The 138,997-nt window shown below is 47.5% G+C and overlaps 9 protein-coding genes across 29 annotated transcripts in view; 2 read left to right on the top strand and 7 right to left on the bottom strand.

Moving 5' to 3' along the window:
- Nucleotides 1-13,797, top strand: part of UBXN11 (UBX domain protein 11) — a 22,160-nt gene extending 8,363 nt beyond the window's left edge. The window contains exons 1-12 of one of the 6 annotated variants that reach the window (XM_081144218.1): nt 115-238; nt 612-712; nt 1,270-1,324; nt 1,782-1,858; nt 4,239-4,365; nt 10,731-10,945; nt 11,211-11,288; nt 12,255-12,372; nt 12,504-12,607; nt 13,235-13,308; nt 13,381-13,521; nt 13,602-13,795. In XM_081144218.1, coding sequence (XP_081000344.1) covers nt 638-712; nt 1,270-1,324; nt 1,782-1,858; nt 4,239-4,365; nt 10,731-10,945; nt 11,211-11,288; nt 12,255-12,372; nt 12,504-12,607; nt 13,235-13,308; nt 13,381-13,521; nt 13,602-13,776 — 1,239 coding nt within the window. In that variant the 5' untranslated portion in view covers nt 115-238; nt 612-637 and the 3' untranslated portion in view covers nt 13,777-13,795. Of the gene's footprint in view, nt 1-114; nt 239-611; nt 713-1,269; nt 1,325-1,781; nt 1,859-4,238; nt 4,366-10,730; nt 10,946-11,210; nt 11,289-12,254; nt 12,373-12,503; nt 12,608-13,234; nt 13,309-13,380; nt 13,522-13,601 lie in introns of those variants that run through there. The other 5 variants (XM_081144213.1, XM_081144216.1, XM_081144214.1 and 2 more) reach the window with 5 other exon arrangements.
- A 715-nt stretch (nt 13,798-14,512) lies between these two features.
- Nucleotides 14,513-16,299, bottom strand: SH3BGRL3 (SH3 domain binding glutamate rich protein like 3). The gene is made up of 3 exons (XM_081144212.1): nt 15,868-16,299; nt 15,077-15,244; nt 14,513-14,964 (listed from the first exon to the last, which is right to left on the bottom strand). Exons 1-3 carry the CDS (start codon nt 15,913-15,915, stop codon nt 14,899-14,901), a joined length of 282 nt encoding a protein of 93 aa, XP_081000338.1. The 5' UTR covers nt 15,916-16,299; the 3' UTR covers nt 14,513-14,898.
- A 927-nt stretch (nt 16,300-17,226) lies between these two features.
- On the bottom strand, nt 17,227-47,381 carry CEP85 (centrosomal protein 85). Of its 6 annotated transcripts, XM_081144791.1 has the most exons (15): nt 47,240-47,343; nt 43,401-43,477; nt 39,308-39,460; nt 35,058-35,157; nt 33,458-34,152; nt 32,550-32,683; nt 32,040-32,157; nt 30,583-30,768; nt 25,697-25,849; nt 25,337-25,488; nt 24,142-24,253; nt 23,211-23,261; nt 20,762-20,869; nt 19,285-19,510; nt 17,227-18,928 (listed from the first exon to the last, which is right to left on the bottom strand). In XM_081144791.1, exons 5-15 carry the CDS (start codon nt 34,076-34,078, stop codon nt 18,768-18,770), a joined length of 2,022 nt encoding a protein of 673 aa, XP_081000917.1. In that variant the 5' UTR covers nt 34,079-34,152; nt 35,058-35,157; nt 39,308-39,460; nt 43,401-43,477; nt 47,240-47,343; the 3' UTR covers nt 17,227-18,767. The 6 variants fall into 6 exon arrangements, with proteins under 6 accessions (XP_081000917.1, XP_081000912.1, XP_081000913.1 ...); XM_081144786.1 differs by lacking the exon at nt 35,058-35,157 and having other exon boundaries at nt 47,240-47,381; XM_081144787.1 differs by lacking the exons at nt 35,058-35,157; nt 47,240-47,343 and adding an exon at nt 45,005-45,093.
- A 3,576-nt stretch (nt 47,382-50,957) lies between these two features.
- CATSPER4 (cation channel sperm associated 4) lies at nt 50,958-63,954 on the bottom strand (the record flags this gene model as incomplete). The annotated part of the gene is made up of 11 exons (XM_081144354.1): nt 50,958-51,418; nt 52,013-52,178; nt 52,503-52,714; nt 53,480-53,654; nt 55,380-55,513; nt 55,717-55,837; nt 56,008-56,105; nt 60,851-60,952; nt 63,079-63,222; nt 63,681-63,758; nt 63,886-63,954. 11 exons carry the CDS (start codon nt 63,952-63,954, stop codon nt 51,362-51,364), a joined length of 1,356 nt encoding a protein of 451 aa, XP_081000480.1. The 3' UTR covers nt 50,958-51,361.
- A 717-nt stretch (nt 63,955-64,671) lies between these two features.
- On the bottom strand, nt 64,672-74,639 carry CNKSR1 (connector enhancer of kinase suppressor of Ras 1). Of its 6 annotated transcripts, none has more exons than XM_081143777.1 (22): nt 74,506-74,639; nt 71,912-72,069; nt 71,628-71,809; nt 71,492-71,552; nt 70,927-71,011; nt 70,474-70,515; nt 70,281-70,385; nt 69,532-69,591; nt 69,350-69,418; nt 68,932-69,048; nt 68,779-68,849; nt 68,626-68,699; nt 68,381-68,481; nt 68,274-68,304; nt 67,703-67,875; nt 66,797-66,870; nt 66,549-66,620; nt 66,230-66,303; nt 66,028-66,089; nt 65,846-65,945; nt 65,583-65,764; nt 64,672-65,350 (listed from the first exon to the last, which is right to left on the bottom strand). In XM_081143777.1, exons 3-22 carry the CDS (start codon nt 71,689-71,691, stop codon nt 65,081-65,083), a joined length of 1,887 nt encoding a protein of 628 aa, XP_080999903.1. In that variant the 5' UTR covers nt 71,692-71,809; nt 71,912-72,069; nt 74,506-74,639; the 3' UTR covers nt 64,672-65,080. The 6 variants fall into 6 exon arrangements, with proteins under 6 accessions (XP_080999903.1, XP_080999904.1, XP_080999899.1 ...); XM_081143778.1 differs by having other exon boundaries at nt 74,525-74,626; XM_081143773.1 differs by lacking the exon at nt 71,492-71,552 and having other exon boundaries at nt 74,506-74,626.
- Nucleotides 74,640-75,259: 620 nt separating this feature from the next.
- LOC308560307 (uncharacterized protein C1orf232) lies at nt 75,260-85,152 on the top strand (the record flags this gene model as incomplete). 4 transcript variants are annotated; one of them, XM_081144207.1, is made up of 6 exons in its annotated part: nt 75,260-78,326; nt 78,601-78,781; nt 81,418-81,520; nt 83,240-83,323; nt 83,435-83,532; nt 84,798-85,152. In XM_081144207.1, exons 1-6 carry the CDS (start codon nt 78,293-78,295, stop codon nt 85,150-85,152), a joined length of 855 nt encoding a protein of 284 aa, XP_081000333.1. In that variant the 5' UTR covers nt 75,260-78,292. The 4 variants fall into 4 exon arrangements, with proteins under 4 accessions (XP_081000333.1, XP_081000336.1, XP_081000334.1 ...); XM_081144210.1 differs by lacking the exons at nt 75,260-78,326; nt 78,601-78,781 and adding an exon at nt 80,126-80,367; XM_081144208.1 differs by lacking the exons at nt 75,260-78,326; nt 78,601-78,781 and adding an exon at nt 80,126-80,376 and having other exon boundaries at nt 81,435-81,520.
- On the bottom strand, nt 79,048-80,011 carry ZNF593 (zinc finger protein 593). The gene is made up of 3 exons (XM_081144211.1): nt 79,729-80,011; nt 79,430-79,492; nt 79,048-79,342 (listed from the first exon to the last, which is right to left on the bottom strand). Exons 1-3 carry the CDS (start codon nt 79,926-79,928, stop codon nt 79,201-79,203), a joined length of 405 nt encoding a protein of 134 aa, XP_081000337.1. The 5' UTR covers nt 79,929-80,011; the 3' UTR covers nt 79,048-79,200.
- Nucleotides 85,153-86,331: 1,179 nt separating the features above from the next.
- Nucleotides 86,332-89,370, bottom strand: FAM110D (family with sequence similarity 110 member D). The gene is made up of 2 exons (XM_081144654.1): nt 89,310-89,370; nt 86,332-87,514 (listed from the first exon to the last, which is right to left on the bottom strand). The coding sequence occupies exon 2, from the start codon at nt 87,418-87,420 to the stop codon at nt 86,596-86,598; it is 825 nt and encodes a 274-aa protein (XP_081000780.1). The 5' UTR covers nt 87,421-87,514; nt 89,310-89,370; the 3' UTR covers nt 86,332-86,595.
- Nucleotides 89,371-103,371: 14,001 nt separating this feature from the next.
- Nucleotides 103,372-114,197, bottom strand: PDIK1L (PDLIM1 interacting kinase 1 like). Of its 3 annotated transcripts, none has more exons than XM_081145482.1 (3): nt 113,862-114,197; nt 111,210-111,511; nt 103,372-107,061 (listed from the first exon to the last, which is right to left on the bottom strand). In XM_081145482.1, the coding sequence occupies exons 2-3, from the start codon at nt 111,492-111,494 to the stop codon at nt 106,321-106,323; spliced, it is 1,026 nt and encodes a 341-aa protein (XP_081001608.1). In that variant the 5' UTR covers nt 111,495-111,511; nt 113,862-114,197; the 3' UTR covers nt 103,372-106,320. The 3 variants fall into 3 exon arrangements, with proteins under 3 accessions (XP_081001608.1, XP_081001607.1, XP_081001606.1); XM_081145481.1 differs by lacking the exon at nt 113,862-114,197 and adding an exon at nt 113,369-113,584 and having other exon boundaries at nt 103,378-107,061; XM_081145480.1 differs by lacking the exon at nt 113,862-114,197 and adding an exon at nt 112,843-112,914 and having other exon boundaries at nt 103,378-107,061.
- Nucleotides 114,198-138,997: the final 24,800 nt, after the last annotated feature.

Below are 138,997 nucleotides of genomic sequence, written 5' to 3'. Positions count from 1 at the left end.
GTATGTGCCCTGACCAGGGATTGAACCCACAACCTTGGCGTATCGGGACAGCACTCTAACCAACTGAGCTACCTGGCCATGGCTCACCGCTATTTATTTATTTTCTTGATCTAGGTCAAGTTTCATGTGCTGCTTTTGACTGAAATACCTTTATAAGACAGAGTCCCTGCCTTTTTTAAAAATGGCACTGACTTCTTGAAGAGTCCGGGCCCCTGTCTTACGGAATGTCCTGCACTGGGTTTGTCTGCTGTTTAACTTGCTTGTCCTCTGTCTTTCCTATAAACTGGGGGGAGGTTTAGAGGTTTGATTCGATCGAGGGAGAATTTTTTTTAAAGTGCTTCAAGGCAATGTGACCCATATGTTACACCTTGGACTAATTACTGAATCTCTCTGTGCCTCAGTTTCCTAAAGCAGTTCATTTCCTCAGAGGCATGTTGTAAGGGCTGCATGAGTTGGTATGTGAAAGTGTTTAGCATGGCCCCTATTCTCTAGGTGACAGCTGTTGTTACTACTCTATTTCCACTCCTGGGGATCCCTCTCCCCTTCCCCTGGACCCCCGTACCTCAGCCTCAGCTCTAGATATGGGCTCTCAGACTTTGTCTGGTTGGCAGTCCCTGTATTCCACGACTCCGAGCTGATGGCAACCATCACAAGGAAGGTGCAGGATCTGGAGCAGCAGGTGAAGGCCCAGACTGATGAGATGCTGTCTAAGGTGGGACCCCAGAGGGGGGAGGGCCAGGGTCTGGTCTGAAGGGTGGAGGGGGTCTAGGCTGATGTGACCAGTGAGGCTACTACTGCAGTAGGCCAGGGTGGGTGGTTTCTAGAACCATCTCCCACACTGAACTGTCCAGTTGGAGGGCCAGGTGTGGCCTGGGACCGATGGGTCCCTGTGACCTCAGTAGAGAGGATAGGGGTGTTCACATATAAGCAAGGCCCATAGACCTCAGACTGGATGGCAGCAGTGGCTGCTGAGTTCTGTAGCACTCAGGGGATCTCCACTCCTTTCCCCCACCTCAGTGGTACCTCAAAGGTTCTCTGAGATACAGGAGTGGTGGCTGTGCCAAAGAGGGGCAAGGACAGGGGCTTTAAGCTCCCTAGTGCCCCTACAGAGGCAAACATTCTGGATCTCCCCTTCTGGAAGGGGCTCCCTTGGGCTCTTGGAGCCACTAGGCCTGTCTGCCCCCCCCCCCACGTCTTGTCTGCCTGTCTACCCCCCTCCCATGTCTTGTCTGCCTATCTGCCCCACCTCCCCACATCTTCTTGCTGCAGGATCAGAAAATACGGGCCCTGGAGGAATTGGTGGAGACCCTCCAGGAGCACAAGGGTAAGAACCTCTCCCAGTGGGCTGCTCGGCCCTCCTGTTGTGTTTCCCTTGGGCCGGTGACCCCTGGGCATCGGGGCTCCAAGACATCAAGCTGAATCCTGTGGTGGGGTCAGGACAGCTGAACCCAGAGGGGCAGGGACACATTCAGGATGGTGCCCTCCTACGTGGGACTGAGTCCCTTGAATGCAGACTTAGCCTAGCCCTGAGCACAGGACGCTCCATCAAAAGCTTGGAGGAAATGCAGCCTCCCCAGGAGCCTCACTTCAGGAGGGTAGGGACTTCAGAGTCAGGAGGATCTCCCTGGTCAGGGTCAGGGAGAGAGGCTCAAGGTGGTTCTCAGGGGATCCCTTGAGTTCTCAAGGGGCAGCTTCAGATGACCGTCAGGGCAGAGCTCTGGTCTAGGTAGCCTGGCAGCCTTTGTGCTGGGGCAGTGGAACCCCTCCCATCTCTCCTGAAGGCCAGATGTCCCTGCAGCGGCAAGAGGAGCTGGAGACGATGTGCCGGCAGCTGCAGCAGCAGGTCAACGAGATGGAGGTGAGAGAGGCGGTGGCCAGGGCTGTCTGCCCCTCGGGAACTGAGTCAGAGCCCACCTCTCTGGCCCCCTCGCCACATATCCCGCACTGGGCCCTGCTCTGGTTTCCCTGCTCAGGACTGACCTGGAGTTTAAAGAGCCAGAAAGGTTTCCAAGGTGGGGCACACTCCTCCTTCTGGCCTGAGCTTCCATTTCAGTCTCACCTTGAACCACTCTTCCCTCACCACGGGCCCTGCCTCTGGTTCTTTGACCACACTGAGCAGTTTCTCACCTCAGGACCTTGGCCCATGCTGATCCTTCTGCTTGAAATGTTTTCTCTCACCTTCCCCTAATGACTTTTCACTCATCCTTGGTCTCAAATCAAGGTGGGGGCCCTTCCCTAGGGGCCTCTCTCCGACTCTGACCAGGGCAGGCTCTGTCCTGCGCTTCCTTAGTGCCTCATTTCTCTTCCCCCTGGGGGACCATGAACTCCATGAGGAGGGGAGGGACCACCTTCCTCCTGTTCATTGCTGTACACCATGGCACCTGGCCATGTATGTTTACCAAATTGGTGACAGCAATCCCCTGCCTCTGAATGTGGCATCTTAGTCACCCTGTGTCACTTTCCTTCCCCCTAGTCATACAGCAAGGCCCAAATAGGAGGGACCCTACATTTAAGGGAGGGTCCTGGGGAATATGCTTTGTCAGTGTCCCCCACTCCCTCACTGGCCCCACCAGCTCTTCCTAGGTTCTAACCTCTCCCTCTCCATGCAGGGTTGGTTTCCAAAGCCCCAACCTAATTTAAGAACTCAACAGCAAACCCACAAGCGTGGCCACAGCTGAGGGCCCTTCCCCCCCAGGCCTGTTCATACCTGGGGTTGTGGGGAAACCCAGCTGCTCCCTGAGCAGCGTGCTGGGAATGCTGGCAGCCCGCGGGGCTTCTCTGAGCAGCTGCCACAGCGGGTGAGGGCTGCACCCCAGAGGCTCAGGGCAGAGGATATTGCAGCCCCTATGTTCACAGCATTCACACATTTATTGCTTCATTAATTTAACAAACTCATACAAAGTATCTCCTATTTCCCAGGGATGTAGATGTCCCGCCCTCATGAGGCTGAAAGTCTGGAAGGGACAGAAACATAAACAAATACACAGAAAGATACACAAGTACAGCCATATGATGAAAGATTTCAGTGTGTAACACAATAGAGATTAAGTGGGGTTTGGTCCACTCTGCGGGGTGACATTGGGCAAGAGATCCAGAGGATGTGAGGGGACCAGGGAAAGAGAATCTAGGCTGAAGAGACAAAAAACTCCCCCTCCCCCATAGAAACTTGGCTTGTGATGGGTGGGTGTGGGAGCAAGAGGGAGAGGGAGACGGAGCTGCAGGATCACATCACGGGGGCTCACCCACGGTGTGGGGCTGGATTCTCTTCGGCAGGAATGGGAAACCACGGGAAGGTTTCAGTTAGAGGAGTGGGTGGGGGAAGGCAGATCAGTTTGAATTGTCCAAGAGGGAGATGGGCGAGGCTTGAACGAGGGTGGCAGCAGAGGAGATGGAGTGGAGTGGATGGGTTCTGAGCCTGCTTTGGAGCTGGAGCCCACAGGCCTTGAAGATCTTGGGGAGGCAGAGAGAGGACCGGGTCGCAGATGAGGTCTAGGTGGAGGGGGTGCTGTTGACTGAATGCAGAGGACCTGGAGGGGGAGAGGTTTGGGAGGTGGTGGCAGGGAGTGGTTACCGGTTGGGTCAGGTGCATTTGGAGATGCACTTGTTAGACACCTAAGTGTAGACGGTTGGCAAAGTGAAACTGAAAAGAAACAACATGTGTTATGAGAGACGAAGACAGAGGTGTGCCCCCTGGGTTTGGCACCTGGCAGGTTGTTGGTGGCTGCACACAAGCAGTGGGTTGAGGAGAGAGAGGGAGATGAGGAACTAGCAACAGGAAGTGTAGACAATTCAGAAGTTTTCCTGTGGCAGAGATGTTGCGACCCGCCCTGGGGAGGCTGTGTGTGGGTGGCCGCATTCCCTCAGTCCTGCGGAGCAGGGTGTCCCTGCCCCTCCTGCCACTCAGGCCATACCCACAAGGTTCCCCACCACCATAACGGCTGTCTTCATTGAGCTCTTGTGCCACGCACTGTGTTAGGTACTTGACATGATTTTGCTGAGTCCTCACAAACTTATGGGGCAGGTGCTGTCATTGCCACTGTATAAGGAGGAGCCTGAGGCTCTAGGAGATGAAGTGGCCTCCTAAGTTTACAGCCAGAAAGTGGCCAAGACCCCCAAGCCCATCCCCTCTGCCCAGTCAGCTCTGGGAGCTGAGACCTGAGGCTAGGGACTTGGGCAGATGCCACCTCTTTCCTGGGAAGGGATTGAGCTGACAGTGCCCCTGGCTTCTCCCCCTCCAGCGGTTCCTCGGTGACTATGGTCTGCAGTGGGTGGGTGAGCCCATGGACCAGGAGGACTTGGAGGACATTACAGGCTCAGAGGATGAAAAGAGGAACTGGATGACATCCAAGAAGTTCTGGAAGCCAGGTAGAGTAGGAGGTTCACCCTCAGCCCCCTACAAAGGGAATTTTCCAAGACTTTTTTTTTTTTAAATCCTCACCTGAGGACATTTTTTCCATTGCTTTTTTAGAGAGTGCAGGGGGGAGGGAGGGGGGGGAGAGAGAGAGAGAGAAACATCAATGTAAGAGAGACACGTTGATGGGTTGCCTCCTGCACACTCCCCTGACCAGGGCTGGGGATTGAACCTGCAACCAAGGTATGTGCCCTTGGCCAGAATAGAACCCGGGACCCTTCAGTCCTCAGGCCCACACTCGATCCACTGAGCCAAACCGGCCAGGGCTCCAAGAGCTTTCTTTAGGCCAGAAGCTGTCCAGAAGCCATTTATGCCTCTGCCACCAAGCACGAGGGGCCCTGAGACATCCCACACCTTGCCACTGACACAGGGCAGCCAGGAAGGCCTCTGCCTCCATCACTGACCACCTAACCTGCTGCCACTTTCTTCCTTGGTCTTGCCTCAGACTCTGCTTGCTCTTCTTTCAAAGACACAGAGATATAAGATATAATAAGACCTCATTTTTCTCAGGCGTCATAGTTTACAAAATATCATCCATCCAAAAGCTGTTGCCTTTAAAAGCAATCCCTCTGCTTTGGAAGCTGGCCCTCAGTTCCAGGCTCGGCCCCCTCTTTGGGCTCCCTTTCCGGGTTCATTTATAGCCAGACCATTGAAATCTACCTGCTTCTATGGGACTCACCACTTTTTTAAAAAAAAATTGATTTGGGGGGGGGGAGGAACATCAATTTGTTGTTCCACTTATTTATACATTCATTGGTTGATTTGTTTAAAAAATACGTTTTTATTGATTTTTAGAGGGAGAGGAAGGGAGAGGGATAGAGAGATAGAAGCATGGATGAGAGAGAAACATCACTGATGGGCTGCCTCCTGCACGCCCCCTACTGGGGATTGAGCTGGCAACCTGGGCATGTGACCTGACTGGGAATCAAACCGTGACCTCTTGGTTCCTGGGTCGATGCTCAACCACCGAGCCACACCCGCCAGGCCATTGGTTGATTCTTGTATGTGGCCTGACCGAGAATTGAACCCACAACCTTGGTGTATTGAGATGATGCTCTAACCAACTGAGCTACCCAGCCAGGACACCACTTTTTATTTTTAATTCGACTGCTAATATGCAGAGGGATGCACCCCATAGATTTGGGACCATAGAACTAACTGGCTGTTTCTGAAAGCTGGATCCATTTCTCTTCAAAGAACGGAGGTGGTTACCTCCATTCAGCTCTTTTGCCAGGTGAGCACCATGTTTTTCATTATAGCGGCTTTTTCTCCTGGGACTCCCCTCTCTCCTGGCTGCTCCCCTTCCTCCCCTTACTGCCTTGTCCCTAGATGCCAGCCTGCTCCTGCCCCAAGGGCCCCTCGGATCCACAAAGCTGGCCTCTTGCTGGCCCTGATGCTCTGGTTCTCCCTCCAGTAGGATGGACACCATGCCCCACAGGCCTCGGGGCAGCTGGCCAGTAAATGGTGAGCCAGGGCATCTGAACTGGGGCTCATTCAACTTTCTAGAGCCTGGCGTCTTGCCTTAGAGAAGAGGGCACAGCAGGGGGAAGCCTTGGGGGGGCTTGGCCTCAGGCTGGAAGATTCACCCTCCCCACCAGTATATTGAGCCTCAAATGGGATTCGTGCCAGGTGCTTCAGGGTATTTGGAGACATGAAAGGGACAGTCCTACTCGGGCACAGCAGGTGTTGAGTCTCAGGGCTGAGAACTCCAGTGAACTCAGGTCTTTCTACCCCCTTCCTTACCCCCCTCTGAGCTCCTCACTAACCCCTCCCCTGCCCCCCTCTGGACTCTTGCCTTAGGGAAAGAGAGCTCAGCAGGGGGGAAGCCTTGGGAGGGCTTGGCCTCAGGCTGGGTGATTCACCCTTCCCACCAGTATATTGAGCCTCAAATGGGATGCGTGCCAGGTGTTTCAGGGTGTTCTGAGACATGAAAGGGACAGTCCTGCTCTGGGCACAGCAGATGTTGAGCCTCAGGGCTGGAGAGCTCCAGTGAACTCTACCCCTGACCCCTGTTCCCACTGAGCTCCTCATTTCCCCCACCCCTCATCAAGGTCCTGTCCTCTTACATCTCCCCCTCCCCTGCCAGCCACCACCTCCCCCTACCACCCTTCCTCCCAAAACCCAGGCTTCTGTGTTTGAGTGGGAATCTCTCCCTCCCCTGCTCAGGAAGCCAGACTCCATGGGCTGCAGTATCTTTGCTTGTCCTTAGGCTGCCCTTGGGCCCTTGGAAGTGGCCTTACCTAGACCCCAGGCAGGCTGGGCTCCTCCCCACCCCCACTTTCCACCCAGGCCAGTGCTGTGTCCCTTGAAGTGCCTTGCCCCCTTTCTCCCCCCTGAAGCTCATGGAGTGCCTGCTCTGTGTCAGGCACTGGGCCGCCTGCAGCTGCCCCTTGGCACATGGGAAGGGGCTGTGCATGCGAGTCCTCATCTGGGATGCTTGACCCCTAGGCCACTGAGAGTATCAAATACAGTGCATGTGGAGTGTTCCTGAAGGCTGACGCTTGGTAGATGAACAATGACCATGAGCCAATTGTGCTTAGCCTTGCGATGCCCCGGAGTGCCCAGCACAGTGCTTTGCCCATAGGTCAGGGCATGTGCACATACATGTGATTGGTGAGTGGTGCCCCCGTGCCCAGGCCTTGGTGGTCAGAGCATGTTGGGACAAGCAGACAGCAATACTCAACAGCAGGGGCCAGGGATTTGGTGGTGGCCCTGGCAGAGCAGAGGGAATGTAGGTAAAATCCCCAGAGCAGGGTGTGACTTGCAGCTTTGTGGAAATAGTGGGTCCATTTCCTGTTCTACAGCCTTTGCCTGAGGTGGTGGGGACGGGGCATGTTGGGGTGCCTTGGGCACTGCCTTGGCATTTCATGGCAGCTGATGGTTGTCCCAGTGAAGGTGTGGAGAATCAGTCCAATGCAGGCCCGCCACTCACCTGCTGACAGTGACAGGGTGTGGCCTTCCTCTGGGCTCCACAGTCCCCACAATGGCACTTACTACATGCCATTGTCACTGTTTGTCACCCTGTCTCCTTCACTCAAGTATGAGTCCAAGGAGGGCAGGACTCTGGGTATGGGCATTGCCATAGTTCTTGGGGCCTACCAGAGCATGGGTGCTCCAGACATAATTGCTGGATGGCAGGATGAAGGGATGGATCCAATATATGCTTCTTGAGCAGCTTCTCTCAGCCAGGCCGAGGGGCTGGAGGCTTTGGCCTGGGTTCAAAAAGTGTTTGGACCCTGGCCAGTGTGACTCAGTTGGTTGGAGTGTCCTCCTATACACCAAAAGGTCACGGGTTTGATTCCTGGTCAGGGCACATACCCAGGTTGCAGGTTGAATACCCCGTTGGGGCGCGTGCGAGAGGCAAGTGATCGATATTTCACTCTCACTTTGGTGTTTCTCTTTCTCCCTTCCTCTCTCAAATCAGTAAAAGGATATTCTTGGGTGAAGATTAAAAAAAAAAGTGGTGTTTGGTGTGGTTGGAAAGTCAAACAAACAAAATGACAGTAGCCTGTGACGGGCTAAGGGAGTGGCTCATGGGCTTCAGGAACCCAGGAGGAACAGGAGCCCAGCCTCAGGGGTTGGGGATTCCAGCAAGACCTCTCAGAGTAGGTGGTGAAAGAGCACCCTGAGCCCAGCAATGAGCAAGAGGATGGGGGTTAGTGACAGCAAGTCACCTACCAGGCACTTCCTCAAACAACCCTGTGAAGTGGAAACTGTTATTTTATAGAAAAGGAAACTGAGGCACAGAGAGGTTGGCCCACTTGCCCAGGGTCACACAGCTTGGAAGCAGTAGCACTGGCACTGTGGCTCCAGAGCATGTGGGGGGACCACATTAAGGAGAGTCTGGGGATCCCAGGCTCTGAGGGTTTCCAGAGTTGGGCTAAGGAGTTTGGACTTGATTCCATGCCTACCTACTACCCTTTTTAATAAAATCATGGGTCCTCAAAGTTGAATGAGGCCTCAAAGATGATCTTGCTACATTGCACCTCTCCTTGGAAAGGCACCCCAGTGAGCAGTGTCCAAAGAACCAACACTGAGAGGCAGTGTGCATGGTCACTTAGAGTCACCTGGACCCTGGGCCTGTTCCCTTACAAGGCCGGATTTCCTCATCTGTAGAATGGGAGTGGCAATACCTGCCTCTGGTGCTTGAGTGAAGTAAACACTCATTGAGTCATTGCTATAGTTGGTAGACTTCGGATTTTGTGGACAGGACGATGGTTCCCATTATCTACCCATTCCATGCAAAGGAAAGCTGCAGCTCACAGAGGGAATGCCTCACTTGCCTCTGACCTGCCTTGCCCCCTGGTGACCTGGCTGCACTGGGTCAGGCTTCTGTTGAGCACTGCCTGCTGTGTGCGGGTCAGGACTGGCTTTCTGCCTTATTCTCTTAGCCCTGCTTTGCCCAAAGCTGAGGTTCCTTCTCATGGGCTCTTTGCCTCACCTCTGCTGTGCTTCATCCGATACCTGCCGGGACCACCTGCTTTCATCTCTCCACTCACTAGCCCACTTACCAAGAGCCTTCGGGCTGATTTTGTCAGCAAACTTTCCCTCTCATTTCTTCTTGGCATCCTCCCATGCCCTTCTGCCTGCCCCTTGCCCTGCCAACCACCCCAAGTCCCATCAGCTCCCAGAAAAAGCTCTGGCCCCAGGATGCAGCTAGATTAGCAGGCAGCGAGCATATCTGGTGGTCCTCCTGGCTCTGCTTGGTGAGGTCTGCTTGGCCTTTCTAGGCCTCACTTTCCCCATCTATAAGAATATAGGGACCAGGGCAGATGTTGAAGATGAGCTCTTCTACTGTTATCTTTAGGTTTACCAGTGTTCTGAAACTCGTTACAGGAAAATAGTGTCTTGCCATGGTTCTGACTCATACCAGGGATGCTGTGTTCTATGAATTTTTCTTGGGAACCTCAGGGACTCTGGGAGACGGGGGCAGGTGCAGTGCTTACAACAGTAGGAAACGTAAGGGAGAGGGGAAGGACAGCTGGAGCCTACTGTTTCAGCAGCGCAAAGGCAACAGGAAATGGCCACCCACATCTGTACTTCCCCGGTATAGCCACTGTACCACTGTGGGGAAAGAAATTAGGTCCCCAGAGCCCTGACCCACATCCTGCGGCACAGTGGCTGTCCTGGTGAAAAACAGCTTCTAAGAAGGCCCAGAAAGTCACTGTTTGGTGCGGATTACACCCCAGTAGATGACTGACTTGAGAGCCAGGCCCCTTCAAGGACTGAGAACAGGTCCCTGGCCTATCCCCCACCAGCCTCCTACCTGCCTTCTGCCCTTTCTGCTCTGGCATCTGTCATGGCAGCCCCACCACCCCATCTCCACCCCCTGAAGCTTATGCATAACTGTATATACAACACATTTTTTCAGAATAGGAGGCCAGAGCTTCTGTCAGATTCTCAAAGGGGCCTGTGACCCAGAAATAGTTGCACAACCCAAGATCTGCCCCACATCTGTCCAGCAGCTGTCCCAACATCCTCCTTAATAGCCATCTGTCCTTACTCCGACCTCTTTCTCCTGATAGTGCAGATGGGCGGGAGAAACAGGCTCTAGAACCAGCCCCTCCTCTAATTTGCCAGGGGGCCTGGAGCAAGCCATTTTTCATCTCTGTGGGCCTGTTTCCTCATGTGTAAAATGGAGATCAATAACCCCTGCCTCATAGCCTCTGGGTTGGCCTGAGGTCCATTTTTTGCAAGGTAGAGTTGGTAACAATAACTAGCATGGACAGAGTGCTTGTTCCCAGCTGGCTTCTTAGAATCCCGCTGCTAACCCAGTGCCTGACGCAGACAGGTCAGATCCTACTCTTGCCACTTTGTGCATCCCTAGGCATGTCGTTAATCTTCTCTAACCCTCAGTTTTCTCATCTGAAAAATGGGGCTTATAGCCCTACAGCATAGGGTTGGAGTGAAGAGAGAATGGAATAGTAGATATTAAATCCCTAATGTTCAGCCCGGCTGGGCGTGGCTCAGCGGTTGAGCGTCAACCTGGGATCCAAGGGATCAGGGTTCAATTCCCAGTCAGGGCACATGCCTGGGTTGCAGGCTCGATCAATGACTCTCTCCTCATTGATGTTTCTCTCTCTCTCTCCTTTCCTTTCTCTGAAATCAATAAAGATTTTTTTTTTTTTAAATCCCTAATGTTCAACAAAAGATAGCTATTATTATTATCTAGTGTTAGTTGTCCTTCCTCCTCTGCAGGTGGTTACTTAAGGAGATGCTAAAGCCACTGCCCATCATGGGAGAGGACATGGAAGCCAGGGCTGCTAGGACACATGACAGCCAAGAAGAGAGACTCATGGGTGTCTGTCCTCTTTACCAGGGGATTCATTGGTGCCCCCTGAGGTGGACTTTGACAGGCTGCTGGCCAGCCTGAAGGATCTCAGTGAGCTGGTGGTAGACAGTGACACCCAGGTGATGCCAGTGCCCGGCGGAGCACAGCTCCATGTCCTTGAGCCCATCCCACTGAAGCTGTACCGGAATGGCATTATGATGTTTGATGGGCCCTTCAGACCATTCCATGATCCCTCCACACAGGTAGGAGTTGGGGGATGGGAAGGCCTCTGGTGCTCCCTACTCTGTTCATCATTAGTTGGAGATGTTGGAGCCCAGTCTAACCCCTACTGGCACTCAGGCCCATGCAGAACTTGCAGAGCCCCCACCCCCATTCCTGCCAAGTCCTGGGCTAGAGTGTGATCCATTGGGTAAGCCCAAGGCCAAGGGCCTGCCATCCAGGCAGGAAGTAGGGTGGGGGCCACCACACAGGTCTAGCCAGTCCTTACCCTTCCTCTCCCCCCTGCAGAGCTGCCTCCGAGACATATTGGATGGCTTCTTCCCCTCAGAGCTCCAGCGCCTGTACCCTGATGGGGTCCCCTTTAAGGTGATAAGCTGCTCCTCAAACCAGTCAGCTACTCCCTGTGTGGGGATTTTGGGAGGTGGTGGGGATAAACAGCTTCCTTAGGCATCGCCCAGTCTGAGGCTCGAAGCAAATGCCCTACTTCAGGGGACCCCAATTTGATGACCTTCAGGAGGAAGGTGAGCCTGTAGCTGAGCTGAGAAGGGAGTGGGGAGGCTGCCATGGCCATTTGACATAGTAGCCAAGATAGCTGTAGCTAAGCAGCAGGCAGCACCCCCTGCTGGCACTCTAAAGGCACAGCCCTCAACCACTGCCCCTCCTCCTGGGTTTGGGACTTGACTGCCTGGGGGTCCCTGAGGAGTCTATGCAAAAGTGGCTGGGCTGCTGGAGCCATCTGGTTTGGATGGAAGGTAGTGCAAATATTGGGACTAAAGGACATGATATGGAGCTGGCCCCCTGCTGGTGTGTATGATGAAAGGTACTGAGATGGGAGCACATGAGGCAGTGTCCCAGAGGGTGGTGTGTTAGTTAGTTCCACAATGAGGGCATGTGAGGGAGTGTGTGCCATCATGGCTTGGAAAATAGTGAGTCATGATTGGGGGTCCATGCCAGGACAGGGGCCCAGGAGGTGTGCCCAAGAGAGGTGATATGTGCAATGGTGGGGTCTGCACTGCGGACTATACGTAGCAGGGGCTTTGCCCTCTCCTAACGCCCTCATCCCTCCCCTCCCTGTGGGCTCCTGAAGGCCTTTCTGAGGAGGATGCCAGTACTCTGGCTCCGGTGAGGGCTTGCAGGGGCCCAGGTATGCAAGAGCATGAACTGCATGCAGCTCTCTTGCTCTGTCCCAGGACCTCAGTTTCCTCATTTGTAAAGTGGGGGTTGCATCAGACCACCCCTCGGGCCTATTCCTGGGGCCTGGGCTAGCGCAGGTGGGGGTGGGGCCAGGGCTGAAGAACTGGTCCCGCTGCTGTCTCCCTTCCTTCTTGTCAGGTGAGTGACCTGCGCAATCAGGTTTACCCAGAGAATGGGCTGGGCCCATTCCCAGGTGAGGGCCGAGTGACGGGCCTGCATCGGATTCCAAGGCCCTCAGTCACCATGGAGCACCCAGGTGAGCTTGGCCCTGAGGCTGAGCCAGGTGGTGGGGGTTCTGTGAGGACAAGGTCCAGGTGGCCGCCTCCACCATCACTCACAGTCCCTCCCCTCCACAAAGCTCCCAATGCCCTCCCCACATCCCCACAGGTTCTAGGATGACCCCTGAGAAGTTTCTGAACAGGCTCCCCAAATGTGTGATCCGTCAAGGGGAGGTGATTGACATCCGGGGCCCCATCCGGGACACCCTGCAGGTGAGGCCAGCCCTAGCTCTCCCAGTCTTTTTTTAAATGTAAGATTTTGTTTTTTTTTTAAATTGATTTTAGAGGGAGAGAAACATGGATGTGAGATATTGATCAGTTGCCTCCCACATGCGCCCCAACCAGCTGAGCCACATGGGCCAAGGCAGCTCCCCCAGTCTTCTTGGGGGCTTTACCATCAACCCTGGCCCAGCCTACCAGAGCAGTGGTTTGCTCTGGGGGCCGAACCTGTTTCCCAGGTCCCTCTACCCCCTGTCCCACATTGCCAAGTTCTACCTGATCTGTTGATCCCTAGAATTTCTCCTGAATCCATCCCTTCTCTCCATTTCCTGACCCACAGTGGGCTAAGCATCCAGCCTGGACATCATCAGTGTGGGGTTCTGTCTCCCCCACTAGACTTTGGGATCTAAAGTCTTCTTGGGGGGAATGATGGGGCAGTCTCCCAAAGCTTCCCTTCCATTTCCTCTCCTTGCGCCCTCCTTTACACAGAACACCCCCACCTCTCCCTTAGGCTCATTGGTTTAATCAATTCCTGGTCATGAGCAAGTTCCCTCTAAGGGTGGGGGTGGGGTGTGACTAGCAGGGTTTGGGGCTCTGTCCACTCTCCATCATGCCTTCCAGAACTGTTGCCCATGGCCTGTCCCGATCCAGGAGATCACAGTAGAGACACCTGCCTTGGCTGCTGAGCGCGAGAGGTGAGGGCAGAGCTGATAGGTGAAAACTTGGGGGTTGGGCTGTGGGGGCACTTACGGCCTCTGGGCCCCCAGGAGCCAAGAGTCTCCTGAGTCGCCTGCACCCCAGCACGCCATGCTGCGCATCAAGTCTGAGACGGGTGAGCAGTCCTTTCTGCTGCTGATGCGGCCTGAGGACACTATTGGTGATGTGCGTGCCCTCCTCGCACAAGCCAGGTGGGTGCGGGGCCAGGCTGGTGGCTATAGTGGGTCTCTGGTCCTAAGACCAGACCTGATCTGTTCTACCTGGTCCCCAGAGGCGTGGAAGCAAACACCTTCGAGATCCTCAGTACGTTCCCGTCCACAGTCTACCGTGAGGACACGCTCACACTGCAGGCTGCGGGACTGGTACCCAAGGCAGCTCTGCTACTGAGGGCATGCCAGGCTCTGCTGCCTGCCCCTTGCCCCCAACCCAGCCCCCAATCCGAATAAAGTGCCCGCCCCCAACACTGGCTGTTTTGTGAGGCTCCACTGTGGGGCAGCCCAGCTGAAGGCTGGGGCCCAGCTGGGCTGGGGGAGGGGGCGGTGCCTACCAGCCCGTAACTCGAGCCCTAGCTGGCAGGCCTGGCCACTGGGTCTTTGTCCTCTAGGTTCCTCTTTCTCCACAGAAGGGTTAAGCCAATCCAGCGAAGGGAAGGCCGCCCCCAGCACAGGCTCAGCTGGGGCAGCAGAGCCTCATGTGCAGCCAGTAGATACCTGTGCACAGATATGCACGGAACCACAAGTACATGGGGACACTTCCTCAACACTGTGCACAAAGCCACTGCCCCCAAATTGGCAGAACTGCAGCTGTGTACCCATTCCCATGACACACCCACACTTAGCCAATCTGCTGGAGCACAGGCAGGCGGCCACATGGCCCAGCCACATTACTGACAGGCATGCAAATGCGCAGTACACACCAAGGGACAGATGTGTCATGGAAACCATCACATACATGTGAACTGGAAGGGAACCCACCCAGTTTCCAGAAACCACTGGTCCACACAGTTAAGTGTGTGCTGGACATATATCCAAACGCACTGTCACACACAAGTGCCACAAGGGGGACAGCTCAACTGACCTGCCCTGCCCACAGGAGCATAGCACCAGCATACTTATACCTACCCTACTTGCTCAGAGCAGGATCTCAGGGTGTCTAGGCCACACCAAACAGACAAGGCACCAATGGAATGGAACATTTAATTGTCTCTAGGGTGCTCCCAGGTTGAGGATTGCGGGGCCTTTGGCAGAGCCCTGGCTAATGGAACCAACAAAGGTGCCCATCAGCCAGTGCCAGGCAGGGTGGCTGTCCCAGGGCCAGGCTGAGACAGCTAGCACTTGGGCTGTTTCTTAAGACAATTTCTGAGACTACTGGGTAAGGAATGTTGCCTCTGAATGAAGAGAGGGGGCTACAGTTAGAGGGAGGAGGAGAGGCTTGGGTTGGGGGATGGGGCTCCAAGGTCAGAAGGTTAGGAATAACAGCTAGTTGGTCACAAGGTCCTTCATGGCCCACAATGGCTGGGGGTTGGGGGAATGTGATGAGGGAGTGCAGTTGGCCAGCTTGGGCTTGGCTCAGGCCAGTTTCAGGAACTCCTGCAGCGTGTTTTGTTCCACAGCCTCCACAAAGAGCTCATAGTCCTGGGGGAGGGGATGAGAGAGGTGGTCACCTGAGTGCTGGTGCTTTGTCTCAGGTATGACTGGCCTGAGTCCATCTACAACACTCCCCCACCCCCAAACCCCAGTCCCATACCCCACAGTACTGGTCCCCGTTGACAATCTGGGGTGGGGTGGCCTTGGGGTTGCCTGCCAAGGCTCGCATCTCATCCCGCAGGGCGTTGTCCTGGGAGATGTCCACTAGTTGGTACTGGATGCGCTTCCCATCTAGGATGCGGGTTACCTCGCTCTGCTGGGATTTGATCTGGGGGCAGAGGGAAGGCAGGGGTTAGTGAGTAGGCTGGAGGACTTGCAGCGGGTGGGAGGTACCCTGAGCAGAGAGGGACTGTGACCAGGAGCTTTTGTCCCTCTGTCCTCCACACCCTGAGGGAGGGTTCTGGCCACTGGGACTTTTGAGGATGAGTAAGACTTGCGTTGGTGTAGGGTGACAGAGGGACCACCAACCATGGAAAGGGAAGTCAGAATGAAGGGAAGTGGGATAAAGTTCGGGGTGGGTAGAGCCAGGAGCTCGGATATGGGAAGGCAGGGCAGGCCTGGGTGGAGGATGGGAAGGGGCCACCCCACCCCAGGTACACACCCGGTGGAAGAGGAAGGGCAAGATAAAGATGCGGTCTGGGTCGCCGTGGTAGTGGGGGTGCAGAAAATGGGCGTCCCAGTGACGGAGGATGGGCGAGAGCAGCTATTGCTGGGGCTGCTGAGGCACCAGGACGCCCGAAGAAGGCTTTCAGGATGGGGCCCGTGAAGCCCGCGTGGGACCCGACCCAGGAGGCCGTGCAGGGAGCCTCGCAGCCCCCGCCCCGCCCTCGCCTAGGGGCTGATCCGGGCGCCCACGCTCTCCCCCAAAGTGGGCCCCGGGAGAGCACTCACTTCGCGTGACCCGGTGACCGACGTGCTGTAGACACGCAGGCCGCTCATGCTGTGGGTGGACGGACTGGCGGACGAGCGGAGGTAGCTGCAGCTGCACGGCCTGGAGACAACGCCGCCACTCGGGAGCGGTTTCCTTCCTGCTCAGCCCGCGAGTCACCGCTCTCGGGACCAATGGGCGGCGCGGGCAGGGGCGGGGCCGGGGCCGGGCCTGAGCTACCCCGCCCCGCTCTCGGCTGGTCCCCTACCCTCCCCCTCTGCCCGGGCGTGCAGGGGACCCCAGTCTCACGCAGGGCCACCCGCTTTGGCCCTTCTCTCATCTGGGCTCGCAGTGTGAGGCTGCGGAGGACCGATGGCTGGAAAGGCCGTAAGAGCAGGGGCGAGGGTTTGGCAAAGGCCGCCTCCACAGCCTCGCCTGCGTTTGCTGCACTCAAACTACCCACCCCCGGTGCCACGCCAGCACAGCGCAGCTCAGCTCCGGGCTTTGAATCTGAATTTCGAAGGCTGTTTTCAAACCTAAAGTTCCCAGGATAGGGAACCTGGCTCCAAGGGACCCTGCCCCAGTCTCCCAGCGGACACCCACATAAGGCTAGCCCGTCGGGATAGGAGGCACACCACGGCAGGGACAGCCACTACTTAGAGATTTTCCCCGAAGTTCCTCTCACGCAGGTTTAGACGAGGAAGGGTGGTGGCAGGAGACAGGGCCACACCCTCAAGGAGCCAGATGGAGGCCAAGGTAAGAGGCTGCTAGCTCTGGAAAGGGTGGAGGCAGAGGTTGGTGTCAGGACTCCTTGCTAAACATCCACAGCTTGTCTTCGGGTGGCCCAGCTCAACCTCAACTCCAGCTGCAGATGGCACTCTGAAACCACTCCTACTCTCAGTGAAAATTCACGGGGTTCAGAGGGAGCAAGACTCCAGTAACCAACCCAACTTTGGAGACTGCAATCTGTTTAGAGTTGGGTAAATCACCCCTCAGAAGTGCCCCCAGGTCCAGGGCTTGGAGAGCGCCCCAGGAAGACAACCCTAGCTCCCCAAAGCAAACAGCGCCCTGTCTTGCTCTGGGGAAGCCACTTCCTCACAGCAACCCAGAGATAGCTGACTTCTGAGGACCGAAACACTTTCCAATGGCGATTTTGCTCTATGACTCAGGGCAGCTTGGCTCAATAGAAAGTTGTGTGGGAAGAAATCTAATTTTCCCCATAAAACAACAGAGGAGAATAGAGATACAGACAGGAGGCTGGACCTGCCAAAGTTCCCTCCTTGCTGCTGTCTGGGGACCTTGGCTGAACTCCCAGGCTTTGGCTTCAACAAGCCAAAATAAGGGGTGGAGTAGGGGATGGTGGCGATGGAAGACAATGGAATACTGAGGAACCTTAAATTTTTATTTTGTAATCAAAATAGGCAATACAAACCAGTTGACATAACAAGAATTCATATAAATAACTGCTTATAAACTTTATAAGGAAAATACCCGTGAGCATGGTGGCTGGGCTCCCAACATAGGGTGGAGACCAACCAGGCGGTTCTGCTTTCAGGAGAGGAAGCAGGAGCCCAGCAGCTGAGGGGATGGCTGGGTGGGGCTGCTCTGAATGGAAGGGATAAGTCACTGCATAAATAAAACACAACTTGTAAAAACACTTAATGAGTCTCATTCAGGCCCGGGAGTGAGGTCTAGGATGTTGCCCTGACAGCCCAAAGCATAGCAAGAATTTCACGGTGGTTGATTGTAGACTCCTAAACTGCTCAGTGCTCCCCATACCTAGACATAGCCTTGGCTTGGCCTGGCTCCAGCTCTCTAGGTGGCCTGGGGCCAGCCGGGCATAGATACAAACAACTGTGAGATGCTCCCTAGAGTAGGAGGCAAGAGACAACAAAGCAGAGGGTTCAAAGGCCCCAGAGAAACAAACAAAAAACCCAGAAAACACTGAAAGCTGTAACTTAAAGCTAACCTGTACTGGGTACTCAACTCTCAAGGAGCCCAGAGCAGGAAAGAGAACATCCCTCCCACCACCCGCCCCCAACAAGAGAGAGGCACAAATCAGAACTGGGCATTGGCCCCGGCCCCAGCCCCAGGGTAAAGGGGTGAGCAGCTTGACAATTGACCTGTGGTATTCTGGGGGGAAATCCTGCCTAAACCCAGAACCACAAGGAAGAAGGGAAGAGTTTGCACTCAAAGTCCAAGAAGGGGGCTACCTGGACAGCCTGAGAACAAAGAAGTGAGCCAAGGCCATCGGGCAGCTGGAAAGTCGGGTCTCCTATAAAATGGCACAGATGAAGGAGTCCTGGCTATAATCCCGAAGCCTCCAATTATCGCGGGTACTGTGCTAATGAATAGATCACCCTGAGGTGTCTGTAAGAACAAGAGCCCTGAGGAAGAAGCAGTGGAACTGGGCCTAAGTAAATCCAGAAAGCTCAGCTCCCAGGAAGGCTGGCACATGGGGCCTGAGAATTCTCAATGGCCATTGTTAGTGGTACTCAGGCTTTCCAGGCCCCTCTACTGAACTCCGGGCATCAGCAGGACCAAGGTATGGAGTGGGAATGAACGAGGATCCACCTCAAAGGATGGAGAAGGGAGGTGAGCAACCTGCTTGCCTTTGACATCAGCCTGGGGCTGGGAACAGTCTGTGAAGACTTAGCAAGTAACCTGCAAAAGTTAATTAGTAACTCACCCTCAAAGAGTGAATCAGGATGACAGGACACATGCAATCCAACAAGGCAAAGCCAATGTGGGACAAGGCAGGCACAGTTCCCTAGTCAGCCCCTGCCCCAGATGCAGGCTCTTACCTCCCTTCCACACCTTCTCTGGGAACAGCAGCAAAGAGGAGACAAGAGATTGTCAGGGAAGGACCTGCTGGTCTGGGCTCTCAGCAGACCAGATCAACCTGTCCCATGCCCAGCATTCCTCATTGTGTGACACAGTTTTCTCCCATGTCCTGGGCGTATCTATCTGACATGGTGGTCCTTAAATCCTCGATGTCATGGCGCAGCTGTTGAACCTCTTCTAGTTTCCTCCTGATTACATCTGGCTTCTGTAAATCTAGTGGAGTCCCTGGGTGCTGTGCAGCTGGGGAGGAGAGCATTTTGAGAGAATGTTAGTCAAGGGACACTTTCAGGTGGAGGGGGCAGTACCTTGAGGCCCATGGTCTTGAGACACAGCACTTTTAAAAAAGCAGCTGGGGACAGTGGGCTGAAAACTTGCTGCCTAAGGGCCACTTTTTGCTTATCCTGTACCCAGGGAACCCAAAAAGATGCCTGTTTCGAAAATAGATTTACTGAACATCTACTTTGCAAAACACAAACTCTCAGAGGGCAGTGACCAGGCCTTGGTAGCCCTGCTCCCACATTACCACAGGATGGGAAAACTGGATGAGAGAATGAAAGCCACTCTCTCCTGAGCCCCGGGCTGGCTTGAGAACTCACAGTGAATGCCTAGGAGCAAGGAGAGATTGGGATCATGGCCCTGGGCGCTCTGGGTCACAACGCTACAGACAGCCTGCAGATCTTGAAGACAACTGGCCAACTCCTGGTGCAGCTCAAATGCCAGCTGGGCTGTGTCTGGTGAAGATGGGGACCCTGGTTGAGCTTGGCGCAGGTGTTCCTGGAGCGTCAGATTCTTTTCAATCAGGTCCTGGTTTTGCGCTGAAAGCTGAGCGGACATATGGGCAAGAACATTAACCCAGGCCCAGGAAAGGCAGTGCATCTGCCTTTTTGCTTATCCTGTACCCAGGGAACCCAAAAAGATGCCTGTTTCAAAAATAGATTTACTGAACATCTACTTTGCAAAACACAAACTCTCAGAGGGCAGTGACATATATGTAGATATGTGTGGATATATGTATATATGTGTGTGTGAAGGGGAGGCTGTGAGTCAGAGGATGCTCCCCCTCCCCATCCCTACCGAGCATTCCCACACCCTTCCCAATACCAGGCCTAGTTCCTCCTGTAGGTAGGTAGGGCCCACAGGGCTCCCAAACTGGAGAGGAAACCACTCCCCAGCAGGCTCTGAGTCATCAGCCTCCAGGTTTCTGTTCAGGAATCGGAGAAGATCCTCCCACCCCTCGGAACTCTATCTGAAGCCAGTCCCTCAGCCAACTCTGTTAGCCAGGCTATTAGAGAAGGCTTAACGTGAACTGTGAAATCTGAGGAGACACTGGTTTCAATCTCTCCCTGCCACCCTGACAAAAGTGGCCACCAGCCAGTCTGATCGGAGTGTGTCAGAGGAATAAAGGGAGCAATAAAGACAACATGACAGCTAGTGGCCACTGGAGTGGGGAGCTGGGGAAGCTGGGGACCTGGAGGAGACAGTGCTGGAATGTATCCTTCCTTTTTGAACCTTCACCTCAGTGGAGTCGGGCTTCACTATATAGACCAGTTTTCATGTATACCTGTGTCTCTTTCCTCCTCTCACCCTGAACAGCTTAAACCACTCTCCTTCCCTCCCTACCTTTGTTCTATTTTAAAGACACTGAATAGAGTTCCTCTTCCAGTCCCAGCCCTATACCAACACTGGGCCATGTGACAATCCTTGCTCTGGGAGACTCCTTCCTAGGCGCTTGGCCAGTGAACTTGGTGCCCCCGATGACAGCTCTGTTTACTCCATGAGGACCACCAAACCCTTAGTCTTGAACCCACCCCTTCCCAATCCCACAAATCTGTGGCTGCAAGACGACAAAGGGGGAGAGAATGATTTTCCACATGCAAAATGCATTCCTGGGTAACTATGGCTACTCTTAAGACAGGCTTAGGACCTTTACTATAAACGATGATGCAATGTCCCTTCTTTTTCCTCTGCCAAAAAACCCTCAGCAGGTACCTTTCAAACATGGGGCTCATGTGGGAGTAGGGATGGGGAGGGTACACAGAGAGAGTACCATGAGGCCTAGCTGATGCTGCTCACCTCCTTCACAGCCGTGCGAAGCTGTTGCAAGGCTGTCTCCCTCTGCTGGGCCTCCTCTTTCAGCGCTTGGCTTGTTCCTTCTTCTTGAGCCACTTGCTGTTCTAGACTCTAAATTCCACGGCAAGGAGTGGTAGGAGAACACATGAGGTGTAACAAGTCCGGTTCAGATCATATCACCTCTGGCCTGGACCATATAGTAAAGCCCTGCCCTGCCCACACACTGCTGCTAAGAGATTGTTTTAGAACAGCCCTGAATGAAACCCTCCTATAGCCAGTGACCGTGTATAAATAAGAGGCTAGTTCCTCAGCAGGGCATTCCAGGCCAGCCTGGCACTTACCTACTTTTACAGCCATCTCTCTTTTTACCCTCCACACAACCTCCACTCCAGCCCCACCAAATGACCTTCATCCCCAGAGGCTCCAGTTCCAATACTGTTCTCACTCCTCTTCCCCTGTACCTAGACTTATCTTCTGCTCTGCCTGTCACCCAGGAAACCTCCAAGGCCACCCACACTTTCCTCAATCTGAAAGTCAGATTCTATTAGTACTAACCTCACTTGGCTATGGGTACCTCCATCAGAGCTCATGAGTGCTTTTGATGGTTGTGCACATGATTCCTCCCTCCACTAGACCATTACTTTCTTGAGGGCAGGGAACATCCACTGAGTTCAATATTTATTGAGCACTTACTGTGACAAGCACTGAGGCTACTGAAAAGAATACCACTCTTTAAGGAGCTCACAGCCCAAGCCCCTCACAATATTGTTTTAAATGCTTTTAACAGAGATGAGAAGAGGTAGAACACTCCCACAGGCACCAAATCTAGTTAGTGAGAGTGTGTGTGTGTGTGTGTGTGTGTGTGTGTGTAGGAGTAGCCAGGGGGAGGGAGGCGTTTATATTTGTTATCTTCTGCCTCTTATTCTGTTCACTCCAATTTCCCCCCAATTGTGTAACTGATTTGAATAAAATATTTTTAAAAATATGAATTTTACCATTTGTATTAATAAAAAAATGTAATTGCCTAGGAGAACATCACATCGCCATGAAATACCCAATGTGACCATCCTGAATCCACCTAATTCCAGCAAATTCACCTAACAATTTGCCTGAGAAGTCTCATCATGGCTAAACGTACCATTTAACAGTTGAGCTTTTTCAACCTTTGTGGAACCTACGGGTTCTAGAAAACAGTCATTAAAACTCTACTAAAAACCTAGGACTTTAAAAGGTATAACTGCTCACTAGGCTTGACTATATTTTAACAGGGACTGAAATATGAAATAGGTGAACTAAACAGACATTGCCTGACCGACATAATGGCAAAGGTAGGATTGCAGCCTTTGTTGTCCCTCAAAGTAAGCGCATTTTACCCATCGTGGTGTGAAACCTCTTTTAGAGCCCAGAGAGAAACTGCGTGGACCTGCTTTACCTAGGATTTCTTAGGGAACCCAATTAAGGACACACCCATTCTGGCCCAAAATAGAAACCAGGAGTCCTCTTTAATTTTTCCTTATTCTTTAATCCTATATTCTGTTAGTCACTGATTCCTCTCAATTTTACCTCCTAAAATTCACTGAAATCTGTCCCATCTCCTCCTTGCTATGCTGCCTTATGCCAGGTTCCTTCATCATCTCTCACTAGGACTTTCACAACAGTCCACTGGCCTCCAGCCTGCCTCTCTCCAAGTGCAAATCTTTTTTCTAAACTGACCACATCACACCCCAGTTAAATGCTATAGTAGATTCCCATCACCTACCTAAAGAATAAAAGCTGCCCAGCTGGTGTGGCTCAGTAGCTGAGCATCAATCCATGAACCAAGAGGTCACCGGTTCGATTCCTGGTCAGGGCACATGCTCGGGTGTGGGCAAGATCCCCAGTAGGGGGTGTGTAGGAGGCAGCCGATCAATATTTCTCTCTCTCTTTCCCTCTCCCTTCCTCTCTCTCTAAAATCAATGAAAGCATATTAAAATAAATAAATAAAAGCTAACTTAGCTGGAGAGACAAAGCACTCCCATAGCCCAGTTCTCCATTCACCATCTTACTTCAACATCAAACTGCTTGCAGCTCCATGTGCAAAACCCTGCTGTTTCATGCCTCCATGTGCTGTTCCTTTTATCTGGTGTTCCAATACCATCCTCTCCAGCTCCACTTCTTTGCCTGCCTAATTCCTCCTCCTCCCTCAAGGGTCATGACCTCCAGAATCCCCTGACCACCTCCTTTCCCACCAACTCTTCTATACTCCCCTAGGGTAACAGGAACATTGCTCTCACAGTACTGTGCTGAAACCCTTTCCCAACAAGATTGTAGGCTAAAAGCACTGACTAGGTCTCATTCTTATTGTATTCCTAACACTGAACAAATTGCATGGCAGAGAACAGAACAGTGTGTTGGCTGAATTCTAGAGATTCCATCAAGTCCTGCCCACCATGTCCCAAGGATTCCTGCTCACCTGTACTTGTGAACGCAACTGACCCATCTTCTGCTGTTGCTTCTCCACAATCTGAAAGGCAAAGTTATCAAGGAAGGCTATAAGCGCAGGCTGATGCTGAGGTAGAAGGCAAGAGGGCAAGAAGCTACACTAGGACCTATGGTCTGGCTATTAGCCCTGCTGGCTACAGCCAGTCAGTCAACAGTGAGATCAGGGTGAAGACAAGTTAGCTCTACCTACAGAAATATAACCCAACTTCCCTATCCTGGCTAACTAGCTTCACACTCCTGTGCTCTAGTCACACTCAAAAAATGTAGAGTGGACTTATGACCACTACTGGGGGGGGGGGGGGGGGAGGATGACTGGAAGCCAGTGGAATTAACTTTATATAGAGCCAGCATACATTCTGTTTCTTTGGTAAAGGACATGACTAAAATTCAGTTTCATAAAGCCTGCCCCATTCAGGGTTGTGATAGTTGTTACTTATAGCTTTTGTCACAGTGACTGTTCAAGGAGAGAACCTGAATAGGCCCAGCTTCCTGTCCTTTGAGACCTCAGGTATTCTCTGAACTATTTCTGGGTCTTCTTTTTTAATGATTTGTGATCAGTCTCACCAGCAGGCCCTGGGCTCCTCCTCCTCTGCTGAATTAGGGCCACCTCAGTGCTTAGATCTCTGACCAGTGCCAGAGGTTCTGTACAGGGCCTGAACCATGAATGAAGTGCACCAAGCTCAGTACACCATTTCGGAGTATCTAGTTTGAATGTTCAGAGGCATGTCCTCCCCTCACTTTCTTGCCTGTCACAGAATGAATATCTAAAATGCAAACTTGTTATGCAGGAGTAACTTCTCAGAAAAGAGGGAAAAGCCAGAAATTCATGGTTCCTTCCCAATACACAAATTTCTCTTTCCTCTCAGCCTACCACCTGTTACGGCGAGGATACCCTCAGTCACCTTTCGGAGGGAATCACATTCCTTCTGCCAGGATTCCATTTCCATTTTTGGACCTTCTTCCTGTTGGGCTGGACCTTCTCCACTGGCCTCCACATACTGCTTATCTTGCAGGCTGAAAGACAGTGGCTTCTTCAAGAAGTCTGAAGTCAGAGAGATGTGGCTCTGACTCCTAATCTGTTATTTACTGCATGTTTTGGGGCAAAACCCTTAGGCCCTTCTGAGTCATAGCGGAGGATAATAATGTTAGGTCTGTTGTAATGGAAGGTGCGCCACAGCAGAAGCTGCTCAGTCTATATGAGTTCCCTTCCCTAGAGGCCAACATCTATACAATGGCCACCTGCCCAAAGCTTTTATTCTTTGTTTTGGTATCTAAAAATAAACATTTATCACATGTATAAAAGTTATGCATGTATACTGTAGAATTTTGGAAAATACAAAAAATATCTTTTTTCTTGGCATACACAGTTTGGGGCATAGTCAACTTTATCCCCTAACCTCACTTCTGACTTAAACAATGGTCTCCTCCAATGGATTCCCCAAATCACTTTCGTCATGGCCCTTCTGCTAAGATAAACAACAGGGTCACTGTGGTTGAATATGGGATGAGAAATCCAATCCATCCCATTAGAAACTGGATTTGGTCCAAGAAGCTGCTGAAACACAGCCATCACATTTTCAGAAACTATTAATATGTAGGAGGCTCCCAACACACCCTGAGAGTACATTATGGCATCTTGTTTTGCTCTCACAACCTGTTGTGGCAATTGAGAGCAATCCCTAGGGCTGAGGAGAAATAGATGGTGCTGGTAGCCTTTAGCTTACAAGGTTCAAAATGTGGATAACTCCCAGTTCTCAGCACCAGGATCGACTTATGCAAATATACAAACAACTTATTTCCCAGTTTACAAAGTGCTTTTGTTCATTTAACACATACTCAAGGATTACTATCCGGTATTATTATGGCAGGCACTGAGTTGGATACAATGACAAGCTCCCACTGCACCATTACATCCCTCACACTCCATCTCAAAGACATATTCCTTGCCTAGAGGCAGCTTTTCTATAACTCACAATCCAAATAAAACGAGTCTTGGAGAAGTAAAGTGATTTGAACAGTCACACAAGTAGTGAGGGGAGTAGCCAAAACCAGAACCTAGTTCTCCGCTTCTTTCCTCAGCCCAACAGGAGTATTTACCTGTGTCCAGTGGAGAATTCTGCTTCTCTCTGTCTCAGACTTTCCAGTTGAACCTCCTTCTCTCTGCAGGCTGCCTGGGTCTCCTCCAGCAAACCCTCCAGCTCAGTCACTCTCTCCTGCAGCTCTGTGCTCTTCAACTCAGAATCCTTAAGCTGAGAGACAGAATCCCATGCTTAGATTAACAAACCAAAAACTGTCTGGTTATCTTAAAACATTTATAGTCCAGTTGCGAGTCCTGACATGACTTGGGATTTTCCTTTCAGGAAACCACAGGGTAACTGTATACCGCAGAGACTGAGAAAGTCCCCCTGGCCTGGCCACTCTGTGCTTGCCCCAGGTATGCCCAGACATTGCTGCTACCTGCTGACTCTGCTTCTGATGGTCTTCCAGGGTGGGCAGGTCAGCCAGGTAGCGTTCCAAGGTCTCAATACGTTGCTGCTTCTCCCGGTTCTGCTCTGATTCCTTCTGACATTTCTTTTTCAAATTATTGATATGTTTATCACGACCCTTGACCTGGGGAAAGAAATGTCAAGAATCTGTCTCCATTGACGCCTCTAGAACCCTGAACATAAACTTTTTTTGAACTTACCATTGTCTCTGTCCCTGGGGCTGTAAATGTTTTTCTACTGCAATGAAGGCAGGAAGCTGATCAAATTTTGCCTTTTGAGATTAGGGCATAAACTGCAGAGTTAACACACCTGAACTTTCCAATCAAGGAAGAAGGGTGCCCTGGACAGTTTTCAAAAATGTCCAAGCACTCATGCATAATGAAAAATCTGTCTGGTCTTTGTCCCAGGTTCCCGGGAGGTAACTTCTACTCTTAGAATTCCCCAAATAATAGGAGTGCCTTTGTTATTCAGAGTGGGCCAGTGCTAATGAGATAACTCAGAATGGGGGCTGGTCATCAGAAAGACCAATGGAGTTGAGTCCAACTTCCTGTGAGGAAGGCAAGAGAGTAGGAGATTGAGTTCAATAGTGCCTACATAACAAAACCCCAATAAAAACTCTGGACACTGAGGCTCAGTGGAGCTTCCTGGTTGATGAACACAAGGATGTGCTAGTAGGGGGACATGCCCTGAGATTTCACGGGGAGAATGCACAGAAACCCTGCTTTCAGGACCTTCCCAGACCTTGCCCTGTGTGTGTTATTTGGCTGGTCCTGATTTGTATTCTTTATGGTAAAACTGTAATCCTAAATATACCACTTTCTTGAGTTCTGAGTTGTTCTGGTGAATTACTGAACCTGAAAGGTTCATAGGAACCCCTGGATTTATAGACAGTTGGTAAGAAGAATGAGTGGCGTGGGGAACCCAGAACTTGCAGTTGGCATCTGAAATAAGCGCAGTCTCATCGATTCTCGACCTTTTGGCTAAGATCAAGTGAAATTCAGTGCAATCTTTTTGGGGACTCTGCCCTTAAACCTGTGGAGTCTGATGCTAACTCTGGGTGGTCTGCATCAGAACTGAACTGCAGAAGTATATACAATTTCCTTATAGACATACAACTAGTCTGGTCTGTTCTGGTTAATAGTCAATGCATTCTTTCCTAAACACCATACATGATATAAAGCTAAGCAGTCATCTGGGTTAATGAGACTACTGTAAACTCCTTGACAGGTAGGGCTGTGTCCATTTTTCTCATTATATCCCCAACACATAGCACGATGGTTGGCATAAAGCAGGCACTCAATCAAGATTTGTTACATGGAGACTTTTTTCTCCACTATTATGGCTTTTTCTTTGACTTATGAAAAAGGAAAAGAAAGCAGAGAAAAGTAAGGCAGATCTACTGATGCCAAAGAGGCGGCACAGGCCTAATTTAATCCAAAGATAAGACAGTACTAAGAGAGATCCCTGAAGATCAGCAAAAAGCTTTACCGAGGTACAATCTATACTCTTTAAGCTCAGAACCAGTGATTCTCACATTTTAATATGTATCAGAATAACCTGGGAAGCTTTTAAAAATGCTGATAACCAACTCTGAATTGAAAGAATGATGGACTGAACACAGATGTTTATCTTTTCTTCTTTCCAAAACATTTCTAAAATGACAGGAAGAAAATAAAGTATTAACTTTAAAAAGCCAACAGAGGCCCTGGTGAGAGTGGCTCAGCTGGTTGAGCATCGTCCCATGCACCAAAAGGTCGCCTTTTGATTCCCAGTCAGAGCACAGGGGTGGATTGTGGCTTGATTCCCAGTAGAGGGTGTGCAGGAGGCAGCAGAGCAAGTGTGGGAGCAATGTTTTTCTCTCATGTGTTTCTCTCTCAGTCAATGTCTCTCCCTCTCCCTTCCTCTCTCTCTCAAAAATCAATAAAAAATATATATATTTTAAAAAGTCAACAGAGGAGGAGACAAAGTATATGAGAGACTTCAATGTGTTTTCAGAAGAGGAAAGTGGATAGAGGGATAAATGACTTGGAGCAAAGGAGTTATAAGCTGCAGTGGAAGTTAAACTTTGAAAAACAATGTGCCCTTCACAACCCTCAAGAGCCTCTGTACTGAAGGCACCAGGTACTCTTGAGGCAGGTTATCAGCCAAAGACCTGAAAAATAGGGGGATTTATTGTAAGTCTATGTACAGGTTAACTGGATACCATCCTCACCCTAGGTTTCCCCAACAGGAGACTGGAGATTTAAGTCTCTGGAGAAATCAAACGAGAGATTCCAAACTCAGGGATATCAGTCACAGCAGAGTAAGAGTGAAGCTCTGGGTTGAAAATAAGTACAAGTAAAAATCAATGTACAGAACTGTGGGATTCTAAACCTAATCTTATTCTCAGTGTAAAGAACCTAAAGGCTAAAAGCATTCCCGCTCACAGCCGTCCCACCATGGAAAAAGCTGAAGATTCTTTTTCTAGAGAAAGATAAGACCTTCAGATACTGATATTTGAGGGTTCCCAAGTGAGGTGACAGTTTTAAGTCTGATCATACTACAGTAAAGTCCACCAGGCAACTACCATGAACCCAGAGCTTCCATCCAGCTTTTAAATACTTCCTTCTTAAATATGAGTATCCATTTATTCAAGGATCACCAAGACTCTAACATAAAAGACACCAAAACAAAATAAAAAGCACCCAAAGGAAATAAGAAACAACACTATAAGCAGATGCAGATATCCCAAAAGGTATAATCAATATAGTCAGAGAAATAAGATAATTGCATCCATGAAACAAAAACAGTGAAAAACAAGACCAGAACACTATTCAGAAATACAGAGGTATATAGCAGGAGAAAGAGAAGAGCTGAGGATGAATACCTTTGTGAAGTGGGCTGGGCACAGAATTACTAACTTTTATTATCAACATATTGGTATTTATTTACCTTAGATACATGTATTATTTAGATTCAAATTTCTTTTTTAAAAAGCCTCTAAATCCTTGCTGTACTAGTGGCATCAACATCACCTGGGAGTTTGCTAGAAATGCAGGCTCTCAGGCCCTCTCCCCTCCCAGAACTACTGAAACTGGATCTGTATTTTTAACAAGATCTCCAAGAAATTCTTTTTTATTTTTCCTAACCAAAACTCTAAATCTAATCTTAATCTTAAATCTAACCCTAGTCACATACCTAAGCTCAACCTAATCCTAACTCTAACACTAAATTATACCTAACCCTCTTGATAAACCTAATACTAAACCCTGACCCAAACACTAATCTAACTTCTACCACTAAGTGAAATTCTAACCTTATGCCTAAACTCATCCTAAAACTAACCCACCAGAACTCACCCACCAAACTAACCCTAAAACTAACCCACCAAAACTTAACCCTATCCCTAACTCTAACCCCAACCCTAACACTATACCTAACCTCAACCCTAACCCTAAAACACAAAATCTAACATGCCTAACCTCACACTAACCCTAACCCTGACCTTAAACCTAATCCTAACAGTAATGCCATACCTAAACTTCACCCTAACCCTAACCCTAATACTAATATACATAATCTTAACCCTAACCAAAATCCTAATCCAAACCTATACCTATCCTCAACACTAACCCTAACACTAATCATAGACCTAACTCAACTCTCTACCACTAACTTTAACCAGAAACATAACCCTATACTATCCTCAACCCTAACCCTGACCCTATTCCTATACCTAACCTTAACCCTAATACTGTAACTATAACCCTATACCCTTAACCCTATACCAAACTCAACCGTAATGCTAACTCAAAACCTAATGCTATACCTAACCTCAACCCTAACCCAATACTCACTTTCGCACCTAACTTTAACCCTACTGATATTATATTTAACCCTCTCTATAACCCTAACCTTATATTTTAACCTTATTCTTAAGCTAACTCTAACACTAACCCTACCAATATAACTAACCTCAATCCTAAACCTAATCCTAACACTAACTTCCATCTAAACTCAAACTGAAACCCAACCTTAACCCTAACCCTATCCCTGTACCTAACCTCAACTCTACACCTAACCTTCATCCTAAATCTTACCCTAATCTTAACAGTAACTTAACCCTATACCTAACCTCAATCATAACCCTAAACCTAGCCCAAACTAACCCTAACTCTATACCTAATCTCAACCCTAAGCCTTACTTGAAACCCAAACCTATACTTCGCCCTAAAACTAACCCTATACGTGACTCAACTCTAAACCTACTCTAACTCCAAGTGACTCTTAAACACATTAAAGTTTAAAGTTTAAGAAGCACTGCTCTATTGATTTTGATGCAAGTGGTCCAGAATTAAACATTACTAAACTGGCCCCCAAAGAACATCTGCATTAGAGCAAGCTGTGAACAGAACCAAAAGATTTTAAGTTAGCTCCTTCTATGATTACCAAGCTCACCCAAAGGCAATTCTAAGAGCACTTAAAAAACTCTCAAGCTGGCTACACACATGGAATTCTTCTCTCCTTTTTAGGTAGAGGAGAAACCAGGCGGAATTGTGTACATCTACCACAGGTATTTAAACATCTTGCAACAGCACCATCTGGTATGACTGCTCAGGCTGGTTTTCTACCCAGGCCAGCTGGTGGCCCACCACAACCTGGGGCAGTGAGGGTTTTATACTGTGGTAGTTTTGTGGAGATGAAACAGAAAGATGGAACTCCATTTCTAGGAGACCAGTCCTGCATGAGAAGTCAATGTAGGGTCTGACCCAACTAGCTCCTCCTGGTTCCAAGAATGGGGGCCAGAAAAGCTTAGAGTTTAGCAAGAGGGCTGTCAACTCCTTTGTGAATTAGAGAGCAATTAGCTCTTTAGCTCACCCTTTCTTCCTGTTTCTTCCCCTCCTCTGAATGCTTCTGCAGTGCCACTTTGAGTGACTCTCTGATGAGCTGGACTTCAACTTCTGAAGCAGCAAGTTTCCTTTCAAGCTCAATCTTTTCTTTGTTCAAGGCTTCTGTCTTCTGTGCAAATTGTGCACGTAAGAAAGTGTTCTCTCGTTGTAATTCCTGCAGAAAGAGTCTCAATATATCTATTCCTTACTCTTACAGTCCCATGTACCTTACTTATCCCACCAGACTTTGTGGTCAAATATCCTCTCTGAAAATTTCAAGCAGTGTTTCTCAAAATATGTTCCTAGGACTAACAAATTCTTGAGCCCAATTCCCAGCCCCACTGAATCAGAAACTCTGGGGTTGGGTCTCAACAATCTGATTTAAAAAGCCCTCCAGGCCCAGCCGGGCGTGGCTCAGCGGTTGAGCGTTGACCTGCGATCCAGGAGATCGGGGTTCGATTCCTGGTCAGGGCACATGCCCGGGTTGTGGGCTCGGTCCTTGATAGGAAGCATACAGGAGGCAGCCAATCTATGTATCGTGCTCACATCAATGTTTCTTTTTCTCCCTTTCCTTTCCTCTCTCTCTAAAGATCAAGAACAACAACAAAAACAAACAAACACAAAAGCCCTCCAGGTGATTCTGATGCACACTCACATTTCAGAACCACTGCCTTAAAGCAGTACCTGAGGAGTTATAATATAAAGGAAGGAACACAAGACAAGACATCAGAGGACCTGGGCTCAAGAGCTGAAGGCCTGGTTCTTCTTCACTCTTTCTCTACAGGATCTTAGGGAAGTTCTTCCTCTTTCTTGGGCCTCAATTTTTTTCATTAGTAAATTAGGGAACTGAACTAGATTTTATCTAAGGGTCCTTCTTGCTCTAACAATCTGATTCTGTAAGATAGAACAGTCTTAACAGGCCCACTAGATGGCAAAACCAGTACTATAATCTGTCTATACCCATTACTCAAAAGCCCAAATTGCAGAAAAGCTTGGTCAACAAAGCAGGCTTCTTCTAGAGTCACTGACCTCAGTGAGAATATGAGTTCCCTCAGTTGCTCCTAGACATAAAATATAAAAATTAAAATGGCTCTAAATACCCTATTACATCTGCCTCTTCTTCCATTTGGCCAAGGTTGGTAGACTTCTCAGAACATTACCCAACACAAGGACCTTACAATGTACCTTGCTCTGCCTCTCCTTTCTCCCAAGTATGTCCTGACACCAAAGTATCTGGACTTCCACCTGAGTCTACCCTCAAGCCTTTTCTGCCCCCACATGGTAAGGACAAAGGATGCTTTATAATTAGTACGCTTACTCTTTGAGGGCAGGGACACCTTACATCACTGGGTTTCTTTTCTATCTCCTAGATACCTAACAGTGCCAAGCATAACAAAGATACTGAATTATGACAAGTGCAATGCCAAACCAGCTGCCAATGCTTACCTGTAGCCTCAGCAAGCAGACATCCCCAAAGGGGGCAGGGCGGCCCAAAAGTGCACTGTGGACTTGTAGTTCACTCTCTCGCACTTTCTGCTCCAGCTGAGAGATGTGTTTCCTCTGCCTGCAAAAGCCAGTAGAATGGGGTCCAGGGTTCTGATACTAACCTACTTGCAAACATAAGCCCCCACTTTCCTAGATGGGTACAATCCATACTATATAAGTAAGCACCTTGGATAATGGACAGTACTGTTTTGCTGGAGGAACAAATGAGAAAGCTGAGGGGAAATGGGGAAAGATTAGCTGCAAAGGACTGGCTGCCCCCTTTAGGCACTTCCCACAGCCCCTGCAGATACACAACTGGTTTATCACATTAATCAGTTATAGGACTAGGCTGCTTATCAACCTAGCTCTACCATGAGGCAAGGAGTAAGCCTACACAGAGACTTCATTATCTGTCCTCGGTGGGGGCTGGGAAAACAGAAGCTGGCCCTATGGTACCCTCTGCTCTCTTACTTGTCAATGAGGAGCTCCTTTTCCTTCAGAAGGTGTTCATTACTGTTTAAGATGCTGAGCCACTGTGCTGGTTCTAACATGGGCAGTGAAGGAGCAAAAGCAGCAGGATGGTGGCAGGTGGCTCCATTCTGAAGCTGAAAGACAAGCAGATCCAAAGGAGCTTGATCTTGATCCAAAGGCACCTGAAAATACCTGAGCAGTACCAGGCTGGGTCTGCAGTCAAGGCTCACTTGGCTCAGACTAAGAAGGCCCAGTGTTTATGAAATAATTTTAACTCTGATGCATGACTGGAAAGAACCTGCCAGGGAGACTTCTGCCAACTGAACACAGCTCAGAAAGGCTCTAGTTTCTAAGAAAAGGTCAGTTATCTTTCATTATCTGGCAACAGAGGCAAACCAAGAGCGAAGATGTCCTCAACAACCAGGAAAACAGAGTATGTCCAGCTTCTTTCCTTCCCAGCCTTACGCAGCACAATAACTTTTTTTAAAAACACAAAACTGGTATAGTGGAAAAAGCACAGGGTTTCAAGGACAGTTTTTAAACCTAGCTCTGCCACTTAACCAGCTTTGTGACCCTGGACAGATTACTTATTCTAAGAACCTGGTAAATTTCTACATATACCTCATCGGGGTGCTATAAGGATTAAATAAGATTCTGAATGTAAAAGTACCTAGCCTAGTGACTTTTGAGGGTCTTCCTTTCTAACCCTCTACTTTGGAGAACCTATCTGGTGTTTGATTAGACCATCAATAGATTCAAGGGGATTCACAAGCCTCCATTTCCTTTCTATAAACATCTTCCCTCTTTTTACAAATGTTTTCTTTAGAGTCAAAACTTACAGGATAAAACCTATACAGTTCAAAGATCTGCAAAGAACCTGTGAAATACAAGGAAAGAAGGGTCTCTACCTGCATTTGCTCCATCTGTAAACGAATCAACTCCAGATGTTGCCGACAAGTGCTGAGCTCACAAGATCGCTCACGGGGATTCCAAGGGTCAGAATTTGGCTGCCACACCTGAGAGGGTAGAGGCTTGGAGAGTCCAGGAGCAGGCTGGATTCCCAAAGGGAGCAACCCATTGCTGCTAGGGTGTAGTCCATTCCGCTCACATACCATCCCACTGCCTGGTGCCTTCTTGGTCTCCGGCAACCCTTTGTATAACTCCTTGTTTGGGTCAGTTCTTAGGTTGTGGAAGTGGACTCTATAGCGAGGATCTGAATAAAGTGTCTCCACCATTGCTGACTGATTGAGGGTAGATTCCACACTGGGAATATCAAACTTCCTCATCTCTTCTTCTCTTTCATGGCCCACTGCTGGAAACCAAGGCTGCTCAATTCCATTCTCTCCAGCAGCACCACAATGATACATGAAATCCCTAGATAGGCCTGGAGAACGTTTCATTGCACCAAGGTCTCCATTTCTTGTCATCCCCACACTTTCAGTCAACCCTGACAAAGAGATTTTGGAGGAAGAGGGTCCAGCAGGTGTAGAATTTGGCTTGGCAGGAGAGGTCCCCAAAGTAGAAGGCATCACATGGGCTGTTGGAATGGTTACGTGGCTTTTGATGGGCTGGAAAGAAGGACCACTACTTGAGCTGCAAAAATCTGTGGAGAGAATAGTCTTCCGTAAGTCAAAATTGAAATAGCAAGCTTTTTTGAGTTGAGGTGCTATGTCAGATGTTCTCTGCCTATCCTAGGCCAGGGAAAAAGGGCATAAATATCACAAACAGCAGGCAGAAAGACACGACAGTCTAATTGGGAGATGTGTGTTCTAGGGTCTCAAATGCCTTTCACAACAAAAAGCAACACTGGCTTTACTTTCAACTTACACTCTATCCCTTGTATTTTAGTAAAACATCTTGCCAGTCAACAAACAAAGCTGAAAACTGAACTTTAAAAAAAAAAAAAAATCACTTACTTAAGGGAAATGGACTAGGTCCTACTCTTCTGGAAGCTGGGTACCTCTAAGCTATAATCCAATCTAAAAAAATATCCTTTCCAAGGTCTGCAAGAATCCTCTGTGACCTCCGAAAGCTCCCCAGTGAAGGTGAGAAATGAGTCTAAACTATCTGAAGAATAAGGCAAACCGGATAGTGCTGCTCTATATCCAAGGCAGGGAGTACAGCATCTGAATCAGGACTCTGTTCTCTCTCCCACACACCAGAAGCGACTGCCTGGATATGTGAAGTTATTCTTAGTAACTCTCAGGTTTCACTCTAGCACAGTGAGCACTCTCAAGTGGGTACACACTGAAATCTTCTATTTTATATTTTGCCTTTCAGTTACCCCTTTGTTTGTATCCAACTGGGAATTTTTCCCCTTTTCCTTCAGACTGGACTTACATTTCTTTTAGCTCCTACCTAATCTTGGGAGACAACTCTCTTACTAACCCTGCCGCGGAAGGTTCACATTTCTACGTATTTCCAACTTTCAAGTGGTACTCTGAAGAAGACAAGGTTATAGAACTAACATGCCAGGGTAGTGAGCTGCAAGCAAACAAGAAAACATACCTGTTATCTTCAACAGGCAGAAAATTGAGTAAAGGAACAAGGAATATAAATGTCTTCCCTTTTTAATTATGTCCAATATTCTTTTCCAAACCAAGCACACCTACCATAAAAAGAATGGATTACCAATCTGTTTCTGTTTTTTCTTTCCATCAACCAACAAAGAACACACTCAGGTAATGAGAACAGATACTATAACCCCTTCCTAGAATTATAGAGTATAGATGAGCTACCATCTTCTCCTATGAGTTTGTAAGCAGCTCTTTAAAAACTCAGGCAAACCAAATTATCCCTTATAATGTATGCAGAGTATCTAATTCCCTATACTCAGATGATTTGGGGGATATATAAAAAGCCATACTAAAAACAAGCAAACAAAACAAAAAACCAGTAATTTCTGGTAATACGCATCTGCCTCTCAGGACCAAGAAAGAAAGACATTTCAGAGTCAACAGATGTTTTTGATGTCCCACAACTTAAATATAGGACTAGTCAACAGGTAGACTGGTGATGATGAAGACTTCCAAGACTAATAAGCTCTCTACTTAAAATCCTCCATAAAAGCACCAGTATCCACTCTCTCCAATAGTCCCTGCTCCCAAAATATAATTTTGGAACAAAAGACAGTGAGATTGTGGCATACGAGGGGCTGCTACTATATTGAAGTTAGTAACACTCCTTCCATTCTCCATACACAGCACCACTCTCTCTCAAGACTCACCACATTCAGTTTTGAGCCCATAACACCCAAAGCAGTAATGCTAAAACCAAAGCCAAAAAGGTACCAACTGACCCAGGAGAATATAGTTTTTAAAAATTTTCTAGTGAGTGTAGACCACCTATGGATGATAGAAGAAAGTGAAACCTTTGTCAGCATTTGTCACTTGTCTATTGGGTTTGTTTATTTATATTAAGGAAATTGCCCAATTCTGACAAACTGCTGTAAAAGTCAAGTTACACCTTAAGTCTGGTTTGTGGTTCAGAACATTTTGAAACAAAATAGCAACACTTATTTTCAAAGGGGTCACTATCTTGCACAATTTTCAAAGGCTTTCAAAACTTAGTGTATGGGGTATGTTATTTTTATTTAGAGAAGTCTACAGTTCCCAAAATCATTGGGATTTTGTCACTTTAAGGATATATTTCTAAATCTCTCTTTTCCTCAACCACATCCCCCCCCCCCAAAAAAAAAAAAACCAACCAACCCACAACTCATTCTTTTTAGCAACCCTCCTTTCTTGGTAAGGGGTAGATTTAGCTATTGCTAAACCTTGATCACTTTGTCTGAACTAAGCCAGTGACTATTTCAATCTTTAGCAAAGAGCTGAAAGCTTTCTGAGCTCTCCAATATCCACCTCTATCCTGTCGCTTGTGAATGTTCAAGGTAAAACACCTTAGTGGAGAATGGAATCAAAACCAAGCCTGTTCAATTTACAGATGCATCAATGAACTATATTTCATAGCAGTCATAAGGGTTCTTGTCAACTGCACTCCAAATAAACCAAGCCAGATTCATGAACAAAATGAGCAAGAATTAAGATTAAGATAAGGACCATGGTACATAACAAACATGGCAGAAAAGACATCTTGGATTCTTTAAAAAACTTCTAGACCAATGGCTTTGGCCACTACATCAAGGTTACAATTTAAAAAGAATGCACTACAAAGAAAATATGTATAGCTTCCCAAAGGAATAAAAAGCACACCGTCACACATACAATCTGTGTTACAATTTGACTGAATAAATACAGCTAGTCAATTCAATTGGGGGGGGGGGGGGAATCTAGACTACTGTTTGATTTTTAAAAAGACTTATTAAAATGAAAAAAGATCCCATAACTGCACAGGTAAATAAAACTTTAACAAGTCATAACTAAACTGACAGTAACACTTTTAATTATACAAGTGATGGAAAAAATACTACAGTTGGGAGACCCAAATCTGATAACCAGGTGTGTGACATCAGGCAAGTTAATTACTTAATCCCTCAGGGAACTGTTGCTATTCACCAGCAAAAAAGAACTGGATTTCATTTTTAAAGTCCTGTCTACCTCAAAATCTATGATTTAACTCTACTGTATATTTACTGAGTATTGGGCCAATATACATACAGCTATCAAAAAATTAAAATTAAATGCCAGGTATTTGAAGTCAGTATTAGTAGTAGATGTGTTTGGGGTTTTTCCTTTTCATTACTCTTTTATTTTTTCCAGACATTTCTATTAAAAAACACACAAAACAAACAGCTTTACTGAGATATAATTCACATACTATACAATTCTCCAACTTGGAAGTGTTCAATTCAGGGGTCTTTAATACATATTCACTGAGTTGTGTAACCGTCCCTACAATCGATTTTAGGATATTTTTATCACCCCAAAAAGAAAACGCTTACCCTTTAACAGTCATGCTTCATTTCCCCTAACTTCCCTACCCTGAAGCAACTACTGATCTACTTCCTATCTCTATATTGATTGGCCTATTCTGGTCATTTCATGTAAATAGAATCATACAATAAGTGGTCTTTTGTGTCTGGCTTTTTTCTTTTTTTTTTAGGGACAGCATAAACATAGACCCCCAGTACCACAAATTATGTAGTCCAATTCCCCACATTCGGGAAATCGCAGGGGTCAGCGCATCTGGAATGCAATAAGCTTCGCCCAGGGAAAACCACCATCCTGATCATGGTCTCTCCCCTGCCAGGTAAGTATGTGTGTCTGGCTTTTTTCACTCAGCATAAATATTTTCAAAGTTCATCCATTTTGTAGCACGTGTCAGTACTTCATTTCTTTTTATTGCCAAATAATTTTCTATTGTATGGATATATTACATTTTATTATCCATTTGCCAGTTAATAGACATTTTTGGCTACTATAAATAATGTTACTATAAACATTTGCGTACAAGTTCTTGTGTGGACGTATGTTTTCATTTCTCTTGGGTATATACCTAGGAGTAGAACTATTGAGTCACAAGGTAACTAACTCCATGTTTAACCTTTTGAGAAACTGCCAAATTGCTTTCCAAAGCTGCTGTAACATTTTACATTCCCACTAGCAATGTATAAAGGTCCCAATTTCTCTACGTTCTCACCAACACTTATCATCTTTTTGATCACCAACACTTTTTATTATCTTTTAATTATAGCGGGTATCACATCTGTTAAAGTACCAAAGTGACCAGCTTTGTGACTTTAGTCAACTAATTTAAAACACTTTGAAATTCAGTTTCTCATCTGTAAAACGAAATAAAATATTTCATAGAGTTCTTAAAGGCATTAATGAAAAAATATTTTAAAAATTTAGTACAGCCCAGCCAGGCGTAGCTCATCGGCTGAGCATCAACCTAGGATCCAGGAGATCATGGTTCGGTTCCCGGTCAGGGCACATGCCTGGGTTGCGGGCTCGATCCCCAGTGGGGGGGGTGCAGGAGGCAGCCAATCAATGACTCTCTCTCACCACTGATGTTTCTACCTCTCTCTTTGAAATCAATAAAAGATATATTTAAAAAAAAATTTAGTACAGTATCCACCACAAAGTATTTACTAAATAGTAATTATTATCATTAGGTCCTTTGCCCTCTAGGAACTTACCATCTAAATAAAAAACAAAATACTCTTGTAAAGTACTGGGGGCAGTTATTATTTTAAGTGCAAAAACAAGGAGCAGAAACAATAAACATATAAGGTAGTAAAGAGGAATATCAGTAATGGGTGGACGGATGGGAAAAGTCTTGTCAGACACCCCATTAAATAACACCACCAGAGCTGGGAGGGGCAAGAGGAAGTGGGGACAACACAAATGGGCCCAGATTAAAGAGACTCAGGTAATAAAGACAAAAAATGTTCTTCACTTTTATAGCATAGTAAGATAAGAGACCTGGTGACAGTAAGAATTATGTTTAAATAGGTAGGACAGGGCCAGATCACAGAACTGAGGCTTATGAATTTTATCCTGCAAATAATGGAAACAATTGAGGATTGCAGAAAAGGGAAACTATGAAATCAGGCTTTTAGAAAGATTAATATGGCAGTAGAGGGAAAGATCTGAGAAAAGATTAGAAGTTGTTTGGAATAGGACAAAGAAGAAATTGAGAGGAAGGGACCAGCTGTGAGAAGCATGAAGTAAGAAGAATCAAGCACACTCCTTCCTGAGTGGACTGACTTATGAATATTCTGGAAATGACAATATACCTGGAACACAATCAGAAAATATCAATACATATCGGTAATCAAATCATTAATCCAAACTTACCCTCCACCATGTCTGAGCATGATGTGCCAATGGCTGTGTCCCCACTGTCAGCAACACTTGAACAGCGGCTGAAGCGGCTCCGAAAAGCCTCCGAGATAACTGGAGTCTGCCATTCACAACCCAGAGAACTGCTTTTCTGAATCACATTGGAACCTGAAACAAGTGGCATTTCTAACTTTAAACTAGCTGATATAACCCCACAAGACAGTTTTTAAAAAAATCACTTCGCCTGGCCAGGCATGGCTCAGCGGTTGAGCATCGACCTAGGATTCAGGAGATCGCGGTTCAACCTCCCATCCAGGCACATCCCCGGGCCGGGTTGTGGGCTCCATCCCCAGCTGGAGGCGTGCAGGAGGCAGTGGATCAATAACGACTCTCTCATTATTGATGTTTCTATCTCTCTCTTTCCCTCTCCCTTTCTCTTTCTGAAATCAATAAAGATATATTTTTTAAAAAATCACTTAAACTTATGAACAGCAGCACCCCATCCCTTTCTCTCTCCTGCGTCTATTTCAGCAACTCTGAGTTTGTTATTTATTTATTTTTAAATATATCTTTATTGACTTCAGAGAGAGGGAGGGAGAGAAAGAGAAACATCAATGATGAGAGAGTCATCATTGATCGGCTGCCTCCTGCATGCCCCCAACTGGGGATGGAGCCTGCAACCCGGGCATGTGCCCTGAACGGGAATCGAACCTGACTCTCCTGGATCCTAGGTTGATGCTCAACCACTGAGCCATGCCCGGCCAGGCTGAGTTTGTTAATTTTAAATGGAAATAGCATGAGAGGTGAGAATGTTCAAAGACAGAACCAAGACCTACCAAGAATCTAGGAGTACTAAGACAAAAACAATAATATTTAATAGCAGCTACCATTTTCTGAAAACTAGAAGCACAGCACTTTACAAACATGATCTCATCTACCTACTTACCGAAAAGTATTATCATATTAACACCCCTATTTTACAGAGGATAGAGCTGAGATTTGAACCCAGGTTGTTCTAATCCCAATACCCACATTCTTTCCTCTTACAAGGTTTCTCAACAGGTGCTTTAGCATCCTGGGCAAGATAATTCATACATTGCAGGATGGTTTAGTATCCCTGGTCTCCATCCACTAAATGCCAGGAGCAGCTCTCACCCCATCCTACCAACGCTGTGAAACTTGAAAATACCCCGTATATTTCCAAATGCTCCCTAGGGTAAAAGGAAAACCACTGCTTAACTAAACCACAGTACCCTCATTCAACCGCAGGGTGAATCCGATCAAAGTAAGTCTTAAAAGTCAATCTGTCCGGTCAGGCGTGGCTCAGCAGTTCAGCATTCACCTAGGATCCGGGTCTCGGTTCGATTTCTGGTCAGAGCACATGCCCAGGTTGCGGGCTCGATCCCCAGTAGGGGCGTGCAGGAGGCAGCCTGATCAATAATGTCTCATCATCGATGTTTCTCTCTCTCTCCCTTCCTCTCTCTGAAATCAATAAAGATATTATTTTTTTAAAAGTCAATCTGAAGAGCTTTTGAGAGCAATGCAAAAAACAAACAAAAACAAAAGAAAAAACCCCAAAAAACAAAACCCACTAAAATTTCTGAGTGGGTAAGATACAAGACTGATAAAACTTATCTGACTTTATTATTTTGCTGTTCAAGGGCTGGTAGGTAGGAAGTGTTCAATAAATACTTGATTTACTAATGTACTAGCAAAGACTTAAATTCAAATTATTTATTTTTTTAAAAAAAATTTAATGACTTGAGAGACAGAAAGAAACACAGATTTGTTGTCCCACTGAGTTATGCATTCATTGGTTGATTCTTTTATGTGTCCTAACAGAGGATGGAACCGCAACCTTGGTATATCAGGATGGCACTCTAACCAGCTGAACTACCTGGCCAGGGCTCAGATTATTTTTTTTAAAACCACTACTTCTTCTAAGTTGTATCTGATGAACCATGTAAGCAAACAAACAAACAAAAAGGTAATGGCAGCTACTTATTCATTTAAAGTATCAGAGTTTAAGTTGAAATCAGAATATATGGTTCTACAGACTCTCTGATCTAGTAGGAAGCCAATAATATTTGAATACAGATTATATTATTCCCTTCTTCCAAGCTAATTCCCTCTACTTTTGCTCCCTTTTTGCTACCCTTACTTCTGTTTTCTACGGAAGGAAACCTGATTTTACCCAAAGACTCCTTTTATCCTTTGGGTCACAATGGAGTGGACTGTCTGATTTGAAAGAATCTATACGCACACAGTAATCTGTTAAAAGTCTTTTACTGATTTTTTTAGAGAGAGTAAGGGAGAAAAAAACATGGATGTGAGAAAGAAACATCAATTGGTTACCTCCCATACGCGCCCCCAACTGGGAATCAAACACACAGCCTGCGCATGTGCCCTAACCTGGAATCAAACCCTCCACTTTTTGGTGTATGGGACGATGTTCCAACCAACCAAGTCACATTGGCTAGAGCTATAATAATCTTTAATAAAAGACATAGCCAATAATCAGAGCTTCTGATCAGCATAAGATTAGCCAGTGTTAACTATACTATATTATTGTAATTCTAGCCAGAAACAAAGAAATTTGAGCTCTTGGTGAGTCTATATAGTGTTCTCTCTCTAGTTAGTGTACAATTTACCAGGTCTTTTAAAATAGAACTGATTGAGGACCTGTATTACCATGTTCCTGGCCTCCTACTGGAAACCACTCTGTTACTACTACTAATCTTCCATCCTTCACTACTACCACTTTTTCCATGCACCCACTCCATACATCAATTCTAAAAGTATATATCTGCTAAAATAAAAGTATGTTTTGGTGTAGTTATAGAGGCTTATGCTTATTTCAAAATTCAAGTTTGAAAGCTGAAATCTTCTTATGTTTTGTCTCATGTCCTATCAGTAGCATTAAATCATTATTAATCAAATGAAAGACTACTGAAAACAAAGCCATAAAAAAAGTAGCTGAGCTTTGTTAGGAATTCCAAAAACTTGCATTACACACACAATTATCATACGAAATTCTACAATCCAGCCCTAAGAAAGTGCATGTCACATAACAGGTATTCATATATTTGCTGAATAAAACTTAAATTGATTCAGCAAATGCTTTTCAAAGTGCCTACTACATGCAAGGCAGTGCACCTAGAATAGAAATACAGTGGTCCCTCGGTTTTCTAATGTAATCCACTCCGGGAGACCGCAAGAGTTCTGAAACGTTCAAAAACTGAGGGATCCACAGCTGACAGCTGGGCCTCAGGATCTTGCCCCCAGTGGAAGCTGTGTGGCGTGTTCGACTTCCGAGGTGTATTCGAAAACCGCAGCATTTACTTCCGGGTTTATGGTGTTCGTAAATCGAAATGTTCGTCAACAGAGATGTTTGAAAACCGACGTACCACTGTATCTACAAAATGTCTGCTTTAAGGCACTGTGGGAGTTTAAAGTTAAATAAAACACAGAGTTAAAAAGGATACCCTATATCCTTTTCTTCATAAATACGAGAGAATTTAAAGTTATTTCTAAAATGCTACTTCCTATTTAAATGTACCACAGCTATCCAATGTGTATTGTGTATATGTATTTATATATGTTTAATACATATACTTAATATATCCTTTTAGTGAGTCTACTGAGCTTTTAAAATCTTGTCAATCCATTCTAGAGATAAATTCCTGAGTCTCTAGTAGTGACAATACAACTGAGACTGTTGGCATTCAAGAATTCCAATCTGTGGGCTAGCAGATGACTGACCCACCCACAGGACTACAAAGACAACATAGAACACAGTAATTTATGCCATGTTTTTCTGATTTCAAATAGAACTATGTTCCAAAGTCATTCTGTTCCAATCCTTTGTGTCCTCCCCTCTCAATCAATCACGTGGTCGTGTTGGAAGCCATATAGGACCAGAGATAAATAGTTGTTCTCTTGGAGAGACCTTTTTTTCTATTCAATATAGCCCCATGTTATTTTTACTCCTTTAATACCAGCATCTCAGTGAATGCTTGCATGTTCAGTATGCCCTTTAAAGGAAATTTCTGTTATGAAATAACAGAACAAAGGTCAGAATTTACCCAGAAAACTTTTGACTACTCACCTGGTGAAGTGGCATGAGAATTTCTCTCACTTGGATATTTTTCCTGCATGGCCATTGACACAGTTTATTTGAGCCAACTGTAGAATGAAGGAGCAACCAGTCAGATCTCTCCACTGTCTTTTAATTCCCTGTAACTTACTCCCATTCAACTGAAATGATCAAAATCACACAGAGGGTTCAAGGATTCTTCCACATGTTTATTCCTAAGGATATTTTTTAAGGCAAAACAACTCCCAATACTCCACACCCCACTTTTCTTTCTAAAGCAAGGAGAGAAAAACCTAGAACCAACACTGATTCTACATTGTCCTAGAACCCCCTCCAATTGTTGCAAAAATTATAAGTAATAATACTTTTAATAAACTTTGCCATGGATCTTCTTAGCCATGGGAGCAGGATGGGCGGGTGGGGTGGAAAAAGAACTAAATAACCAAACCAATAATTAAGTATTATGGCTTCAATTATGATTAACATAAACAAATTCCCTGATTCTTCCAGTAATGAGAGTTAGTCACATGATGCACAAAGATAGAATTCTTGGTCATTAGCAGAATCCCAGTCCTTAGCTGGGAACATGAGGTTTTCTTCTCATTGCTCCACTCCTTAAAACATTTATATTTACTCTAATGTAGGTTCTGAGAATTCAGCATAAGTCTGATTACTATCTGTGTAAGCAAAAGCTTTAATTAACTGTAACTAATAATAGCAAATAATAATATCTTATATTTGCATAATACTTGAGAGGCAGTACAGAGGAGTGGGTCACAATATGGATTTTTTTAAGACTATTTTATTTATTTACTTTATTGGCTTTTTGAGAGAGGAAGAGAGAGGGAAAAAGGAAGAGGGAGAAAGAGAGAAACACAGATGTGAGAGAAACATAGATCAATTGCCTTCTGTCCACCCCCTACCGGGAATCGAGCCCAAAGGCTGGACATGTGCCCGACCAACTGGGAATCAAACCAGCGACCTTTTGGTGCATGGGATGACACTCAACCAACTGAGCTACACCAGCCAGGGCTCACAGTATGGACTCTTGATCAGACAGCTTGGGTGTGAAGCCTGACTTAGCAATTTATCTGCTGTATAACTAGGTTAAATTTCTCTCTGTTCTTCAGTTCCTTCATATAAAAATGAAGATAAAGACAGGACCTAATTCATGCTAATTCATTTAGAATTAACTTACAACAGTCCCTGACACATATTAAGGGCTTTATTAATGTTATTTTAATTATACATGTCAATAAAAAGTGGCACAGTACGGTCCCTGAAAGATAAAATATAAATGTGGAAACTTTGAATTCATAAGAGTCAGCAAAGTGTTTGGGACAAACTGCTGAAAGAACAATTCTTAGAGGTAAAATTAAAACTTTGGAGGGAAAAAAAAGCTATATAGTACTATTTCTCTAATGTACTTTACTGACCTCTACAGTTTTCTCTTAGTAACAACTACCCAAACCCTCACTAACTCACTGCATTTACAACAGAAATCCCAGGTCTTCACATACTGGGTAAGAGAAGTTTTGCTCAGTAATAAAAGCTTCAATTTATGGCTAGTATCATTCAATGTGTTAATGGTGACACAAAAAGTTTAGATTACCTACCTCTAGTAATACCAGTCAATATTAAAATCCTTTTCTTCACCCCCTTCTTTAAAGTAGAACAAAATGACAGGCCCACTGGATTCTGAGACCTTTCCAAATTTAGATAAATTGAAATAGAATGACAAAAGAACTTTCAGTTAAACAAAGAGTTACCTTATGACTCAGCAGTTCCACTCCTAGATATATAATATATTCAAAAGAAATAAAAACAGAGGCCCACATAAAATCTTATACGTGAGTACTCATAGCTGCATTATTTATAATAGCCAAAAAGTAGAAATGTCCACCAACTGATGAATGGTCCCCGGTTTGATTCTAGCCAGGGGCATGTACCTCAGTTGCAGGTTCCAACTCCAGCCCTGGTCCCAGAGGCAACCAATCCATGTGTCTCTCTCACATTGATGTTTCTCTCTCCCCCACTCTCTCTGAAAAGCAATGGGAAAAAATATCTTCGGGTGAGGATTAAAAAAAAAAGGTAGGAGTGAATGGAGGCAGACAGAAAAAAAGTGACCAGCATTGATGGCTTCTACCTTCAACGCCTTTTAAACTACAGAAATATTCATTCATTCAATAAGTTTGCATGTGTTCAGTACTTAATCAAGCACTGAGCTAAACACTCTGTAGGAATTATGTCTTATGTTTAATGCTCATCAAACCTATGAGGTAGTTAGAATTATTATCCTCATTTTCTGGATGAAGAAATAAAAATTGAGAGGTGAAGGTTATATAGCTAGGAAGAGGCTTCACAGCCAGGACTCTGCTCTAATGTTACAGGAGTCTAATCAGTATTCTTTCTGTGTGTCACAAAGAGAAATAAAGTAAGTTCTAAGGCACTATAAATTGAAGTTTCTGCCTCAGACACAGCCAGATCTGCAAGCTCCAGAGCAGATAGGAGCAGGGATAGCTCATGTAACTTACTTTGGCCTTGGTCACCACCCAGGCTCTATTTCCCAAGTTGCTACTCAAAAATTAAATTTTGACTGTTATAAGTATTTTTCCCCTTGAAGAATTTTAATCTTAGTGTGGAACGTCACACTTGGCAGCTGTTGAGAGAACCACAAGACAGAAGAAGATTTGTAGGGATATACAGACAGCTGACACAGACACATTAAGAATCTCACACCATCACACTGTTTTCATGGACTTGATTATTCATTAAATCAGATCTAAAGGGAAGCCAAAACTTGCCAAGAAATTGCCTTGACAAGAACAAGTTCTGAAACATTATAAAATAGACAAGGCCTAAGGACAACTAATGAGGCATAGTTATCTTACTTATCTAGTATCACCACTCCTCTCTACCTAGCACACAGTATTCAATTCATTAACCAAAATTTACTGACTACTATTTGCCTAGCTATATGCCATGTGTTGAAAATATATTGGTGTAAAAGACAAACAGGGCTCTGACCTTCCCAGTTTAATATGATGAAGCAAGTATTAAATACCCTCTATTGAACAAGTAAGTTTTAACACACACTAAAAGCACCAGCTCCTCCCTGCCTAGAGCAGGGTTCCTCAATCTCAGTATTACTGACATTTTAGGTGGGATAAGTCCTTGTTGTGGAGGCAGTGCTGTACAATGTAGGATGCTTAGCAGCAACCTTGACTTCTACCCACTGGATGCCAGGAGCAATCCCTGAGTTGTGATAATCAAAAAATCTCCAGACGTTGTCAAATATCCCCAAGTGCTGTCGGTCCCCTAACTTTGATTTTTCTATTCTTTCTTCAAATCTCAGCTCAAACTTCACTTCCTCAGGGAGAGCTCCCTGTCCTCTCACACTACATCCACGCCTTCGATTCTGTGCTCTTCCTTACTCTACTCGGTGCTAACCGAGTAATTACCCGCTTAGCATCTACTTTCTCTCGGGACTGTGCGCTGTATGAAAGGACACTGCCTCCCGCCGTCCAAATGGCACAGGACAGGGCCTGTCCTTTACACAGGTACAGCAACTGCTGTGGCGTGAAGGACGGAGTAGAAACCATGGCGATAAACACCGAAGGGGCGTGTGTGGAGCATTATATTAAGAAGCCCAAGCAGTGAGAGGCTAAGGGGGACGGCTTAGTTGCTATGCGCATGCGCTTTCGCTCTCCCACGCCGTCTCCCCGCCCCCCCCCCACCCCGCAACCCCTAGAGGTAGGTAGGTCGTGCGTGTCTGAGGCTCCTCCAAGGTTTCCCAAGGTGAGGTAGGGTTTGTCAGTCCGACGGAGGTCCCCGAGGAGAGGAGGACTTACGTGTGCCAGAAAGCGGGCGACGAAATGCCTCACTCAGGGACACCAACTGCGGCCACCACGTCGGCCACAGGCAGCGATCCCGTCGCTCAGCTCTCCCAACGGCCGTTACACGCCCGCCTGGCCGCGCGCCTCAGAGCGCGCCGCCCGGCCCCACCCCTTTCTGCCCGCTGGCAACCAATCAGGAGTCGGGCCGCGCCCGTGTCCCGCCCCGGCATGCTGCGCTGGGCTCCGAGAGCAGAAGGCTCTCTCTGCGCATGACCCCGCCTCCCCGCGAGCCTTCCGCTCCAGAGCTTGCTCGGGTCTCGCCTCTGGGCGGAGTCGGGCTCACCGAGGCCTGGAGCAAGTTGCTGGGAGTGTGCAGGTCGGGAAGCGGGCCGCCAGAGCAAATCTTTCGGGGAAATCCCATCCAACCTGCCCCACCCTCCTCCCATTCCGCACCCCTAATCTGCGCTCCCAGTTGAAGCTGTAGTTCGGGTGTGGGTTACTGCCGCGTCGGGGTTAGGGCTCGTCTGTGCCTGGGGTCAGGGCTTGGGCTGGCTTGGAGTCAGCTGGCAATTTGTCCCCAGGACTCAGGTTGAAGGATCAGTCTCGCCTTCCTACCCAAATTCAGTTCCCAGAAAAAGGAATTAAGTTCATTTACATCGATATATATTTAAGAATCATACTTGGAAATTGTTTAAAGGAGGAACAAAGCCATCAGCCAAAGGAAATTCCAGGGTATCTGGAAACCTGACTTGGGAGGAAGAGGCATTAAACAGTTGTATGATTTTGTGAGAAGAATTTATCTGATTCTTAACTTTGAAGAGCCAGACTAAAGAGCTTTAATACTGGATCAAATTCGTCTAGAGGAAGGACTCTGGGATGTGCCCCAGGGTTCTATCTCCACCCTCATATTTTAAGAATAAAGAAGGGTCCTGGCCGGTGTGGCTCAGTTGGTTGAGCATCCGCTGGTGCACCGATAGGTGGCAGGTTTGATTCCCGTCAGTGCACGGATGCCCAGGTTGCAGGCTGGTCCCCATTGGGGGCCTGTGCTAGAGGCAGCCAACCATGTTTCTCTTTCACATTGATGCTTCTCGCTCCCCCTCTCCTTTCCTCTCTAAAAAATCAATAAAATAAAATAAAAATCAATAAAGACATTAAAAAAAAAGAATATAGAAGGCATAAAATAGATTTCATGGATAATGAATCTGGGTGTGATATGATGGATGAATTTAGGGAGTATCCTCTGAACTTAGAAATTGTTGAAATATTAATGGTAAGGATAGGTGTCTAAATTAATAAATTTGTGGATTGGTGGGTAGGAAGTAGACTGGTAGGTGATAGAAACATCCACTAGACGGCTACTATTTCTCTTGTGAAAAGCATCTGTAAGGAGGGAGGGAACAGGGACGTGTAGAGGGCTTCGAAGAATCGGGAGGATTTGAAGAGTTGATGCAGAGAATGGAAGAGGAACCTGACTGGAAACACAGTGAATTGCTGAGATTTAAATTTACAAATGGCAATAAAATAATATTGAATGTCAACTGTAATTGAAAAATAAAATTAAAAAAAAGAAAAATAATTTACAAATAGCAAACATATATTTTAAAAGGAACTTACAGTACCAATTTTAAAATGTGAATGACTTCTCATTTATATTTTAACAAAGACTTTTGGTGTTAATTTCAGAGAATATTCACGATCATATTTTAGATATGAGATGTTCTTAAGTCTTCAGTTACCTTATTATTTTATTTTATTATTTTTTTAAAATATGTCTTTATTGATTTCAAAGAGAGGAAGGGAGAGGGAGAGCGGTAGAAACGTCTATGATGAGTCATCATTGATCGGATGCCTCCTGCGCGCCCCCTGCTGGGCATCGAGCCCAAACCGGGCATCTGACCTGACTGGGAATCGAACCACAATCTCCTGGATCCTAGGTTGACGCTCAACTGTTGAGCCATGCCCGGCCGGGCTTCATTTTTCAATAAATATATCAATGGAACTGTCACCTGCAATGACTAAAAAAAGACCAAAGTTGGCCAGATATGCCCCACCCCAACTTAAGCAAAGAAAACGAGAAAATAAACTAATTGCATCTTAGTTCTAATAAGAGCTACTGCTTTCACTTTCATTAAGTGTTGTCTGGTGGTTTATTTTAAAAGCATCTATTGTTACACAGAACAGAGGGTTTTTTAACTGGTCAACTAAGTATAGCTTAAGTTCAATAGCTTCCTTGTTCACTTCTGTTTCATTCTATTTTCTTCTTGAGATACGTAAGCATAGTATAGTCAATATTTTGCCCTTTTCCTTCAGGATTTATTTTATTTTTGTACTCCTCACCCAAGTATGTTTTTCATTGATTCTAGAGAGAGAGAAAGGGAGAGGGAGAGAAAAAGGATGGCTGTGCTCACATTATAGGATCTTTCTGGGAATACTATCTAATTTTCCACCACCTTCTTCCCCTCTCTGGCCAGCCAGGAGAGGGGTGTGAGTGTCCCCAGGGAAAGATAGATGGAAAGGGTGTATGTGGATACTCACAAGGTAGATTGAGGGCTCCATCCCCAATAAATAGCAGTAGCAGCAAAAGCTGCCTGCTGCCCATAGCTCTGCTGGTTGATGATCCTGGAGGGCACTGGGAAAAGTCCTGGTCCAAACAGGGGAATGACAATGGCTCCAAGATAGTGGGGCACTGCTGGCACTGATGCCACCTTTCACCTGCCTGCTGAGTATATCACCCTGTCCTCAGGTGCCCAGACTTTTCTCTAGCAGACCCCAGGCGGCTTCTCTGGGGTGAAACCAATGCTGATAGGAAGGGGATGGAGGGTGGAGTTTCCCGTCAGCTTCAATCAGTGGGCCTCTAGGGACTCCCATTTAAAATGTTGAGTATTCCCAAGGTCCCTAATTGCCAGTCTTTGCTGAATAGCTGGGCAGAACTCTGGGCCTTCCAGCCTTCCCCTCCACGCAACACCAGGCACCTGAGTCTCAGAGACGTGGCTTATCTCACCTGTCTCCCAACTCCTGGGCTGAGAGTTGGCCATTTGATTTTAGAGCTAGAGACCAATCTCATTCTCTCCACATTGCACAGATTGGGAAAATGAGGACCAGTGACTTGCCTGAGGACCAGAATCTTGTCCTCCAACACATTTCTTCCTATCGCCCATGACTGCCATAGCTTTCTCAGACTCTGTGTTGCTAGCTCTAAAACCTGCTGTGGCTCTCAGTGGTGTTTGGTGTGGAGGTCCCAAACAGGCCTTGCAGATCCACAAGTTCCCCACCAGGCTTCATTGACCTGATCCGCAAACTCGCCCTGCTGTCTTCCAATAAGCTTCAGTGCTCCTCTCCTCTAGCAAGTCTGCCAGGACTCACTCTTGGCCCAGTCATTCTCCATTGCCCCAAGATGGAGCTTCCTGTACCTGCAGGACTTGGTCAGTGGTGACCCCATTAGACTAGGGCTCCCCAGAATGAGGACCAGTATCTTCCATCCTAAGACAGAGAGGGTAGGGCTGGCTGTCTTCTGCATCAGGCAGGAGGTCCCAACCTCCAAATTTTAGGACTCTAAGGGCAGGGATTATATCTCTACCATTAAGTCAGAATTATTTAGGGTGCAAATTCTCTCTCCCATTAGACTGGAAGCTCTAGAGGGCAGTCAGTGACTCTCCCATGAGACAAATAGGCTTTTGAGAGGCAAAATCTGTCTTGCCCCAAGGGGTTGGAGATCCACCAGTCAGACACATTGATCCCAACACAAAATTTTATTGTCAATACACAGATGCCTGGCCGTACTGGCCTCACCTTTCTCCTCTTAGTTCTTGGGCCCACTTAGGCCCCATCTAGCTCTGGCCTAGAATGAGGGACTGGGGGGGGCCCTCCTTAGGCCAAATTCCAACTGTCTTGGCCAGCACTCCCTTGCTGTAGGGCTCCGCCTCCCATCCAGCGTCCTTCTCCATCCTGGCTACTCTGGTCCTGGGGCTCACAGGCACAGGCCCTGGAGATGACACCACCTCCATAGCCCGAGGCATCACTCCAGGTGTAAGGGAGAGAATGAGCTCAGGCCAGGCTTAGCCAAGTCATGCTTGGGATGCAGGAAGATGCAGCGGCTGGGTGTGTGCACATAGGCCCCTTGGCTTCCCTCCTGCCCTCTCAGCGGCTGCTCTTGCTCTTGTACTTTTTAAGTACATTTGTGTTAGATTCCTGAACCTGCAAACCAAGAGGTCTTGTCAACACCCTGCCCTGACATGGCATATGTTCCTTACTCCACTCCTCCAGCTTCAAGGGTGCCCCATCAAGGCCTCCCAGGGAAGTCCTTCATATGTCTACCTCTAGCCTGCCTAGTATCCTCTCTGAGCTTGGGAGCCCAGAGATGGTGTGGGAAGCAGAAACTAACGTGGGTGTGTGCCTTTTTCTCCCTAGAAGCTTCCCCCTCAGGAGGAGGCTGTTCTTATGCACTCTCAACAGGACCCAGGGGTCCTCTGCCATCAGTGGGCCAAAGTATCTGCCATTAAGCAGGAACTGAGCTGGCCCAAGCCTCTCTAGGAAAGAGCAGGTTTGAGGGAACTAGAATCTGAAGGGGCTCAATGGGGGTATGTGACGGGAAGGGGCAGGGCATCTTGGAGAAGGAAAGGTGGAACCCACCCCGACTGGCAGGTTGGCAGTGACTGCTGGGGTGTAGGAGTTTAGGGGGCGGGCCTTGGAATGGACAGAAACCTTGAGTAATTTGGCAGAGACTAGGCAGGGCTGGGCTGGGTAGGACGGCGCCGTGGGCACAGATCGGGTAGGAGACGGAAGCTGCACCTTTTCCCTGTTGACGAGCGCAGTGATCAAGTCTTGCTGGCTAGTAATCTCATGGATGTCCACGGAGGGCTTGCTCTCCATCGACTGGGTCTTGGACTTGTGCCTTTGCAACAGCTCCTCCTGCTGCTCCTGGTTGAAGCGGATGGAGTGTACCTCCTCCACTATCCTGGGGGCGGAGGGGTGAGTGCGTTCCAGGGAAAAGGGGGGCAATCCTTCCACCTTTTCCCTGGTGTTCCCCCCCCCCATCCGCCCTCTTCACTCTGACAGAGACCCAGGCCAAGCTGCGCGTTCGCTTGTGTGGGACGGGAGGAACCGGGAAGTCTGGATTCCAGCTCCTCCAAAATGCTGGGGGACCACTGGCAAATCTCTTAACCTCTCTGGGCCTCAGGGTCTGCATTATAAAATGGTGAGGACACAAGGCCAGAAGAATCTGAGGCTGCGCTCAGCCCTAACTCCCAGGACTCGGGGGTATCCCCAGTACCCGCCCTACATGTTGAGCTCATCTCGGATCTCTTTGTACTGCATCAAGTTCTCCTGTATTGCCTCCAGCACCAAGCAAAAGTTGTCGCATGCGTTTTCAGTGAGGTTCGACATGGGACCCCCCACAAGGGGCTCCTGGGGAAGACCAGACATCTCCAAACGGGCCACATTACAGTGCACCAGTGGCAGGTCCTTATTTCCATACTCCTCCTCGTTGACCGTCTGGGGAAGAGAAAATTGAGAGGGGACAGATAGCTCAGCCGGCACCCCCTCCCCCAGCCCCTTCCCACTTGGCCGCAGGGAGGATGACTCTCCTAGGACACCAAGATTTCAATGTCCCTCATTTCAGCTCCAACCAATCTTAGCCTCCCTACCCTGGGGGAGCTCAAGTTCAAATATACAAGCCCTTCCCCCACCTCTTTGGCAATTCTTACCCCTTTTTAAAACTTACCCCCCACCTCACTCCTGCTAAATCCCTACCCAGTAAACTTCTAAAGCCCATCTACTCTCAAGTCACAGCCCAGAGCCCTCAACACTTTGCAAAGTACTACACCCTTTACTTCCCCAATCTTTTGGAAGTTCTACCCTTGAATAAATAATACTGTAGCTAACATTTAGTGAGTACTTAGTATGTGGCAAGTACTGTTCATTTACCCATGTAGGTCTCATAATAGCCCTGTGAGGTAAATACTATTATTATTCCCATTTTACAGAAGAAATCAAGGCTTAGATTGGTTAAATGCCCTAAGGTCACCCAGGCTGCTCAGTCTGAGTTGCCATAGAAATAAGACATCTAGGAAATCTACACCCCCCCCAGAAGCCCCAGGTGGTAAGTTGGCACTCAAGGTGGAAATGCTGCCTCTGGGTCTCAGGCTTGGCTTTCTCCGGGCACCTGAGTGTGCCAGCACACACGCATACCCAATATGCTCAAGTCAGCACTTATGCGCACGCTCCCTCTCCTCCCTGTGCCCTCCCCATCTCACTCACCTCGATGAATCTTATTTGATTCCGTTGCCCTTGCTCTCCTGTTCTCATTATTTGCTCCAGGTTTGTGGTCACCACGACGACCAACAGGTTGATGCCAATGAAGGCACCAATGGTGATGAAGGTGGCAAAATAGAGGGCACCGGCAACCTCCATGACGTAGTCCCTGGTTTCCATCCTGGAGATGGCAGGCAGGGGCCCTGTCACTGCCCTGGCCCTCTGAGCTCAGTTTCCTCATCTATGAAATGGGGAAATTATCTCAAGGCCTACTAGGACTTCTGCTGCTTCACTGCTACTGTGCAGATCTAATGCCTACTTCTAATTGTCAGAGCAGCTGCTCTTTACTGAGCACCTGCTGTATTGCCAGACAGTGGGGTCCGTAACCCAGCCCTGCAAGGTGGGGATTTGCATATCAGCATTACCAAGTTTAGTCTATTGGCTATACTCTTTCTTTTTTTTCTTTTTCTTTTTTTGTTAATATATCTTTGTTGATTTCAGAGAGAGGAAAGGAGAGGGAGAGAGAGAGAGATAGAAACACCAATGATGAGAGAGTCATTGATCAAGCCCGCAACCCGGGCATGTGCCCTGACCGGGAATCGAACCCTGATCGCCTGGATCCCAGGTCAACGCTCAACCGCTGAGCCACGCCCAGCCGGGCTATACTCTTTCTTATTATAAAAAGTAGCCTGGCCAGCATGGCTCAGTGGTTGAGCATTGACCTATGATCCAGGAGATGGAGGTTCAATTCCCAGTCAGGGCACATGCCCAGGAGGAGGGCTAGATCCCCAGTAGGGGGCTTGCAAGAGGCAGCCGATCAGTGACTCATCATTGATGTTTCTAGCTCTCTCCCTCTCCCTTCCTCCCTCTGCAATCAATACATTCTTTAAAAACAGTAAGTCAAGCTTATTATAGAAGGATCACAAGGAAAATGTACGTGAAAAATCCTACCTACTGTTAATACCTGTTGTAAATCTCCCATAAAATATTTTCCCAAATAATAGTGTTTTCCCTCTCTCTCTCTCTCTCTCTCTCTCTCTCTCTCTCTCTCTCTCTCTCTGCATATGTGTATACTATGCCAGGTTCTATGCTAAGAGATTTACATAGATTTTCTCTATTGATCCTCACAGCAATTCATGACATAGTTAATATTGTATTATAATCCCCAATTGACAGATGAGGAAACTGAGGCTCAGAAAAGAGATGAAGTAATTTGTCCAAGGTTGCATGGCTAGTGTGGTGGAGCAAAGACTCAAAAGCCCAGTCCACCTTTATTGCACACTCTATGGTTTCTCTACTACCGAAATCATAATGGACAATTACAGCAGAAGCCCTTTACCAATTGGGCTTCTGCTCTCACATGAAGGCAATAAAAAGAAATGAGTCAGTGGTCCCAACACCCTGAAGTGGACTGGAAACAAATAGGGTTTAGACTTAATGGGAACGGGGTAAAGAACATGGCCAAGCATGACCTTGGGCAGCAGGTCTAAGGATAAATGAAACAAGTACTTCTAAGTACTCAGGAGTCCAGGCAGTTTGGTGGGCTCCAGTGTGGGCTGGGAGGCTGCCCTGAAGCCTTAGTGCAACCAGACAGCTCCTGTGCCCAAGGCCTAGCTACTAAGCTGTTTAGCATGATGGGAGAACTATGCATGAATAGGTCTCTAGTGGGATTTTGAATGGGTGGAATTTCAAGAGGAAAAGGTTTCAAGAGGTCCACAAACCCAGAGGCCCCAGCCCCAGAGGTCTTCTTTCCTCCAGTGTAAAGCCCTGACACCCCCTTCTTGCTGGGCGAACCTCATCCGCGGCCCCGGAGCTGCACTCCCACCAGAGCCCTTTTCCCTCACGGGATCCCGGCCCCTGCCTTGCCTGGATGGGCTGGGGGACCAGAAGCCCCACGGGGACTCACTGAAAGTCGCTGTAGATGTCCACCCATCCATCCTGGGTGATGCAGATGAAGAGGGTATACAGGGCAACCCGCATGTTCTGGAAATGCCTGGGCACGAATGCACCAAAGAGAGTGACCCCAAACACGGAGAACACCTGCCGAAGAGACAGAAGCCCAGCCCTAACTTCACCCAAGACTCCTGGAGATGGCACATGCAAATGAGCACTGCCAAGGGGATGACAGGGATTTGGGCCCATAGCCTCTCCTCTTCTCCAGACACCCCTGTGTCCCCAGTGCCCCGTGGCCTGTTAGGAAAGGGGAGTGGCTGGGGTGGGGGTGGGGAGGGAGAGGCACTGACCAGCATGAAGAAGAGGATGAGGGCTAGGATATTGGCCATGCCAGGCACCGACTGCAGGATGACGCGGATGATCCGGGCCAGGGGCTCCACCGCCATGCACAAATGCACGAGACGAAGGACCCTGTGGCAGAGCCTCTCAGGGATGCCCCTCAGCCCTTCCCAGGCCCCTTATCCTCACTGCCACCCAACTTGCCCAGACAGACAGAACTAACCCCCAGCTGGTAATACCACCCCATCTCTTTCCCAGGGTCCAGGCAGGTCCCCCTCTTTTCTCCAGAGTTCCCAGCTCACCTGAGTGTATAGGTGATAGAGATGGCTTTGAGTTCATTAATGAAGAACCCCAGGAACAAGATAAACATGATAAGGAAGTTGAAGATGTTCCAGCCATCCTGGGGGGTGGGGGGGGCCATCCCCAATGGGGTCTGTCAGGCCCAGCCCATAGGGACATCCTGGGTCTGCCTTCTCCCACCCCAAGGATGAGGGGCTCAATGTTCATCTCACAGCAGGACCAGTCATCTGCCATCCACAGCTGTTATTCTGTTGCTCATAAAACATCCCACCCAACAGGCATGCACTCATACATGTTGACTTATACGTGTGTCAACAGCCAAGTGCAGTCTCAGAGACACACAGTGGAGACTCATATACATACAGCTAGTTCCTGAGCTGAGCACTCACCTTGGTTAAATAGACTGCTGAAAATGGCCTTGCCCTACAGTTAAGTGACAGGAGAGTGTTTAGATGCTCCAGGCTTTGTGTAAAACACACTCCAATTAATAATAAAATGAAAATAAATACTAATAGCCCTGGCCCGTGTGGCCCAGTGGTAGGTAGAGCATTGGCCCATGCACCAAAGGGTCGCAAGTTAGATTCCAGGTCAAGGGAACATACCTGGGTTACAGTTTCATTCCAGGTTGCAGGTTCCTTCCTTGGCCTGGTCCCGGTGTGTGAAGGAGGCAGCCAATCGATGTGTGTATGTGTGTCTCTCTCCCCCCTTCCCTCCCTCCCTCCCACTTTCTCTAAAAATCAATGGAAAAAATATCTTTGGGTAAGGATTACCAAACAAATAAATAAATAAATACTAATAAAAACATCAAGGACCACTGCTTCAGTAGCCAGTTCAGAGGTGAACTAGCTTTCACTGACAAGAGAGACAGGAATTTTTTATAAGCCCTTTGTCCAATAAGGCACAAATTTATCTAGGAATGGGGGGGGGGGAAGCTCACATGGGTGAAAAATTTAAGCACTACTGCTAACAAGGGGAATTTGCTCTATCTAACAAACAGTAGATGCATTTACCTTTTGACATTGGTCCCACTTCTAGACACCTGACCCACAGAAACTCTGGTACAGGTACAAACGACATTTGTATAAAGTTGAAAACAACCGAAGTGTCCAGCAGTTGGACCCTGGTTGAATAAACTATTACGCATTCATTCAATGAAGTACTGTGCGGCCATAAATAAGAAAAATTAGAAAGATCTCCATGTACTGATATTGAAAGCTTGCCAGGATCCATTAAGTGACAAAAGCAAAGTGCAGAACAATGTTTGTAGTATGTTACTGCTTTGCTTATGACCGAAAAACAAACAGTGATGGGATGAACAGGAGATTAGAAATATACAAAGGCTACGGGGGGCGGGGGGGGGGAGAGAAAGGGGTGAAAGGAGAGGCGTAAAAGCAAGAATCCTGTGTGTACTTTTAAATATAGTTTTCACCATTATGTATCTGTATTACATTTTTTTAAAAGACCTGTTTTTAAAGGAAAAAAATGTTCTTAAATTTCTTGGGTAGTCCAACAAACACAAGCTTTCCTGGTGTCCCACATTCAGAGCGTCTGCACCTACACATACACAAGGAGATACAAGTCTGCCTGTCTACAGATCCATCCCTCTGTCCATCCAGTATTAAACACATACAATATATTAGACCCTGAACCAGATTCTGAAGATACAGGATTTCTGCCCTATTGGGCTCACAGATAATTTTTTTTGAGGGAGGTGGACAAGCAGTAAATTTTAACTCCAGGTGAGAGAGCTAAGCACATAGTATTAGGCACAGAGGGGCACCTACCCTAGTCTGGGGGAGACAGGGAGACTTCCTGGAAGGGAGAACATTTGAATGAATCTTAAGCTGTAAGTAGGAGTAAAGCAAGTGAGTAAGAATCAGAGAGGTTTCATAGATAGGGGTGAGCATGGACAAGGACATGGAGGTGAGAAACGGCTGTGTGTGTGTGTGTGTGTGTGTGTGTGTGTGTGTGTGTGTGTGTGTTTGGGGAATACAGCTACAATCAGTTTGGTGCAGCTGGAACACCAAAGGTGAGGCCAGGAGTGACAAGGCTGCAAAAATAAGCAGGGATACTTAGGCTTGTGCCTTGGGAAGATCTCTCGGATGGCATGAGGGGGACACAGAAAGCCATAGCAACATCCTGGTGAGGGATGACAAAGCAAGAGCTAAAACAGGGATAGCAGAGATGCGGATGATAAGAAACTTGAGAAATATTTAGATGGCGAAATAGTGATTAATAGGTTGTGGAGGTGAGGAAGAAAAAGGAGTCACAAAGGGGTGGTTAAGAAAAAAAAAAAGGAGAGCTGGGGACAAAAGTGGGAATCCCTATGTGGCTGGGTAATATTTAAGATGTTAATTTCCAGACTCTCCTCCCTTCCCTGTATTTTTCCCTTTCTGTCTTCTCACCACCCACTGCACCACACCCATGCAACAGAGAGCAGGCTTTGTGTACGAGGACCCAGGGGAAGAGATGGGGGTGGGGAAGACAGCTTCTAACAAGCTCTGGCTTTTGGCATTGGTAGCCTGGCCCCAGATGAAAGGTTAGGGTTTGGAACATTATCTCAGCCAGGGGTGATTTTGCCCTCCAGGGGACATTTGGCAATGTCTGGGGACATTCTTGGTTGTCACAACTAGGATAGTGCTAATGGTATCTAGTGAGTAGATGCCAGGAATGCTGCTAAACATCCTACAAAATACATAGGTAGACCCCACAACAAAGAATTATCCAGGCCAAAACATCAACACTGTTGTGCTGAGGTTGAGAAACCCTGGCTTAGGGGACAAGCAGAATGACTTGGAGAAACACAAGATCCTCATGCTTGCTTCAGACCTCCTGTGCCAAGAAACTCTGGGGCTTAGCCTTGAAAGTGCAGGTCCTAAGTGCTGCTGAAAGAAATCTCAGGAAGATGAAGGAGGAATGTTCCCTCTTAGTGAATTGATGTTTGCCTACACCCTAGAGCTAGTTCTGTTAAAGAAGTGCAGGGAAACGTTCTCAAAAGCAAAGTACCTGAGGCATGTAAATACGAACCATCCTATTCTTTTTCTTCTTAATAAGCATCCTTGCTACCCGGCTGGTGTGGCTCAGCGGTTGAGCATCCACCTAGGATCCAGGAGATCCCTGTTCGATTCCCGGTCAGGGCACATGCCAGGGTCTAGGGCTCCATCCCCAGTCTGGGGTGTGCAGGAGGCAGCTGATCAATGACTCTCTCATCATTGATGTTTCTATCTTTCTCTCTCCCTTTCCCTTCCTCTCTCTGAAATCAATAAAGACATAAAAAGAAAAAATATATATATCTTTCCTATTTAAAAAAGAAAAAGCATCCTTGCAAGTCTTGTTTTCCCAAAGCAGTCTTTAAGACTTTCAGACTTCAGAATTTCTGTTCTGGGTTCTACATTCTGTGTTCTATGAAGTGAAACCTCTAATCCATGGAAAGTTTATAATTCGAATTGGTCGTTCTAATAACTATACCTATTTTATTATTATTATTTTTAATCCTCACCAGAGGATATTTTTTCCATTGATTTTTAGAGAGAGTAGAAGGGACAGAGGGGGAGAGAGAAACATCGATGTGAGAGACATCAATTCCCTGCCTCTAGCAAACACCTGATCGGGGCCAGGGAAGGAACTGGCGACCCAGGTACGTGCCCTTGACCGGGAATCAAACCCGACACCCTACAGTACTCAGGCTGAGGCTCCAACCAATGAGCCATACTGTCCAGGGCCTAGTAACTATATTTAAATGGTACTTCCTTTCTATGAGAGGTATTTTTTTAAACATTTTTTAAAAATATTTTTTTATTGACTTCAAAGAGAGGAAGGCAGGGGGAGAGAGATATAGAAACATCAATGATGAGAGAGTCATTGATCGGCTGCCTCCTGCACACCCCTACTGGGGATCGAGCCCACAACCTGGGCATGTGCCCTGACTGGGAATCGAACCGCGATCTCCTGGATCATAGGTCGATGCTCAACCGCTGAGCCATGCCGGCTAGGTGAGAGGCCTTTTTTTTTGGATTTTTTTTTTTTTAAACCCTCTTCTCAAACATGCCCAAAGGCAAAATAAATCCTTTGATTCCAGAAATCTCTTGATTCCAGGAAGCCTATTCAAACAGAGAGTTTGAGTCTTTGCCTCATTTAACTTTCAGACCCATTCCCACAGAAACACCTCAATACTCTCCAGAACAGCCATCAGCAAACTCTAGGTGGGGCCAAATCTGTCCAGCAGCTCTTTTGTTGTAAAACCCTCAGGCTAAGAATGGTTTTTATTATTATTTTTTAATGGTTGGGGGGAAAAAAATCAAAAGAATAATACTTGTTGACACATGCAAATTATATGAATGAGGTTATTTGGAGCACAGCCATGTTTACTCATCTGTCTGGGGTCCATGGCTTCTTTGTGCTCCCACAGCAGAGGTGAGTGTTTGCAACAGAGACTGGAGGGCCTACAAAGCTTAAAATATTTATCTGACCCTTCATAGAAAAAGTTTGTTGACTACTGCTCTTGAATCCTGTAAATTAAGGTGAATGCTCTCAATCTCATTTCCTATATAAGGACATCCCAGGACATTCCTGTATAAGGTTTTCCCAGGATCACAGAATAGGGAAAGGCTGGAGCAGGGACTAGAACCCAGGGAGGCTGCACTTCTAGTACAAGTTACTGTATCAGACATCTCGGAAGCAGTCTTTCTTCCTCTCTCTCTCCACACACCTACACACACCTACACACACCCACACCCACACACACCTCAGTCTGTAGGGCCAGGAGCCCAGGGATGGGGACTGGGTGGGGTGCAGTTCCTTAGGAGGGGTAGGGGCGATGGCGGGGTGGGGGGGGCAGGATCTCACCTTCCAGAAAATCCAGAAGCCATTTAACCAGCCAAGGAGAACCTCACAGATAAGGATGGTCAACACAATGTCATCTGTGATAGAGAAGATCTCATAATATTTCTACATGGAAGACAAAGAGAGGGGCAGAGAGGTCAGTGTAGTGGGGGACTGGGCAGGGCCAGGGATGTCATGGGGGGGGGAAGGCCCATATTCCTGCTGCTCTTCATCCTCAGCATCTTTGTAGCTCCTTTAGAGCACACTTTGCGTGTCCATGCCAGGCGCTGTGCTAAGACCACGCCAGCATCATTTTTGCTTTACCGTCACCACCATCCTACAAAGTAGGTTGTATTCTCATCTTAGAGATGGGAAACGAGAGGTGCCCAAGGTCAGACAGTTAGCAGTCTTGGCCAGTGTGGCTCAGTTGGTTGGGCATTGTCCTGTGCTCTCCCTTTCTGTGTGTGAGACGATGACAGATGTTAAACAAGACAGCACATGTCAGTACTTGCTAAGCGTTTGCTATGAAGAAAATCAATCTGAAAGGCCCGTGGATCTGACTCCTAGGGAACTTCTGATGCATGTGGCCTCTTTTTACTCACTGCAAGTGGCCTGGCCAAGCCCTGTCATATTTCACCTGAATGTCCCCAACATGGCCCTGCCTGCTGCACCTTTTCCCATTCTTTTTTTTTTAAATCCTCACCTGAGGATATTTTTCCCATTGCTTTTTAGAGAGAGTGGAAGAAAGAGAGAGAGAGAAACATTGATGTGAGAGAGACACATCGGTTGGTTGCTCCTGCACATGCCCCAACAAGGGCCAGGGATTGAGCCTGCAACCGAGGAGGTATGTGCCCTTGGCTGGAATTGAACCCGGGACCCTTCAGTCTGCGGGCTGATGCTCTAACCACTGAGCCAAACCAGCTAGGGCCACCTTTTCCCATTCCTGATACTCTTCCTTCCATGGCCCACAGTGTGGCAGCCAGTGTAAGTTTTCTAAACACATGCCTGGCTATGTCACTTCCATGCTTTAAATCCTTCCCTGGCTTTCCAAATGACATAGGATAAAGGCTACCCTCCTTGACACAAAGTGAAGACCTTGCCGCTGACCACCTTTCTGAACTCATCAGCCACCACATTGGACATTTAAAAAATATTGACTTTTAAATAGCACAATCCATGTAATTAGTATACGTTTTGTAAGAAAACATATCAAGGATAAGGCCAACGTCACAGTGGACTTCAGGTTGGACACATAGAACGCACACGCAATTTCTTCTGTCCCAAACACACTTCCTCACCTCTCTCTGCCTGGTCACCTTCTCATTCTTTTTAAAAAAATATATATCTTTATTGATTTCAGAGAGAGAAAGGGAGAGGGATGGAAACATCAGTGATGAGAGTCATTGATCGGCTGCCTCCTGCATGTCCCCTACTGGGGATCGAGCCCACAACCAGGGCATTGAATAGTGATCTCCTGGATCATAGGTAGATGCTCAATCACTGAGCCATGCTGGCCGGGCTCTATTCATTCTTTATTCTCAGCTTAAGTGTCCCTTTCTCCAGGAAGCCTTCCTTGACCCAACAGGTTTGATGCCTTCTCTGAGCTCCCATGTGCTCTGGACACTCAGGCATTTATAATGACATGTTTGTGTCTGTCTGAGACAGAACTGGGTCTGCTGTGTTCATACCTGGAATCCTGACACTGAGTGCAGTGCCTGGCACAGACTGATGCTCTCTTAGTGACTACTGATTAAAATGGGATGCCCATGCCCTGGCCTGTGTGGCTAAGTTGGTCGAACATTGTCCCGTGCACCGAAAGGTTGCTGGTTCAATTCCCAGTCAGGGCACATGCCCGGTAGGGGATGTGCAGGATGCAGCTGATCGATGTTTTGCTCTCACATTGATGTTTCTCTCTCTTCCTTTCCTTTCCTCTCTCTCTCAAAATCAATAAAAAAATTTAAAATAAATAAAACAGGATACCCTTCCCTATAAGTTATCCATTTGCCTGCCTTGCTCACACCACTTCTTCTGCTCTTCCTGTACAAATGCAAAGTATTCCTCCAAGCTGGGTGCCCTCCGTCACAATATCTTCCTTTATTTCTAGACCCCTGGAGGGTCAGAGCTGACAGGCCCTTGAAGAACAGCCGATCCAATCATCATGGACAGATGAAGAGCCTGAGGCCCAGAGAGGGAAGTGTCTTACCCAGGACCCCATTAGATCAATGGGTGCAGAGCTCAGGCTAGAGTCCCACCTGGCCAAGGAAGGAGTTGGTGCGGAGTGCGATGGTGATGGCGTTGACCACCAGCAGTAGGGTCAGCAGCAGCTGAAAGGCCGGGTGTCGGAGAAGCTTCTTGACAAACATTTCAATGATGAACTCCTGTATTTCCAAGGCATCCTGGGAGAGGGCGGAGGACCTTTCTTCAGGCAGGTATCACCGCAGGAGGCCTCTGCCTGGGTGTTTGCTCTCAGTGAAGGGGGTCCCTGAGGAAGGCCACTCTGGGGGGAAGGGGCCTAAGAGGGAATCATGGAATGGGGTATCAGTGTAGAGGTCATTACCTAAATGGCTCATTGCTGGGGGATCTTTACGGGGGTCATTAGAAGGGAGACTCTTTTAGGGTCTCTGCTGGTGTGTGACTGTCATTATATAGGGGTTTCTGTGGGGGGCACTGACAGGAGGTTACTAACATATCATGGGGGTGTGACTGTAGGGATTACTGCTGGGGACTGTCCTCTGGAAGGATATTTAGAAGGCAAAAGGGACAGAGGTATTACAAGGCCTGTTGCCCCATGGGCACAGCTGCAAAAGGGTCACTGTGGGAGTGAGGTTAGCTGTAGCCCCAGCCTTGGCCTTACCTTTCTGCTAGTGATGTCTCGGCAGTTGATAAGCACTTGCTCCTCTGGCCGGACTTGGGGCTCCTGAACGAACCTCTTCTGCAAGGGTGAGGAATGGGCCCATCAGTGCGGTCCCCACCCCTCTGGATCCAGTACAGTCCTCCTGTGCCCCACCTGACTCTGGGATGCCCAGATTAAATGATGGAGCCAGACAGGGGCCACCTACCATGACATTCAAAGATCTTATCTTGGTAGTGGCCGTCCTGGCCCTTTGCTGCCACCAGTTATCGGTCATAGTTGCTCAGTCTCCTCCTACTCTTCGAAGAAACTTTATTCCAAGCGGTCTTGCTCCCCCTCGTGGTGATATCATAGAAGCCTCTGTGACCTCCAGCTATTTGCATTCCACCAAGGAATTCCAATCTCGAGAGAAGCTCCTCCCACTGAACCCCCTCAGTACCCCACAGAGGAAGCCAGGGACACTAAGGACCTTGGATTGAGTCAGAGGTCAGAGGCTGATGGGAGCAGGTCAGGTCTCCTCTACAGCCTGGATGGAGATGGGTGTGTCCCTGCTCTGGATCTAGGAGCTGGAGGTGACATTGAGTTAAGAAGAGAAAATGTTTCACCTCAGGGCCTTCCTCCTAGCAAACCATAGCCTGCACCCCACCCCACTGGCTATGCTATCCTACCACTCCGGTCTCCAGGGGCCCATCCTGCCCTTCCATGCAAGGTATGTTCCCTATCTAGAGAGTGAAAGGCTGGTCTTTATTTCTCACTGTCCCCCTCATATGGGGCAGGAAAGCACCCTCTGGTCTCCAAAGGGTTGGGGACAGATGGACATGAGTAGAAGCCCTCTCGAGCCCTGGATTAGCAATCCCCATCCTAGTACACAGGAGCTGCATGCAGAGCCCAGGCCAGTGGGCTAGCTACCAAGAGCGCCTACCCCTGACAGTTTTTCCTTCTGTCCCCTATGGAACAGATTCCTGATTCTAATATGGAAGTCAAAGGCACACGTAGATTCATGATAGAGAAATTGACTTTATTTGGTAAAGTGAAGAACGCCTGCACAGACTGGTTTGGGGAGGGGAGAAGTGCCAAAGGACCAAGGGGGGCAGGTTTGTGCCTCCACAGGTCAGAGGATGGATGGATGGGAGAGAGTTTCTTTCAGCCCAGCCTCCCACTCCTTTGTTGCCAAGGTGGGAGAGGGTGAAACAGAGCTCACGTTACTTTACCCCTCCCCAGGGGAGAAGGGAGCAGAAATGGTGGACAGTCAGGCAGAGGGTTATCAGGCTGAGGTGAAACCATGAACCACTTCTACTTCCAATCTTGAACAGAACCAAGGATGCTCTGTCCTAGACATGTCAGAGGCTGGGGATGAAGGTGGTCCTCAGGGCCAGAGGTCAGGAACTAGGTGCTGGCCAGGGTCAGAGGTCAGGATGTTGGAGGCTGCTCTCTGGGGTCAGAGGGCAGAGATGGGAGTGCTCCTCAGGTTCAGAGGGCAGAGGGTGGTCAGAATGTTCTCTGGAGTCAGAAGTCAGGACTTGGGAGCTGCCCTCGGCCTGCACCACTCCCCAGGCCCCCAGGCCCTCTGAGTAGAGCTCCTGGTTCTGCTCTTTCCACTGCAGGAACTTCTCTCTAGTAAGCTCGGGGTCACTCAGCACTTCTTCCAGGGCCTGTAGCTCCTGCAGCTTTGCCTGTGAGGACAGTAGGGACTAAGGTGCCATGATCACCTGGGGAGGGTGGCAGAGCCTGAGCCCAGAGCTAACTTTGGAGTCCAGTGCCTAGAATCCAGCACCTGGCCCAGTCTAGCCTGGGTCCTCAAATCAGGAACCTAGAACTCGGCCCAGCCCAAAGCTGAGCCCAGAGTGTGGGCCAGGAACCAGAGCCAAACCCAGCCCCCTGCCATGTCCAGTGGCCCCAGCTGACCTTGAGTGTGCTCTGCAGTGCCCGCACACGGTGCACTCGCTCATTGAGCTGCGGGTCTCGGTTGCGCCGCAGGAAAGAGCTCCGCCATTGTTCGTGAGTGAAGGGCTGTGGCTGGCCCAGGAGGGACAGGCCACCCTGCCTCAGCCCCTGTACCATTCCTTCTAATGTCCCTTCACTGTTGTCTGTGGGAGGGGAGAGCAGGATGAGGGTGTGGTCGTCCCAGCCCCAGCCCTCCATCTCAGCTCTCACCCCCAGCACAGCACCTGTTGGAAGGCCAAAGGAAGTCCGTGGGCTGCCCTGTGTGGGGGTGGCTGTAGGTGATGTGTCTCCATGGAGTGGACTCCCAGCTGGGGCAGGGCTGGGCTATGGGCACGGTGGAAGGAGAGGAAGCTATCAGTCTGAGCTCTATGCCCTGCTATTCACTCCCCAGCAGTCCCCTACTCACCGAGGCAGAGCGGGACCCAGCCTCATCATCAGGGTCTTCTGCTTCCGTCTCACTGTAGCAGTCTGGGGTAGACAAGAGCAGTTGGGGAACCCACTAAGCTTCACAGGGTTTGGGGAGGCCAGGAAGTAGGTTAGGGCATTTGAGTTCTCAGCCCCCATCCCAGGAAAGGCAGAGGCTCAGTGAGGCACAGTGAGACACCCACCTTCCTCTCGGGGTAGGGAAGCCTGGCCTGGAGACTGGTACTTGGAAATGCAGGTAATGAGATGGCGCACCCACCTGTGGAGGGGCAAATGGGTGTCAGGGAATTTCCATTTCCTGTATGCCAAGGGCCTTTCCCCTACATGATCTTCTAATTTAATCCTCAGAGCAACTCTGAGAGGTAGGAACTCTTATCAGCCCATTTCATAGATGATGAGAAGAAAAGTGAGTACCTTGATCAATCACTAGCAGGGAGCTGAGATTTTAATCCAGGCTCCCAGGCACTCGTGAGGGAGTTTGGGGGTGGGGAAGGTGACACTCACATGCTCAGATCTGTTAGGGTATCAGCAGCAAAGATGAAGGGTTTGTACACTTCATGGGTGAGCTGGAACACACTGCCAGGGAGCAGAGGGACCTCACTCAGCCTGGGCATGCCCATCTAGAACCCAGAGGGGCTGCCTGGGAGTCCCAGGCCCCTGCTGCCCCTACCCCACTCCTACTGTCACTTTATATCTTCCTTTCTCTCCACCCCACCTCCCCTCCACCCAGCCCATCACACCCAGGACTTAACTATTTTTTCTTCTGATCATGACCACTTTCCAGACTGTAGTTGGAGACATTGATGAGGCCCTCAGCCTTTTCATCCTGGGGGTATCACAGTGAGGGTCAGCAGGAAGCCCCAGTACTCTCAAGGTCCAGACAGGATCCTGAGGCCACTGCCCACAGAGGGCATCTCCTGGGCTCTCTAACCACAAACCTCTCAGTGTCAGGAGCTCAGGGCAGAAATCTGAGGTGGGGGCAGGGGGTATGACCAAGGGGTGCCTTTGAGCCAGGAAAGGGGAGCCAAAGAGATCCAGAGAAACAGCCACAAAAGAGGAGCCTGCTCCTGCACTTGTTCGGTCAAGAAGCATAGACGAAGCTGCTTAACCACTGGGCTCCGCAGAGGCTCTTCTCCCTTCTGGCTTGCTTTCTCCTTCCCCTCTGACTAACCTCAGGCACTGATTTCTCAGGAAGCCTTTGCCACTCCTCGGGCTGGACTGGCCACCTCCGTGGGCTCCCACCCACCCCCTGGGCTTCTCCTTTGTCAGAGCATGTGCTCCCTGTACTGTCCTTGAGTGAGTTTTCACCATCTCCCCCACCAGTCCAGGGCAAGAACTGTCCAAGTCTTCCCTGTGCCCTCAGTGCCAGCCCGGAACTGAGTACACAGTAGGCGCCTGAATGTTTGCTGAATGAACAAACAATCGAACAAACGGCCTATCGCTAGGATGGACAGAATAATGGAAGAGGAAGGAAAGGTGCTTTTGCACACATAGCTCATTTCTCTTTGAAGAGTGTCCCCATTTAAGAAACAGGAACACTGGGACTCATGAGGGTTTGTGGCCGCCTGTGACCATAGATGGGAGTAGATGGTGGAGTAGGAACAAGAACTGTGGCCCTGAGGTGACTCATTTGCTTATGTGTGTGTGTAGGGTCTCACCTGGGGCTGGCGGTACCAGTAGAGCGTGTGTCTCTTGAGCACAAACCAGCAGCGGCGCCAGCGAGCGCTCATGAAGCCACCGGGCACCTTGCGCAGCAGGAGCCAGCCGTCACAGTCTGGCCGGCCCAGCTCCCGGCATGACACCCGCCGGCGGCTCAGCCGCGTGGCCACGCCTGCAGCGGCACAGCACGGCCAGTCAGTGCGGGGCTGGCAAGGCACCCTGGACCCCCAAATCTGCTCCCCTGCCCACTATGAGAGCACCCGCAGCTGATATTTCTGAACCCATACTCTATGCTTGGAATGTTGTACCTGTCAGCTCTGAGGAAGGACTCTCCCCATTTTAGAGGTGAGGAAATGAAAGGACGGAGGGCAGGCTGTTAGCTTAAAGTCCCAGAGCTTACGAGAGGCCCAGGCTGGGAGCACAGGTCTGTCTGACCCAAGAAACAGAGCTCGTTGCAGAAGAGGCTGTGTGTGAAGCGTGTGTGTATGGGGGGTGGTTTTGCCAGCACCGGAAAGACTTCTAAGAGCTCCTCGTGTCAGGGGCCCCCACACGGTCGGGTGCATCTCATACCTTTTGATTTCTTCCGACCAGGGGCAGGACTCTGAAAGGACCGGAGCGGATTAGAGAAGGGTCTGGGTCCAGAACCACACCCCTCCTTGCTGAGCCCCTCAGCTTACCTTGTCTCCTGGGGGTCCACTGGTCTCTGCTACCCCTGCTGGGAGTGTGGCTGGGGGTGCAGGGGTGACAGGCAGGGGCTCAGGGTCAAGGGAGGCAGAGTCTGTCAGGGAAGAAGAGAAGTGGGGGTCCATGAGCCCAGCCTCAGGCCCAGCAGTAGGGTGGGGGTATCAGAGTCCAGGGGTCAGAGCCAGGCACCCCACATGTCTTTCCTGTGGTATTACCACCTGTGGGACTTTGAAACAACCTGTTGAGGCAGGGCTGGACCCAGGGCTTGGGTTTGAAGTCAGGTTGAAGGCAAAGATGTCTTCAGATGCGGCCCTGGGGAGAGGAGAGCAAGGGGGGATGAGATGAGCCTATGGCTCCCCAACCATGACATACCCAGGGCAGAGCCTGTTACCTGGGAGACAGTGGGGCCAGAGCCAGCGATGGGACCCTCAGCTGTGGGGAGCCCAGGGCCTGAGGAGGGGTCTGGGGAACAACCAGAAACAGGTGATACAACTGGTGACAGGAATCTGAAAGCAGGCTGAGGGCAGGGTCGGGCGGCAGGTACCTGTGGGGGTGTCTCGGGTGGGGGTGTCTCCGGTACCGGAACCTTCTTCAGCACTAAGCTGACCCTGTTTGGCTCCCGAAACAGCTCCCTCACCACATTCTTATGGGGCCAGCCCACCTGGGGAACAGGACAGGGACACTGGGCCAGATCAAGCTGGGCAGGAGGCTCTGCAGCAACCCAACAGCCCTCTCCGTTGGAGAGCTCTCTCAGCCTCCTGCTCTGCCTCATATCCTCCTTCGGGAAGCCTCCGTGAGCCCCTTTGTCTTGGCTCTGCTGAGGCTGCTCTGGCCTGCGTGAGCTGGCTCACCTCACTAAGGCAACTCCCACAACCCTGGTCTCACTGAGAGTCCCTCCTCCACCCACCGCCAGGGTCCTCCTCAGTAACCCCTTCACTCCCACCGTCTCCCCCCTCGCTCACCACCACCTGCTCGTTGACCTGCACAATCTCATCTCCAGGCAGGATCTGCAGCTGAAAGTTGGAGGGGACCTGGTATGGGAGGTGGGGCTCAGAGGGTGCGCCCTCCTGGGGCGTGAAGCTGCTTGGCAGGCAGGTAAAAGGGTCTTAGGGGCGGGCGGCTGAAAAAGGTATGGGGCTATCACCTGGGTGCCCACTCGGGACACGAAATGCAGGCAGTTGCTGGTGGTGTGGATTTCCAGGCCCTGTGAAGGCAGAGGCTGCAGTCACTGAGGGTTTGGGGGCAGCAGGGCCAGTGGGCAGGACCCCCGCTGGGCAACAAAATTCTTGGGTGGGCAGAACTGGAGAAAGAGCTGGCCCCAAGCTGGCACTGTCCAACTTGCTGTGTGACTTTGGGCTTGTCACTCTTTTGTGGGCCTCTGCCGACTCCTCCAATAAGGGTCAGAGGGAAGTTGGGGTTGCTGACTTCTGCGGTATGAGATTCTCAGCAACTCTCCTAAAGGGATGAGCAGGGATGGGCAGGGCAGGGGCAGTGCTGGGGCTCTAGTTTTCCCGGTCTGTATTTCAGGGCTAGAATGTGTCACCTGAGGATTGAGGAAGGTACTGAATAACAGTGAGACCCCAGGAAAGTCCTCCGGGCCTTTAACATGTGTACAAAAAAGGCCTTCTAGGTGTAACAGTATAGGATTCTGGCCCAGGCCAAGCTGCCAAGAGGTGAGAAGTTAGCCCTGGCCAGTTGGCTCAGTTGGTTGGAGCATTGCCCCAATATGCCAAGGCTGCAGGTTCAATCTCCAGTCAGGGCACACGCAAGAAGCAACCAATAAACATATAAATAAGTAGAACAACAACTTGATGTTTCTCTTTCTCTCTAAAAAAATCAATCAATAAGACTTTTTTTTTTTTTACAAGTGTGAGGTAAGAGGTCAGAGCTCACCAAAGGATCATCCAGCTGCACACGCTCTAGCACGGCCCTCTGCTCCAGCAGCTCCTGGGGGCTGCAGTGCAGGATGTTGTGGCAGATCCCGGCCACATGGCTGCACTGAGGAACGGGGAGCACAATGTCCAGCCTGAGCCCCAACCACCATACCCCATCCCCACTTACCCCCCCCCCACACACACACACTTACAATCCTCAGGACTTGGCTCTCCCGCTCAGCTGCTGGACAGTCCTGGAAGCAGTGAGAGCAGGGGCCTTCCCTGAGTAGGAGCACTGCCTTCTCCGAAGGGCTGGGTGGGTTCCCTGCAGTCCCTCCCTGCCTCCTACACCCTGGCCCCCTTCCCAGAACTATACGGCCTTAGAGCTTCAGCCTCAAGGTCTTCCCCCTGACACCAGACCCCCAGAAGTCACCACACATACCCTCTCCCTTCTCCCTCCTCAGAGTCAAACTTCTGGGGTGCCCCTGCCAGGTAGGAGACCCCTTCCCCACATCGTCCCCTACCCAGTGGCTGGGCGCCTCTCTTCCTTCTCTCGCCTCTTCCTGCCCTCACACCCGATCTTGTGCTGATTCACAGGTTATAAAAAGCTTTCACCTGACTTGGTCTCTACAGCCCGGGCCAAGCCTGGCTCCTGGTTTTCCTACCTCCTGCAAGGCCTGGCTCAGCTTCACGCACAACTCCCCAATCTCCTGGCAGGTCGAGAAGTCGTTTAAGTGGGTGAAGAGGTACCTGGCAGGGAAAAGGATGGAACAGTGGTTAGCAGACTGTGCTTAACAGTCAAGTCACAGAACCACTTAGAGCTGACTACTGATCTGAGGCATGGGAATAATATCTAGTCTGATGGGTTTTGGTTTGGGGTAAAGGAGGTGGTTGATACCGTTAAGCAGCTTAGCACAGGACTTGTTAGTCAAGCACCTAATACTACCAGGCTCTGTTTAGGCACTGGGGAGACAGAAATTAAACACAAAATTCCATCAATAGTTTAACTTCAACTGCTGTGAAGTGTAGGGAGCTCTGAGAGTATGAAACAGGGAAGGCTTCCCTGAGGAGGTGATACTCATGCAGGGACCTGTGGGACAAGCAGCAACCAGTGGAAGGGGAGGAGAAGCTCTCTATGCAGTGTTGTTGATAACTGCTGTGATTACAAGCTGGGGGTGGGGGTGCGGTGGGAACCCAGGTGTCCCAGTACCCCTGCACAGACCAACTAACCTCTTTGCCCTGCTCCAGCATATCTGAGCAAGAGCCAAGCTCTGTTTTTCTTTCCTAGGCCCTGAGGATGCCAAGGATGAGAAGGGTCCCCTCACCAGTCACCCCAACTCCGTACCCTAGGAGGAGCCTGAGGTACCTGTTGAGCCAGAAGAGGAGGGTACGGGCCTCACGCACCAGCTCCACAGCAGCACTGAGGACATCAGCAGGGGGCTCGGCACAGCCTCCCAGGTGGTCTTGGACTAAGCTCTGGAAGACATGGGTCCCCTCCAGCAGCCCCTCTGTCAGGCTCTGTAGGTTCTCTGTCTGTAGCCCAGAGCTCTGTGCCAGAGAGGGAGCAGGTTACCTCCCTGGCAGTGGCCAGTCCATCAGACAGCCCCAGGTGGGTGGAAGCTGCTGCCAATGTGGCCACCATTCACTCACCAGGGCCCGGAGCTGTTCCACCCCTTCCAGGATAAGCTCCTGGTGGCCCAGAGGCCACACGGTCAGAGCCTCAAGACTACGGGGGCAGAGCTGGAGCAGGTACTTGCCAGGCAGCTCCCAATCCTCAAAGCGGTAGTCTTGCAGGGAATCATCGAGGCCTGGAGGAACAGCAAGGGTCAGCATGGGGGAGCCAAGGGGGTGTCATGGCCTTTCTGGCCACTTCTTCACTCCCATAAAGCTCTTTTCCCTCCCATCTGTTCCTAATAACAATCCTAAGACCTAGGCTGTGTTCTGCCCATTTCACAGATGAGGCTACTCAGTTGAGGATAGTTTAGGGCAGTGGTTCTCAAAGGGTGGTTCTCAGACCACCAGCAGCCTCACTGGAGAGCTAATTAGAAATACAAATTTTTGGCCCCACCCCATACCTGCTAAATAACTCAGGGGCAGGGCCCAGCACTTCTCGTTTTAACAAATCCTCCAGGTGTTCTGAAGCTCGCTTGTCTACTGAACAGGGAGTAAGAACATGGATGGAGCTTGTGAGTCAGGGAGGCCTGAGTGCCAGCACTGGAGAGAGCAAGTTAATTGCTCTGTACCTCAGTTTCCTCACCTGTAAATGGTGACAATAAAAGCACCTACCTTCTAATCATATGTAAATGACATGATACACATCAAACACTTGGTCCATTTCCTGGTTTGTGGTAGACCATCAGTGACAGCCACTATTATCGCCAGACTTTTTACCATGGTCTACAAGGCCCAGTAGGATCAGGCTCCCCAGTGCCTCTCCAGTCTCACCACTTGACACAGCCCCTAACACTCAACACTTCAGATCCAGAGCACTAACTCCTTGCAGCTCCTGGAACATTCTTCTGTTTCGGGGTCCTTGCAGGTGCTACTCCTTCTGACTGGACTGCTCTTCCAGCTCCTTCACTCCCTTTTTCATCTAACTCCCTCCAGGAAGCATTCCAAGACTCCCCAGGCTGGGCCGGGGGCCTCTTCTGCTCCCACTACCCCCTGTGCCTCCAGAAACACCTGCAACTGAGTATCAGCCTCTCCCACTTTATCAAGAGCTCTTCAAGGACAGGGCCTTAAATGACCGTTCATCTCTAATTCCAGCCCTCGCCTGGTACAAGGTAGGCCCTCAAAAATAGATATCTACTGAATGCTTACTAGGAGCTGGGTAAAATTTTAAGGGCTTTAAACATATTCAGGATGTGAGGGCAATCTGGCTGTGACATCTGTCACCCATTGATTGACAGGGCTGATTCGGCTGATCTGGCTGGCTAGGTGGGTGTCCCCTTCCTCCCTCAACACTCCATGTGCATCCCTCCTGAAGCTGCACGCTGGGAAGAGAACAACCTTCCCCAATAGAAGAGAGGACCGTTCTTCAGTCAAGGGTTAAAAATTAATTAATAAAAAATATTCAGATATTTGATCCTCACCGAATCTAGAAGGTAGAGACTACTGTTATTCCCATTTTAGAGATGGGAAAACATAACCTTAAAGGCTAACAGTTTGCTTGCCCTTTGAAGGAATTCCTCCCATTCCAAGCAAGCCAGGTCCCTTCCCTGGAGAACCTGTGTGTGATCAGCTCTCTCCCTTCTTCCCTGTGTGACATTAAGAGCACCGGACAGGAGTTCATAAACCTGTTACTCCATGGCTATGGGTCCTTGAGCAACTTCTTTCCCATGTACAACTCATGTGCTGTGCTGCCTCCCAACTGACCTACACTGAATTACATACACATCCTAGGCACTTGTCAACGATTGTCTCCTTTTGCACAATTCATGACGCCTGAGTTGCCATTCTCATTTTATGGAGAGGGAAACTGGTCACAGAACTGGTGAGCGGAGGGGCTGGGCCTGAAACCCAGTCTGGGAGTCTGAATTCAATCCTGAATCCCTGCTTTTATGGGGACTGGGCACCCTGAGTCTGACCCTACTGTACTCATGCTGCCCCTCCACTTCCCCTCCCCCTCTAGGACAAACGTCCTGACCCCCCTCCCCTTCCCACCTGAGTCTGTGGGCAGTCTGGGCTCTTTCCCATCCATTTGGGCTCACTGAGCCTGGGGGGCATCTCCTTTGGAGACCCCGGGGGTGGGGGCAGAGGAGCTGTGCCAACCCTTTCATCTGGTTGGGGCTCCTGCTTCACATACCGGGAGCCTCAGGGTGGAGAGAAGGGAAATAGGGCCGGCTCTATTCCAAAGCCTGAGCAAAGCACTTCCTGGCTCAGTGCGTCAGTTTCCGCTTCTGAAAAATGGGTTTAATAACAGCCCTTTACGCCCTGGGGCGGAGGGAAGATTAAGGAGATACAGTGGGCGTGGGCCGCGCTGGGGCCGTCCCCTTGTTTTCATTACACCCACTGCCTCCCCATCGCCACCCTGGCAGCCTCTTGGGATGATGGGCGATGGGAGACCCCTTCTGGTTCCTCGGGCCTCCCGGCCTCACCTCCTTAGCACAGTGCCATATACAGGGCAGACGCCTAAAAATACTTGTTGACAGACTCACCAACTGACAGGCTCAGCAGGCCCTTTTTCCTTTCTCTCTCCCCGTCCCAGTGCCCCGCAAGCCCCACTCTGCCCCGGCCCCACCCACCTCTCAGCCAGGCTGCCACCTTCCCGGGGGTCCAGGTCTCCACGGGCTCCATGGCCGAGTCCGGTCCGCGCGCAGGGATCGCGGCCCGCTCCGTCCCGCGGGCGCAGGAATTTCCGCTCCCAGGGCCGAGGGGTGGGGAGGGGCCGCGTGGGCGGGGCCCGGGGCGGGGCCACCAGCATACCTGGGCCCACGTGGTCGGCCAGGTGAGGCGCCGAGGCTGCCATTGGCCCACAGCCCGTCTGACTCCCGCCTGCCCTTCAGGCGTCCCACGGCTGCCCGCGGCTTCACTGGGGCGGTGCCACCGGTGTGTGACCCATATGACCTCAGAGCTGGCCTGGGGTCCCGCCCCAGGTGGCACCTTGACCTTTAGGCTCCTCAAAAAGGGGCTGAAAAGTGATCGAGTGAAGCAGCAAAGCCCAGAGTTTAGGGAACCAGCGCCCTGGGTGCAAATCCCCAGCTCTACAGCTTGTTAGCTGTGGGAACAGGGGCTAACCCACTCACAATGCATCAGTTTTATCAGTTTTCTCTGTCTGTAAAATGGACTGCTGTGCAGAACACCTGGGTTAATAGCTCTAAAGCCTTTAGAGCAGGGGTTTTTGGCCCCTATTTTTTTTGTACCATGCACCCTTTTGGCAATCTGTTGAAATCTCTGGATCCTTACCCAGAATAATGCTTTTAAAAGCATAAAACAAAAAGTTTAAGATTACATGGAGGGCAGTTAGTATATAAATGTCAGAAACACAAATTTATGATACAGTAATATGTTTATTAGTATTAAATAACAAGACTGGCAGGTTAAAGTTATATTTCCTTTCCTAACATCAGTGTGTTGTTGCTCTGCTTGAATAAGAACATTAAACTGAGGAGTGGTCTTTGACTCACCTCAAATTGATCAGCTAACAACTAAAGATAGAGAATGCAAGGGAATCGTGGAGAAGCCTGGGATACTGGTATAAGAACAGGAGGATTCACCATTTGGTTCACTGACCCTCTACTGGGCACAGAGGTGCCCAATCTATGGCAGCTATGTTGCAGGAGTGTCTGAAACACTGTGATTTAATAACTCACGATTTTTAAAAAATATTTTTATTGATTTTTTAGAAAGAGAGGGAGAGAGAAAAACATTGATGTGAGAGCAAAACATTGATGGGCTGCCTCCTGGACGTGCCCCAGGCATGTATCCTGACCAGGAATCAATTGGCAACCTTTTGGTGCATGGGATGACGCCAAACCAGATGAGCCACACAAGCCAGGGCAACTATCACAATTTTGAAATAGTTATGAGCATATTTTGAGATACTTGCAATAACTACAAGTCTATATAAATATATATGATTTCTTTTTTTTTTTTTCTAAATCCTCACTTGAGGATATTTTTTCCATAGATTTTCAGAGAGAGTGGGAGAGATAGAAAAACATCGATTGGCTGCCTCCTGCACATGCCCTGACCAGGGGAGGATCAAGCCTGCAACCCAGGTATGTGCCCTTGGCCAGAATCAAACCTGGGGCCCTTCAGTCCCAGGGCCAACATTCTAATCACTGAGCCAGACTGGCTAGGGCTGTGATTTCTATTGGTGACAAAGCCACAGATACTGCTAACACTTTAACTCATATGGAAGGAAATGCCAAATTTTGATTAGATGTTAGTGAAAATAAACATATATATATATTTCCATCCAAGTTTATGGGCCCCCTGAATTCTGAAGCCCAGGTTAAGAGCCTTCCTCTTAGAACAACATCTGAAACGTACTAAATGTTTGCAGTTATCATTATCAGCAGCCTAGGCCAGGGGACTCCCAAGACTTTGGAATCAGAATCAATTCCACTTGATGTGTGACTGACCCCAAACTCTACCCCTCTCTGAACTTGTTTCTTCTTCTCCAAAAGGGGGGACACCTAGACCTTAGCACTGTGAGGTCCTTTACATATTTTGAAATCTATAACATGAAGTAGAGCTGAGTTATTGCTTTAATTTTATGAGGGCTTCCTCGAGACTACCCCCCTGACTGTATCACCTAATTTGAAATTTCTACCAATGCCCTAAAACCCAGCCTTCAAAGTCTTTCACTATTTTGCCTGTAACCAAGACCTAAAGTCTGAATTCGGCCCATAGATGCCCATGTAGTGTGTGTGTCAGTTGTCATTATTTAATAATTTCATATACAAATTGAGTTCTCTGGAACTTGGCCAGCTCTGCTGATCCCATCCCACCTTCACACGTGGCATCAAACACGAGTGCAGATCAGTTGCTTCCTTCAAAGGGGATTCCCTTCTTGCCTCAGTGTATTAGTTTCCAACTTCTAAAAATGGGTTTAATAACAGCCCTCTATGCCCAGCTCACAAGGTCCCCGCAAGACTAGCTCCCTCATTTGTGAACCAGTAGGCTCCAGATTTGCAACATGGCCCTCCCCTCTCTGGTTTTGTCCTTAACTTCACATTCTCACATCCTGCACTATGTGTCCCCTCCAACCCTCCTCCATGCTGAGCCCTCCTTTAATGTTTTTTCCCCCTCCTCTTCCTTCCTATAACAGTCTCCCTAGGGCAGCCTGGGAAAGCCCAATAAACAGTATGGTCTCCACCATCCTGATACCATCAAACACCTACCCTGAACTGGCACAAGGCAGAAGTGAGAAGCCAGCCGCCCTCTGCCCTCCCTGAACTCACAATCCTGTAGGGGAGAGACAGACAATAACTCACCACTTGTACCACCCCACATACTCTCTTAGAAGGAATGGGGGCCTAACAACCACAACAGTATCTATACTCTGTGCCCCTAGCACCTGGCAGGGCTTGGCAGTTAGGGGCACAATAAATGGCAGCTTCTATTTTGAAGGTAGTTTTATGAGTTTAACGTAAGTTCTTTCTACATATTTGCTGTAAAAATTTCAAAGATCATTACATAGCAGTAGGTCACTAAGTAAAAGGGCCTTTTTCCCAGCATGTCCTTAGCCCATTACCCAGTGGGGGCCACTGTTAAGTTTTCTGGGTGTTCTTTTATTCTCTATATATGTAGATATTCTACATACTATTCTGCAAATAAACCTTTTTCCCCCATTTTATGAGATAATCAATGCCAAATGAAATAACATAATGCACATAAAATTCTTAGGATATTGCTACGATGTGCTAAAAAGTAGTAATTTTCTTAATCAGTATATGCAAATCTTTTATCGTTTTCAAGCTGAGGGTAGGAAAATCCCTGTAGGAACTCCATCTTAGGGAAAGGGGTGATATGTGCATTCTCCAAAGGTAGGGGTGGTTGATCTAACCCAAACCAACTGAAAAAGGAGTGCCACTGTTGTGGAGGGCCACCTTTGCTGAGAGCTGATTGGTGACATCCAATCATCTGAGGTAGGGATGGGGCCAGGGCCAGGCCCAGGGCTGCAGAGGCCCTCTCAGTACCTGGTCCAGGCCTAATACTCCTGAGCGCAGTCAGACAAGGCCTCTCCTGCCTACCCAGCCTGGCCTCCCCTCCCTGGTGGGTGGGGGAGGTGCTGCTCAGGCCTGATGCTGATCTCTTCTGACAGCTGCTCCTAAGGCTGGCAGGGCAGGCAGGCGGGGGAAGGGACCAGATTTAAAGGTCCAGCTGCCCCGCCCCTTGCCAGAGCTGGGAGGGCAGACTCTGGTGAGCATCTTCTGAAGGCATGGCTCTCATGCATATGAGAGGTCAGGAACCTCTCTGCCCTGATATTCCCACTTCTTCATACCATGAATACCACTAGTTCTCATTCCTGCTTCCACCTCACAGGCTGCCAGGGAGACTAGTGGCACTCACCATGCGACTGCGATGCCTGACCCCTGGCTACTTCCGGGTGTTACAGGTAAGTACCCCTAACTCACAGTTCCTGGTACTGACCCCTTCCTCTTCCTCTCATGGCTGGGTTGTCTGCCCCAACGGCCAGGGAATGTTGTCACGTTCCCTGCCACCTGAGCAGCCAGGGCCCAGATGGGCACTGAAGCGAGAGGGATTGGGGTGGAATCTCCCTGGGGCAGCAATGGCAGCCATTTCTCCTTCATCCAGCTGTGCCTTCTCAGCCCGTTCCCTTCCTAGAAGTCTCAACTGACCCTTCATGTGAACCCTCTGTACATCCCCAGATGCAGTTAGCCGGGGAGCTGAAGGCAGAGCCCCGGAGTCCACTGGTTGGGGTTGTGGCTACACTGCTGGCTGTCCTTGGACTGGGTGGTTCCTGCTATGCTGTCTGGAAGATGGTGGGGCAACGGCAACCACCACAGGCCCCATGACGAAGTGGGCAGCCTATCACCTGGGCCCTGGGGGGTAGGTAACTCAGCAGGGACTGCAATCTTGGGATCCCACTTCTTTTCTGCCCTCATTGGAAGCAGAGCACTATCAACCTGATCCTACTCCCCACCCCTCCCCACTGCACCTGGGCTCTGCCTGGGATCTCCAGGCCAGGATGCAGGTTTCAAAGCTGGGCCAAGTAGGGAATAGGCAGTCTTGTCCTGCACACAAAAGTAGTAGAGAAATCCTTACAGGGCAAGAGTCTGGGGGAGGCCTGGACGTTAGGAGTCAGAAGCAAGCACTCTCTATCCAGTTCTTTTATTTGAGGGGGAGGGCACCCAGAAGAGGCCATCCACTTGACAAACCCATGGCCAAAAAAGACTGGCAGTCTCTCCCAGCCTAGCTCTGCATCAGTGTCCAGGGGCAGCTCCTGTGCCATGCAACCTCAAGCCATGTCAGGTAGACGTGTCCATCTCAGGGACCTCAGTGGACACTTCTGTGGGCACTGCCAGCCGCTGTGGAGGCACATAGGAGCCCATACCCGCTGCCCTCTCAGCCTCTTCCTGAGTGTAGGGCTCCACGCTCAGCTGCTTTAGCCTGGGAGGAAAAAAAAGGAGATGGGAGCTGCCCAGATGAGAGCTCGGTAAACCAGGCACCCATTCATCAGTCCTCATTCCTTCATACCTTTTCTTGTGGTCTTTGGATCGGAAGTGGGTCTTCAGGTTGGCGGAATCGATGAAGTACCTCCTATAGGGATGAGGGGTAACGGGAGAGTGAGGGGGTAAACTGAAGTATCTCAGGTACGTCCGCATCCCTGACCATAGCTCATTCCCGGACGCCAAGCTTCGGGTCTGAAGGGATGGGAGGCCCGCAGACCACCGGGTCCCGAGAGGAGGCACCGCGGGCCCCGGGGGCCCGGACGTCACAGCCCCGGCCCACGCACGGGCCCTATTCCTCCCAAGGCCCGGCCGGCTGGGACTTACGAGCAGGCCAGACAGCGATGCAGGCCGCCCCCTGGCAGGTCGGGGTCGGGTTGGGCGTCCGGGTCTGGCCGGAGCCGTGAGGGAACCTGGGGCCGCAGCTCGCGGTGAATCTCATCCAGGTCTGGCCGCCGCCGCTTCGCCTTCATCTGGCGGGCCAGGGAGTGCGGCCGGTGCGCGCCGGTCCGGCGGGAGCGACCCATGGCCGGTGTCCGCGGAGCCTGAGGGCTCCGGGCCGAATGCGAAGCTCACGTGCGCGCGCTTCCGGACTCTCCAATGACGTCACGTGACGGCCGGGGCGGGGCAGGATCGGGTGGACTGCCGCTGATGACGTCACTTGCGCGGGCCGCTACTTGAGCGACCTCAGGCGGCTGAGGACGTAGCTAATGGTGTCCCGGGCGGCGCCCAGCGAAGCGTCCCCACCCGTGGGCGGGAGCAGGCGTTGCGGGTCGTCGCTGGGGAGCGGAGGGTGGTGCGCGCCCCAGGGGGTTCCTGGGCGTCCCGCCGCCCTGCCTTCCCGCCCCGCACCACCCATCTCCGCGTCATCCTCCGGCCCTGTCCCTCCTTCCTAGCTCCCAGATCTTAGACTCCGCGGTGGAGGAGGGACATGCTTTAAGTGTCTCCCGGGAGGCACTGAGAAAGGTCTGCGGTGTGAATAAATTAATAAATGAATGAGTGAATAAGTTTGGGATTCCGGTCCCCATTGGGCTTCCTGAGATACCTCCATTCCCTGACAAATCCTACCCCCTTCTCACCGCTCCCCAGTTATTCCCTCGGGTGTCCATCCCCCACCCACCCCCAGACAAATCCGTAAGGGAGTTTGGAAGGGGGGTTGCTCCCCAGAGATCACAGTGCTCAGGCATTCTGTCAGACTTGAGGGATCAGCTCCTCCCACAAGAAAAGAAGGTGCTCGTAGGGGTCCTCCCATCGTTGCCCCCTTTCTCTGAGCTCTGGACTCCCACCCGTGGGCTGGCAGCAAAAGAAGAGATACAGCCTAGGTGTGTGCCCAGAGCGGGGGGAGGGCCAGAGAAGCCTTTTCCCATTCACCTGGGCCTGGTGCCTTCCAGGCTGACCAGAGGAGCTCAGCAATAATTCAGGGGCTCCAACTCTTTGGAACCTGTTGCCAGGAAACAGGGAGACCGGCACGTGCATCCCTGGGGAAAAGAATCAGTTTCCAGCCCAGACAAAGTGAAATGTAAGCCCAGCACACTGACTGGGGCCTTGGAACCTTCCCACTCCAATTCACAGAGGCTAAGTGGGGACATAGGGCAGGGCCCTGCTGAGGGCACAGCTGGTATGGCTATAGTCACAGGGGCACCAGTGTGGGTCCTGGGTCCAAGGACTTTGGGAATGGACTTTGTGAAAGGAAGAGGATTTTTCTGGAGCCATTCCAAGAGATCAAGTTGAGGTACTCCTAGGCCCAGGAAGAAGGCCTCTGTGGAGAGAGATGTCTTTATTATTCTTGGCCAATAATAATAAGAAGCTGGGGTGACAGAAACCTGCTCTGTCCCACCCCCACCCTAGACTCCTTTGGATAGGTTCGCTTGCTGGGCACTGTGCCAGCTGAGGAGGCTGGTGCATCTTTAATGAAGTCACCAGATCCCTGGGACAGGCTCTCTGTCTCACCAAGTTCCTAAAGCCAGACCCACTGGGTGCCCACTGAGCTACTGCCTTCCTGTGCCTGGGTGTCAGGCCTGTTTCCCCTGCAGCTATGAACCAGGCCTTCTGGAAAACCTACAAATCCAAAGTGCTACAGACCCTGAGTGGGGAATCTGAAGAGGCTCTAGCAGAGGAGGTGGGTACCATCCATGTTTGCTGGGTAGGGCAGGGGCAGAGGGGAAAAAGGAGTGAAAGGTACAAAGAAGGGCAAGGGGCAGTCTGGGGGGGGGGGGAGCACATTTGCATAGAAGTAATCAGCACATTTAAGGATGACAAATGGCATAGTGCAGTGTCAGAAAGCCAGGATGTTCAAGAAGAAAAGACTTGAGGGACACTGGAGGAATGGTCACTGTCTCTAGGGATCTCAAGGGCTGCTACAGGGAAGAGATCCTTCTAGATCCAATTGGCAGTGGCACACAAGGTATGCTAAGCTTGACACAACTTTCTGGTAGCTGAGCAGAAGTGGGATGGCTTGCCTTGAGAAGTGAGTCCCCTGGTACTGGAGACAGGGAAAGTGACATTGTATTCTGAGGGTCACTGACAGCATCAGATCAGAGCCGTACTTGGACCGTGTTTGTCCTGATGTTAAAAAAAAAAAATTGAGCCCAGTCTGGCTTGGCTCAGTGGTTGAGCATCAACCTAGGATCCAAGAGATCGTGGTTCAATTCCCCATCAGGCACATTCCTGGGTTTTGCGCTCCATCCCCAGTTGGGGCCATGCAGGAGGCAGCCAATCATTGATGTTTCTATCTCTTTCCCTCTCCCTCTCCCTCCCTCCCTCTGAAGTCAATAAAGATACATTAAAAAACAAACAAAAACTGAAAAGGCTCTGAAACAGTCTTACATCTAGAGTTTTACATCTGTGAAAAGTGGCAATTGCATATATAGATGTGGCAGGGGCAGGAACACGTTCTGTGGTATGTATGTGTGTGAATTAGTCTAGACAGGTTAGTGTCCAGGGCTGGACATGTATAGAAGTATTTGTGGGTCAGTATTAGGATTGGTGGCCAGGGAGAATCCCCAGTGAAGGTGTATGTGCAGGTGTGAACTGGGCGTAGGTATTTTCAGGTATGTACATTTGGGCAGAAGTGTTTGGCAGGTGTTCTGTTTGTATGTTGTATGTGTTTGTGTGTACATCTGTGTCCTGGTGTCTGTGGATGGGTGGAAAGGTTTTGTGTGCTGTGGGTGGGCCTCTGTGCAGTTGTATAGATGTGAATGGTATAATTGTGTACGTGTCCTTGTATAAATGCCTCACAGCACTTACAGCCATGTACAGGTGAAGAGCTGTAGCCATGTGGAGGCATGCTTATGCACAGGTGTGTCTACATCAGTGTGCATGCCCATGTCCACATGCTTTTGGGTGTGTATGGACATGTCTGTAGGTGGGCATGTACATGTGCTCAAGGGTTTCTGAAGGAATTTTTCAATACAGGTAATGTATGTGACTGGTAGCTTTCAGGAGTGAGGAACATTTTTCTGCCAAGGGCCATTTGGATATTTATAACATCATTCTCGGGCCATACAAAATTATCAACTTAAAAATTAGCCTGCTATATTTGGTCAAACATTTAACTCACCCTTAATGTGATGGCTGGAACTGCTGCTCTTTGGTGAGGCCTTGGCAGGGCCAGACCAAATGATTTCTTGGGCTATATATGGCCCGAGGGCCAAACGTTCCCCACCCCTGGTTAGAGAAATACCTTTATGTATTTGTGGAGGGTGTGAGAGGAGACTAGGTGTGTGTTTAGTTCTGTGGAGTTTGGGGTGCCTGGTCTATGTGTACCAGGCTAGCAGTGGGGGAGGAGTTTCTATTCCTTTGGGGCCTCTCTAATGCTGGGTGGGGGCTTGTGTCCCAGACGGAGAACCCAGCTTTAGTGGAGTCTGAGACAGCGGAATCGACCCCAGAGACCTTCAATCCCATGTCACAGCTGGCCCGCCGGGTGAGTTCTCCCTTCTAACAACCCAGCCCTGGGGAGCCTGGCAGAGGCTGCCGTGGAGTCCTGGGAGGGGGTGCTGTATCCCCTCACTGACTCCCAGCCCCTCACTCCCAGGTTCAGGGCGTTGGGGTGAAAGGTTGGCTGACAATGTCATCTCTGTTTAACAAAGAAGATGAAGACAAGCTGCTGCCACCCGAGCCCTGTGCTGACCAGTATGTGTGTGTGTGTGGTGGTGGGTTCTGGGATGGGCCTGGGGTCCCCTTCTCCATGGCTTTTCCATATGGTCTGTCTTTCTAACCATGGAGGTTTGGGGGAGGGCCAGCCCCTGCTCTTTCTGTCTCTCTTAGCAAGAAAGAGGCCAAATCAGCATATCTGGGAGATTAGGTTAGATCTCCGGAAGGAATTTACCAGATGTTGGGATTGAGGTGGTAGAAGGTATTATGGGCTCTCTCTCCACCCATGTGGGAGGGGTCATCTCCCTAGAATCAGGGAACCGAGCAGAGTACCTTTAGGTGTTTGGAACAGAGGGTGATTCATATTAGTGGTTCCCAAATACTAGTCTAAACTCTCATCCTCCTAGGGTGGTTGTGACAAACACAAACTCCCAGACTCTCCTTTAAAGATTCTGATTCTGCAGGTGTGGGCTGTGGCTGGGATCTCGAGTTTCAGCCAGCTCCCTGATCCCAGGCACACTAGTTTAGGAACCAGCCTTAGCAGGTCTCTGATGATGGAGGGTTAGGGGGGAGGGTCCGGGGCCTGCGTCTTCCTCCTCGCCGTGTCCCGGGCACACCCTCCATCTCTGCCCCTTCCCCCAGCCCAGTCAGGTCGCTCCCTCTCTTGGCCACTCCGGTATCCTTTGTCCTCTAGGGCCCTGCCCCGCCCATCTCTCCTCTCCGCTCTCATCTGCTCTCGCTCTCAGCTCTTGTAGGGCCCCCCTCAAGCCGCACCAGCGCCCCGAGATTGCCCTTCCCTCCACATTTCCCTGCTCCCGCCCCCCTGAGCCTTCCCCGGCGGTCGTCCCACCCGCCCTTCCCGCGTGTTCCCTCATGTTCCTGGTCCCCCTTCACCTCCATCCCAGAACCTGACCACAGTCCCCGCCGCGCCCCTTTCCCCAGGGCCCACCCCCGGCTTTCCTGACCGTCGCTCCCAGAGTCTGAGCCCGCCCCTCTCCCGGGATCGCCCCTTCCCGGTCCCACTCGGCTCCCCGGAATCGTGGGGTCCCGCCCCGTCTTCCCACCTCGGGCCTCGCCGGGAGTCACTCCCTAGTCCCCAGGCCCCGTCCCACCTCCGCCCCTTTCCTTGGTGCGCCTGAGCCCCCCCGGCCTCCGGGTCCTGACCCGCCCCAGCCTCCTGGGCCCCTCAGTTCCCTGAAGTAGCCGGGGCTCCCCCGGACGCATCACTGGTCCCTTGGCCCGCCTCCTCTGCACGGGGCCTCCCGGACGCGCCGCGGGTCTCTGACCCCAGCTGTCTCCCGCAGCCCGCTGGCGGCGCAGGCAGCCTCGCAGGCGGCGGAGGCGGAGGCCGAGGCGGAGGCCGAGCCGGAGGCGGCGGCGGCGGCGGCGGCGGCGGCGGCGGCGGCGGAGCCGCGCGGGCTCGGATTCTGGGACGCGTTCGCCAGCAGGTGGCAGCAGCAGCAGGCGGCCGCGGCGTCCATGCTGCGCGGCGCCGAACCCGCCCGGGAGCGGGACCCCGAGGCCGGGGAGGAGGCCACGGAGGAGGCCGCCGAGCGCCCCGAGCCGCGGGAGGCCGATGCGGCGGCCGACTTCAAGTGGGGCTTCCTTACCCACAAACTGGCCGAGATGAGGATGAAGGCTGCGCCCAAAGGTGACTAGCCGACGGCCGGACCGGGCGCCCACTCCTCTCCTCTCCTCCATTAAAGCCCTGGCCCGACAGCCCGTGCGACCGCGTGCTTTTGTCTGGGCAGCCCCGAAAGCTGCTTTTAGGTGGACGACCTCAGGGTGGGGGTGCAGGGGGAGAAATCCTTCCCTCCTTATCCCACAAACTCACGGGAGAAAATGCCCAGGGACACCCGGGGTATCAGGATAGATGGTGTTAGATTTAGGGCACAACTTTCCAGGAAGCTGGGGAACCCCTGAGGACAGACTCGCTCTGTCCAGCCTCTCTCAATTTGGCAGACGTTGCCTGTGGCCCTATTGTGTGCGCTGTTTAATTTGGCAGACGTTGCCTGGGGCCCTATTACGTGCGCTGTTCCTGTAGGAGGAGCCATAGACTAACAAGAGAACTCAGACTACGAGCGGCTCCCACACAATCGAGGCTCAAAATACAGGTCTGTACTTGGGAGCTCAGAGATGAGGCCGACTGGAAAATTCAGGAGTTCCTAAGGGAGAGTGAACATATATAATCTCAGAAGGATGAGTAGAGAGGAAGGGAGAGGTAGCCCAGGCAAAGGGAGGACCGTGAGCGTAGACTTAGAGATACAGACGTGGGAGGAAGGCAGGTGACCTCCTGTGTCTTTGAGGGAAAGGACAGCGGCAGGAGGTGAGGCTGCGGGTTGGCAAAATCCTGGTTTGAAGGGTCCCTTCCTTTGTTGTCAATTCTAGTAACCAAACGGGGCAACAAAACTCCAGGAATGGGGACCTTTCAGGCTCCGGTGCACCCCAGGTTTCTAAAGCAGCCCCCCCCATCGCCCTCTGCTCTAGAAAGAACCCCCTAAACACGCTCTTCGTGGTTCCCGGCTCTAGTATGGGATCTTAATAGTGTAAGTACCAGTTGGGTAGTGATTATAGCATCTATCATTCATTGAGCACTTCTGTGTGCCGGGCACATTGCCATGAGCTTTACGACCATTTAAAAAACATTTTTATCACAGAGGGGTGCACCTGCCGTCCAGAGAGATTAAGTGCTCGCCCCGGGAGGGCCACGCAATCAGCCTGGAACCCACACTCCAAAATCCACGCAAAACACACTCGCAAATCCACCCCACCCCCTTCCTCTACATCAACCTCACGACTCGCTTAACGTTTTGACTTTATTCAGCAGGTTCTCTGAATTCTCAGCCCAGCCTTCACTCCCCAGACCCGGCCTCCACAGGGGCCAGGAGGAGGCCTCCTGCACCTCCGCCCTGTGCACTGGGACGGGCCTGTGTAATCATTTTGTCCCGACGGTTGCTTGGGGAAGCCAAGATCCAGAGGGGAGCCGGCCTGCAAAAAGGCAACCTGCGCGTGAGAGGCAGGGCGTGGGTCCAGCCCCGCGCTCTCCCCGTGGCCCTCCCCGGGCCCCAGACTCCCCGGGCGCCGGCTCCCGAGCGGCCGCGGTCACACCTCCGACTCGCGCGGCGGGCCGCGGGCGCGCTGGCAGCGGTACAGCCACTGGATGACCCGTGCGTTGCGCTCCACCACCGACACCGACACCGGGGGGCGCCCGTCGCGCGCCGAGCCCGCGGCCTCCGAGCCGCCGCCGCCGCCGCCCGCGTGATCCGAGGGATCCGCGCAGCCATCGCTGGATGTCCAGTCGCTGGGGTCCCCGGAGCCGGGCGGCGGCGACGTCCCGGGCTGGGGGCTGGCGTCGGCGCCCCAGCTCTGCGGAGAGAAGCGCTCTGCACCCAGCACCTCGACCAGCGCGCGTTCCAGGCCGCAGTAGTTGAAGAAGCGCTCCTTTTCCGACAGGGGCAGCGAGCACGTGGGGCACAGCGCCCGCTTTCCCGCCGCCTCCGGGGCATCTTGGGGCGCGGTCCAACCACCGGGAGCCGTAGGTCGCTCCGTTGGGACCGGGCTGCTCGAGGAGGCGTCTCGCGGGGTGCCCAGGAAGAGGCGCCGCACCAGCCCCTGGCCCTTGGCGTTCTCTTTGTTCACCGAAGCCTTGCAGTCCCGCTTCTGGCGGTAGAAGATGAGGGAGTCGGGCCTTGGCAGCCGCCTGCCGCTACCCCGGCGGGCGGGCCTGGGCGTCCTGGGTGATGCAGGGGCCCCCAGCTCATTGCACGAGTGCGGCGTGAGCGGCCCTGGACCCCCGCGCAGGGCGGGCTCCTGGCGTCGCGCTATCACCTGGTGCGTCTTGACATACTTGGCTTTGTCGGCTTCCAGCCTCTCCACCGCGCTAGGGGTCCGTCCCCTGGATGGGGTGGAGGGGGAGGCCAGGAGCATCTTAGCAGAACTGGGCAGGACAGTGCCCCATAAGACACCTGAGTTAGGCGGCTAGTTTAGTTGCTGAGAGCAATTGGCTGGGGGTCCCTGGGGCCTGAAGAGAAAGAGGATTGGTCAGGGGGGGAGTAGATATCCCTGCTCTTCTCCAGCAGGCAGGCATTCCTGGGAATAGGATCAGCCAGCCACCCCTCCCCCATCCAGGTCAGCTTGTGCCTGCCCAGGGGCAGAAGCTCAGGCCCTCCCTTACCCCATTCCTCAAAGAGATTGGGCAGGGAGTCCCTGGCCACTCAGAAACATATGCCCCTTTGAGGGTTGCCACACTCTGGCTACAGGACCATGCTAAGCAAGCATCAACAAGCAGGACACTTGGAAGAGGAAATGAGGCTGGTCCCCGGCCCAATTCCCGAAAGTGGCCTCAACCGGAAAAAATACCTCTTCCCAACCCAGCAACTTGGAGTCCAAGACAAGGAGGCTTCCCAGCCACAGGCTGGCTCCAGCAGGGCCCACCCTTCCCACCCCCAAGTACCGAGGTCAGGGATATAACCACAGGGTAGGAGCCTCCAGTAATTGCAGCCAACGGCCCTGCCCAGGCCCAGCGGGGCCATTGAGAAAGAGGGCCGTGGTCACCAGGTCACGTCAGCCAGCTACCTGCTACCCACTCTCTGCCCCTGCCAAGGGAATTTCAGAATGCCCAACTGTAAACATCACCTTATCTACTTCTGCATTTCCATTTCATAGTGGGTGACCCTGGCCCAGAGAGGCGGGGCTTGCTCAAGGCTTATTGAGAGTTAGGGGCCCCCGGACTGGAACCTAGGTCTCTTGCCTTGCAGTCCAGAACTGGTTCAGATTGGATCTCTCACTTGCCTATCAGAACATCTCTCTTTTTTCTTTCTTGTATTCCCGCTGATATAAAACCAAGCAATTTCCGTTGGAGATGGGCCCCTTGCCTCACTAAAAATGTTCCTTCTACTAATTCTTCCCCAAACCTGAGCTCCCAGAAATCTGCCCTCAGGGTCCCTGCCCTCTTCTCATCCCCAAGACCCCGTGACCCTTCTCCTCCACCTCCCTTCTGCAGGGGAAAGGGGCCAGGAGGGGCTGTAAATCAAGAGCTGACAGTTTCCTTGGCAGTAACAGAACGGGCCACCCACACCGCTCAGCACACCCCATCCCATCCCTGCCCCCTTACTCCCTCCATGCTCCATTCAGCTGGGAGGGACACATCAGTTCTGGCGGCCCAGGGGACCTCAAGTCTGGAGACAACAAAGGAACAGAACTTGTCAGGGATGGGGGGAGAGGAGCCCCAGAGATGGGTAGTGGGGCAGAGACCCTGCTAACCCCACCAACCCCAGAGCAACCTGCTTAGCTTTACACACACACACACACACACTCACATGCTCACACACACACACACACACACACACACACACCCAGGAAGCAAGGAGAGCCTGACAGTGCCCTCCTTCCTCTGTCCCACAGACTATACCAGGCAATGAATGGGTCAGATTCCAAGGTCCCAGGAGGGCACTGTGCTTATCTGACCTCATGGATACCCTCACTTCCCCTCATCCCCTCCTCCTCTTCCTAGCCCCAAGTGCAGAGGCTATAAAAAGTCCCTAAACACAGGGACCAAAATAGTCTGCTGTCCACTGCCTCTTCCCTGCCTTCTGGGTTGGCCTTGATGCCCAGCCACAGATGTCTCACCCTAGATGCCTGGCAGACATCCCTTTGCCCCCTTTCTCCCAGTCCTGAGGTTAGTGGTCCGAACTTTGCCCAAGGCTCCTGCTCTAAATGAGGGCTGGGGGACTGTGCTGTTGGCTTGGAGCCAGCCTCCCTGGCTTTGGGTCCCTGGGTACCCTCCCACCCCAGCGCTGGGCTCGGGATGCACTCACCTCTGTGTGGGGAGGCCGAATGCAGGGCTCCGTGGGCAGGGCCAGACTGAAGGCAGGAGGGACAGTAGGGACTAGAAGTAACTTTGGTGGCAGCCAAACCTCACTCTCCACAGGAAAAGCTGAGAGAGCCTCCACCCCCCCAGATTAACCCTCGCCTTCCTGACCTAGAGCCTGGCCTCTGTTAACTCCTTCCTGGTCACAGTCTCAGTGTTGGAGAGGACCTATGGACAAAGTTCAGGTTCTTTATTTCATAGATGGTCACAAAGGCCCTGTAAGTGATTTGCACGGAGGCACAGTGAGCTTGGGGCACAGCCAGGACCCCAAACAAGTTCTCCTGATTCCCAGCCTTCCTTCAGAGGCTTGGGGTGGGGACATGCTATTCACACAAGGTCAGCCCCCTCTGCTCGGCCTTGGCAAATCCTCTTGGTTGGGATGGTAAGACAGAGCAGGGTTCTAATAACTGTGCCTTTTTCCCTCTGTAGCAGGCTTAGACCTGTCCTGGTCTGGGTGTGTGGACGATGTTAAGCCTGCTCTCCATGTGGGTGAGGCCAGGAATCTGCAGCCTACGGGTGGGGACAGTGGTGCTGCAAATGTTCAGGGTGAGCCTGTCCCAGCAAGTCTTGGCGCGAAGGTCAGCTGGGAGCCCATTGGAGGTGCCTCTGCCCAAAGTCCTCTGACAGCAAAGGGATTGGCTGGGAAGAGGGTGATTCTGGCGCCCAGCCTGGGTCCTTTGGCCTCCTGCCTCCTCTGCCCCAACTTGGGGACTTCTAGAGCTGGCATCATTTCTTTCTCTTTCTTTTTTGTAAATTAAATTTATTGGGGTGACAATGGTTAATATGATCATAGAGGTTTCAGGTGTCGGTTTCTATGTCACAAGATCTGTATATTGCACTGTGTGCCCACCACCCAAAGTCAAATCATCTTCCATCACCATATATGGCACCTCATGTCTCAAGAGGAGCCCTGTCCCTACAGTGCTGGTATCAGGAGGGCTCTTCCCCTCTCCCTAGGAGGTAAACTCTGCAGTGCCCAGAGCTCAAAGGCCAATTTTCCTGCCAAGGGGTCCCTGCGCCCCTCTAGCTGGCCACTTTCCACAAATCCCTTTCCCTCCCTTCTAGCACTTTTTAAGATTTGCAAAGTACATTCACACCTATGCTCTCTGATCTCCTTTGTCCCTCCCAAGGGCCCTAGACAGGGCATCCAGAAGGGTAGGGAAACTGGATCAGAGAGGGGAGAGACTTGCCCAAGCCCAACCCCCAAATCCACTCTTTCCAATGCACCCTCAGCCTGTCAAGTAAGGTAATGAGTCTGAAAACCAGAAGGCCCATCTCCTGGTAAGAGATTTTTATTACCTAATTGGGATTACTATTATTATTACCTAATTGGGATTATTATTTTATCCATGATAGCTTCATATTGTGTTGTTACAACACTTTACAAAATGCTTTCATGTACTTTATCACAATTCATCCCGGGACAGTCTTGGGGGGGGGGGTAGGTTTTATTGTTTTTTCCATTTGACAGCAGAAGAGACTGAGCCTCAGAGAAGTGAAACGGCTGATCCAAGCTCACACGATTAGGAGTAATAGCTCACTTTTATTGAGAGATTAGCAGATGCTTGGCACTGTTCTGAATACCTCACACAAATGATTAACACATTTAATTCTCAAAACAACCAAATGAAATGGGTACTTTCATTCTAATTTTATGGGTGAAGGTTGGGGGTGCAGGACAGTAGCCCTGAGATCTGGTCACGAAGGGGTTAAGCGTGGAGCCTGGGCTGGGCCCAGCTGGGATGCTGTCAATGGCAGGAAACCTGGCCTGTGAAGGAGGGGGGAGGGAGCTGTTGTGTCTGACTCCTGATACAACCCCCATCCCTTTGGTCTTAAAGGAGCATCCGGGTTGGGTGGAAGGGCAGGAGGGCCCCTTTCTCTTCTCTTTTCTAGGGACCCAAGACAGATGCTGGTCTACAGCAAGGGGAACACAGGTGCCACCCTGGGGCAGCCCAGGTCTGACGAGGTGACTAGAAGTAGCCCCGCCTCTCTGCCTCTCAGCCCGAGTACTCTTTCAGGGGGGTCTGGGAGACCCTGACTCAACCCTCAGAGCCTCCAATCAGAGGCAGAGACCCAGCTCTGCCCTCAGGAGCCTGAGTGGGAGGGTGGTCCAGGAGCCTTGCTCTCTGGAGCTCCTGGTCTGAGGGGTGACAGTACCCTGTCTGGGATGGCAGTGGGCACAGACCCTCTACCACACTGGTAGAGCGGGGTCCGGAGGGTTGGCTCCCTGGTGAGAGAGCCCTGAGAGGGTCAGCGGGAGATGGGGGCATAATGAGTGGAGCTGAGCTGCCGGCCCTGCCTGTCTCTTGGCCACACTTGCTGTGAACCGGCTCATCTGTGTTTCTGGTCATGGGTCCCCAGGGAGATTCTTAAAGTGGCTCCTTCCGGCCCTAGAGCCAGGACCTTGGGGGGAGGCCAAATCTGAGAGATGTTTCCTTCCTATTTCCAAGCTCATTCCCGAATCACCCTAAGGATCCCTGAGGCTCGATGGGAATGGGCCTGAGTCAGAACTGGCTCCTTCTAGGAGAGGGTGGTGGGAAATGGGGAAGCAGCTCTGGTCAGTGTCGGGAATGAGACGGGTCAGGGAGGCCCTTCAGATCCAGCCTCAGATGCCAGACCCACATTGTCACAGAGGAGAAACTGTCAACTCCCTCTCCAGCCAGCTGCCCTTGCCATAGCCATCCACACCTCTGCCTGCCTTTGAGCCTAATCGCGGCCTAGCACTCACTGGCTGTGTGGCCTTGAGCAAGAACTTAACATCTCTGAATTTCCTTTTGTGTAACATGGAAATGATATGACGGAGTTCTTGTGTGGCCCAAAGAAGTGGTGGCGGAAAAGAGAAAGCACCTGGTGCCTCAAGATGCTCAAAATGTTACATGAATCTGCCTCTTCGCTCTTGCCGTCCAACACCTTCCTGGCAACTCTGGCCTAAATCTTAAAAATTTTTTTTTTTCTATTCCCACAGTCTCAATCTCAGCTGCTGTCAAGAAATCATTTTGAACACTGCTCTGTGCCGTGGGGTCAGTAGATGGGTCAGACATGGATTTTGCTCCCAGGGAGCTCAGTCTGCTTGGGGGTGGGGGTGGGGGTGGGGGTGGGGCAGAGGCATGAAGGACTGATCACCACTCAAGTGAGAGCAGTGCTGCTGTGACAGAGATGAACAAAGCAGGGGACGTGGGGGGGGGGGGGCGGTATTTGTTCTGTCCAAGGAAGCTTTCAGAGAGGAGAGGGTATCTGGGCTTGGAAGGGGTTTCTCATGGGGGTGGGATGGGAGGTGGAGGTTTGGGAGGTTGGAGGGATAGTGAGAGCAATAGGACAGCAGGAGCCAGTGTGTCAGTGGGGACAAGAGGCTAGGGAAGGGGCTGCTGGGGTGGGGGTGGGGGCCTCAGAAGGACAGAGAGAAGATGGGGTGCAGAGAAGGGAGGGGTTTGTGATAGGGACCCTGAGAAAAGGCAGGCTCAGAATGAGAGAAGGGGCCTCAAGGAGGAGCCCAGGGTGAGAGAGGGAGGGGCTCGGCACTGGGCTTCGGTACTGCCCCGGCGAGACAGGAGGAGCCCCCTCCACCGGCCATGTGTGAGTCCCCAGAGAGATTAGAACGGCCATCCTCTCATTCAGGGCTTTCCGTTTCGGAAAGAATTTCAGCCACAACAATAGCCTGGCTCCAGCTCTGCCTCTGAGGGGGCGGCCTCTGGGCAGAGCCAGGTGCCCAGCACCCACTGTCCAGTAGTCACTTCAGGGAGGGGCAGGGGTGGCCAGAGAGGGGAGGGGACAGCGGGGTGGGTGAGAGGAAGATGTCACTAACCGTTTTCCCCCCTGAGCACCTAATGAACAGTCTGAATAAAATAGGATTTCTGTTCTTGCAGAGCTTACAACCTAGTGTTCCAGTAACAAAACCAACCGTATCTACTGTTTACTAAGTGCTAGGCACTGTGCTAAGTGCTTTCCTCTCAGTATCTCACTCGCTTCTGGCAAAACCCTATGTGAGGTGGGTGAGGAAACAGGCAGAGAGAGGTGAAGCGACTCACCTGAGGACACACAGCTTGTAGATGGAGAGCTGGGACTCCAGAGCCCAGCTCTTAGCCCCTGAATCGCCTGCCACCTCGATTGTACCTGTCTGGGGCAAGGCCACTCTCGCTACCTGCTGGCCTTCCTGCATCGCTTGCTCGGTTGGCTCCGTGAGCAGGATGGAAGCAAGGGTCGGAATGAGGGCAGCCCCCATGGCCGTCCTCGCTCCAGCCCTCGTCACCTACACTTCTGTCACCACACCTTCACCAACATCTCCATCATCAGCATGCCTCTAGATTCAGTACAAGGAACAAAAAACATCCAGTCTAGACTTAGTAAAATAGGGAAACAGCTGGGAAAGAAACAGGGATTTCTCATGGAATGCGGGGGGGGGGGGGAATCTGGCCCCCTCTCCTGACAAATGCACCTTCCTGATGACGCGCTGAGAATTGGTTAGATCTTTTGCACAGAGAAAGCTATCAAAATGTCAAAGATGACCCAATCTAATTATTATAAACATGTATGGGTGTTTTGTTAAAGGGCCAGCAATACTGAACGAGTAAGAAAATAAATAAAGGTGGGAACAATTCTTAAGTTATTACACCTTTATTCCATCAAATCTATTTTTCCTGCCTTGATTTCAGCAAAATTACTAATTGTGTTGCTATAATTAAAGGTTTCACATAATTTGTATTCTACTAATGGAAATGCCTAATTAGACAATCTCTCTTCAGTCCATTTTTTTTTCTTTTTTTTTAGTTTTTTAAAATTTCAATTTGGTGAAACTGCTCTGTTGAGGTAGCAACAACTGGAATTGAAAATAAAATTCTTAACGCAATATTTACATTTAAGGATGAACTACTTATGTTACATAACATGTTCAAACGTTTAAGTGGGGTGTATATGATAAGTTATCATTAATACAGAAAATATTACAATATATTTTAATGGCATCATGTAAATCTCTACTTCTCATGTCACAGTTTTCACCATCTCCTAAAGCAATTGGCACCATGCTTCTTGCATATTATGCCTAGCCTTAATTTACAAATTTATATGCTTTTTATTATTATTATTATTGATTTCAGAGAGAGGAAGGGAGAGGGAGAGTCACTGATCAGCTGCCTCCTGCGCGCCCCCTACTGGGGATCGAGCCCGCAACCCGGGCGTGTGCCCTGACTGGGATTCGAAGAATCATGACCTCTTGGTTCACAGGTTGATGCTCAACCACTGAGCCACACCAGCCAGGCTTAATTTATAAATTTTAAAATAAAATATATTGTTTAATACTGCAGAACATTCCTCAGCCATCATCTGCTACTACTACTGTAAATACCATGCTACACATTGGAACACAAAGTAAAGCAAGAAAGTGGACACTTGGCACTTGCTGGGAAGCAATAGTGTTGTTTTTGTTGTTGTTTTTATTGTTTGTTTTTTAATTTTATTTTTGTTTAAAATATTAGCAATAGTGTTTTGTGCATGAACCTACAGCATTCATGCTCTCTGAGAGGAAGGATTTGACAAGTTAATTAATTTGTCGTTTCTCTTACCTAAGTGCTTTCACCACTGAGCCGTCCCCGCACTCCACGCAGCGGATGTCTGCAATGTCAGCAGCAGCGCAAACCACGGTGGCATTTGGATACAGTCTTTTATTTCGAGGACACAGGGCAAGAGGTGGGGAGAAGCATTCGTTTGGCTAGGGCTGAACTGTGTTAGGTCTGAGAGCAGACGTTGAGGGGTATGGCTTATACAGTGCAGCTTTGAGCACTGGGTCCCGAGTCACAGATGCCCATGTAGTCTTCAATAAATGACTTTTGGGGTGTTTTTTATATTAGGGGCCCTTTAAAGGGCAGGGGTCCTTCTAACAAATTCTAAGGGTGGCACTGAGCTATGGCCATGGAGGTGCTATGTCACGTTGAACCTACCTGACTGTGGGGAACTACACTTATACGCGAGGAGGGCAATTCCCACAGAAGGTGGAGTTTGAGGCCTGGGCCATGGTGGTATTATAAGTGCCATTCTAACATCATCATGGCAGAATAACCAACACCCTAATCCTACCCCTGGATTATAACTGTCACCTTCTTCACAGTCATTGTCAGCTTCCTCATCATGACCTAGGCCTGGGTCAAAAGCCTATCACATTTCTCTGGTCTTACTACTTCATTTAAAGACGGACATGTAACTCAAGTTATAGCCAATGAGACTTGCTGGACATCTGAGAAAAAGCTTCTCTCTCGTCCTTGCTGTGCAAGAACCTGGGAAGACAGAGCAGTGAGAGGACAGCGTGCTCTAGGACTGAGTCAACAGAGAGTGAGACAGTGTAAACCAACCTTGATGACTGGAGCCTCTACTTCTAGTCATGTCTGAAGCAAACCTATATGTGGTCCTTACTGTTGGGTAAATACATTTCCTTTTGGCTTAACCCTGTTGGGTTGATTTTTCAGTCATTTATACCAAAATACATCAGAAGGAAACACACCATTCTCTCCAAATCTAGGGTTACCTTCATCACAGTGCCTATGGCATTGAACATGTGCATATTTGGTTTGCTCACCATTTTAATGCATCTTCACACTGATTTCTCAGGCATGCTGACCAGATACCTTCAGGTTTATTGTAAAGTTGACCTGGAGGAGCAGTAGAATTTCCCATGAGGACTCAGAAGACCAAAGTTCTGGTACTGACTTTGCTAGGAACTCACTCTTGGTCTGGAGCAAGTCACTGATTAGACCGGTGGTTCCCAAATGCTACTCCTTGGATGGATTCCAGTTGGCTACATAACATTTACCTGGGGAGCTTGTTAACAAGACAGATGTCAGGACTCTACCCTCCAAGAACCTAATTTAGTAAATCTGGGGTGAAGTCAAGGAGAAAAGAAGATAACACTGGATCATACTGATTTTATTAATGTGAGCACCCTTACTAGAGATTCTAGATTTAATGTGTTACCTCTTGCCATTGAAAGTGGCTCTAATAGTTTGCTCATTGGGTTGACTAAAACTAGTATTCAAAATGACCTGTGTACTGTCAGTGAGGTTGAGATGCCAGCATTTCCTTGGTTAATCTGTCTAATGCCTGAGAACACAGGAATACTGGAGAAGGTTTATCACATGAAATTGCATATACTCCCTAAGTCCACTGAGTACATTCCCCAAGAGGGCTCAGAGGGCAGTTCTTCACCTAGGTGTTGATATAAGCATTAGTGAAAGCAGCATCGGTATCTTTGAAAAATCTTATGGTGGATGTCCTCTGCAGGAAGGGTACATTGGAAAAGGCATCGCTGAGATGGGCTCCCTGATGTCACTGGGGCTGTTGGAGTCTTAGAGGAGCAGAGGCCAGAGCTGACCTGCCAGAGTCCAGGCGGGGGGAGGTGCAGTAGGATGAAATGATAACCAGAATGTTTTGACTCGCAGGGATCTTTGATCAGAGTGTCTCTGAGAATGAAACAGATAAGCAGTCTATGAAATATTGAGGTATATTACAGAAAAACCTCCACGTCTTATGGTTGTAAGCCTAACTCGAATTATTGTCACAATGGAGCATCTCAGTCTTTTGGGCTGATTTCCAGATCTAAGCCAGTTCACAGACCTGAGGTCCTGATGGCATTGGAGGCCAGGTCCCTTGGGGGAAAACCTTGCTCCATTGAGACTCTTGTTTAGCGACACATTGTGGGATCTGCCCCTAACAGGACTGTGAGATTAGGTGAACTTGGCACCGTGAGACACAGGCCACAGTGATCATTTTGTTCCCCAGATTACCCCGCTCTATCTTATCATGTCTACAGGAAGCAAGTCTGTGGAAGTGAGGGGAGGTAGAGACTCAGACTGGGGAGTGTTTTACCCAAGGACGCCCAGAAAACGCCAGAGCGACTGTTTGAACAAGGTGTCCAGGCCCATCCACCAGAGGGCAGGCTTTACCCTTCAAGGAGCCTTCCTGACGCGCCTTTATCCCGCGGCTCCCTTTTCCCAGCTCCAGCAGCCCAAGGATCTGCGCCTTAGCTCTGCTCTCCCACCTGGTGACAGTTATTTATCTTGACACTTGGTGCTTGGTAATACCAGTTAACCCGTAAGAGCAGCAATTCCTTTCATTTATATATTTTTTTCTGTAGTTTATGAAATATCTTCACATACATTTTTTCATTTGGTTTGCAAGGCAACTTGGAAAAATACTTCATTATTATGGTCACTTTTTGTGTGTGTGTGTGCCCTGACCAGGAATGGAACTGGTAACCCTTAGGTGCACCGGGTGACACCCAACCAACTGAGCCACACGGGCCAGCGCTATTATGGCCACTTTTTAGAAAAGGTAACTGGGGCTCACAGAGGTGATGTGGCTCCACCAAAATCACATGGTTAGTTCTGCGGCTGCTGCTGCTGTCACTGACATCTATAAAGCACTTGCTATGTGCCAAGGTTCATTCATTTAATTCCACAGTAATTAAGTCAGTGAAGTATTGCTATGGGGATAGACATTAGAGATGGCTGGAACACATAGAACTCAGATTGTAAGGTTCAAATCCCCCATGTCCTTGCTGAATTTTTGTTTGCTTATTTGATCTGTCAGTTACTAGGAGAGGTGTGTTAAAACATCCCACGACGGGCGGCAGGCTTGTCCAGATCTCTCTAGCATTTCAAAGCGACGCTCTTTGATGCACAACAATTTAGACACTTCTCTCCCTGGAGAATTGCCCTTATCATGATATAGTGAGCCTCTTTATCTCTAATGGTGCTTCTTTTTGCCTTAACATAGCGATTTCATCGCCCCCCCCAGTGTTTCTTATTTCAAACTTTGTTCTTACGTTTTAGATCTGTCTTTTATGAACAAAATATCACTCGATTTTACTCTTTTATTTGGTCTGACATCCTTTATCTTTGAATTAGAGAGTGTTAGCTAATTTATTGAGATGAGTATGTTTTTATTTATCTCTGTCATCTTATGTTTATGTTTATTATACTTCCTGCCACGCCCTTTTAAACATTTTTTTAATTGATTTCTCCCCTTGTCCTATTCATCTGGAAATTATAAGCTCTGCCTTCTAATGGCTACCTCAACAATTCTAACCTAATGACCAGTTTGTCTACTGAGTTTTCAATTCAATGAGCATATCTTTTTATTTTCAAAAATTGTATTGGGTTCTTTTTCAAATTTACTAGTTCCCACATAGTATCAAGCTTCTCTTTCATGTCTTTAAACATATTAAACAAGGTTATTTTATATTGTGTGTCTGGTAATTCCTGTGTCTTTGAAGGTCTGTTTCTACTGTTTCTCAGTTCTACTTGTTCTGCCCCATGAGGCATTATTACCTTGTATGTTTGGTTATTTTTTACCATGAGCTGCTCATATTGCTTAGAAATGTGTGGAAATTATTTGAGGCCTGCGTTGAGGTTGATTTCCTTCATAGACAATACTACCGACCCATACTGCTTTAAATTCTCTGCTTGAAGATTTTAGGATTGCATAAGTGATGCGATTTGACTCCAGATTTTATGAGTGAGCTGGCTTGTAAGTCATGAATTTTATTTTGCCCCTTCCCAAGGCCAGAGCTGATATGAGAAATGTTCACCTCTTCTCCCTTCTGAGCACCAGGGTTTATTTTACTGCGGGTTAAAGGCAAGTTGGGCATTTACTTTTCTCTCTTGTTTCACTTCATTTTGGGTCTTTCATAGTCAAACCTCTGGAGCAGACTGCTTAGTGTGTGAGCAGCTGGAGAAGGACCAGAGTCCCTGCAGACACAGGTGGCTGTGCTCCGACATGAAGACCTAGACAAGAAGGGGCACTTGCCAGCTGATGCCCAGTCACCTCCAGCCTGCCTTGGGCTACTCTGTGATTTAGCTTCCCAGTCCCTTTGGTGTTCATGCTTGGCCTTTCAACATCTGCTCCATTTACCCTGCACTCAGAGTTTTCATGCAATGGTTCTTTATGTGACTATAATAGTGGTTCTTAAAATAGCAAAAACAGTGGTTTAAAGATCTTTTGGACCCTTCCAAGAATGTGAGAAAAGTTATGAACTGTCTCCATGGAAAAATGCATAGACATGTAAAATTTTGCTTATTCTAGTTGTCCACTGACAACTCTGATTTCCTTTGTTGAATTCTGGCTTAAGGAGCCCTGCCCTGGAGTAAAATACCTGGTAGTGATTTCACACGTTGCTTCTTCTTTCTGTTTCTCAGAAACACAGCTAAGTTCTAATGTGAGGTAGGAGTCTGAGGTAAAGGTAGGGCCTCGAGTTTGGGGTGGGGTGCTGAAATGGGGCCTGTGCTGCTGGTTGGTAGGAGGTAAGCAAATCTAAAAGATACTACACTATGACATTTTCTACCTATCCCACAGTCTGATCAATGCTTTTTCGATTCCTGTTTTCACCTTAGAATCACTAATACTCAAAAAATATTAATGTAAGAGCCCTAACTATTGAAATTCTCATTTAATTATTATGAGATTGATCCAGGGCATCTTAAAATTTTTTTTAAATGGCTTTATTGAAGTATAATTGATGTAAAGTAAAATGCATAGGTTTAAATATATAGTTTGGTGAGTTCTGATATATTTATCTTTCCATTCTGGAATTGATATTACATTTCTATAATAATATCAGTTATTCCTAGCCCTGTGTAAGCTCTGAGGGTGGTTCTGCCTGATCCTCTGAGACAGTCTTTCCTGCAATCAGATAGTTTTCCTCACGAGCATGTACTGGTCAGTGTTCAGCTGATGTCTGGAACAAAACTCTCCGAAATGTCTGGAGCTCTTTCTTTGTTTAGCTCTCTCTCTCCCTCCCTCTCTGTCTCTCCCCACTCCACCCCCTCTCTCTTTCTGATAGTCTGCCCCATGAGCTGTAGTAGGCTTGGCCTCCTTGATCTCTAAATTCTGCCTCTAACTCAGAGATTGCTGGTTCCATTTAGGCACCCCTTCTCTGTGGGGCAGCCTAAAAATTCTCTCCAGGAAGTAAGCTGGGGCAACCATAGGGCTTACTTCATTTGCTTCCCTTCTCCCAGGGATCACTGTCCTGCACTGCTAGATGTCCAACGTCTGCTGTTTTAGTTGTTTAAGGTAGAAAGAGAAATTAGGCCCTCTTACTCCATAATGGCCAGAAGCAGAAGTCATTGGTTTGGTTTTTTTTTTTAACCTCCCAGGTTAAAATTCTAATGTGCATCCAGAATTGAGCACCACTGCAATCTAGTTCTATTCTTATCAGAGTTTTAGCCACTGTTGCCAGGCTCTCCTCCCTCCCCGCTTACAGCTATGCTTCCGCTGCCATCTCTCAAACCTCACCAGGTAGCTAACACTCTCCCTGCCTTCTGCCTGAAGTTAGGAGAAATGCTATGTCAGCCCAGTGTTTGGTACTTATTAGTACTCTCCAAATTTCTAGGCATGGTAGTCTATGTCAGAAAGAGAGCAGACATTCTGAATTATTATCAATCATGTTATCAGGAAATAAAAAGAAGAAAGAAAACTGGACTAAGAAGACTGTTAGTTAAGAACTATACCTGTGTAGGGCTATAGGGCACAGAGCTAGGCAGGACATTATGGTAAAGGAATATAAGATATTTTTCAAATAATTGTGGAAAAATAGAAGCTAAATTGAATTTAAAAACAAGCAGACCTGCTATCTATCGGGAGTGTAAGTTAGCAGTAAAGGCAGCTCAGAGTCGTTCCCTATGAGTCCTCCAAAGAGAATGGGAAGAATCATTTGTTAAGTGTGCCATGCACGTATACATGCATCATCCCATTTCATCTTCGCAATGCTCTGAGTCAGGTATTATTTCTATTTTATACACGTGGGAAACTATGGACTTGAGAGGTTAGGAAACTCATGAAAGTCATACAGCTAATAACTGAAAGGTAGTGTCTGACGTCAAAGTCTGTGTCCTTTCCCTCTACCTCTGACAACAGCTGTTGAGGTAGACTTCAGTTCTAATGCTCATGTTTTTTAAAAATAAAATTTTACTGAAGTATACATACCTAGAGGAAAGTATATAAATTGTAAGTGCAGCTTGATGGATTTTTACAATATAAATGTACCTGTCTAACCAGCCCCCAGATCAAGAAACAGAACAAGTACCCTAGACGTCTCCCTATGTATGGCCTGCTTTTGACTTAGGAGCTTTAGGACAGAGGTACTCAGTGGAGCCTTAACTTGGGGTCCTTGTGGACTTCCATAAATCCCCTGAAATTATAGGCAAACATTTTCCTGAGGAGGGTATGTAATGCCTTCATCAGATTCTCTGAAGGCAAGAAGAATCGAAGCTACAACTGAAGACTGACTCACTGGGGATCCATTTCTTCACTCAATATATTGTCAGAACCAGAGCACAATAAGAGCAGTGGCTATCATTTGAGAACTTGATGGGCCGGGTACTAGGTGAGGCACTTCATGTGTGTGGATGGATAAAAGGGATTCTATGGGAAAATAATCTCACAGGGTGATCTGATCATAAATTCCTAACTGGGCAGGTCATGGCCATGTCCCAGACACATAACTTTTTCAGTGAAAGGTTTTAAGCCAGCTCTGCCCATTGTTCTTGTGCATCTAGGTTAAGGAACCTTTGAAATACCAGAAGTAACACCTCTCAAAGGGGGTTAATTAATCCTCAAGAGAGCACATAATCTTGTTAACTGTCCTACAATCCAATCCCAATCCTGTTTTCTCCAATCATCCTTACACCCCTTTCTTAATTTCAAATGCATAAAAGAAGCTGCAAAACTTACTCTTCGAGCATTGAAGATCTTGCTCCCCAGCATATGTCCAGTTTGGCTTAAATAAACTCATAAAAATTCTCTACAGATTTGATGTTTCTCACGTTGACATATGTATTATCTCTGACCCTTACAAAAACCCTAAAATGTAAATATCATCTCCACTTTACAGATAGGGGAACCAAGGCTCAGAATGAAGTGCCTTGTCCAATATCACACATTAATTATGTAGGTATCTGCAAAAGCGAATATTCAATATAAGATTGGCTACATCAAAGCATGTGCTTCTGCTACTAAACCATGATGCCTTTGGCAATAGCAAGTTGCCTAACTCTGTTCAGGACAAGCTAAACTTGAAATACTAGGGCTGAACAGGAAATGAAATTGTGAAGTCAAACAAAAGCCCAGGCATATTTTAAAAACACACACACCAAAGGGGGGGAAAAAAAATTCACTTCTAACCAATGAAAAATCTTTGCAAAAGGGCGAGTACTGGCTTTAAAAGACGCACTTTGCCCTCAAGAGGCGTGGCCGGTAGGCTCTCTCAAGCAGGAGTTATCTCTAACCACAAACCAACTGTCTGTCATTACATTGCACTTGAGCAGACACCTATGATTGGTCGACAGACAGCAGCAGTATTTGAATTTAAAGAAAAGACTGAAATAACCAAGGGTCATTACTTTAGAGCGAAAGATAAAGCTTTGTTGTTAGAGGAAACTTCAACTGGGGTCAGAGATTAGGTACTAAAACTCTGCATTAGGGTAAAACCATTACCTCGCTAACTAGTGTTATTACTAAAACATTCCTCATCGAATCAGCACTTATTTTAAGTAAAACCTATCGAAAAGATATGCAAAAACCATGTGAAGTCACTTAGTAAACTGCAAAGGGTTACAAAAAGGCTAGTAAATACAAATACTTATAGTTTAAGATTCAATTTAAAAACTAATCTTTAAATACAAAGCAAAATTTGTTTGTTTACAAAGGCTACACAAGGGAAGGGTGGCAGTCAGAAGCAGCCAGTTCCTGATGCCTGCTTTCCTACCCATCACTACATCACGGGTAAAGTTAATGTTTTCTGTCTCCTGTTTTTCCTTTGCTGTTCCACTGGACAACCAAGAGCACTTAAAATGCTGAAAGGAACTCTTATAATTCAATCATACTTTCCTCAGCAATAGCTTCTATTATAGAAAGTTTAATTAATAGATAAGGCTGGAAATAACATTGTTTCAAATTTTATACCCTCTGTTACATTCATGAAGTAAAGCACTATGGAACTACTCAGAGAGCCACCAAACCAGTAATGTAGAATTTTCAAGGTTTTTTGTTGAAACTCACTTTATTTAAAAAAAAAACAACAAAAAAAACAGTCATGAACAATAAATTACAATCATTTCCCCCCTTTTATAAATTCTTCATAAAATATATTTGACAATTTAAAAAGAAAATTTCAAAAGTTGCTTTCATTTTTGAAGTGCTGATGACTTATTTTTTGACCATTCTGTCATGCTGGTGAATTATTCTGTAGCTGCTACAATAGTCTGATAAACATTTTACAGTTAAAAACAACAAAGAGGAAAAAACAGACCAGCAGAAAAAACTATTCAGTGTGCTATTTATCTGACACTTAACACTTACTTCATCATAATGACAAAGTATCCCTTAGCACCAAAAAATCTACAGGAACCCCATCTTTCTAAGTGACAACTAGTGCAAAATAACATTCTAGGAACTAACTGTACAACTCCATATTTTAACTGGCCACAGCTGCCTATAAGCTTATTTGAAATATTTGGTCTTTTTTCAATTAAGACAAATTTCATAAAACACTATAAACCATGGCAAGAGACTCTATGAAGAATAATTGTTTATTGAGTACCTATTATGGGCAAGGCACTGTGTACAAATTCTTGCTTTCATTTTTCCTCTAGCAAATATCTAGGAATTTTCAAGTATCGCTAATCATCTTGTATTTCTTACTCCTGGCTGGAAAAGACCTGTGGCTATATAGCATTTTAAAATTGTCATTTTATCAACTGACCTTTAGTGCTGAGCATACAATAGGTACTTAATAAATATCTGATTGAAAGAACAAATAAAGACAAAGAATTTACTGTCATTTTGCTTGGTATCATAGGCTATTTTAGAATAAAAGGACTTGAGAAAATTCCAGAAGAAACTTCCCAATCACTTCACACCCTTACCAATGAAAGAAAGAATTTTACCACACAGGAAAAATCTTTCAAAATAAATTATAATTAACTTTCACATGAAGCAGGACCCAAAACTATGTACTTAGGAAATGATGGCTCCAAGCACATAGATATTTGAAGAGCAAATGAAGTCTGGCCTACCATCACTTGAATGAATCACCATGAATCTGTCATGTTATTGACAGACATTATAATGATGCTTTTTACTTCCAGTGATTCAATCCCCTTGGCCAGATCCATGTTATACTAATCCAGAGGGTCAATTATGAGGTGCCAGTGTACTGTTCTTATTATCTTGCAAGTGATATTAAAATATGATTTTTTGTTTTCATTTTAAAAGGCTTTATTTCAATAAAACCTTTTAGTCCAAGTTTTAAACTTCCAGATCAAGTAACACGTAGTTCAGAATTTTATATACTCTAATTTCTTTGTGCTTTTTTACCTTCTATAGTCCCCTGAACACATTTTAAATAAGAAAAAATTGTGATAGCGATATTCCAAAAGTTGTGGAAGTTCAAAAGGAACATCTGAAGAGACTATGCAAACTACCAATGATTTCAGTATTTTAAGTTTTAAAAATAATTTTGACCAAAGATTCTAGTGCTTTATAAAGATCAACGTAGATACAATGGTCTTAAGGTCTCTCTAACCTTAAAGGCTAATAATGTTCTGTTTTAGGAAAACCTTTCCTTAGATATTAACTATCTGCATTTACAGAAAAACAAACTGGAGACAACCATGTAGAGTTAAAATCAAACTGACTTCAAGAGGAATAATGGTCTACTGGTTTTGACACAGACCATATCAAGTGATTGTATAAAATCTATAACTTTTCTACCTGAAAGATATAGTGGATACATTATCCATTTGCCAAACTATATAGGTATCTCCGTTAGAAAAAGGTGATCCACAGTTAATACAACTATATCATTACTATTACTGTGTCAAATTAGACAAAAGAAAACAGCATTAGTACCAAAATGAAAGGAATTCCAGTGATGAAACAAGAAACAACCCCTATCAGGGCAGGTAATGTGAGAATAGAGCTCATTTGCTTTCTTCAATTTTATGCTGAGGCTTAGACAAATTCTTAAAATAAAAAATTATCAAGTACTATAGTACATACATATAGCAATGATTTCAGAAACAGAAGAATCCTGTGTTCAGATTGCAGATGCTCAAGTGCAGACATGTCCTCATGTAGTGGTTTAATTGGTTAATTGAATGCTTGGTTACCTAAAGAAGGTATGACTGAATCATCAATATCCTTGCCAACCTGCTACATAAGACTGCCTAGCTAATTCTACTGCTGCAGCTATAGGGCACTGGAGAGCTCAAACTTCGGCAACTCTGGATAACTTAATTTCATTTATGTTTAATCAGATTATTTTAGGCCCTCCAAAATGATGCCTTAAAAAATGTATAATTATAAAAATAAAAAACTTAATATGACTTCATTAGAGGGAGGGACAGGGTAAGAAGATGAAGGAAGATACTTTTTATTTTTCATCACTGATTTCACCAGCAAATCTCAAAAACCCAAACCTACATTAAATAATTTAAACAGAAGTGGCATTTTCTTCATATGGAATGCAAAATGCACACATTCACATACTTACATATACATAAATATATACATATATGCTTCCTTTACAAAGCTTCAAAGGTTGCATTACCAGCACGCAAACCTCTTCTTCCATGGAAATTCCTAATACTGACAAGGAATGTCTAAAATGCTTAGAGACATATTTCCAGAAAACTGGACTCTCTTTTCTTCTTGGCTCTTAGAGAATTTTCCTGCCAAACTTCTACCAATGATTATTTAAAAAAAAATTTACACCCACATTGGTAATACATTTAAAACATACAAACAAAATGGCCAGCTTGGACTTAAGAAAAATGAGGAAAAAAACACCCCACAATAAATTCTAAACCCTTAGAAGGTGGAGTTCAGCTTTTTATATTCTTTTTCAGCCACATTATGTTGCATCACTGTTAAAACAGAAGCAGCATATCATCCAAGATATTTGCAAGTAATAGGTGTCACGTTTCCCAGCTGCTATCTTTAAATGCAATTTGTACTAATCTGAGTTCTAGTTCAAAAGCATCTGGACGATCCTGAGGGTTTGCAGCCAACATTTCCTTAATCAGTTGTTTCATTCGCCCATTCATAGACTTTTTCTTCACAGGAATAAGAAGTTCCATTTTGGGATTTTCCAGAAGCGCCTCCCCAACAGGCACAATCTCAGTTCCTTGTTTCACATAACTCCCCAAGAGTTCTTTCTTTGTCTCTGTGTCTATAAATGTGATCCTTTCCAGCATTGCCCAGATGATAATCCCCAGAGCAAAGATGTCAGCTTTTGCTGTATAATGTCCCTCCCACACTTCAGGAGCCATGTAGAAATCTGTTCCACAGGCTGTGGAAAGGAAACACTTGTTTACACTGACAGGTTCTTCTGGGTTCTGCCCAGAGGCTGAACACACTTTACTTAGACCAAAATCAGCCACTTTCAGTGTGGGTTCCAAGTCACTGGTATCCAATCTGCTTTGAGAAATCAAGATGTTATCAGGTTTAAGATCTCGGTGGATGATCTGGTTTTTATGCAAGAAAGCCAGGGCACTGCTCAGCTGAAGCATGAAGCTGGTGTTAGTTTTACGATTGGGTTTCCTGGACAACAGATATTCATTCATATCTCCTCCGTCACAAAAATCCATCACAAACCACAAGTAATAGGCGCTTCTGGGATCAAAGGCAATTTCTCCTTTTAACGAAGTCTCTACAAGCTATAAGGAAAAGAAAACAGATTATGATCATCTGCACAGTTTATACCATTCAGCTATAGAAAAAAAAATAACTGGTTAAGTTAGTCTCTAATTTTACATGGGTATTCTGTAAATATTTTATTTGGTCAGTGTTTTCATATGTGAATTTTATTTTAAACTTCAGTACTTCAAACTGTCACTTTGTCCCTAATGAACACACACCAAATCTCCAAGTCAAGAGGTATAAACTTATTTAAAAATAGCTTTATTTTGAAAAGTGCCCAACTAGCCGTACATTTTCTGCATGTGTCAATGGAGTTGAACTCTACCCGCTTAGCTAATAGTTCCATGAAAAAATTGAAATTTCATCTCTTAGGCCCTGGGAGATTGCCAGCTGGGATATAAATGTCAATTAGGAAATTCTATTAAATGAAACTGCCTGAAATATTCTTCTTACTCATTGCACATGCACAACTATCAACATCATCTGAGAAGTTGAGAGAAAAATGATCAAGGAACAACTAGTTTTTACAGAAATAAAGTGCTCCTGTAGTCACTGATGAAAAAAGACTGATACCATTACTTCATACACTTTTACAGCCAGAATGCAAATATGCTGGCTATCTCTATCACTGGATGGCTTCTAAAAATCCAATTTATAAAAATCATACTTGCATTTTGATATAAAAATTCAAATCTGAGTTTGTATATTTCTTTGATACAAGCTGAAATCTGGAATCATTGTTTTATTTGTTATTATCTAATTATAACTCTATTATCTGAAATTCAAGAATATTAATTACTTCACTGAATATGAACTACCATTCTAAAATACAGACATAGAGTGCTTTGAAAGCATTTGTCCTATGTGTCCTCTCCAGACCCATGGGTTTAATAGAAACTCAGTAGGGAAGCCAAAGAGTTGTTGAAGAGTAAGTGAACTGCTAATTTTACATTAAAATCTACTGGTACTTCCTCCTGTCATTTTGGCGGGCAGAACACCTCTCCATGCTCTCTCCCCCCATGGCAAACAACAGTAATTGCAACAGTCTGCAGATGTCTTCTGTGCATGCATTTTCCTTGTTGCAAATGTTTGCTAGTGAAGACAGAAAATGAAAGAATAGAAAGGTACAGATCACAGTTATTTACCCCAGGTGCACTGTCACTAAATATGCTGAGATTAAAGGCCAGCACCATCACTCTTACTTCATTTACTCTCTTTTCTGCCTTTACTTTCAAAAGCAAACTTCCTAAATAGTTTGAGCAGTGAAGAGTCCCAGCATTCAAGGAATGGTTTAGAGTAAGGCCAGACAGTAAATACATATTTTAGGTTTGACTAACCACATAAGGGGTCTCTTCTTTTCCTTTTATTTTTTAAAAACTCTTCAAAATGTAAATACTACCTTTAGGGTTTAAGCCATACAAAAGCTGGCCTAGGGCTATAGTTTGTAGTCCTCTGGTTGAGAACTACAGCAATAGAGCCCAATTTGCTTATTTCCTGTGTAGAGGATGTTAGCCCCTGGTTCTCTTGCCTAAAGTCCTTCAATAGCTTTCCTGTTCTCTTAGGATAGTAGTCTAAGCTCTTTAACAGGGGCCTCTGTGTCCTCTGACCCCTGCTGAGCTTTCTAACCTCATCTAAAACAACTCATCCTAAACAATACAGTCTTACTATCTGTCTTCTTTCAGTTCTTAGAACGGGTCATACTTTTTGCTTCAGTACATTTGTATGTACGGTTCTTTCTGCCTGGGTAGTTTTCTTACTCACCTGGCTAATTCCTCTTCACCGTACAAGTTTTAGTTAAAACAGTTAGTAATTCCTGAACCCCAGGATGTCACGTTCCCTATTATATGCTACTGTATCATCCTGTACTTCTCACTCATGACACTTACACAAGTATGCAAAGTGGCCACTAAGTTCCTATGTATGAGATGTGTCCTCTGTTAATTACTTGTTTTACATTTTCTTCTAGGTGAAGTGTTTAGCTATCAGGAACTGATTTAATGATTCCAACAGACAACAAAGAAGCTATCTGGAAAAACATGGAGGAAAACAAAAAATTTGTATAGAGAATTGAAAAGACTATATGCATAGGGACTCTGTGGTCACACTCTAGATTTAATTGTCCTTACCAGATATAAATACTGGTTGTCTTTATTAGATGTAAATTTAAAGAAGCTAAATGTGTTGATGAATATCTGGTTAACTAAACAAATCTATAGAAAAGACAATTTTAATAGAGCTACCTAGCACTGAGTACTTCCTATTGTATCTGCATCACCTCTAATTTTGGCAACTCTCATGGAAGGTAGAAATTATTATTCCTATTTTACATAGAAAGATACAGGTGCTGGGAAAAGTTAAGTTATTTATTCATGGTTGTACACCTAACAAAAAGTGCCACACATCAAACACAGGTCTATTAAGCTTTAAGAGGAAAGAGATTACTAAACAAAAAGGAGCTTTAGATTAAAAAAAAATCACTGCCTCTGGCCAGTGTGGCTCAGTTGGTTGGAGCATCATCCTGTACACCAAAAGGTGGTGGGTTCAATTTCCGGTCAGGGCACATACCCAGGTTGCGGGTTTGATCCTCGGTCAGGGTGCTTGCAGGAGGCAACGGATCCTTATTTCTTTCTCTCTCCCCCTCCCTTCCTCTATCTAAGATCAATTAAAAAAATCACTGAATCAAGTCTGGAAGTACTTACATCTTAAAGCCTTGAAAGACCAGCTAATGCCTAGTTACTATACAGCTTGCTTGATCTAGACTTAAGGATACCATACCATATTAAGTCATATGTTCAAATGTCTTTTGGAAAAAGATTATGCATCTTGTCTCCAAAATTCGATGCAAAGTTCAGTAAGGTTCTATACACTTTTAAGAGCAAATGTAGTGGTAAGAATGTTTCTGATGTTTTGAGTGCAACTTACAAAATAAGTACTTTTAGAAAAATAAACAAATAAAGGCAAAATAGTTGTGTTTTATATTTAGTCTTAGGAGAGAAAACTTCAGGGCATAGCATGTTAAACTGCAATGTAAATTAAATTCTCAAGACTGATATTTGTTCACCATACAATGAAACTTGCAAATGCCTAATTATACATACAGGTATTGTTGTTGTTGTTTTTTTATTGTTTCTAGTCCGTAAGCCTTTGTTGTTTTAAAAACAGATTTTCGTAGCCTGACGGTAAATTCTGAATTTAGACACTCATGGGAAATTGTTTCCTTTCCCAAGAACGACTGGACTTAAGAAATTTTGCTCTGGCCTTTAACTAGCTGTGTCTTAAGAATCTTTTCTTTTTACGGAGTATAGAGCTACTAGAGATTTTGCTCTAGGGCAGAAGCCAACCTAAAAAAACCTAACCTTTTCTGTTTTCCTATGTTAATGCTTTTCCCAGGTCTACAAGAGTAAGTGGAGGCAAGAGAGTAATTTGGAGGTTAAGAGAGCACAAGTTTTTTGCTGTCAGATAGTCCTACATTTAGGTCCCAATTCTGCTACTTGCCAGCTATGTGACTTTGGATAGATTCATTATGTATGCTAAGCCTCAGTTTCTTCGTTTCTAATATAGATAATAATAGTACTTTCCTCATAGTATTGTTCTGAACAACTGTCTTTAAAGCGCTTAGCACACAGCATGGAACTAAGCAGGAACCTAAATGTTAGCTTTAGCACTGTTACTAACATTCAGGTGCTAAGCCACATACTTCAAGAAAATTAAGTGGAATTAAATGGTTAAGAAACCATACAACCCTCTAAAACAGCAGAGGCTTATGTTCAAACCAGTGTCCAATTACCTATGGTGCTGCTATTGGTTGTGGAGTTTTTCCTTTTCTTCTGTCTTCAGTTAAAAAAAAATTTGATTTCAAATAAGTAAACTTATTAGGCTCTAGTCTTGATCACTTGTCTAGCTCCTACGTTGCCCCATTTCTATGCAGATTGGCAAGTATCATGGCATAACAGGTGGCTTATGTTATTTTTAGGTATTTGCATCACAGGCTTAAATAAAACCTTGTTTTAAAGCAAACATCTACTCAATTCTTGGCAAACCCCTATCTACTCCTAATTATATAAACACCTGCATTCAAAAGTAGTTCATCTGACTCTTTCATTCCTCTTACTGCTCACCAAAGCTACATTCAAATCATTTCTACTTCCCATTCAACTACACATACCTGTAAATAAAGAGAAGAATTAGAGCCATGGGACATCTTTTGCACCATTCCATCTTTTTGTAGGATGCATTCCTCCAAGTGAATCACATTTGGATGTTGGCTCTTGATACTGCTTAGGGCCCAGAACTCGCGCAGGGCTAGTTCAACGTTCTCAGGAGCATGGCATCGAATTTTCTTCACTGCCACCCGTGCAGAGGTCTTTCTGATGACTGCTTCATACACAACACCGTAACTACCTCGGCCTACCTCCCGTATTAGATCGTACTTTGGCTGGCTACTCACCATCTTCAAGGTCAAGGTTTCTGGAAAAATCAACAAAGTACTCTATTAAAATTAAGCATGTCTACTGGCTTATATTTCTTCTTATGTATGATTTATCATTTCTCTCACTGTTTGCAATGCTTGAAAGATATTTGCTATACATTGGGCAAATCTAAATGTTTTAATAACAACAGTAAAGCGGCTAACATTTATGTAGTACTTACCATGTATCAGGAACTGTTCCAAGCACTTTTTAATACATGGTGGAGCAAAAGTAGGTTTACAGTTGTGAGTACTTGAAACAAAGTTTATTCTTGTATTATTATTTATTAATTATTGTATTATATTCCATACAAAGAACTGTAAACCTACTTTTGCCCCACTCTGTATTCTGAATATCAGCTCTTTGAAAGATATATGTATTAATCCACTTAATCCTCATAATAATGTTATGAAGTGGGTAATATTATGGTCATTTTACAGATGAGAAAACTAAAGCATGGAGAGTTTAAGCAATATGCCCAAGGTCAGCTTGTAACTGGTGGACCCGAGATTTGAAACCAGGCGACCTGGCTCTGACATCTGCTATTTTAACCACTATACTATATAGCCTCTTACACAAACTGCTTCAATAGTCACTGTTAAAAATAAACAAAAAAATTCAGCATTCTCACTTACTGATCATGAAAAAACAAATTCCAGCTTCTCTTTAAAGCTGACACACACATAAAAGGTCATAAAACAGCAAAACCAAAAAGCTAAAACCCCTCATAGTTAGAAATACAAACACCTGGCTTATGCTCAGGGACTGAAAGCGAACAGGAGCACATATAGAACTGAAAATGTTTAAGTCAAAATGTATGTGTTCCTATTTTAATTTTATGTTACTTCCTTATTTCTTGCAAACTAAATGAAAATAAAGTTTGTGGAGAAAAAAAGTTCCTTTAAAAATAAAGGAAGCTACTTAGAATACGGTTACCTTTCTGTTGTTGAACAAGAGTTATTTAGATCTAGGTCATTTTTACCAACAAAAACTGTCCTACATATCAAGGGGCTCTCTTTGTTTGAGGGAACAAAAAGCTACTGACCCTTGAGCCTGAAAAATTGGGAACAGCTACTTTAAGTCCACAAGTATCTCGACCTAATAAAGAAAACGAAAGCTTCTGAGATTGCTTCTTAGTCCCATGTCCTCTGATTGGACACCCACCCTTCCAATTCCTCATGTATTTCCTAGTGTCTGATTTCCTGGCCCAGAATCCTCTGCCCTAACTACACAGACTTTCTTTTCTGCTCTCCGCGGATTGCCAATTATCGTCCATCTCAAAGTGCCTGTGTGTTTGAAGCTGTCCCATAGACCCAGACGAACGAGCACCTGGAGGGGGAGGGCGGGCGTTTATGAAATCCCAGCGATCTGGATCAAAACACAGCAAGGTGATGCATCCTGTGCCAACCTCCGTGACCGAGGTCGGCATCCCGGGCCCGCACGCCCGCTGGACTCATTCCCTCCGCGCTCGGACGCGGGCCGGCCAGGCCATACACCTGCTGGTGCCCGGGCACGGCCAGTGCAGGGCAGAGGTGCAGCCAGACGCGGCAGTTCCGGGCCCAGCTCATTGGCCAAGTATCACCCCACCCCCTCCTCAGCTGCGCCCGGACGAAACCCCGAGGGAATCCTCCCCAGGCCCTTGAAGCCCTCGGGGCTGGCAGCCCCTGCCAGGAGGCCACGGGCATAACAGGAGGCCGGTGGCCGAGGTGTGCGGGCCGGAGGCCTGGGGAGCGCCAGGCCTTCCCCGGGATGACTCCACTGACAGGTCTGCGACAGGCCCCCTGGAGAGGGAGGCACATGCAGGGCCCTCGGCTTTGCAGCAGGGCCTCTCTGCCAGGCTGAAGAGCCGTTTTACCTCAGGGTAGCCGCCGCCGCTTCTCCCTCTCACGGGCTCTGCAGGCCGCCATTATCGGGCAGCTCGCGCCTCAGCCGCCGCGGCCTCCAGTCAGAGGCCGGCGCGCGCCCCCGTGCTGCGCGGACACACACCCTCCGCCTCGGGCCCCGCCCCCCTCCGGCTTTCCGTAGCGGAGCCGGGACGCTCAGAGCCGTCCCCATTGGGCGCGCGCCCGGCGCTCCACCGGCCGCCTCTCCGCTCCGCTGGTTTCCAGGAGTCCGGAGTCGCGGCCGGTGCGCGCGCTTCGGCACGCACCACTCCTGTCCGTCCACGCAGGGGAGGCCAGGCCCGGGAGCGGGGCGACCGCTCCACACTCGGGACTCTGTGGTGCTCCAGCCGCAGCGGGCGCGCACGGCCCGGGCCCGGAGGCTGGTCGTCTGCAGCGGGTCCGAGCCCGGGGATGCGCGCGCTCGGCGCGGCCGCCCCTCCCCCCTCCGCTCCCCCGCCGACCTACCCAGCTGCGGACAGGTGTGCGGGAGTCGCTGGGGTGGGACGCCTGGTGCATCTTCCTCCGTGCGGGCCCGGGGTGCGTGCTGGACGTGGAGCGCCTTGGCGGGCTCCCGGGGAGGCGCGGTCCGAGCTGGGAGGCCTGGCGTCCGCCCCGCCGGGAGGGAGGCTGCACCTTTTGTCAGAGTCACTGAGCCATGTTTGCGGGAGGTGCAGTTGCCGAGGCGGCAGCGGCGCGGGGCTGGGTGCGATCATCTGGGAAGGCGCCGTCCCCTGCCCCGCCGGCGCGGTGGTATCTCCCTTAAAGAAGCCAGAGCCTCATTGTTCCTGGACCTCGGCCGCCGTGAGTCGGGGGCGCCCTACCGGGCGCGAGGAGGAAGGGACGGTGGCGCCCGCACCTGCCCGCTGCTGCCCGCGCATGTCCCGCTCGGGAGCCTCACCCGCGGGCTCGTGGAGAGTCGGGATCCAGCCGGCGCGGGGAGAGAGGCTGCGGTCCGAGCCGGCGGGTCCGGGACTGACAGCGAGAACAGCCGCTCTCCCGGGCCCCACAGCCCAGTCATTGTGCCACCTGACAGCCGTCAGTCAGGCCTCAGCGCGCATTCGCCGGAGACAGCCCCGGGTTGTCAGTTACTCAGAGACCAGAACCAATCTGTCATTCTGTTGGTTACATAGATCAGTAAGCATCCGCCAGAAACGTCCATCCCTTCTTCACTTATTATGCACCTGCTGTTTGTCAGTAAGGTGGTGGTTCCTGCTCCCATTGCTGTCTAAGGCACAATGTGCAAGGAATCCGTCACTACCTTCAAGGATCGACCAATTACCCATTTTATTTTCTGTCCTCCATTTATTTACCTCTCTAGAGAATGGAACTGGATTAGGTCTTTAAATTATCTTGCCTAATCCTAACCAAACCCCACAAGGGCAGGTTTTATTACTATATTTTTACAAAAGTGAGGAAACAGACCTCTGACTTGTTGACCTAAAGGTGTCTGGGGGTGCCTGGTTTGAATACCCACTCCCGTGGTGTAACATCTCCTCCACCACCAAGACACACACCCAACCAATCTGTAATCTGTTTCTGACTTCTGTCTTTAGTGCCATGCACCAGTCTTCACCTTTCTACTGGGACTACTGAGGTCAGCCAAGGCTTGGTTTCTGCTCTTGAAAGTAGAGGGAAAATATGGAAGGCTCTACCTGTTTGGGTAAATTGATCAGAATCAGGGGGTGGGTATCTCTTTGGGCCAGAGGAGGCTTTTCCTTTTGTATGTCTCAGTCATTAAGTACAGGAGCCCCCCCCCCCCCCTTTCAAGCAGGCTGCAGAACTGAGACTGGAAATCCAGCCTCGTAACCCTCAAAAACAGGCTGAATCTAGAGTCTGTGAGGTGGATTCAGGACTTGTGGAGCCTGCAACTTAAACAATTTGGGATATCCTCTTTAGGAAAAATGGCCCTGTAAGCCCATTACTGGGGTCTTGGAAAGTGTTTCTAAGTGAGGAACTCTGAAGTTTAAATTTCACTTGCTTCAGGGTAAATCTGCCCCTACTTATTACATTATATCATTATGTGTTTGTTCATAGGTCTTCTGGAATTAGAGTTCCTGGGACTCTTGACAGGAACCTTGCCTGTGATTCATCTCTGCAGCCTTCTCTGATAGGTACCAAAATACCATATACTAGTGGGAAGGCAAAATGATTAATTAAGGAAATTTGGCAATATATAGCCACGTTACATGTTTTCACTCTTTCACCCAGTAATTCCAGGTTAGATCCTTAACTTCTAGGAATCTAGCCAAGTGATATATTGGCAAAAATACAAAAAGCTGTATGCACAAGTCTATTCATCACGGCATTATTATAGCAAAAAATTGGAAACTGCTCACATGTCAAGAACTGGCTGAATAAATTATAGTACATAGGATAGAGTGCTATGCAGCCGTAAAAAGGTATGCAGTTCTTGCAACATGCAGTGTGCCTACCCCAGCCCTGGCACCTTACCATTTTGGTGAGGACCTTGTCTTTTTACCAGCTTGTTGATAATATAGCCTGTCTGTTTGCTGTTTTGGGGTTGTGATATATTTTCCTAGTGGTCTGGTTAAAAAAATAAATAAGGTTTAATTTTTCTTAGTGAAAAATAAAAAGATATGCGGAAGGTTTCTTATACACTAGTAAACACTAATTTGAAGTGATGTCCATATAAAGTATAATAAGCAAGGTGCATAATAGTGTTTATAAGATGGTATCTTCTGTGTACATAATCAGGGGACATAAATTACATTAATTGCTTATATTTAAAAGTTAAACAATGGAAGAATAAACCCCAATCTTAAAAACTTTTTTTTTCAATTACGGTTTACATTCACGATTATTTTATATTAGTTTCAGGTGTAAAGCATAGTGATTAGACAATCATATACTTTATAAAGTGTTCCCCCGATATTCCCAGTACCCAACAGGCATCATACATATTTATTATAATATTATTGACTGGTGGGGTCGGTGAAACAAGGAAGGGCTTAGAATGAAAAAAGCAGCAGGAGGGTCTAGATGGGGCTGCTTTGGCTCACTGGGAAGTCACAGAAAAGGGGGCCTTGGAGACAGGTTCAGGGGTTAGACTTGGACAAGCTACCCATTGCTCCCCTGGTTGCAAGCCTCATGGGGTCCCATAGAGTTTAGGAGATGAACGCCTGTGGGGGAAGAAGGGGAAGAAGGGGCCCTGGCCAGTGTGACTCAATGGTTAGAGGGTCGGCCCTCGCACTGAAAGGTCTCAGGTTTGATTCCCTGTCAAGGGCACATACCTGGGTTGCAGTACCTGGGTTCCAGGTTTGATCCCCAGCCCCAGTCCAGACATGTGTGGGAGGCAACCCATCTTGTGTCTCTCTCACATCGATGTTTCTCTCTCTCTGTCTCCCCTGGCTTCCTACTCTCTCTAAAAAGTTAATGGAAAAAATATCCTCAGGTGAGGATTAGCAAAAAAAAAGAGGGAGAGGGGAAGGAAAAGGTGTGGGTACTCTCCTGGGAGGGAGATTGCACCAAATTTCATTCTTTATGGCCGAGTAATATTCCGTTGTATATAGGTACCACAGGTGTTTTTTCATCAACCACAGTCTCAATCTTCTGAAAATGGTTTACTATGTGTATTGGAGGGGGTGGGGATGAGAATGAAACTTCTGTGAATCTACCTTATTATATAGTTACTATTTTGGAACCCTATAAATATTTAGCATATTTGTAAGACAAAGGTCAATAAAAAGAATAAAATACTGCATAAAAATTTTTTAAAAAAGGAAACAAATGCCTGGCCGGACGTGGCTCAGCGATTGAGCATTAACCTATGATCCAGGAGATCATGGTTTGATTCCCAGTCAGGGCACATGCCCAGGTTTCGGGTTTGATCCCCAGTGGGGGGTGTGCAGGAGGCAGCCGATCTCTCATCATTGATGTTTCTGTCTCTCCCTCTCCCTTCCTCTCTCTGGAATCAATAAAGATATATTTTAAAAAAAAGAAAAAAAAAGGAAACACATGAATAATTTATATGTCAGATTTGTGGCATAACTACACAGAGGAAATAATTTCAAGTGGCTTTATAAGTATTTTGACTGTATCTCCCTAATGGGATATAGACTAAGGATAGCTAGAACTGCATAGAAATATTAAATTGCATTTGTTAGTCTCTTTTTAAGTAGTAATATTGATGTCGCTATTTTGAAACTGATAGTTATATTTTAGGATAAAGCAAATAAATCATTATGTTAATGGCATTAGGAATCAAGATTTTCAATGTATCAGAAAGAGTTACAAGTTTTAAAGACATTTAGAATTATCTTAGATCTGAATTAGGTAGTGGAATGAAGTATGGTACTTGGGTTTTTAAAATGTATTTTTCAATTCTGCCTTGGTACTTGGGTTTTTAAAAATGTATTTTTCAATTCTGCCTTGAAGCAATGACCAGCCTAATAGTGATGAACACCCATAGTGCATAGATTTGGTCTCTAAATACCATTTTCCAATTAAAAAAAATGAAAAATTAAAGAAAATCAAGGCTACTCAGATCTGGAGCAGGAAAGGTGAGCTTGAGCATCTTGTGCCTGGAAGCCAGGAAACTATCAGGCTATTAGGGTCACATAACAATGACTGGGGAACCAATACAAGGGACCTCACTGGCTCAAATTAATGAAACAATTTGAGCATTAAAAGAAAAATGACTTTAATAGATTATAACACATAAAAATATAAAAATCCATTAATGATTTTAGGAAAACACATTTGTTGTTATTGGAGTTTTATAGGGAATCAACTAATTACTCTGAACGTTGATAAATAAAGGGAAATATATAACATTTTCCTGGTCTTTCCTTACTGGATTACATTCTAGGTAACTAAACAGTAGATAAAGTTATATTTTTAAAATTGAGGTATAATTGACATATAACATATTAGTTTCAGGTGTACACATAATGATTTGAAATATGTATATATTGTGAAATGATCGCAGTAAGTCTAGTTAACATCTGTTGTAGGCAGTGGGAATGGCACTGGGTGTTAGCGCGGTGGGGATCAGACCTGACCTGGGTTCAGCAACCTTGGTACTTGGGTTCTGGCTAGGAAAGAATTCAGATCCAAGACCCAAACTGCAAGAGAATATTTATTTGGTAAAATTACAGAGGTGGAAGAAGTAATTCCTAGAAGAACTGGGCTCAGGAAACAAGTTATAAGAGGCAAAAGAAGGGCCCTTGGAGAATGCTAACATGCCTGGGGTGGGGGCGGGGGAAAGGAAGGGAGAGGGAAAGGCAGCGCTGGCTGGCACGCTCCCAGGAGGAAGAGCCCACTGGGTCCTCCTCCTAAGGGTTTTAAGCCTGGAGATCTTACGCGAAGTCCCAGGGGAAGATCTCATTATAATATGGAGTAGTTTTCCAGGTATGTCCTTTCAGGGTTTCCGTGTCCACTGATTGATTGGTTGGCACCAGGGTGGGGGTTATTATCCAATGCAGCTGCCCTGAGATCAGCTGTGCTTGGTTTTGCTGCTTTTCTGGGCCTGAGGCTGAAATACAACTGAGGCCTAGATGTTATCTTTAGGGAGGAAAGATCAGGGGTCCAAACCACATGAACAGTGATATGCTAAGGGAGGAAAGGCCACCTTTGGGGTGAGGTCCCACCCTATAATTGTCCTTTGCTAGGCATCCAGGGCTTTCCATCCTGGTGACTGATACCTGGCCCAATGTCTTTGCTGGACGATGTCTGTCTAACTGCCTATCGCACATCGGTCACAGGAAAAGTTATTTTTATAAAAGATTCCAACCAATAAACACAGAAGAGATAGCATTAGAAAAGCATGATTTTACAAACAAACCCTAATGGAATACTGAGTGTAGGCAATGATCTTGAAGTGATGCTAAAACAACTGGGTGAAAAATTGTTGGGTAACTTTGTAATGGAGAGCTTAGGCTGACACAGCCCAAACCTACTAACCAGCCTTAAAATCATCAGGTGCTCACATGAAATATTCTTGTCTGAAGAAAAAAAAGAATCTAAGCCCAATCAAGCCAAGATCTAATTACTAAGTTACTAGAAATATGGGGGACAGGCTATCACCACAATTTTGAGTAAACTCAAAATGTGGGAATTCTATAAGACAAGTGACCTGGTTCCAGCAACAAATTCATGGCGTGAAAATAAAAAGGGAAGGTAGAATGTTAAAGCATAAAAGCCAAGACTTTACCAAACGCAAAAACATTTGGATCCTGATTCAAGTGAACCGTCAAAAGACATTTTTTATACAATCAGCATTTTTAATATGAACTGATAGATTAAGGAATTATAGTTCTTTGTTAGGTGTGATAATAACACTGTGCTTATAGAAATACACCCCCCCCCTTTTTTTAAATGAAACTGCACAGTGATGTATTATGGATAACATAAAAATGAGGTCCAGGATATGCTTTAAAATACTCCACAGGCAGCATAGCAAACAAAAAGAGGGAGGAAGATTGGTACTGTGGACAAAAAGGCGCCACGTGCAAACCTGACAGCTCAAGGAAGGCCTGCATGGCAGCCTTGCAAACTCAGAGACCTAAAGTAACCACAAAGGATGGTCTGAAATTAAAACTTTTTTAACTAAAAGCAGTTTGTGGGTAGTCTGTCTTAAGCTGGTATCTTCCCTGACAAAGGTCAATCTTTACCTTAACTAAGCTTGTCTATTTTCTTTTTGCATCTATGATAACATTCCTTTGGAATGTCAGGGTGATTCCCATTTGTCCGGACCCCACTGGTTGCAACCAGTGCACCAAGGTGGAGACCATAAGTCCTCTCATTGTTTTAGCAGGTTAATCGTTGACTGTTAACAATCCTTTACTCACCTATGTAAAAAGTGTGTCTCTCATTTTTTCTTTTCTCCAGCCCCTGAGGCTAACCCCCTTCTCCCCCTGCTTTGCTTGCATCATCTCTTTTCATTATAATGTATAAAATAAAGTGCAGAACTACCATTCTCTGGAGCAAAATCTAGATTTTGCTTCCGGGCAATTTGTCAACAGGCTCAAATAAACTCACAAAAATTCTTCACAGGTTTGAATGTTTCTTACGTTGACAGTTGAATGTTGGTAGTTGTTGAAACCTAGTTCTGGTAACATGGGGTTTGTTATACTAGTCAACTTTTTTGTACATTTGAATTTTTTCAAAATAAAAAGTTGGACAACCAACGCTCAAAAAATATCTTGACTAGGTGGGAACTTGGATGTAGCGATCCTGCTCCCTGGTGGCAGGTTCTATTAGTGCAGCTGCTGCCTCAGCCTACTCGGATCTGAATTCCCAGACCTGTCTAGAAGAGTAACATCATTTGTAAATCTCTCAAGAACCTTACAAAGTAAATAGTATTACCATACCATTTTACAGCTGAGGAAACAGACTCAGAGGGACTCAGTAATTTAATTTCCTAATAAGTCAGTGGTGGAGCCAAGCTTCCATGTTCTAAGTCCCATAGATTGGTGTTTCTGGACATTACTTTTTCTACCTGATCAAAGGGTCACATGGGAAAAGGCAAGTGGAGATGCCTCTAATTAGAATGGATCCACAGGAAGCAGATCATCAGAGAGCAATTTCACCTATGAACAGCAGATAAATGTAAATAGGTAATATAAATAAAAGGAAGTAATATTCATATTACCTACTGTGTCAAACACAGTGCAAAGTGCTGTCTATGCATGATCTCTGCAGTTATCCTGTGAGGTATGCACTCTTATTACTCCCCTTTTACAACTGAGAAAGCAGAGGTTCTAAGAGGTGAGAGGACTTGTCCAAAATTACATAGCTAGGAAACAACTGAATTGGAACTTGAACCCAGGACTGATTACAATGCCTGTGTTCTTTAATTAACTTTTTTGAGATATGGTTTACATATAGTGAAGTGTTCACATAATGCTTATGTTTCATTCTCTAGTAACTTGTATACTGCTTGTCTCACTTTAGCATGAATGCAAATATTAATTTTTTTCTGGATAACTTAATTTTTTTCTAAGTAATAATAGGAGTCATGAAAGAAAAGAAACCAGTTAAGAAAGGGAAGGTGGACAGGTAAGGTCAAAGTTCACAGTTCTGCCCAGAGCTGACCATCCCTCTGATGATTTTCGTGGGGTTTTTTTTGTTCTTTTGGTTTTTTTTTTAGGGAAGGGTATCTCCTTATATTTTTTATCTCCTCTATTCTTTTAGAGGAGTCTACATCATACCCTTTTAGCCACTTAAACACACAGTTAAGTCAGTGGTTCTCAAATGGGACAGTTTTGCTTTTCAAGGGACATCTGTCAATGTCTGGAGACACTTTTGGTTATCACAACTAGGAGGTGCTACAAGCATCCAGAAGGTAGAGACCAAGGATATTGCTAAACATCCTACAATGCACAGGACAGTGAGCAAAACACACAGAGGGCCTGCTCTCACGGAGCTTACCTTCTCAAGGAAAGGGACACTTATATAAAGTTGTGGAAAGTGTTAGGAAGAAGTAGCTTTAGGAGCCACAAGACCAGTTAGTAGGCAGGGAGTGGAGGTAGGATGGGTCGTTTGGATCATGGAAGGCCTTTCTGAGCATGTTACATTTATACTAATGAAACATGACACAATGGGTCTGGGCTGCCTGTCACCACTTGAGCCAATTAAGCAGAGACAGGGTTGAATCGTATATGAGCATTTATTTCAGTAATGCCGGCAATATGGGCAAGAGAGCAGCAAGATTTGTCCATATAAAATCTGCTCTGCCCTCCTTCTACTAGCTGGTTGATTATATAGGGGTAAGGAAGAAAGGCTGCCTGCAAGGGGGTAGGGGGTGGTGGGAGGATGGCTGTAGGGTCTGTGGTCTGGGTGTCTCCTTCCAGGATCTTGAAGTCCAATAACAAGGTAGTTAATTTTCAATGGTGTTAAAACCCAGCTCAGCCAGTTCCTGGAACCTGAGAATGGTCAGCATTTGTGAGGCAAACTCCCAGAGGGAGGTCAGGCTCCAGGCACAGCAACCAAATCAAAGCACATCTTGTCTTTTGTCTGTTCTCAAAATACATTTTCTTTTCTGAGCAATGGACCCATCCAGCCCCCTAGGTGTCTCTTATCTTATTACAGTTCTGTTTTTCTTCTTGTAGTTCATCCTTTAGTTTCCCAGGGTCTGTAGGGAAACTTCTTATCTATAGTTAGTAAGGTGAGTAATCATTAAACAACTATGGCCCTATTCCTATTAGGTGCCCTCCTCCCTTTCACAATCACAGTCAACAGAGCATGAGCAACATATCTGCCCCCAACACTAAGAAATGACTGATGAATAGCAAATAGCTAAGAGAGCTGAGGAGTGAAGAGCACCCTAGGCGGAGGGAATATATATTCCCAGCTGCTTTACCAAAGCCTGAGCTGGAAGTTCAAATCAGGATTTGGGGAAAGGCAACAGATGGAGGAAGGTATTGAGAAGCTCCATTGTGGCTATAGGTGCAAGCCTTGTCTCCAGCCCAATGTTATCAATAATAAAACCCATACCTTTCTCTCTCCATCTATCTTCCATTTCTATTTCTTAACAGGTCGATATCCCAACTGATTTGCGAAAAGTTGTGATGATCAGCCTTAAAACCCCAACATGAGGCAGGGGCAGATCTAGTAAGGTCTTGTTGACCATGTTAATGGGTTTTGAAATAAAAGTATTGGGTTGTTGAGGGTTTTTTTAAAAATTGTGGCAAAATATACGTTACATAAAATTTATTGGTTTAATAAAAAATGTGTGCAGAGTTCAGTAGCAACCATCACCACTATCCATCTCTAAAACTTTCATCTTTCCGAAATGAAACTCTGTGTATCCATTAAACAAGAACTCCTCATTCCCTCTTCCCCTTACCCACTGGCAATTTCTATTGTCTGTCTCTATATATTTGACTGTTGTAGGTAACTCATATAAGCAGGACCTTATATGTAGGTAACTCATATAAGCAGACACAATATTTGACCTTTTGTGTCTGACTTTTTTCATTTAGTACAGTGTCTTCAAGGTTCATTCATGTTTTAGCAAGTGTTAGAATTTATTTTTAAGGTTGACTAATCTTCCATTGTGTATATACAGGTTGGGGCAAAAGTAGGTCTACAGTTGTAAGTATGCAAAACACAGTTTATTCTGGTATTATTATTTATTACTGTGTTATTTTCCATACAAACAACTGTAAACCTACTTTTGTCCCACACTGAATAGCACATTTTGTGTATCCACTTATCCATTGATTTTTGTTTATCCATTCCATCACCAAACTCTTTTATCACCAAAGGGTTTTTAAGTAGAGATTTTCAACATGATCAGGTTTCCAGTTTAAAAGATCACTTTTAGCTGCCAGGTGGAGATTGGACCAAATGTAGGCAAGAGGGATGTGAGGAGGTGAGTTGTGAAGGTCTAGGTGAGAGAGGATGGTGATCTGGACTAGGCTGTGATCAGGCAGATGGGGAGAACTAGAAGATTTAAGGGCATGTCGGAGATTGCACAGGGCCTGGGGTTTGAAAGTTTAGGGTGGAAAGAACAAATCAGCAAAGAATGCTGGACCAAACTTCATTTTCCTTAAGGACCCAGAGCTGTGGGAGTCTGTGGGGCTCAATATAAGTGCCCTCTCTCCACATCTCAGTGCTTCCTTCTCACCAGCTGTGCACAGTTCTAACCTTGTAAAGCTGAGTCTCAAACTCAGGACCAAGAGAGGTCCTGTCATGAGTCCTCATGCCGGTCACATTTCCGATGGAGCCACGCTGCTGCACCACAGTATCGTACGCTGAGGATTCTAGCCAAAACAGCCTAAGAATACAGGTGATTGAGCTGGACTCGAATCATGCTGTGTCCCCGCAGCTTGTTCCTCCCTGTTGGTGGAGCTGTACAACCTTTTAGGAAAGCAATCTGTCAATATTTACCAAGATTCAATCATCAGTCTCACTTCTGAGTCTAGCCTAAGGAGATAATTAGGAATGTGGCATTCGCTGTAGCACCATTGATAACAAGAGAAACTAAAAGCAAAATATGTGTCCAACGATACATCCATAGGACAGAATATTCTGTAGCAATTAAAAAACGCGTTCTCAAAAGAGCAGATGGGATTCTTACACAAGTGAAAGTAATCTATGTTGACAGAAGCCAGAGATCAGCTGGGGGGAAGAAGGGTGGTTATTGAGGGAGAAGGTGAAGGAATCTTCTGGGGTGATGGAAATGTTCTGTATCTCCATCTGGGAAGCAGTTACAGGGTTGAATGTATTTGTAAAAATCCGCTAAACACACTTCATGTTTGTACTCTCTACTGTATGTAAATGAGACCTCAACATAAAAGAATGAGTTCTTATAGGGAACATAGTCAATAATAGTGTAATAACTATGTACAGTGCCAGGTGGGTACTTAAAACATCAGGGGACCACTCTGTAAAGTATATGATTGTCTAAACACTGTGCTGTACACCTGAAACTAATACAAAATAATACTGAATGTAAATTGTAAGCTTCTGGAGAGGAGTTTGAAGGAGTTTGTCTGTTCTGCTGGCTGTCATATACCCAGAGCCCAGAACAATGCTGGGTGCATAGTAGACCCTGAATAAAAACACTGAACAGCCCCGCCAGGCATGGCTCAGCGGTTGAGCAACCACCTAGGATCCAGGAGATCCCGATTCCATTCCATGCCCGGGTTGAGGGCTCTATCACCAGTTGGGGGTGTGCAGGAGGCAGCCGATCAATGACTCTCTCATCATTGATGTTCCTATCTCTCTCTCTGAAATCAATAAAGATATACATTTAAAAACCCTATAGAATAATTATAGAAAATGCTTAGGATAAAATGTTAAATGGAAAAAAGTCTCAAAGTTGTACACCTTTTAAGCATACACTATGATTACAATGTAAAAAAGGTGGACAGGAAAAAAATCAGAAAGAAATGGAGTAAAATGGTATCGGTGGTTGTGTTGAATGGTGGGATGATAGGAGATGATTTTTTAGTTTCTTTGATGAATGTCTACTTTCCATTCTGTCTATGATGGGGAAACTGAGGCACAGAGATGTTAAGGAACCTCACCAAAGCTACACAGCCCTAAGTGACCTGAGAGGCTCAGCAGAGCCTAGCTCAAGAGGCTGCAGGTCTAACCACTAGGAACACTGCCCCTCAAACGCTAATGTCAGAAGCCTAAATTCAAGGCCTTTGTGATCGTAAGCCCCTGATCGTAAGCTCCTCTCCCTGTGATTGACCCTGTCTCCTGGGAGGCCCCAAATAGTCAAGCACCTCAAAGGAGTGAAGAAGTGAGTGAGGGTGGAGGACCAGAACCAGAAGAGAAGAGGTGAGCAGAGGGGTCAAGGCCAGCTCCAAGGAGGACAGCGTCTTCCCTGGGCAGGAGCAGATGTTCCTGTCACCTGATTCCCCACTCCAGAAGCCCGGGGAGGGCTCCTCTCCCAGGCTGGCCCCGTTTTTGCCCCCCGGGGCTGTCATGAGGCCTGGGCCAATAGGCGGGGTCCTGCTGTCCATGGGAAAGGTGGCTTCCTGGAAGTTCCTCCCCATCCCCTGCCCATCCCAGTCAACTCTGTTCCTGGAAGTTAAAGGAACTGGGCCGCAGTGTTTACTGTGGCCTGAGCAGGTTGCCTATTTTTGGCTCTTACCCCCAAAGGAGGGCTCAGTGCTGCTGGCAGATAGGATTTCAGTTCCTGCCCAGCCGTTCACCTGCTGTGTGACCTGGGGCAAGTTACTTGACTTCTCACAAGCCTCAATTTCCCCATACATAAAACGGAGATACTAGAAGTACCTGAAAGGACTGAATGCAACAATGTGAGCAATGCATTTGGCACTGTGGCCTGGCACCCTACAGAACTCAAAACAGGGTAGCATTGATTATGATTATCCTGCCACGGTCCTCTCCAGGGCCATGAGAGGCTTGAAGTGAGGGGCTGAAAAGGCATTCAGACGTCCTGGCTGCCAGGAGGGAATGCCTTTCTAATTAGCACTGTTGACGGAACTCAGAAAGAGGCAGGAGGCTTTGGCTAGAAATAAATAGTAAAGATTTATTCAAAGATTCTTAGGGTTTGCCAACTGGAGGCACAACTAGGCAATACCCAGAGTGTTCCAAAGAAGAAAAAAGCTGAGGGTTAGTATAGTGAAACGTACATTCATGAGATCAGCCCTGCAGGCTTAGCCTCTGGATTGGTTGGAGATGGTGATCCTCTAGATGACAGTCTAGATAATGGGTGTCGGTGGTCTGGATACCCTAGTCCTTCAAGGGGGGAATCAGAGGATTATCTGGAGATTTAATCTATATCCAGGCATTGATACAGGACTGAACAGTTGAAAAACTTCAATTCCCAGGGTAGTTAAAACAAGAATGGAATAGTTTCTTCATGCCTCAACCTACTTGATTTTATAATTTAGTAGCTAGACTATAGTGACTCCATTTTATCTCTTCACTCTATTCCTCAGCACAAACGTCAGAGTCCAGTTATTAATACCCCACTGGTCCCACCAGTTCTTGGATTTACCATTCTGAAGAGGAGGTGGAGAGGGTGGGGCCGGGGAAAAGGTGGCTGAGGGCTGGAGGAGGAGCCCTCCCTCTCTGGGAGCAGCCCTTCCCAGCCTAGCAGGCAGCGCCTGGCCCTCTTCTCCTGCCAGACACCCTCCACCTGCAGTCTAGGGTCTGGGAAGGTGCAAAATTCCTGCATGAAGTCAAGCTCCAGGCAGTCAAATTCTCAGTCCCATAAGGGCACAGCACTGTCCTTCCAGGGATCCAATACCCAAATCAGCAGGGCTCCCCAACTTGGCCCCCAGAAGAAACAAAAAAATTCATGGAATGGTGGAATGCTGAAGGTAGAAGGAGGCCCCCAACCTTCCCAGTGGCTTAGAGCTCAGCCTCTGGGCTCAGATAGACAGATGTCTGGGGAAAGTCTATATCCCTCTGCCTCCGTTCCCCCAGCTGTTCATAATAATAATTGTGCCCTGCCTGGTGTGGCTCAGTTGGTTGGGCATCGTCCCATGCACCAGGAGGTGCCTGGTTCCATTCCTGGTCAAGGGCACATGCTGGGGTTTCAGCTCCATCCCTGGTAGGGGGTGTGCAGGAGGCAGCCTGTCCATGTTTCTCTTTCTCTCCCTCTCCCTTCCCCTCTCTCTCTTAAAAAAATAAAAAAAATTTTTAAAAATCAATACACTATTCTTTAGAAGAAAGAAAGGAAGGAAAGAAAGGAAAACTTTTTAAAAAAAAGAAGGGTTTTTCAGCCTTCATGTAAAGCACACCTCGCATGCAGCACATGTCCAGTAAAGAGCAGGTGCTGGTGGCCCAACCTCTTCTTCTGACACAGGAGAGGTTTCTTGTTCCTTCCCGTGTCAGTGGTGGCAGACCTCAAGGAACAAAGATCTTCCAGGAATTTTCCACTCCCCACCCGAGCTAACAATTATACCAGACAATGCTGCTTTGTTTTCATATATTGATTTTAAAGAATAAACCACCTTTATTTTTTAGAGCATTTTAGGTTCACAGCAAAATTGAGCAGAAAGTACAGAGAGTCCCAATATACCCCCGTCCCCTCCCAACCCCCACAGCTTCCCCCACCATCAACATCGGCACCAGAGTGGTACATTTGTTACAATCAACAAACCAGCATTGACAGGTCATTATCACCCAAAGGCGAAAATTTACATGATGGTGCACTCTGTGTGTGTATGGGTTTTGACAAGTGTATAGTGACATGCAGCTACCAGTAAAGTATCATACAAAATATTTTCACTGCCCTAAAAATTCCCTGTGCTTCACCTGTTAATCTCTCCCTCTCCCCAAACCCCTGGCAACCACTGAACTTTTTACCATCTCTGTATTTTTGCCTTTTTCAGAATGTCATAGGGTTAGAATCATGTATTATGTAGGCTTTTCGATTGATTCTTTTTCTTTTTATTGATTTTAGATAGAGAGGAAGAGAGAGAAACACCAACTTATAGTTCCACTTATTTATGCATTTGTGGGTGAAAAGGGGCCTCATGCTAACCTGACAGCTCAGGGCAGGCCTGCGTGACAGCCTTGCAAACTCAGAGACCTAAACCACAAAGGATGAAACTTTTTAACTAAAAAGCAGTTTATGGTGGGTAGTCATGTCCTAGGCTGGTATCTTCCCTGACAAAGGTCAATTTTTACCTTAACTGAGCCTGTCTATTGTCTTTTTGCATCTACGATAACATCCTTACAGTGTCAAAGTAATTTTCCTTTTTCCAGACCCATCAAAGCACAGGCACCGATCTGTAGAGACCACAAATCCCTTTATTGTTGAGTTAATTGTTGACTGTTAACCGTCCTGCACCCACCAAAGCAAAAGAAGTGTGTGTCCATCATTTTACTTTTTATCCAGTCCCAGAGGTTGTGTCCCGTCCCCCTCACCCCACCCTTCGCTTTCTCCTGCCTCCCTAATCTGTCACCAATGGATTTCAGGTAACCCACTGCTCTTTTTTTTTTTTTTTTTTTTTTAATATATCTTTATTGATTTCAGAGAGAGTAAGGGAGAGGGAGAGAGAGAGATAGAAACATCAATGATGAGAGAGTCATTGATCGGCTGCCCGCAGCCAGGGCACGCGCCCTGACCAGGAATCCAACCTCGATCTCCTGGACCCTAGGAAGATGCTCAGCCGCTGAGCCACACCCAGCTGGGTGCCACTCCTCTTTGATTGTAATGTATACAACACAGACGCTAGTGTGGTGAAGGCCTGGGGTGGGGGGTAGATACAGGGTACAAGGGGTCAATGGGGAAAAAGGGGGACATCTGTAATACTTTCAACAAGAAAGATAAATAAATAAATAAATAAATAAATAAATAAATAAATAAATAAATAATAAATAAATAAAGTGTTATTTTCCTCTTAAAAAAACAACAAAAAACAAAGTGCAAAACTGCCATTCTTCGGAGCATTTTCCCGGTCCATTGAGATTCTGCTTCCTGGCACGGTGTGAACAGTTTGGCTCAAATAAACTCCCAAAAGTTCTTCACAGGTTTGAATGTTTCTTACATTACCACTTGCCTTGGTTGCTTCCTGTATGCACCCTGGCTGGAGATAGAACCCACAATCTTGGCGTATGGGTATGACTCTCTAACCAACTGAGCTACCCTGCCGGGGCCAGATTGATTATTTTTCAGTTAGTAATATCCCTTTAAATTTCCTCCTTGCCTGACCAGTGTGGCTCAGTGGTTGAGTGTCCACCCAGAACCAAGTGGTCACCTGTTCAGTTCCCGGTCAGGGCACATGCCCTGGTTGCGGGCTTGATCCGCAGTAGGGGGCCTGCAGGAGGCAGCCAATTGACAATGTTTCTCTCTCATCAATCTTTCTATCTGTCTATCCCTCTCCCTCTCTCTCTAAAAGTCAATAAAAACATATTTAAAATAAACAAATGTCCTCGTCTTTATGTAGCTTGATAGATTTTATTTGTATTTCTTTTTTAGTGCTGACTAATGTTTGCTCCATAGTTTACTTACCCATTCACCTACTGAAGGGCATTTTGGTTGCTTCCAAGCTTTGGCAATTATGAATAAAGCTGCTATAAACATTCACGAGCAGGTTTTTGTGTAGACGTAAGTTTTCAGCTCATTTGGGTAAATACCGACGAGCACGATTGCTGTGTTGTGTGGTAAGAGTATGTGTAGCTTTGTAAGAAATTGCCAAACTGTCTTCCAAAGTGGCCGGACCCCTCTGCATTCCCACCGGCGATGAGTGAGCTCGCCTGCTGCTCACATCCTTGCCTGCATTCGGTTGTCAGTGTTTCGAATTTGGGGCATTCTGATGGGTGTGTGGTGGTATCTGATTGTTTTAACTTGCAATTCCCTTACAACATAGGGTGCTGAGCATCTTTTCATATGCTTCTTTTTCATTTGTACCTTGGGTGAGCTGATCTTTTGCCCATGTTTTAATTGAGTTGTTAATTTCCTTGTGGAGTTTTAAGAGTTCTTTGTATGTGTTGGACAGCAGTTCTCTATCAAATATGTCTTTGGCAAATATTTTCTCGCAGTCTGTGGTTTGTCATCTCATTCTCCTTAGCTTTATTAATGATTCAATGTTTCTTTTTGTGCTATTTTAAGAAGAGTAATTCTTATATAGTAATTCTTACCTGTGAATAGTAGACAGGCTTTACTTTGCCATTGCCTTCATTTGCAGAGGGACCCTGCTTTTGCCAGGTGTATCAGGCAATGCGATATCGTGCATGCTCAGTATTTGGCCCAGAGTGGAAGGGTGACTTGCTTGGGCTTGCACAGCGTGTTCACTGAGATGATACACCCGCCTCACGTGTATAACCAGAGAGCTGCATTATTTGGTCTGCCTGAGGCTCCGACACGCTTGGAACCCTCTTCCTCTTCCTCTGGCTTTTAAAAAACGACAGAAACAATAATGTGATAACAGCAGATTTTTTTTTGCCAGAAAAAAAATTGAAAAACTGCTCACAATCCCTCCTCTTCAATAAAATAGCTCTTTTACTCTTCTGAGAATTGTGTCTCTCTAGTAAAGGTCGGGACAACGTAGGCCTGGGCACCGGAGCAGCTCTCATCCTGGTGTATCTTGCCCTTTTTCATTTCACTTTTTTCCAGGTTTTAGTTTTCAGAACTATATTTTAGAATGCGTAATATTCCATCTGTTCCTTAAACATGCCAAGAGTATGCTTGGCCTTCCCACTGGCTGCCACACAACGGGCTCCTCCACATCGTTCAGGTCCCCTCCTGGGGGGGGCTCTCTTGAATGTCATATCTAAAGCAGTCCCCCTGATTGCAAGCTTCTCTCCAGGCTTTATTTTCTTGATAAAATAGTGTTTATTACCATCAGAAATCATCTTTCTTTATGCCTGTGTCTGTCTTCTCCCGCCAGTGCCTACAACAGTGCCTGACACATAGTAGGTACTCAATAAATACTTTTTAATTGACTCAAAAATTCAGAAGATGATAGCTCTCCAAGTTATTCATTGAGTACCCAGTTCTTTAACTTATTAGTTGATGCTGCAATAGACATCTTGAGGAATCAGTATATCAAAGGGCTTGAGAGGAGGGTTTTGGCCAAAGACTTGGGTTCCTCTCTCACCCCTGTCATTTACTAATTTTGATGTTGGCCATTATATTTAACTTCTCTGAATCTAAGTTTCTTTATTTGAAATGAAAGTAATATTAGTGCCTACCTCATAGGGTTACTGTGAGGAATGAATAAAAATAATGCATGTAAAGTGCTTAGCACGATGCCCATGAAACAGGAACAAGTATCATCAGCCATCCATTACCAGCGCTCCAAGCAGTACTTTCTAGGTGTTGTCTCCTATAGTCTCAGAACTGCCTTGCTTGCTGATTACATGACCATAGTTATTTTGTGAAGACTCATCAAACTGAACTGTACACTTATTTGTGCATTTTTTTGTATTTGGGTTAAAGTCAATAAAAGGTTTGCTTATAACAACAACAAAAGCCCTATGAGGTAGGAAGCTTTATCACCACTATTTTACAGATGAGGAAACTGAGGCTCATTGAGGTTAAGTCATTGGCTTGAGATCACAGAGAGTAAGTTCTAAAGCTGAGGCTCTGGAGCCTGTGCTCTTAACCACAGCTCTTAATGCCTTGCTCACTGCCTGGCCTGTTCACACACTCATTAAACAGTACCTTTTATTATTATTAACATTTAACATTTTTGTGGTTTTAATTTTTTTCTATTTTTTAATAATACCTCAGGGTATATCTTTGAGCACTTGTGGCTTTTCTCTGCTTTTGAATTATTTCCCTAGATGCCATCCCAAGGAGAGAATTAACTAGGTGAAATGGGACCCAGAGAGCTGAAGTGACTTGCTCAAGGTCACCTATGAGTAGTGGTGCTTGGAGCAGGGCTATCATGCAGGGTTGTGTCGGTTGATCACAAGGCACATGATCTAGGGGTGAGTGGGCTTCCCATATTAGATCCGATGGAAGCTAAGCCTTGGGCAGGATTTGAATGGGCAGAGGAGACAAGGCATTCCAAGTAAAGATACATAGGAGGGGGAATGAGGAGAGTGTTATGGCGAAATAGGGAAACATCAGTCTTAATGGATCAGAGAATTAGAAAAAAGGGGGGATATTAGGAAATAGGTGGGGCTGGATCACTCATTCATTTCACAAATATTTGCTAGGCTCCTAGTACATACTAGGAACTATAGATATAGCAGTGAACAGGTCCATCTAATTCCTCCATTCATGGATGAGATACTTTCTTGGGTGGGAGTGGGAGGGGGAGGTGGGACAGATAACAGACAAGGAAATTGAGTAAAGCAATAATAGGTTGTGATATATATTAAGAAGGAATCAGATCGGTTTTGAGTCCAGTAGTAATGGGATGGGTTCCTATTTAAACGGAGCGGTTTGCAAGGTGTCTTTGAAAAAGGAACATCTCAGTTGAGAAGGGGAAGACTACTCCAGGCAGAGCGTACAGTGTGTGCAAAGGTCCTGAGGTGGGTACTGCAAAGAGGCATTTAAAGTCAGGCAGAAGAGGGTCTTCAGAAGTCATGTCAGACAGTCTTGAGCAAAGGACTCTTCCTTCCATCTCAGGCTGATCTTCTAAATTCAGCTGCACTTTCCCATCTGTCTGCTGGCTGACTCCACAGAGTAGTCACCTCCAAGTCATGTATCTTCCCCAACCAGCTCCCTAGTTCCAATTGTCCTGCTATCTCTCTACACTCTCCCAGACTGTTGCCAAGCTCCTTGATTCTCCCTTCTTTCTCTCACCTCTGTCTCACCTTTGGTTACCTTCCTAGACCAGGGGAGCAGCCAGCGGGCCACACACAACAAGCTCTTTGGAGACACACAGATCTGGATTCAAATCTCAGCTCTGTCATTCAGTTAACTTCGTTGGGTCTTTGTTTGCTGGTCTACAAAGGGGAGTTATACCTTGCTGGTGGCTGGGGAGTCAGTGAGATGATGTGACAGTAGCTAGCACACAGTAGGCATTTGATGAATGACAGTGTTTTACCCTCGCCCTACCAATCTTGGGAACTCTTGTTTCCTTCATACCGTGGCTCTTCATATTTTGGAAACAAAGAGTCGGTAAAGGTCTGGGGTAACCACTGGCTCCCTACATATCTTTCTGGAGGGAACCAAATCCCCAAGTATCCCCCTTTAAAAGTATTTTTAAAAATATTTTTTAAAATAATTTTATAAGTTTAATGTGAAATTTCAAAAAATACAAATAGAAAAAAGTCTACTTTCTTTAATGTACAAAAAACATGTGAGTGAAAACAAAAGCAAATTAAACATTATCACATATGTTTACACCACTCTCTAGTTCTTATCTGCTCTGCTATTCAAACAGTAGAAAGCAGGTGGCAACTTAGGGGCTGGGAAAGAGAGAAAAACATTTCTCCCAGGTTCCTGCTGTGCGGGGCAGAGCTGTGCCCACAGAGGGCTTCTTTCCCTGGCCGTGCAGGAATTTAGTTGTGTGTAAAATGGAACCTGCTCGGAAGCCGAGGGAGAGCAGATGTCAGGGGTCCGTATCCCGGTTCATTGTCACACAGTTCAACAATGGTGTGGCTGCCAGCTTGTCATTTTTCGGGACTGCAAACAAGGTTTTCTCTTGAAGTTGAACCAAAACCCATGTCTGGGCTCCTTCAGCTTTGCGGTGTGTGCAGCAATGCGTGGGTGCAGAGGAGGCTCAGAATTTGGTCTCCCCAGTTCCTAAGGCGGCCGCCAATGCCCCGTCGGGCACGACTCCATCCTGAGGACCGAGTATGTCTGTCATTGAGCGGTCCACCCTTCAGCTCCGTCCCCGCTGGGCTGATGAGTTCGCCAGCAGGTCGTTTGGGGGAGTCGCTGCGGCTGCAGCCCTCAGCCGCCCCGCATTCCGACTCTATCTCATCCCTCCCTCCCGTCGCAGTCTGGCTGCCACAGAGCCGGCCTTTCCTTTTGTACCAAAAGGAAATTGGTAAGGGGGCCCAGGGGGATGGTGCGCGCCAGGGTGAGGGGCTTGGCCTGGGGGACGTACTTGCTGCCACACTGGTGGACACCCCCCCCATCCTTCCCACCCTCCCCTCAGCCCGTTGGTCTGGGAGCCATTGGGCAGCAACACGACAAACGGGGAGAGGCAAGGGGACTTCCCCTGTGCCAGCAGCAGTTATCTGCATCCCACACAGCAGCTGCCGCCCGCCCTTAGCGAAAGAGCCTCAGAGCATTTTAAACAGCTTCATTGGTAATAATACCTGGCATTAAGTGAGGCTCTGCTCCGCGCTGGTTGCTCTGGAAGTGCCTTATGTGCGCTCTCTTGGTGACATTCCTATGACGGTACTTCCATTGTTGCCCCATTTTATAGTTCAGGAAACTGAGATTCAGAAAAGTGAAGTGATTGGCTTAAAGCCACATAGCTAGCTAAGAAATTAAATTGAGACTTGAGCCCACTATTTTTCCAGTACCAAACACCTGCGTGTGCCCAACCACCAGGACATCCTGCCTCGCAGCCCATTAGCAACGTGGTTCATTTCCCGTATGACAAGAAGCCCAGAGAGGGGAGTCATTTTCTCGGAATCCTGTAATGGACTGGACATTACGTGGTGGGCCTGCCCCAGGCCCCAGGCTTGTCCCAGAAGAGCGAACCAGGAGGCCTGAGACCTCAGACCTTCCTCCCTGAGCTGGAACACCTCCCCAGAGCAACAGAGTCATAAACACTGAGCCTGAGTCATGGAGTATTTATAGATGAGCCCTCTCTCTTCTCCTCAGCTTTGCCAGGATTTATCAGGTTCACTTGGGGCTTGGAGGGTGACAACCTGTTTATCATCCAAGGTGCCCAGCAGGCTGTTGGGACATCCTCTGAGAACGAGGTCTGGAAGACTGCCCATGTTTAGACCTGACCTGACCACCCCCCACACCAGACTGAGACAACTGTCCCTACCCCAGTTGTTCCATCTTCTCCCAAATACCACCCCACCCCGTGCACCTGCCCCCACCACAACCACACACACACCCAGTGAACTCATGGTCTCAGGCTAAAATGGGACAGAAATGCTGCTTCTCTCAGGAATACCTCTTCGGCTGATCTGAGAAGGTTAAAAATTCCCTAGCCCCACTACTCTTAGGGAGTGAAACCTCTCATTGGTTAGATCATTGAATTAATCGTAATAACATTAACCGAGGACCTTCTCTGTACCAAATATCATGCTAAGAACTTTAACATCACACTTTTATTATTTTATTTTTTAAATATGTTTTTTGTTGATTTTAGAGACGGAGAAAGGGAGAGAGAAATATCCATGTGAGAGTGCAACATTGATCAGCTGCCTCCTGCCCACCCCCTACTGGGGAATGAACCGAAAACCAGGCATGTGCCCTGACCAGCGACCTCTTGGTATGTGGGACAATGCTCAACCAATGGAGCCACATGGGCCAGGGCAACACTACCTTTTTAAATTCTCACAATAATTTTATAAGTTGGTGTTAATTTAATATCATTCTTACAGATGAGGAAACTGAGGCTCAGAGAGGTAAAGTAACTTTCTTAAGACCACACAGCTTATAACAGGGCCAGGTTCAAAATCTAGGCCTTCCTTTGTTTCAGAGTCCTAGCTGTGGGTGACCTTGGGCAAGTTACTTCCCCTTCTGGGCTTCAGCTTCTTTATCTATAAAATGGAGACGCTAATACTCACCTTTCACAGTTGTAAGGACTAATTAAAACTGGCACACAGTAGGTTCCCAACCACTGCTGCCCCTGACCTGCCACCCCCAGCAATCAGTGAATTAGCTTATTCTAAGCTGCTTAAGACAGTCAGCCAAGTCACAAGTCACATCTGGCTCAAACTTCAGGGACTTGAATCCAAGACCCAGGCTGTTTCAGCCACCACTGCCTGCTGCCCCACCCTTTGTTTCTTTCCAATAGCCAGGCTTCATGTCCAGAGTGACTCAGAACCCAAGGGCTGGGGGGGCAGCGAGGAGGGGGCAGGGGAGGCAGCTGGGAAAGTGAGGGGGTGGAGGAGGAGGTGGGGGTTAGGGGGTTGGGTGGCACAGTGGACTGACCAGGCTCTCACTCCTGGGATCTATTTTGGATGGTGCCGCCTCTAGGCTGCCAGCAGCTGGAACCCTAGGTGTCAGTGCTGACTTAACAGAGTGGCCCCAGGAGCCAGATTTAGCAGTAGAGACCTGACCCCAGAAGGGTGGCCTGGCTGAAGGCACTGGGTAGAACCTGCTTTTGTGATTCCTGGTAGGTTGGGGGCTCCTGAGACTCTGAGCCTCGCAAAGGCCTGTGGACTGGATTTCTGAGTCTGCCTGGGGCAGCCTGTGGCTCGCTGTTATCTTCACCCACTCCCTCCCCAGCCCAGTGCAGAGCTCCTAACTCGAGCTTCAGACAGATTTGGGTTCAAGGTCTGGCTGTTCCATTTACCACCTGTGTGACCTTGGGCAACGTACTTAACCTTGGCATCTCGATCTAGAAATGGAGACAGTCATAACTACCTCATAGGGCTCCGATAACTAAATGGGGTCCCTGGGTAGGGCTGCGTCCCCTCTTCTCCCCTCCCCCCCCACCACTGGGGCAGTGAGGACAGGGCTGCTTCTGTCCTCCCCCTGCTCTGCAGGGGCCTTTAAATGCACTCCTCCAGGCTTTGACCTGGCTGTTCAGGGGTCCTGGGGCCGCTCACCTCTCACAGTGTTTCCAGAAATCCTGATCCTAAGTCCCCTCTGGCCTGCTGACCAGGGCTAGGATATGACAAAGGCGAAGGCCCAGCTCACTCAGCTGTAGCTTAAATTTCCTACTGGGCTTCGTTAGAGGGCCCAATAAGGAACCCCAAGAACAGTGACTTTTAACAGTGGGGATTTTTTCCCAGCCATTTTCTATGCCTGTACAAAATTTATATATATAATATATATATAATATATAAACATATATATATATAATTTATATATAATATATATAATATATAAATTTAATATATAAATTTGCTTACATACACACATACATATATAATTTTTTAAATAGAAAAGAATCAGATTACATATAAGTGGCATGTATTTTTCTGTTCATGCCTAACAATATATCGCTGACATCTTTTATTCTTGGTATTCCACATAGAAAGCTCAATGTCATTTTTTTAATTGGAGAAATATTTACATAATATTTATTTCTTCTGTAGACAGTCGGAATGCTTATTGGGGTTTTTGTTTTATTTTTTAGTAAACTTTTTCTTCAAGTGTAATACACACTCAGAACAGTGCAAGATTCATAATAGTTCAAGGCATTTTCACACGGGAGCCTGCCGGCCAAACCCACACCCAGGTCAGGAACAGACGGTTGCCAGCAAGCCTGGAGCCCCTTCCAGCCCCTGCTGAGGTTAACACTGTCCTGACCTCTAACAGCTTAGATTAGTGTGGGCTCCTTGTGAGCTTCATAAAGACAGAATCGTATAGTCTACACTCAAGTGTAGCAGCAGTGTCCATTGCCCTATACCTTCACCAGCCTTGGCTATTATTACTATCTAGTATTTTTGTCAATCTGATAGGAGAAAAATCAGATCTTGTGTGTTTTTCTGTTTTTGTTTTTTTTAATCCTCACCTGAGGATATTTTTTCCATTGCTTTCCAGAGAATGTGGAAGGGAGAGAGAGTGAGAGAAAGAGAGAAACATCGGTGTGAGAGTGACATCAATTGGCTGCCTCCTGCTCCCATGCTGACCTGGGCCAGGAATTGACCTTGCAGCCAAGGTACATGTCCTTGATCGGAATCAAACCCAGGACCCTTCAGTCTGGGGACCAACACTCCAACCACTGAGTCAAACTGGCTAGGGCTTGTTGTGGTTTTAATGACATTTTTAACATTAGTGAGGACAAGAACCTTGTTTTGTTTGTTTTGGGAGGAGGAGACATTGCCATTTATTCTTTTTTGAATCACCTTTTCTGATCTTTTGCTTGTTTTTAAAACTTTAGTGTATTGTGGAGGTTGACACTTCGTCTTTACCAGTGTTTCTACTGTTTTCTCCCAAGGGTCACTTGTCTTTTAGCTTTGTTTATGGAGCAACTGCCAGTTTAAATATAGTTTGTTTTCCTCCTGCTTACTGCTTATGATCTGGATCGTCCAGGGTGTGTGTGTGCGGCAAACCCAGGTTCAGGCTGGTGGGGGCGGGGAGCAGCAGGCCAGGTGGGTTGGGTAGCCGGCCCCCAAGACTGCCTCTCTAGAGTACAAGCACCAGAACATCTGGGTCAGTACTGAGCCCTGGGACCTTGAGTTTGCCGTGAGGCTTCCTCCAGTTCCTTTTCCAAGTCTTCCCAGTGCTGACTGGCTCCACATTGTTAAGAATCTCTCCCCACAGCCCAGGGGCCGGACAGGTGAGTCAGAGCCAATGTTAATAGGGCTGTAGAGAGAAGGAAATTTTAAGAGGGAGAGCTAAGCAGCACAACTCTCTGAGTTCAAGGCCTGTCTTAGTCTGCTCAGGCTGCCATAACAAAATACTACAGGCTTGAGGCTTAAACAACAGAAATGTATTTCTCACAGTTTTGGAGGCTGGAAGTCTAAGACCAAGGTGCTGGCAGGTTTCATTCTAAGCCTTTTTCTCTTGGCTTGCACATGGCTGCCACCTCGTGTGCGCTCACATGGTTTTTCTGAGGCAAGCGTGCACAAACAGAGAGAAAGCAGGCTCTCTTGTGTCTCTAAGGTCACTAGTCCCATCAGATGAGGGCTCCAAGTCATGACCTTATCACCTAATT

The sequence above is a fragment of the Miniopterus schreibersii genome (genome assembly GCF_964146895.1).
Source record: "Miniopterus schreibersii genome assembly, chromosome: 8".
In the NCBI taxonomy this organism is placed as follows: Eukaryota; Metazoa; Chordata; class Mammalia; order Chiroptera; family Miniopteridae; genus Miniopterus; species Miniopterus schreibersii.
The sequence above is the reverse complement of the archived record's forward strand: the minus strand, read 5'-3'. Positions and strand labels throughout refer to the sequence as shown.

Coding starts and splice junctions, on each gene's coding strand:
- PDIK1L (XM_081145482.1), bottom strand. CDS start 111,494: ATGGTGAGTAGCCAGCCAAAGTACGATCTAATACGGGAGGTAGGCCGA. Junction 107,062..111,209: donor ATTCTTCTCTTTATTTACAG/GTATGTGTAGTT, acceptor TTTTCCTTATAG/CTTGTAGAGACTTCGTTAAA.
- CNKSR1 (XM_081143773.1), bottom strand. CDS start 74,557: ATGGAGCCCGTGGAGACCTGGACCCCCGGGAAGGTGGCAGCCTGGCTG. Junction 68,850..68,931: donor CACCCGAGACACCCCCACAG/GTACCTGCCGCC, acceptor GTTGTTCCCCAG/ACCCCTCCTCAGGCCCTGGG. Junction 66,304..66,548: donor ACCCTAACAGATCTGAGCAT/GTGAGTGTCACC, acceptor GCCCCTCCACAG/GTGGGTGCGCCATCTCATTA.
- FAM110D (XM_081144654.1), bottom strand. CDS start 87,420: ATGCTCCTGGCCTCCCCCTCCACCCCATCCAGGGGACGGACCCCTAGC.
- ZNF593 (XM_081144211.1), bottom strand. CDS start 79,928: ATGGGTCGCTCCCGCCGGACCGGCGCGCACCGGCCGCACTCCCTGGCC. Junction 79,493..79,728: donor CATCGCTGTCTGGCCTGCTC/GTAAGTCCCAGC, acceptor TCATCCCTATAG/GAGGTACTTCATCGATTCCG. Junction 79,343..79,429: donor TCCAAAGACCACAAGAAAAG/GTATGAAGGAAT, acceptor TTTTCCTCCCAG/GCTAAAGCAGCTGAGCGTGG.
- CEP85 (XM_081144786.1), bottom strand. CDS start 43,455: ATGGCCATGCAGGAAAAATATCCAAGTGAGAGAAATTCTCATGCCACT. Junction 39,461..43,400: donor TTCTCATGCCACTTCACCAG/GTGAGTAGTCAA, acceptor CACTTGTTTCAG/GTTCCAATGTGATTCAGAAA. Junction 30,769..32,039: donor TCTGCTTGCTGAGGCTACAG/GTAAGCATTGGC, acceptor CTCTTTCTGCAG/GAATTACAACGAGAGAACAC.
- SH3BGRL3 (XM_081144212.1), bottom strand. CDS start 15,915: ATGAGCGGCCTGCGTGTCTACAGCACGTCGGTCACCGGGTCACGCGAA. Junction 15,245..15,867: donor CGGTCACCGGGTCACGCGAA/GTGAGTGCTCTC, acceptor CTCTGCCCCCAG/ATCAAATCCCAGCAGAGCGA. Junction 14,965..15,076: donor ACGGGGACCAGTACTGTGGG/GTATGGGACTGG, acceptor CCCCTCCCCCAG/GACTATGAGCTCTTTGTGGA.